The sequence below is a fragment of the Squalius cephalus genome, assembly GCF_949319135.1.
Source record: "Squalius cephalus genome assembly, chromosome: 14".
Lineage (NCBI taxonomy): Eukaryota > Metazoa > Chordata > Actinopteri > Cypriniformes > Leuciscidae > Squalius > Squalius cephalus.
The window spans coordinates 5,366,078-5,510,256 of record NC_137135.1 but is presented as its reverse complement, the minus strand read 5'-3'; the positions used below and the strand labels follow the sequence as shown (position 1 = coordinate 5,510,256).

General features: G+C 40.1%; 4 protein-coding genes across 5 annotated transcripts in view; all 4 read right to left on the bottom strand.

The window, feature by feature from the left end:
• LOC307170912 (E3 ubiquitin-protein ligase TRIM35-like) overlaps positions 1-2,521 on the bottom strand; it is a 3,282-nt gene extending 761 nt beyond the window's left edge. Inside the window, exons 1-6 of the mRNA XM_079892220.1 lie at positions 2,093-2,521; positions 1,406-1,501; positions 1,061-1,291; positions 921-943; positions 721-839; positions 1-343 (exon numbers count right to left, since the gene is read on the bottom strand). The exon at positions 1-343 is cut by the window's left edge and continues 761 nt beyond it. Of these exons, the coding sequence (XP_079748346.1) occupies positions 1-343; positions 721-839; positions 921-943; positions 1,061-1,291; positions 1,406-1,501; positions 2,093-2,488 (1,208 nt within the window). The 5' untranslated portion in view covers positions 2,489-2,521. The remainder of the gene's footprint in view (positions 344-720; positions 840-920; positions 944-1,060; positions 1,292-1,405; positions 1,502-2,092) is intronic.
• A 28,844-nt stretch (positions 2,522-31,365) lies between these two features.
• LOC307170694 (sialidase-3-like) lies at positions 31,366-54,930 on the bottom strand. 2 transcript variants are annotated; one of them, XM_079891913.1, is made up of 5 exons: positions 38,702-41,423; positions 38,570-38,618; positions 38,310-38,449; positions 33,227-37,669; positions 31,366-33,114 (listed from the first exon to the last, which is right to left on the bottom strand). In XM_079891913.1, exons 4-5 carry the CDS (start codon positions 33,476-33,478, stop codon positions 32,173-32,175), a joined length of 1,194 nt encoding a protein of 397 aa, XP_079748039.1. In that variant the 5' UTR covers positions 33,479-37,669; positions 38,310-38,449; positions 38,570-38,618; positions 38,702-41,423; the 3' UTR covers positions 31,366-32,172. The 2 variants fall into 2 exon arrangements, with proteins under 2 accessions (XP_079748039.1, XP_079748040.1); XM_079891914.1 differs by lacking the exons at positions 38,310-38,449; positions 38,570-38,618; positions 38,702-41,423 and adding an exon at positions 54,660-54,930 and having other exon boundaries at positions 33,227-33,493.
• Positions 54,931-81,800: 26,870 nt separating this feature from the next.
• On the bottom strand, positions 81,801-88,934 carry LOC307170696 (sialidase-3-like). The gene is made up of 3 exons (XM_079891916.1): positions 88,857-88,934; positions 83,248-83,511; positions 81,801-83,110 (listed from the first exon to the last, which is right to left on the bottom strand). The coding sequence occupies exons 2-3, from the start codon at positions 83,494-83,496 to the stop codon at positions 82,226-82,228; spliced, it is 1,134 nt and encodes a 377-aa protein (XP_079748042.1). The 5' UTR covers positions 83,497-83,511; positions 88,857-88,934; the 3' UTR covers positions 81,801-82,225.
• A 34,444-nt stretch (positions 88,935-123,378) lies between these two features.
• On the bottom strand, positions 123,379-131,761 carry LOC307170690 (nuclear factor 7, brain-like). Its single transcript, XM_079891908.1, has 6 exons — positions 131,149-131,761; positions 130,485-130,580; positions 130,142-130,372; positions 130,001-130,023; positions 129,801-129,919; positions 123,379-126,349 (listed from the first exon to the last, which is right to left on the bottom strand). The coding sequence occupies exons 1-6, from the start codon at positions 131,542-131,544 to the stop codon at positions 125,805-125,807; spliced, it is 1,410 nt and encodes a 469-aa protein (XP_079748034.1). The 5' UTR covers positions 131,545-131,761; the 3' UTR covers positions 123,379-125,804.
• Positions 131,762-144,179: the final 12,418 nt, after the last annotated feature.

Below are 144,179 nucleotides of genomic sequence, written 5' to 3'. Positions count from 1 at the left end.
TGTTCAACAGTAAAGACAGTGGCGGGTTGCTCTGGGGATTTTGAACTGTATTTGCTGTCCATGTACCACACATACCAGACATTAGACTTAAAGAAAACCTCTCCCTTCCTTTGGTTTGATGCTGTTGTTATTCCAAGAATCCAGTTTGTATTGTCTCCAACCTCCACATCCCAGCAGTGTGTTCCTGAGTTAAAGCCCTCAGATCCCAGGACACATGGACACCTATCAAACCTCTCTGGATTATCAGGAAGTGTTTTATCTCCATCACTGACCGACACACTGGTCAGATCAGCAGAGAGTGTGAGACGAGGAGCTGCTGTGTTTGGATCCAGAGTCAACGGAGCTGCAAAGAGAATAACATCAGATTACAGGATGAAATATGATGTATAAAAAATGTAAATGTAAAACATTTTCCTTTTGTTGAAAGAGATTATAAATCATGCAATCATAACAATGGTCTCTCAGTTACTGTCAGAATGGATTGAGGCTTCGGGTTTAATATCAGTATTCAATAAACACTATTGTATCCTAATACATAAACATAAACCATGAGGAATAGATATTTCATTATGAGTTCGCTGTATGATCTGATGATTTTCTGAAATACAGTTCAGATTCAAATTCAAGTGATTATTAAATATATTTCTATCAAATGTTGATGTTGTGTGTGTTTATATCTGAACTATCTTCTGCACTGGTGTCAAATCTGCTGAGACTCACTGTGTTGGACAGTTTCCAGCATCTTCTTCCAGACTCTGAACGGCAGGTTACCCAGATAACGCGACACATGAATCAAAGCTCCAGAACTCATCCGTGGATCCGGCTGTGAGATCTGGACTCTGAGGAACATTCAGGAGTCAGAACTGCAGTGAATTTGAGTTCAGATCCACTGAGAGAAGAGATACGAGCAGCTCACTCACCTTTCCATTGAGGAGTTAAAGTTCTGGAAAATATAGAGTTTGAAAACATTTTAATATCTTATCAAACACTCTCAGTGTCAATGAGTCTCTCTATACAAGTTGTTTTATGCACAAAGAATGAAGCCAGATTGATTTGTCACCTTTAGAAACGAGACGTCATTGTCTTTCATCATCTCCTCCATGTCTCTGATTGTGTGTGAAAGAGCTGAGATGTGTGTGTTCATCTCCTCCAGCTTCTCCTTCATCCTCTGCTTCTTCTGCTCCTCTTCCTCTCTCAGTGCAGTGATTGTAGCTTCTTCTTCGTCTCTGAGAAACTGATGAAGCTTCTCAAACTCTTCTTTAATCTGACGCTCTGTGTGCTCAGCTTGAGACTGAAATCAAATCACATTCACTTCAGTCAGCGCTGTATGAACACACACACTCCACTAATGTCAATAATAAACTCTGTGTGTGAATGTTGAGTATTTAACTCTTTATATCCTCACCTTGATGTGTTCAATTGTTTCATCACACTTTTTCTTCATTTCTTCTCCATGTTTGAGCTTGTTTTGTAAGGACGTCAGTGCTGCATTAAATTCCTCCTACAGGTTAAGATGAAAATCTGTGAAACTTATGCAGCTCTAAGAGGTTTAAACATTGTATGTTTGGATGGTTTTATTGTTATATTATTTATGTGCTGAATGGGTGATTCTCAGGAAGTATTTGTACCAGAAAATTGCAGGACATATATTTTTAATTATTTAATTTGGAAAGGATGAACATTGAGAAATCATATTATACACAAACAAATGTGGCCAATTTTCTGCATTTATACATGCAGTTGTATATATTTGTGATTGTGCAATAACAAATACAGAAAGTGAAAGTATGTTAGTATCAGTCACATTTGGTATGTCTTAAATCACATATTATTATTATTATTATTGAAAAAAAAAAAAGTTAATAACCCATGACATTTTTTTTTTTCTTTTTTTTTTTTTAAAGCATGGTTTGTGCTAATTTTCAAGAAGATTTGAACAGAGGGTCCAAGATTAGTGCCGAATTTTATATCAGTAGTAAATCATAGAGATTTAGTGTGAGTAAAAATAAATACTGGTCTATTGTATACACAAATAATAATGTTTTTATGTTTAGCACTGTATTCAGCATATGAAATGAGACATTAGTCTTACCTTGTAAGATGAAAGCACTTCACTGATGGGTCTGAATTTATGATTGTCATGTTTATGTGAATTAATACACACTAAACACACAGGCTGTTTGTCCTCCAGACAGAAGAGTTTGAGTTTCTCACTGTGTAAACTGCAGATCTCCTCAGATCCTGATGAACGTTTCTCATTTCTCTCCTTTATCAATGAATCACACAAGTTTTTTAACACAAGAATAACTGCTGGATCATCTCTAGATGATCTTCTCCTGCAGACAGGACACTCCTGAGTTTCCTTAGTTTTCCAGAACTGTTGTAGACACTCTTTACAAATACTGTGACTACAGGACAGAAGAACAGGAGTCTTGAAGATTTCACAGCAAACAGGACAAGAAAGCTCTTCCACAGATTTTGAATCCATTTCCTTGTCTTGTAAAATATCCAATGATCTACAATTTACTTTCACTTTCTGAACTTTGGTTTAAAGAGTAAATAACTATTACAATCAAAATCTAATCTGGGTTCATTCAGAAATACACAAAAATAATATAATGTGTCCTCCTCTGTTCTCACGACTCGTTTTAGCTTTCAGTAAAAATGAAAGGCAGAAATAATGACTAGTCACTTCCTGGTTGGTTTTGTAGCGGGTGGAGTTTCTGATGACCCTTTGAAACCTCTGGGACTGGTTGCATAGTTTTTTATACCGCTTTTTTTTTTTTTTTTTTAACTCTTTTTGTCATATAAGACTGTCACATCCACCAGCTGGAGTGCCCATGATCTCCACTAGGGGGAAACACCTCCCGACTCTTGCGCTATCTTATCATGGACTACATTTCCCATAACACACTGCCGGACCCATTATGCTTCCTTACATTCAGCTGTGTCTCAATACCTTGTTAATATTGCCTAAATAAGCCCTGTGTGTTCTGTCATTCCTTGCAAATGTCTTGGATGTTTTTACTCTGCATTTCTGAGTGTTATCCTGGTTTAATTTTTTATTTAATTTTATTCTTTATTCATTCTCTGCCTGTGTTTTGGATACTGGATTCCCTTTTTGCCTGTGTTTTCTGTAGTGATGGTGAAGTGAAGCATTATGAACCAGCGAAGCTTTCAACACAATTGAATCGGAAAAAGGTTCAGTATCAAAGCTTTTCAAATAAGAGCTTGACGAGGACCTCTGCTGGTGAAAGTGAGGGAAAGTGTTGTGTCACAAAATGTTTCACATCCGAACGCATTAATCTAACATGAATGAATGGATAGATGAATAAATAAATTAATCAATGTATTAAATAGCCTATATGACAACAATCTGTTCCATTGCATACTCATAGTAACTCAAAACAATAAAGACAGCATTTTGTATCGTGGATGTGGACATTTTTCCTGTTTGTAAACCAACAAAACTCATGAATAGAGGAGGGAGTAAATAAATGCAGGTGCATGCACACAAAGACACACACTTTCACATGATTATACAGATGAGGCCATTAACAATCCACATCGCAAGGAAAGGGATTCAGTAGTGTAGTGTAGTGTACAGTAGTGTAGTGTAGTGTAGTGTAGTGTACAGTAGTGTAGTGTAGTGTAGTGTACAGTAGTGTAGTGTAGTGTACAGTAGTGTACAGTAGTGTAGTGTAGTGTACAGTAGTGTACAGTAGTGTAGTGTAGTGTACAGTAGTGTACAGTAGTGAAGTGTAGTGTACAGTAGTGTAGTGTAGTGTACAGTAGTGTAGTGTACAGTAGTGTAATGTAGTGTAGTGTACAGTAGTGTAGTGTACTGTAGTGTAGTGTACAGTAATGTAGTGTAGTGTACAGTAGTGTAGTGTAGTGAAGTGTAGTGCAGTGTACAGTAGTGTAGTGTAGTGTACAGTAGTGTAGTGTAGTGTAGTGTACAGTAGTGTAGTGTACAGTAGTGTAGTGTAGTGAAGTGTAGTGTAGTGTACAGTAGTGTAGTGTAGTGTACAGTAGTGTAGAGTAGTGTAGTGTACAGTAGTGTAGTGTAGGGTACAGTAGTGTAGTGTAGTGTACTGTAGTGTAGTGTACAGTAATGTAGTGTAGTGTAGTGTAGTGTAGTGTACAGTAGTGTAGTGTAGTGAAGTGTAGTGTACAGTAGTGTAGTGTAGTGAAGTGTAGTGTACAGTAGTGTAGTGTAGTGAAGTGTAGTGTACAGTAGTGTAGTGTAGTGTAGTGTAGTGTACAGTAGTGTAGTGTAGTGTACAGTAGTGTAGTGTAGTGTAGTGTAGTGTACAGTAGTGTAGTGTAGTGTAGTGTAGTGTACAGTAGTGTAGTGTAGTGAAGTGTAGTGTACAGTAGTGTAGTGTAGTGTAGTGTACAGTAGTGTAGTGTAGTGTAGTGTACAGTAGTGTAGTGTACAGTAGTGTAGTGTAGTGAAGTGTAGTGTAGTGTACAGTAGTGTAGTGTACAGTAGTGTAGTGTACAGTAGTGTAATGTAGTGTAGTGTACAGTAGTGTAGTGAACTGTACTGTAGTGTAGTGTACAGTAGTGTTTGTGTAGTGTACTGTACTGTAGTGTAGTGTACTGTAGTGTAGTGTAATGTACAGTAGTGTAGTGTAGTGTAATGTACAGTAGTGTAGTGTAGTGTAGTGTACAGTAGTGTAGTGTAGTGTAGTGTAATGTACAGTAGTGTAGTGTAGTGTAGTGAACTGTACTGTAGTGTAGTGTAGTGTAGTGTACAGTAGTGTAGTGTAGTGTAGTGTAGTGTAGTGTAGTGTAGTGTAGTGTAGTGAAGTAGTGAAGTCCTCTGGCACATGACGTACATCACCAGTAGGGGGCAGTCCTGTTTCTTTCTCAGTTATAGCCTGAACTGAAGACAATAATAGGCAACGGATGTGTTTTGACAGCAAACTGACAAGAGTGCACTGACCACATTTTATTTTGTATTGTAGGCTATATTGTTTATGTACATCTCAAATAGAAATAAAATATTAATAAATCAGTTATTACTGGTTTTTACATGCTTGTCATGGGCGTTTGAACATTGTAGTGCTTATATTGTGTTAAATTAATAGCAGTGTTGTAATGTAACGGAGTACAAATACTTCGTTACTGTACTTAAGTAGAAATTTCACGTATCTGTACTTTACTTCGCTATTTAAATTTATTTCAACTTTTACTTTTACTCCACTACATTTCCTAGATAAAATATATACTTTTACTCCGATATATTTCCACTAAGCATCTTCGTTACTCGTTACTACAAAAAAAAAAAAAAAAAAAATCAGAAGAAATGTGTGCGACTGCATTCACAGGGATGTTTGGCGAATCACTGCTCCTAGACTGCATTACGCACGCTCCGCACGGCGCGCGCTCTATTTCAGCGTATGCTTGTTTGTTGCCATGCCAAAGGAGGAGGAAACACAGACTGTAAAAAATAGCATAACTGAAACCGCCATGGAAGCACGAGCACTTACTGGAGGACCTCCCGTTATCGTAGACGACCGTCCAGAGCTGCCAACTCACACGCATTCACCGTGAGACACACGCAATTGACACTTTTCACACGCTCTCATGCCACACATACATTTTCTCATGCACAGAAAAATCGCGAAGCAAAGAGGACACGGAGACCGACAGACAGACTAGACAGAGCAGGTTAGTTATGATCTAAAAAAAAAAATCTCAGCTCTCAGATTCTGTCAATTTTATTACGAAATTCAAACAATACTGTTTTGGCGTTTGTAAATGTGACGTGACAGATCCCTAGCGCACGTGAACCGATCATCTATACTAGCTAATAGTAAATAAACACAAATGAACAATGTTAAAAGAAACAGTACAACTTTCCAAAAATGTATATTCATTATACATAATATCGATCAATCAGTGTTTTTCAACCGCGGAAAGGGTCAGTAAAAAAGCTGGAGAACAATTATGTCACATAGGCTAGCCTAACATTTACCTCAGGAAAGCCATTTGATGACCATAATATAGGGCCAGGCTATAGTATAACGTTAGCACGTTAGTTGGTTAGAAAAAAAGAGAGCTATGGAGAGTATTTAGCTAAATATGTGTAGACTACTATATTACATATTTATTATATTTTTACTTATCATTAAATACATTTGTTATTATGACAAAAAAAGCATTATTTAATTTGAATTATTTTTAACCTTAAATAATGTTTATAGCATTAGGTGAGATTTTTTTTCTTGCGAATTAATGCCTATCTTGTGTACCTAATATTTATCCAAATTAGTCAATATTGCATATTGTGATGCAAGATTATTTTTTTACATCCCAACAACCCCCCCACCCACCCCACAATAAAGCCACAATAAAGTTCACAATCAAAGTTCTAACCGCTTGCTTTTCAAAAACTTTTACTTTTACTTTAATTACTTAAGTACATTAAATATCAGAAAAATACTTTTGATACTTAAGTACAGATTATATCAGATACTTTAAGACTTTTACTTAAGTAATATTCTAAAAGGTAACTTTCACTTCTACCAAAGTCTTTTTCTAGTACGATACTTGTACTTTTACTCAAGTATTGCTTTCTAGTACTTTATACAACACTGATTAATAGGATTATTTAAAATTTAGTCTGGTGAACACTACCAAGAACATAAAACAGTGTGACAATAACTTTTTCGGTGAACTTATTAGTGCAAATATCCCGTCACATTTTAGCAACCTTAATTAACATAAAATGACATTGCATTTTACTGTCCATCTTTGCCACACAAATTTGTAAGGAAATTCGTCACCATGGGTGTTAAAATGATCACTTTCCAGGTGAACTTACAGGTCCATCTTTGCTAGTGTTAAAACAACACTGACAAAAGTGTTTATTATACAAACACTGTGTTAGTGTTTCATTTTAATCACTCAAGGTGTTGAGAAATTATTACTCGTAAGTATACACAATTAACACTTTATGGTTATTAATCCCACACACCCAGTGTACTTTTTAATGTTGATTTAATGTAAATAATGTAATACTTCTTTTAAAATGTTAATGCATATGAAATTTAAAACATAAACCTATAGATGTTTTTCCAAAAAAACAAGTGCCTATGAATTTATTTGAACATTTATTGATATTTTAATAATCAAACATACAATTGAATAAAACAGCTCTGTTAGTCTCCAATGCAATAACATCTTAACACTGTTTGAGATGAAAATACACATTCATTATGATAACTATTTCTTTGCAGATCTAAATCTCTACTGAGTTTCAGACTAGTTAATTTTTCGTAACTATGTCGAAAAATGAGTCAGCACAGGACATCTGTACATGTTGATGTGCTGTCAAATAATCTGCATGGAAATTTTCAATAGAAGTTGACTCAAAGTCTTGTAACAAGTAAACATACACTGCAATAACATCTTTAAATTGAAAATACAACAATAATTTAACATTGCATCTTTAAATAACCAATGTTAAAAAGTGTCTGGTTTAAAAATACACATTAATTCTGATAAAATATACTATTCCAGGCTAAATAATCACATAAATCTCTACTGAGTGTTTCATAGGACATCTGTACATCAAACAAAGAAATATTCCTTAAGTTGTCCTTGTTCACGATCCATACATGTTGAGATGCTTTGTCAAATAATCTGTAGGCATGGACTTGTTCAATAAACATAGACTCGTAGTCTTTTAACAGTAGTCTCCTGTAAATCTCCTGACGGTACTGAAAAGTTTCTTTCATCTTCCAGAATATATCTCGATATCAGTGCTGTGTTTAAGCTGTGAGATCGCCTGTTAGCGGATCTGTAAGGCAGATATTTTCCTCCATTCTTGGACCAACAGTTTTCTCATTTGATCGAGAGGGCATTTTACAACTGGTGTTTCTCTGAACCGTCTTTAGGCGATTCATAATAAAACCTGTGCCTCTCTGTGCGTCATAGTATTGTTCTTGTTAAAGAGACAAATTTGGGTAAAACGAACACATTAAAAAAAGCTATGATTTTAAGTTTCAAACATCTTGAACAACAAGCAGAGATACTTACATAGCCTGTCTTCCCTTCAGGATCTTTTAGGTTTGGAAAGAGAGTGATAATGCCAAGGGCATACATATCTCTTGTGGCCTTAAGTGATATCCTTCTGCAATAATATGCAAATAAAACTAGTCTATTCTGCTCTGTTCACTTGGGGTGAAAACAATAGCATCTATAAAAACTGTTCTTAAGTTAAGTTAAGTTAAGTTAAGTTAAGTTAAGTTAAGTTAAGTTAAGTTAAGTAGTTACTAAGCAGAGTAGTGAGTAATTCATTATTGGTACACTTGGCGTAACAAGGGGTGAGAAAGCAATATTAATGTTACAAATATTACAAAATCTGTCTGTTTCTCATCCCAAACTGATTGGATCACTTTAGAAAACATGGGTTAAGCACCTAGATAATGTATTTATTTAATATTAACTTCATCTGTGTTTCATCTAAGTCGTTTGTGACCTTCCCTATGAAAACCCAGCTAAAGTCATTTTATTGTGATTCACTGTTTTCTCATTCTGTGAAAATATAACCATGATATCTTTAATATTGACTGAGTAAGGCCATGTCAGATTAAAATAGTTAAATTAATAGTTGAAATCAAACTTTGATGCTTGTTATGTCAGAATTAGATGAGACTTTAGCCTGGTTTCACAGGTAGGGTCACATCTGAATAAGTTGGAAGGACAGTGATATGAACTTCTTGTTCAGTCATGTGTGCAAACCAACATATTAATCATCTCCTTTCTTTTGAATGTTGACATATTACCAGTGTCTTTATAGTGCAGCATCATTTCGACACCACCAGGTTTGCACTTTAGGATGTCTTCAATTTTCTTAACAGACAACACCAAAATGTATGCATTGTCTTTAGAACAGCATTTTCTGATAAACTGGAGAATATTGTCTTTCCAACCTCTTTTGCAACTGTTAGGCCCATAAATAATAAGGATAAACAATGTTTAAAAAAGTATATAATTATCTAACGACTAATTCGAAAAATTAAGCACAAAACATAACATGCTTAATGGCGGATATCTATATCTAGCATTAAAAAAAAATTGTCAGAACGTCGATGTCTCGCAGTTGCTGAATGTCGCGAAACAACGTTGCTACAGCCCTGTCGCATCTTACAATTCTACGTTACAATGTTGCGAGCACGTAGACAGCGACGTTGCCATAGTAGAAATCCAACGTCCCACAGACGTTGCCACAATGTAAATATGTTTGCTGGGAGTATGTTGTTCCATGCGCCATCTGGTGGATATTCTGTGAAGCACAACAAGTTTATTTAAATTAAAAAAAACGTGCGGACAGGATTCAGGGGCATTCCGCGGGACGAATTGTGGCATGCCGTGGGGAAAAAATGCGCATTCTTAATGGCCACATCTGTAGTAATGCAACGCAATACACCTTAACAACCCATGAGGGCGCTTAACCTTTGAATCAGAGTACGAAGCTGTCATGTGGGTGTGTGTGAAACTAAGCTTCGTATGCCATTGGTCACGTGATTTTGATAGAACGAATCAAGCATCGATATAAAGCTTCACTGAAAATCATTTCATTTGTTTTTGACACATGCCTCAGAGCTTTAGTGTCACGGCTAACATATAGTTATCTGCCCTGTTGCTCATTTGTATTGTTTGCCCATTTTTGTATTGTTTGACCTTTTGCCTGTTATATGGATTACGATTCTGAATTGTCCCAATAAAGCTGCATGTGGTTCTTCAACCCGTCTCGGTGCAGTATGTAACAGAAGACTTCATCAATATGGATCCAGCAGTACACATTCACCAAGGTCCACATACCTACCTGTACTTACCCGCTTCAAGGATTCCTTACCCGAACTCCGTCCTCTGTCATCCGTCTTCAGTCATCCATCTTCAGCCACCTGTCATCCGCCTGCAGCCTGCTGCTCTCTCTCCGTTCATCTACAAGACACAGACCAGTATTATCATCCAGCTAAGTCCTTCCATTATCATCCATTCTGTCTCTCTGCCACATGCTCACCTGTCTGCATAACTGTTCGGATCCGTGCCACCGCTCAATAAAACTGTTTACGCATCACTTACTTGTCTACTTCCCTCTGTATCGTGATTCGCAAGACAATCATTTGTTCAGATTGTAGTTCAGATCTTGTCAATCTACATTAGCAAGTTTTTTTTATATATATATAAAAACAGTACATTTAATATTCATCATAGTGGAGTGACTTATTTCTAAACAGCCATTTTTTGAATCTACGAAATTTTCAAATATCAAATAAGCCAGAAAACGTGTCAGTTAAATTTATGATGCCCTTTATTTTTGTTTTTATTTAGTTACTCATGTGTTTTATTTAGGTCTGTCTTGAACATTTGCTGAATTGTTTCATCAGTTTGAACTTTAGATAATAGATGGCACCAATAAAGTTGGTGGTTTGCGAACGACCATTAAAAATAAAGAAGAGGAGGAAACGCAAACAAGGTGGAGACATTCGTTTCAGAGGCGTGCTCCACTGTAAATCTACTCACACGCCCCAAAGCGGAGGTGTTATAGTATGGAAGCAGATCAGTATCAATAATAATTTGTGCAAAAAAACATGATTCACACATGCGTAGACGATTTCACATGCATGAAACAAAATTCACATGCAAAAAACAATTCACGTGCGTATATATTATATAAAAAATATATATTCACAAAAAGCCATTCACATGCGCAAAATACAATTATATATTCATAAAATACATTTCACAAATGCAAAACACAATTCGAAGATATACAACTGTGCACAAAAACCATACGAGTTTATCCTTGAATGTGAATGTGCAAATCATCATTCACATGTAGAATAACCTTGTATTGTGTGTGTTTTTGAGACTTTCCTGGCAGCGCTCTCCTCCTACACGGATCAGTCGTACTCTTTAGCCAACCAGATCAGCATCACGTGAGGGCGTGCCTACCTGCATGTTACGTCATCAGCTTTCGACCACAGTTCATGGCTAAGCAGAGGTATGTGCAGTTGACCGGTTCATTTCTGTGTGTTTACTGAAGTTAAAGAAGTTAGAGATCAGTGACAATGGGGCAATTTGATCCAGACTCATCGGCGCAGGGCCTGTGATTTACATGAATGAATCCAATAGGTTTAAAGCTTTCTGAAGCTTAGTTACAAGGTAGTTGTGGCGTCTGGACGAAATCATGATGACTTACTCATTAGTCATCGTGATTTCGTCCAGACGCCACAACTACCTTGTAACTTGCATACTGCTGAAATTTGCCATGTTGCGCCACGTTATCGGGGAAGGTAGAACAATTCTCCCAAATACTATCGATAGATTCACAAATAACCTGCGTGATCTGTCTCATTTTTTCAGTGTACCCAAACACACAAATGAACTAGAGGAAATGACTAGCAGTATTTGCACCATTTTCTCTAGTACATTAGAAACTGTAGCACCGATCAGATTAAAATAGGTTGGACTGAAAAGTACTGCACCATGGTACAACAATATTACTCACGCTATCAAGAGAGAAACTCGTAATCTAGAGCGCAAATGGAAACAAACTAACCTAGAGGTCTTTAGGATCACGTGGAAAGACAGCACTTCCTGTTATAAAAAGGCTTTTAAAAGCAGCCAGGACCGAGCATCTCAGAAAACTAATAGAAAATAACCAAAACAATAAAAAAATATATATTTAGTACAGTGGCGAGATTAACAAATAAACAGAAATCACCTGAACAAATTATTCCATTACAGTTTAGCACTAACGACTTTATGAATTTCTTCAATGAGAAAATCGAATGCATCAGAAATACAATTGTAAATGTACTACCTTTAACAGCGTCTTATGATTCAGTCTCAATTATCGCCCCTCAAGAACAATTGCACTGCTTTACAACCATAGGACAGGAGGAGCTAAATAAACTAATCTCTACATCTAATCTAACTAATCTCTAAACCAACAACATGTTTATTAGATCCAATACCCACTAAATTACTGAGAGTTGTTACCTGTAGCAGAAGAGCCTCTTCTCAATATTATCAACTCGTCTTTATCTCTAGGTTATGTTCCGAGATCGTTCAAGCTGGCAGTTATTAAGCCTCTCATAAAGAAATCACAATTAGATCCAAATCAATTAACAAATTACAGACCCATTTCAAATCTTCCATTTATGTCTAAAATACTAGAAAAAGTCATGTCCGCTCAATTAGGCTCTTTTTTGCAAAATAATGATATATTTGAAAAATTTCAGTCTGAATTTAGGGCCCATCATAGCATCGAAACTGCACTCGTTAAAATTACAAATGACTTACTTTTGGCTTCTGACCAACGCTATATCTCTATACTAGTTTTACTTGATCTTAGTGCTGCGTTCGACATTATAGATCATAAAATACTCTTAGATCGACTACAAAATACTAGTATTCAGGGACAGGCATTACGGTGGTTTAGATCATTTCTATCAGACCGTTACCATTTTGTGCACTTAAGGGAGGAAATGATAATGACTTAAATGAGTATCGAAGATAATGTCAGTAAATTACGGAGTGCCGCAAGGATCTGTGCTAGGCCCTCTGTTATTTTCAATATTTATGCTGCCACTTGGTAATATTATAAGAATACATGGAATTAATTTCCACTGTTATGCCGATGATACTCAGTTATATATTGCATCACGACCAGATGAATTCTCTAAATTGTCTAAGACTAAGTTAACAGAATGTGTTAAAGAAATAAAATATTGGATGACCTGTAATTTTCTTCTATTAAATTCAGCCAAGACTGAGGTATTACTTATTGGACCAAAAACCTGTACACAGAATCTCTTAGAATACAATTTGCATTTGGAAGGATGTACTGTAACTTCATCCTCTACAGTTAAAGACCTGGACATTATATTAGACAGCAACTTGTCTTTTGAAAATCATATTTCAAATGTTACAAAACAGCCTTCTTCCACCTCAGAAACATTGCTAAGCTACGTAACATGCTCTGTTTCTGATGCAGAAAAGATAGTTCATGCTTTCATGACCTCTAGACTAGATTACTGTAATGCATTACTAGCTGGTTGTCCTGCATCCTCAATAAACAAGCTACAATTAGTCCAAACTGCAGCTGCTAGAGTTCTTACTAGATCAAGAAAAAATGATCATAACACCTTTTTTATTATCTCTACACTGGTTACCTATTAAGTTCCGTATCAAGTATTGCTACTGACCTATAAGGCCCTAAATGGGTTAGCTCATGTGTATTTAACTAATTTTCTATCGCCTTACAATCCATCACACTCTAAAAAGTTTTACTATGATTTACTAAATGTTTTTGGTGAAAAACTTATACACTTAAAAATATTGATTAAATTTTAAAGCAGTGAAATCAGTTGCATACACTGTATGAACTGATATGAACAAATAAATTAACTATAGATCTGAGTAACTGGATAGGCTACATTAACAAATACAATTGAGTAGAAATAATTGGGCTAAAACATTTCAAATCCAATATTTATCAGTAATATTAACTTTTATATTTCCTCTAAACCTTTGTAAAAATATTCCATACAACCACATGTATACATGACATTGGCCTTTATTGTCGATGAGTACAGCAATACAGCATATTTTATACTGTTTTAACATGTATACATACAATATCACCTGCATTTAAAGTGGAGTAAAAATTAAACTATCAATTATGTTTTGTTTTTGTTTTTCTTCCATTTTTTTCTTTTTCTCTTAATATGTCTTGCCACACTGGGACAAGCTGGGATGATTCAGAGTCAACCACAAACATGGAAAAACCAGAAAAGTAAAGTACATTCGGTTACACTTTATTTTACGGTGTCATTGTTAGTGTAATTATATATTTAAATACTGAGTAATATTAATTAAGTACATGTACTTACTATAGAGTTAGGGTAGGATTAGGGTTTGGTTTAGGGTTAGTTGCATGTAATTATGCATAATTAACTGTTAATACTACTGTAAGTACATGTAACATATGTAACAAGGACACTGTAAAATAAAGTGTTACCGTACATTCTTGACATTTGTTTCTCAACTTATAACTTCCACTCAGTATTTTTAAAGACGTTTCTGATCTTTCAGTGCTGAGAAAGGGGAGAAGTTTCTTTGAAACTCAGGAAAGATGTTTAAGGTGTTGCAAAAGACACTTAACACATGATTTATCTCTCTCTCTCTCTCTCTGAAGGGTGTGGTGTTCTTGCTTTTTGACATCTAGATGTGGCGAGATGGCGAAAGGGCAAAAGTTACACTTATGAGAAAGTATAGCAGAATAAAGAGCAGACTACGCCACCCCGTTTCACTGAACGGGGACATTTCACAAGAACACACAGGTTCGCTACCACAGAGGACAAGAGACGTGGATCTGAATACAAAAATACTTTATTTTCACAACAATAATTTAAAATGTATAAAATTGACTCAGAGGGCAAGAGTTTTCACCACTATGGTGTGTACCAAATGAAATAAAGAAAACAAAACACTTTCAGGCTGAGGCTTACCAGTAGGGAGCTAGCTGGGCAGTGAGCATCCTAAAACCACACCACTCACCAAACACCACTCACCAAACTCCACACAAACACTCACTCTCACACTTGCTAAGTGAAAGAAACGCAGGTGCCAACGGCAGAACACTCGGTGAAGGAAACACCACCACCAAAAAGGGCACAAACAGCTAGCTTCCCTACACCGGGGGCCTTCAGCTTCTGAAAGGGACAAAAAAACACAATATATAGTCACAATTGACCAACAGACACGCACACAGTCTAACAAAACATAGTAAAATAAGTTCAACCTACGAGGATCAACAATTGGCAAATTACTGGCCAAATGATGAAGCGATTCTTTTTATAACAGACAGAACAACAAAATACATCAAATACAAATGAACACCCAATTATTTGGGCTTCCACCAAATTAAAGAACAAAACACATCCAAAAGTAATTAGTAAATAAAAATAGAAAAATCAAAACATTAAACAAAACAATTGGTTTTCTCAGGTACAGGATATTACTCACTTTTCCCTAGTCGCCAGGAAAAACCTGTACCCCAAAGAAACACACAAACTGCTGGTGGCAATATAACAACAGGTGGGGCTAATCATATCCATTAACTGGCTCGCGTTTAAGTGACAATGCCGAGACCATAGTTAGCCACTCTACACCTCTACCACCAGCATTAGCATAAGCTATGACAATACAGGGGTCAAACAAATCACAAGGACGTATCAGAAAAATATAAAGAAACGGTCACACCGTAGAATAAATGGCAGCAGAACAAACAGTGCAGTCTTAACGATGTTGTCTATGGAGCATTTGCCCCGCAGTCTACAGAGACGAACTGCTCACGAGCAGATTGATGCACCAGAAGTCGATCGCTAGACCCACAGATAACTCAGTTACTCACAGCTTCGTTCATGATAGGAAACTCACAAATGTACAGCTGCTCCATCCGATCATTCACATGGGCTGTGGTGAAAGACAGCCTACACCAAAAAGCAATTATATAACTGTTATTTATTACATTAAATCATCTTACACATGTCACATGGCTATTGTCCAGCAAAAATCTGGTGATTTCCAAGTTACCGCCCATCAATGGGGATTTGAACTCTCATATGGATCCATCATGTTTACCGGATTGGGTGGGCAAATAATCAGAATTCAAATTATAATAAAGAAAAATGAACATAACAGTTAATAATCACTTCTATTATCTCTGAGTAAATATTCTAGAATAACGTGTAGGAGAGCTCTCTTGCAGTGAGCTAGAGTGTGAGAAAGAAAGAGGTTTGAGTCTGAAACAGAGTCTGACTAACCAGGAAACATGTCACACTGTTTATTCACTTGGTTAATCAGGAAAGCAAGGGGAAGTTCCTCTTTGTTATCCACAAGAGCACTGTGACCTCTTGGGCCACATCTGCAAAACTAGATAGCAGACTGTGGTGGTTTAAACAGAAAAAAAAAAGTGGCACAAAAATATACTCTATACTTTAACACTTAAAGGGTCATGAAACCCCCCTCGGTCAGCTCAAGTCTAGCTCACAATCTTTTTGAAAAATGCAATAAATGCATAAATGGGCGTGGATGGCTGTGAGAAGAAGGGAGGGGAGTGGGTGTGGTATGGCACTAAAAATCAGTGGTAAAACGTGAGGAAATGCTAGATTTTTTTATAGCTGGCAAAGTTAAAATCTAATGAAATACACTGACACCTTATTTTTGTCCTTTCAAAAGTAACTGAATGCCTTGCTACATATATTAGCCTAGGCAAGGCAAGGCAAGGCAAGTTTATTTATATAGCACATTTCATACACAATGGCAATTCAAAGTGCTTTACATAGAAGAAATTAAAATAATAAAAGAAATAAGAATAATTAAAACAGTTTAGAAAAATAGAATAAAATACAGTACAAACATTCGGACGAACAGTGGCACAGTGCTCATTCAGTAAATGCATAGCTAAACAGATGTGTTTTGAGTCTGGATTTGAAAGTGACTACAGTAGGAGCACGTCTGATCTCCTCTGGAAGCTGGTTCCAGCTGCGGCTGGCATAATAGCTAAAAGCGGACTCGCCATGCTTAGAGTGAACCCTTGGTATTTCTAGCTGATATGATCCTAATGATCTGAGTGATCTGTTGGGTTTATATTCTGTGAGCATATCTGCAATGTATTGAGGTCCTAGGCCATTAAATGATTTATATACCAGTAATAATACTTTAAAATCAATCCTAAATTTAACTGGGAGCCAGTGTAAAGACCTGAGGACTGGTGTGATATGTTCATATTTTCTAGTTCTGCTCAGAATCCGGGCGGCAGCATTCTGTATGAGCTGCAACTGTCTTATGGTCTTTTTGGGAAGGCCAGTGAGGAGTCCATTACAGTAATCCACCCTGCTGGTGATGAAAGCATGAACAAGTTTCTCTAAGTCTTGTCTGGAAACAAAGCATCTAATTCTTGCAATATTTTTCAGATGATAGTATGCTGATTTAGTTATTGCTTTGACATGACTACTGAAACTAAGGTCTGACTCTAGTGACACACCGAGATTCCTGACTTGATTTTTAGTTGTTTGACCCCTAGAGTGAAGGTATGCGTTCACCTTGAGAACTTCATCTTTGTTTCCGAACGCAATGACTTCAGTTTTGTCTTTGTTTAACTGAAGAAAGTTTTGACACATCCAACTGTTGACTTCGTCAATGCATTGGCACAGGGAGTCAATTGGGCTATAATCGTTAGGCGATAGGGCTAAGTAGATCTGTGTGTCGTCTGCATAGCTGTGGTAAGCAATTTGGTTCTTTCTCATTATTTGGCTCATTGGGAGCACATACAGGTTGAACAGGAGTGGCGCAAGAATTGAGCCTTGAGGGACTCCGCATGTCATGGATGTCCACTCAGACTTATGATCTCCTATACTCACATAATAACCTCTCCCATCTAAGTATGACCTGAACCATTTTAGGACTATCCCAGAAAGCCCCACCCAGTTTTCCAGCCTGTCAAGAAGTATGTTATGATCGACAGTGTCAAATGCAGCACTGAGGTCGAGTAGCACCAGCACTGATAATTTGCCTGAATCAGTATTTAAGCGAATATCGTTTATTATCTTTATGAGCGCTGTCTCTGTGCTGTGGTGCGGTCGGAAACCAGACTGAAAATTGTCAAAGGATCCATTCAAGCTCAAGAATTTGTTCAGCTGATTGAAGACAACTTTTTCAATGATCTTGCCTATGAAAGGAAGATTTGAAATCGGCCTATAGTTGCTTAATATGGTCTTATCCAGATTGCTCTTTTTCAGGAGGGGCTTGACAATTGCAGTTTTCAGGGAGTTTGGAAAACTCCCAGAGCGAAGTGAGACATTTACCACTTCTAGAAGATCTGCTTCTAAACTGTTTAACACACTTTTGAAAAATGATGTGGGAAGTGTGTCAAGAGCACAGGTTGATGTTTTAAGGTGCTGTACAGTTTCTTCCAAAATTTTGCCATCAATTTCTTTGAAATCAGACATAGTGACTACTTTCTCAGGTGGTCTGATCTGTCTGACCTCAGTGCAACTCAAGGATGTGCTGATCACCTTTCTGATATTACTGATTTTCTCAGAGAAGAAAGAAGCAAACTCACTGCACTTGTTGTCTGAGAGCATTTCACTGGGAATCTGGCTTGGAGGGTTTGTCAGTCTCTCTACAGTAGCAAAAAGAGTGCGTGTGTTGTTTAAATTGCTGTTTATAATATTTGAGAAGAAAGTCTGTCTAGCTTTGCCTAGTTCCATATTAAAAGCATGAAGGCTGTCTTTGTAGATGTTATAATGGACTACAAGTTTAGTCTTCCGCCACATGCGCTCTACTTTTCTGCATTGTCTTTTCATATTTTGCACTGCTGTTGAGTTTCTCCAAGGTGCTTTTTGTCTGCCACTCTTCTTCCTGACTTTCACAGGAGCAATATCATCAATTATACCTTTAACTTTTGAGTTAAAAGAATCAAGGAGAAAATCAACAGAGTCTGCAGATATGCTTGGTGTTAAGGATATAGCCTTCATAAATAGTACACTAGTGTTCTCATTTAAGCATCTCTTCTTGACAGACACAGATCTAGCTTCAGTGGCAGGAGAGATCAATATATCAAAGAAAATACAGAAATGATCAGACAGTGCTACATCCTTAATAACAATTAATGAAATGTTTAGACCCTTACTGATAAGTAAATCTAGAGTGTGTCCACGATTGTGTGTGGGTCCATGTATATGCTGAGTCAGATCAAAAGTTTTTAAAACAGTTTTGATTTCTTCTGCCATATTGTTCTCTGCACAATCTATGTGAATGTTAAAATCTCCTGCAATGGCAAAACAGTCAAACTCTGAGGTAATTGTTGATAACAGTTCTGTAAAGTCCTCAGTGAAGGCTGGAGAGTATTTTGGAGGCCTGTAAATAATGATAAGTAAAATGCGTGGAGCACCTTTCAACACAATACCCAGATATTCGAAAGAAGGGTAATTCCCAAATGATATTTGCTTACATTGATAGATATCTTTAAAAAGAGCAGCTAGACCCCCACCTCTCTTAACAGCTCTGCAGACACTCATAAAAGTAAAGTTAGGAGGGGCTGCTTCATTGAGGATTGTTGCACTGCAGCTGGCTTCTAGCCAGGTTTCATTTAGAAGCATAAAATCCAGGTTGTTTGTGGTTATTAAATCGTTGACTAGAAGTGATTTATTTTTAAGTGAACGAATGTTTAAAAGTGCTAACTTAACAGTCTTACTTTTTGTCCCCACATCAATCTTACTTTGACGTGTAATAGGCACCAGATTAGTTAGGTTTGCTGCACGGCTATTGAAGGCCTTAGATTTTCTATCTTGTAATAAAACAGCAATAGAGAAAGATACAGGCACACTGGGTTCCCGCTTGTTCTGTAAACATTTGAGAAAGTTACTGTTATCAGAGCGGGGACCCAAAACACATCACTGAGAGCTGGTATCAGTTGTTTTTAGTTCACCTCGAGCAGATGGAGGAGGGTGTGGGCCCTGGCGTTGTGGCAGAGGCCGAAGAGCTCTCACAGGAGGGGGAGGGCGAGCTGGGCCCGCAGGCTTGGGTGGTAATGGTGCCTGTCGTTTTTTGGTTGGTATCTGGGGGCTCGCAGCAAAAGAGTGGGATAGTCTGGTTCCAGCATGCACCAGTTCTTCCATTTTCTGTGAGAAACACAGAAGAGGCGATGCTGGAGAGAGGGATAGCGTGTCTGGTGAAAGGGGCTGTTGCTCTGGTGTTATAGGAGGTTGTGATATGCTGTCCTGGCTTCCCTGGCTGTTTTCCCGGAAGTCGTCATTGGGTGCTGAATCTTCAAGCAGTTCTGATATGTCTCTCTGTGGGCAGGGCTCAGCTGAGATTGTGTCCGTGAGCAGAGGTTGTTGTGGCGGAGTGGTGTTATCATTGTCCTTGTGTGATATGTCAACCGCATGTCCATTTTGCTGCTGAAGTGAAGTCCCGTGGTCATTCATACTGTGTCCAGGTGTGTGTGTGCCGTTCAGATTGACTGGATTGGCACAAACTGCAGAAGGATGTATGAGGGAGAAGTAGAAATTGTCCTTTAACACTCTTGAACCAAGTTTGTTTGGGTGATGGCCATCCCGATGAAAAAGTTGTCTCTGACTCCAGAAAAGATTGAAATTGTCAATGAAGTTTACTCCTTTTATATTGCAGGTTTTTTGCAGCCATGTATTTAGCCCAAGCAACCGTGAAAACCTGTTTGTTCCTCTTGCTGGGAGAGGTCCACTGATGAATGTTTGAACTTTCAGTCTTTTAAGTGTTTCAAAAAGTTCATTGAAATCCTTCTTAAGGAGTTCTGACTGCTCTTTATGAATATCATTCTTCCCCACATGTATGATGAGTCGATTTGCAGTCTTATGTTTCATCAGAATGTTCTGAAGTTCCCTGTTTACATCAGAAGTTGTTGCTTGTGGAAGGCAGCACGTAGCTGTATCACTGCTGCTAATGTTTCTGATTGTGGAGTCCCCCACTATCAGAGTCCTGGGCTCGGCTGCGCTCTGAGCTGAGTGCCGCTGTCTGCTCGACCTTGAGCGCCAGTTAGCATCAGTGTTAGCTACTGGCCCATTCAGTCTGTGTTCGATCACATTCATCACATTTGGGGATTCCTCATTTACATTCATTAGTACTTCAAATCTGTTCTCAAGATGTATAAGCGGTGGTAGGAGACCAGTGTTTGCAATCCTTGTCAGAGCTGTATCTGGGGTAGAGGATGCTACTGCGGCAATATGTGATGCTCGTGACAATCTGATGTCTCGAGTGCCTTTGGGTCTCGCTCCCTGTTTGTGCCATCGATTAGTAAGTCGATCGGCTTGTTTCTCTACCTGTCGAGGAGCACTAGTTTCATGGGACTCACCGGTATGCTGAGGGTGTCCATGACGAAGCTCTGTTGTGTGCTCCGTCTGGTTTGGTGGTCCCGTAAGTAACTTTGTTTCGAGAACTGCAATCCTTTGTAAAAGTCTGTGGCAGTTAGTGCAGCAAGTAGATTCTTGAACCTGAAGAGGCATTTTCTCTCTTATCCGTATGAATGTAGGCAGTTGTGTTTTCCTTTCCCGGAATGTAAGCTGGTCGGGTAAAAGAATTCTGCGTTTTTGTAGTAATCCAAACTTTGTTGTCTGAGCACTGTGGTGTTTGCTGAAGTTAAAATTAGGTGATAAAAGGAAATAAAATATAAAAATATAGGAGATAAAATGTAAAAGCGATAGAGCAAAGCGCGGAGCAGTAAGCAAGAGCGTCCGAACAGTAGCTGAGCAGAAAATCTGCTCAGCCTACAGTAATTGTAATTGAAGAAAGAAAAACGTTCCGTACATAGCCTCTACGCACCCCCTGAACCCCCATAATAAAGATGGACAGTGACATAGAAATTTGCAGTGGCAGCAGTACGAGGGCTCTGTGGAGGTGGAGGACTTCTCTCCTCCTGAATCCCCAGACACACACACACACACACCTCTGAAGGGATAGAAAAGTCTTCGGGACTTGGTACCGCATCACTCGCAAGACACAACCTGCATTGGTGAACAAGGCCGAAGTCCACCATTCTCCAGTTATCGAAGCTGCACTTGCTACACGTACACACACATAGTTTAGATGTGTCCGTGGTTGATGGCCAGCCAACCGCCCGCAGACAGAGTCTAGCCCTGCAGCATCACCGGGAAAGATATGCAACGCACTGGAACTTTTGCACCACGAAAACAAACACTTTTGCGCCCCATGATTGCCTCTCTCATCTACTAGTACTACGCGATATCACAGTTTGACATGTGTGTCATGATCCACGTGATCCACGTGGTGTCATGAATAATTAAGATACAGTGTCTTCTCATAGGATAAGAATACTCAGTCTCATGAATAATTATGAGACACTGATGAGTCATCAAAGTACTACAGTGCTCTGACACCTCACAGCCAAGATGGCGTCCTGCTAAGTTTGCCTTTATCGGGCTCCGCTGACAAATCTTCTTTTAACAGCCAAACTACACTACTTACAATTCTGTTACTGTACGTGTATTTGTTTACATAAATACTTCATACTGCCCCTCGATAACTTAAAGATGAAATCTGCTGCAGACAAAAGGAAAGAAAAAGAGATGTCGTGTGCTTCACGTGTGTCCGATTGGAGCTTCCACAGCTATTCATCTCCCGGTGAGATCCTCTTATCTACTCCGCTTCCGGAGAGCCCCGGTAAGCCCCCTTCAAAGAAAGGCAAAGCAGAAGACGACGCCGTGATTCCCACTCTCTCACAGCTGATAAATAATCCCTCGGATGCCCTGGAGAAAATGGTGGGTGACAACACTCTTAAAATTGAAGGGCTAAAAAAGACGGTGGACATTTATGTGCCGAGTTGAATGATATTAAAGGGAAAGTCCGCCACGTCGCAGCTAGACCAAATACTGAAGAAAAGAAGATGGAGCTCTGCGAAATAAGAATTGCAGACTTGGAGAGGTACTCTCGCCGCTGGAACCTGCGTTTGCATGGAGTACCTGAAAAGGAAAAGGAAAATGCCAGAACCGAATCTATCCGCATTTGTGTGGCCATCTTTCCAGAGGAGAGCAAAACTCTTCCAGATAAGATCGACTTTGTCCCCCGCATTGGGAAGAGGCTTCCGAATACCTCAAGGCCGCGTGTGATCATTATTCAGTTTTCCTCACGTGTGATGAGGGATGGTGTGTGGAGAGCGGTGAAATCGCCAGAGTTTCTGCGGGCGAACGGTCTTCGTTTTACTGAGGATCTCACTGTTTTTGACCGAGAAAGGAGGAAGTTGCTGTGGCCGGCTGTTGAAAAGGCCCGCAAGGAGGGGAAAAGGATGCATTTTGTCGGACACCGTGCATTTATCGAGGGCTCTGAAATTAACCCTATGTAAGCCTGTTCAAACTGTTCATCTCATTCCAAGTGAGCTTTTTTGAGCTCTTCCTTTTCGTTATGGAGCAGGACTATTGATGGCTATAAGCACACTTGACTTGGCCTTGTCGTCAGCTGCTTATGCGTTGTCAACCTCAGTAAGCTCGGGTATCTGCTGTTCATTGTTAAAAGAGTTATTTTTGTATGTCTATTTCTATTATTTCTCTCGGGGGCTAAGAGACATTACTAAACGGAAGGCTTTGTTTCTATATGCCAAATCATTCAAGACTGATTTTTGTTTTTTTCAAGAGTCCCATTCCGTTGCCAGCGATACTACTTTTTGGAAAAATCAGTGGAACAATGATGTTTGGATGGCTCACGGTTCAGAGCGTTCAGCTGGAGTTCTGACTTTGAAAAACCTTTTTGCTGGGGACGTTTTGCACTACTTTAGCGACCCGAATGGACATTTTCTGCTTATGGTCATTTGTTTAAACAATACTGTTGTAATACTAATTAATATCTATGGGTATAATAGTTCTCACGAGAATGATCTATTGATTGATGTGATAGAAGGGAAAATTCTGCTGTGGCTTAATGCATACCCAAATGCCTAATAATCTCGATAGACTGCCAGCTAAACAGTCTGCCTCTGCTAATCCTAAATTAAAGATATTAATGGATAAATTTGATATTATTGATATTTGGAGGGAAACATTTCCGAACACTATATCATATACTTGGAGTAACAAAAATTGTTCTAGACAGTCCCGAATAGACTACTGGCTTGTTTCACAATCTGTTAGGGATTTCAATGTTTCTGTTAGCATTCTCCCTTCACCCATGACCAGGGGCGTAGCAACCGGGGGGGGGGGGGGGGGACGGGGGGACACGTCACCCTCACTTTTAGAAACAGGTGATTCTGTCCCCCGCATTTTTTTTTTGACCCAGCGCCAATATTTCTGCCCGTGTTCTCTGATTTGTTACTTAGACTTGAGTGAACTAACATTCAGCCAATCACAGCGCGAATCATCTCTTGAGCGTGTCTGCCATAAGCTTGAAATCTCTTGTTGCTCTTGCGAATTTTACTTACTTTGCTGTTTGGCCGTCTGGGGTAAAATGAACCCCAGAAAAAAGCAGAGGACGATTACAACCTTTTTTCAAACACGCACTGTAAGTATGTATGTCGCGATGACATGAATCACACGTAAAGTTATTTCCTTGTTGATTTAACCAACTGTAACGCAGAGTAAGACCATCTATGAGTAATACCAGAGAATGTCTAATAGACGGGCTCTGGTAATACGTGTACGACAACAGAACCCGTATGGACCATAGAGTGTGTCCGGAACACGTGTGTTTTTGTTTTGTTTTTGTTTTTAAGGGAAAAGTGAGAGAGAATTGTAGGCCTACTACTTGCCCAACCGGACAAATGCCCTGATTAAAACAATTTTTAATATAAAAATAAAAAATAACCAGGGAATCACCGAAAACGTGAGGATGATTCTGTTTTATTTAATTTGATGTAGATGGCGATTGATAGCCTATAGTTGATAATAATATAGGCCTAATGAGCGCTGTTGAGGCTCGCGCAGTTATAACATATTTTAGTTAAGAAACAATATATAGCCTAGGCCCTAGGCTACACACTACCAGCTGTTTTCCTGAATTCCATCAACATTGAAACCGTGACTGGTTTCATAACAGTTCAATAAACAAATAGTTAAAATTAAGTCACTTACATTTTAGACGCAATGACAGTTTTTGTTCTGTTTCAGCAGCGAAAATAGTTCCAAACAAAGATCACAGCAGAACCATCGCGCATCTCACAGCAACACTTGTTGCATTACTGAATGATTCAGCGTTTTGAACGAATCGGTTGAGTCAAAGATTAAATTACCCATTCATAAACTGCCTCATTCTGAATAAATCAGCCGTTTGAACGAATCGTTTGAATGAATGACTCAATGACTCGCTCATTAAGACGGTCGCCTGCCGCCTCCTACTGGCGGTTTAGTTTCATAAAGTATCATTCTTTTTAACATTCCTTATTGTATATTAAAAAATATTTAAAATAATCTCATTTAATACGTTATAATTTTTCAATGTAAATTATTTAATTTGATTGGTAACAGCCTAGTGTCTTATTATTCTAATTGAATATATTGATCAAATTTAAGAATTTGAAATGAAAGATGGAGCATACATTTAGGCTAATAAAATTAGGGGGAAAATGCCCTTTATAAAGGTATAAAAAATTAGTGTTTTCAAACAGTGATGTAATGAAACATTGACAATTTAAGTTTGAAGGGAGTACAGTCTCTGTTTAGGCTATTAAGGAAATGTAATTTTGCCAAAAGAAGAACTTTTATTTTAAATAAATGTTAATTTTAAATCAGCCTACTTCAGTGTGATATGTTACCATATTATCATGCTTAACACTGAGAATTTGAATAATTGTAATGTGATGATCAGATGCAGATATATAAATCAAAGAATATGGGCGGTTTGCGGGTGGATTATTTATTTTTAACAGTGGATTCGGGTGACTCAAAGTGCACAAGATTAATGAATTTATCTTTAAAATGTACAAAATTTTCTTTCGGGGGGGAATGCCCCCAGACCCCCCTAGAGGTACTAAGCTCCACCCACAAAAATAAGGTGGGAAACACATTAGTGTATATGATGATCTACAAAAAATACAAATTTTATTATCTTATTATTAAAATACATTATTAGGCTTTTACCACCTCGGCCTCTTTTTGAGCGAGGAAAACCACTGTTATGAAAATCACCTTTGGGTCACAGCTTTTGTCCCCCCCTGCTTTTATAATGGCTGCTACGCCCCTGCCCATGACTGATCATAAAGCAACTCTTATCCAATCCCCTCTATCTTCAGTTATCTCTTCTTCAAGACCTAGAGCCTCTTACTGGAAGCTTAACTCTTCTTTGCTTCACTGCAAAAACTCAAAATCTTGCCAAGTATATTTTTCTAATTTCTAGTCAAAATATCTCATCACACTTAATATAAGACAAAATCACCTAAAGACCAAGATTTAAGTGAGATAAAGGAGCTTGTTTTTAGACAGTGCATCTTGAATATCTTGTTAAGTGAAACTGTCTTGAAAATATCTTGTTTTGAGTCATATCTCAGATGAAACAAGCTTTTTTGACATGTCATAAGGTTTTTAAGCTGCTGTGTTATTTTTAAAAGACGAATCGTCTTGTTTCAAGAAACAGACTTTACTTGAATTGAGACAACAAATCTGCTTTATTGAAAACTGCAGGTCAACATGCCCAACTCACAATGCAGAGTACAGTGAGTATGTATAATATTTAAGTATTGACAGCAAAAAAACTTTATTTATTTATTTACGTATGAACAACTTTACCAAGTACACATTTGTACGTATTCCTATTTAACTTATGCATATTAATATTGTGGCATTAATGTTTTGACTCTATTGCATTCAATTGTCTTATCAATTACATTTTCAGTCACATTTATTAAAATGTTACTCATAAATAATAACATTCCGCTCTGTTCCTGCCTTCTGCTGCAAACACGTTTTGGAGGATTAGCCTACATGGTGTTAAACAAGAATACACTTTAAAACCTTAAAAATACCTTCTTTAATCGTTTAACCATTTTGTAATGGTTTATTTACCGTGAGACACAAAAGGCGTTTTCTGCTACAGACCCATAATACACTAAAACACAACATAAATTCACAAAAGACATCAATTTTATTAGCTTGGTGTAATCAAAATCTTTATAATCCATGTGTTGTTTGCAAGAAACAGATCCAAATTCAGCCCTTTATCCAGTGATCTTCATCTCCATTTCTCAGCAGAGACCGTAAACGTCATATCCCGGCATCCCGCGCTCGTGTGGTGAATTCAAATTCAAAAATTGCGCCCGAAGCGTTACGACATGTTTTACGGCAGTGATATCAAACACTCATTGGCTCTCGCATGCTGCCTCACAGATTGCGACATGCCGTGTTTAAGTTGGTGTGCTACATTTGAAATGGAGAAGCGCGCGCGCCTTCACAGAGCCAACAGCGAACCGAAACCGGATTAAAGGGACACTCCACTTTTTTTGGGAAATAGGCTCGTTTTACAACTCCCCCAGAGTTAAACATTTGAGTTTTACCGTTTTCAAATCCATTCAGCCGAGTTTCTGATATTTAGAAGAATGTCAGTAACCAGACAGTTTCTGGTCTCATTGACTTCCATAGTAGGAAAAAAATATATACTATGGAAGTCAATGAGACCAGAAACTGTCTGGTTACTGATATTCTTCTAAATATCAGAAACTCGGCTGAATGGATTCGAAAACGGTAAAACTCAACTGTTTAACTCTGGGGAAGTTGTAAAATGAGCCTATTTCCAAAAAAGTGGAGTATCCCTTTAACATGTTCATGGATTAATAACTTAAATTCTGCTCTGTAACATACACAACTATACTGCCAGAGGGGACTGCGACACATCGTCATGTGAACAACTTTTGGTACCGGTTTTGACATTTTCTCACTAAATAAATTATTGTGATTAAACGTGTATGTCTGTTGTTTTTCTTTATAATTGTAGTTACGTAACGTTAGTTTTAAGAAATGGTTAGGTTTAGGGGTAGGATTAGTGGCTCAAACTATCTTTTAATGCTAACGTTATATTGTTAGCCTAATAAAACTGCCATTTCCCTACACACGTCCATTACTTTTTATCCTTTTAATATTGTCTATAAAATGGGTATGTTTAGGTGTGGGAGTAGGGTTAAGGGATCTTACATTTATAATCTATAAAATGTTCTACCGTGTTTTCATATTGCAGTTCCATAAATACTGTGAGCCAAAATGTTGAGAAAAATGAAGCTATTTCCCTTTTATGCAGTACTCTGGGACATTTTGCTGTTTAAATAATTTAAAAAAAAGTCTATTTTTCACTTTTTCTGTCTAGTAAACAGTAGTTAAAGTCTTGACTCTAGAAGGTAAAATGTCTTGAATCTAGAACAGTATTACTTTTCTTGAGCTTACAATAAGGTAAATACACTTGAGATGATGACAGGATGGTAAATTATGGCTTATTATGGCAAAAGAGCACTGCCTAATACGAGTCAGGAATGCTAACTTCAAGACATTTTGTCTCAAAATGCCAGTTTCCAATCTTATTTCAAGTTGGTGGTGACTTAAATCTAGAACAGTGTAACAAAACTAAAAATTAGTTAAATACACTTGAAACAAACAGGATGACTATAAAAAAAATCTACTTTTGAGGGGAAAATACTATTTTTGAGCATGACAAGCTTATTATGAGACACAAAACATCACAATACTAGTAAAATATAGCTAAAAATTAGTTTTCCCAGCTAATTTCAAGATCATTCATATATTGTAAGGCTTAAATATAATGTCTTATTTCAAGAAATCTTACCAAGAGAATTTTCACTTGTTCCATTGGCAGATTTTTTTGCTTATTACAAGCAAAAATATCTTGAATTAAAATTTTTTTTGCTTATTTTTGGAGTGGCCTTTTTTCCAAGCATGATCAATTAAGGAAAAACATTTTATTTTTGATTGAATATTACTGGATCAAAGCACAAAAGGAAAATAAATACGGCCTCAATTGGGAACTTCTTAAACATGAAATTAGCAAGTGTGCTAGGAATTTTGGCAGCCTTCTAGCTAAACGTAAAAGACTTGAAGAAGAGACTGTCCTTTCCAAAATAATGACTATCTGGGAAAATGCAGGATGGTTTGTCAGAAGCTGAATTGGCAGAATTTATTGATCAGCAAACTCAGTTAGACTCAGTGTATAAGAATAAGGCGGAGGGTGCTTTTATTCACTCTAGAAGAAGGTGGCTAGAACAAGGAGAACAAAGTACTGCATATTTCTTCAGAATGGAAAATAAATTTAACTATTAATTCTTTAAATTTAAATGGTAAGGTTATTTCTGATCCTAAGGACATCGGCACATTTTATGCAAACTTCTACTCAAATCTTTACAGCTCTAAATATTGCAAAGACTCAGCTTTGTCTTTTTTCCAGTCTTTGAAAGATGTTAGGACATTATCTAATGAAGATAAGAGCACCTGCGATCGTGATTTATCCATTGATGAAATAGAGTCTATTGAAGCTCTTAAGAACAATAAGTCTTCGGGCACAGATGGGCTGACAGCCGAATTGTACAAACGTTTTGCTTTAGAGTTAGCACCTTTCCTGCTTGAAACTTATTTGGAGAGTATTGCGTCTGAGACACTTCCACCTACTTTATCACAGGGATTACTTACTTTAATACCTAAACCTAAGAAAGACATTCTTTTGATTGATAACTGGCGTCCAATCTGCTTGTTAAACTGTGATTATAAGATATTAGCTTTGGTACTCGCCAAAAGACTTAAACGGGTTCTGGGTACGATAATAGACGAAACTCAGCCAGGTTTCATCCCAAAGAGGCATATTGCTAACAATATACGCCTTGTTTTAGATTTGTTGGACTATGATGAACTGATTAGGGATGAAAGTTTTATTATTTTTTTAGATTTTTATAAAGCCTTTGATTCCCTTGAACATGAATTTATTTTGCAGTCCCTGTATGAATTTGGTTTTGGTGATTTCTTTTGCAAAACTGTCAGAACGTTATACAAAAATGGAAACTGCTCAATTAATCTGAAATCTGGCACTTCTCCAAGGTTTAATGTATTTAAAGGGTTCGCCAAGGTTGCCCCGTATCGCCTTATTTGTTCTTGATGGCCGCTCAACTCCTTACTACTTCCCTGTTGAATAGTCAATTACAAGGGGTTAATATAGCAGATAAACACATTATTATAACTCAGTTAGCTGATGATACCACACTCTTTTTAAAAAACGACTTGCAGATCCCTATTGCTCTTGATCTTATCAAAGTGTTCTCAAAAGCTTCTGGTCTTTCTCTGAATTTAGATAAATGTGAACTTCTTCCCTTAAAGTCTTGTTCTGCTCCATTCCTGCACAATATTCCTGTTAAGTCTCAAGTGAATTATTTGGGTGTTACAGTTTGTAAAGATGTCAATGCGAGATGGAATTTAAACTATGATCCAGTAATTACTAAAGCTAAGGAAAAGTTAAATTCCTGGCTCCAAAGAGACTCTCCTCGCCAAAGCGGAGGGTGTTTCTAGATTGACCTACCCTGCTCTTTCTCTTCATGTGGACAAGAAAATTTGTGTAGAGGTTGATAAAATGCTTTTTGAATTTTTATGGAAACACAAGAGACATTACACCAAAAAATCTGTTGTCATAAATAGCTTTGAACATGGCGTTTTTAACTTTCTTGATTTTGCTTCTTCAAACAATACGTTTAAAATCAATTGGTTGAGGCAGTTCTTGAATGATTCTGATTCAATGGAATGCTATTCCCAGTTATATTTTTTCTAAAGTTGGTGGTCTCCCCTTTCTGTTAGTATGTAATTATAATATCTCTAAATTGCCCGTCAAATTGTCAAATTTCCATAAGCAGGTGCTTTTGGCCTGGCACTTGATTTACAAACATAATTTTAGTCCCCACAGGTATTTTATTAGGAATAACCATGATATCCGATATAAAAATAAAACACTTTTCTTTTCAGATTGGTTTAATACCAATATTCTTTTGGTTTTTCAACTTGTAAATTCAAATGGTCATTTGTTTTCTTATTCTGAATTCTTAACTAAATATTGTATTCCTGTCACCCCACGAGACTTTGGCATGATGGATGCCATCCCTAGTGGAGCTACTGCACTTTTGAAAAACTCAGCTGATTCTTTACTCTCTTGTACCTCTTGGATACATCCTTGCGAGACAGCAATAGGGAAGATCTGTTTTTTATCTAGTCCCTCTCTTAGGAATAGAAAGATTAGACAAGTTTTTTTCAGAATGATATTATTACTGTCCCTTCTGTAATATCATATTGGAGTAATTGTTTTAATGATATTCCTTGGAAGAAAGTGTGGTCTCTATCCAACAAATATTTAAAGGTCCCGTATTATGCCCCTTTTCACAAGATGTAAAATAAGTCTGATGTCCCCAGAGTGTGTATGTGAAGTTTCAGCTCAAAATACCCAACAGATCATTTTTTACAGCATGTTTAAATTGACATTTTTTGGGGCTCAGAAAAACGCGCTGTTTTAGTGTGTGCCCTTTAAATGCAAATGAGTTGCTGCTGGACGATCCAGGGGGCGGAGCTTCATGAGCTCGCGTTCAGTCTCTCAGGAAAATTTCAGCTCACGGAATGATGATAATATCAGAAACTCTCAGTAACGGTGTTCAGTTCGAGTCGGACAATAATGCCTACAGAGTCAGAGTGCTGTATAGAGATGAAACAGGTACAGTTTAGTAGTTTAATTACGGTTATTATAACGTATTTGTCATCTGCTTGTATGTATCCATTATTTATTAATAGCCTACAAGTCTGCTGTCTGAATGATGATCAAACATATACTGATGAGTTTAATAAAGTTTATTGTACATCACACAAAAGATGAAGCGTCAGTTTTACTTCAGATAATTACCGTAAGAGCTGAGTAAACACAGTACGTTATTAGAAGTGAGCAAGTACATAAACGAATTTCGGTAGCGTTGAGGGAGCATTCCTGTGGGCGGAGGTTAGTCAAAAAACGGTTTTAATGACGTCATTAAAGAAGGAAGTAGAGGGATGTAGTCCAAACGGGCCGTTCGATGTAGTCAACTTCTGTTAAATAAAATATCTCGCTTGGCATTGAACTTTGATCTTTATAATTTTACAGATATTATTTATACTCTAACAACAACATTACACACTAACTAAAGTTTGAAACATGGGATCACGCAGAACGGGACCTTTAAATGCAAAAACGAGTTCTGTGTGAACCGGCCCTAATGGATTTTGACACGGTGTAAGAATCTATTCTGTTTAATTAGATTCCATTTATTTTCCATTTCCAAGTATTTTACAAAGACAGTTTTCAACATCATTCAGAGAATGTAATTATTTTATGTTTATATAATGTTATGAAATTACCAAAGAATATAGCTAAACTAATGAAAATATGTTTACTGTTTACATATTGAATAATTCAGGTGAATGGAATATATAGGGTTTAAAATGGAATATTTCATACACTTTGAATTAAGAAACTGATGTATTTCCAACTTGATTTTCTAACATTCAGACATTTTCATTAATAAACAAATTAACTCTAGCCAAAAAAAAAAAAAAAAAAAAAACATATTAAAAGACATTAACTTTTTTCATTTTCGCAAAATGAACTTGGTTAATCCATAGCGTTGTTGATATCGGTAAGCTTGAAGGCTATCTTTTCAACATAACTGTTCTCACCACATTCAAAGAGACAGGCAAAGTACTTTGGATCCTCACACTCTGCCAGATCTGAGTATCCACTTGGACCTTTATTGATGCACTTTATGGTTTCCCATTTTATGGGATCCAATGGTGATTTATTCACATAGATTGTGAGATGCATTCTCTCTTTTTTATCAAATGGATGAGAATAGAGCAGCCATGGTTTCTGATCAGAGGAAAGAATTTTCAGCACACTGCCTTGGCAACCACTACCAGTCTCTGTCAGCGGTGCAGATTTAGGCTTGTTAAAAGTTTCTCCACTATCCTCGCTTAGAGCCTCGACTCTGTGGCCGGATGTAGTTCGAGCATTGCAGTACAGTTTGTTGTCGATCTCAGCCATCTGACACTCAACAGACTCACCTTTCATTTGTTCTCCTACATGCCAAGTGCTTCCTTCATCTTTACTGTAGAATGCAAATGCACGTGATACGAGGCAACAACATGATGAACAACATGATGAATAACACGATGAACAACATGATGAACAACATGATGAACAACACTTGGAACCAAAATAATACGCATATGCTGGGATAATCAGTCTCTTGTTCTCCATTTGAACACCATGTCCTGGTCCAACAGCAAAGGTGGCCCAGTTTTTCTCCTTTTCACTGATCAGATGATCCAAGTTCGTACATGTTTTACTCCAGCTTCTGCCAGTGTCCTTACTGGTTATGTAACAAAGTTGTGCCTGGTTCTTTTTTTCATTTTTTTGATCATTTTCAGAGACACCAAAGGGAACACAAATAAAAAACAGGAAGAGCGTATCAGAAACTTTCTCATAGACCGGACATGGATTCATGCTGCGGTGTTCTTTTAGACAAGCTGAATCAAGCACAACTTCACTCTCCCACTGAAATAAAAACAAGACATCATGTGAAAATAATCTATGAAATAGTTCAGTTGTGAAGAAAATTGTCTGTTATGAAAAATGTTTTACGATTTTGGTTAAACGTGTCTGGTACCTCAACTTTCTTCTCGTCATTCTTCCACAATCCTCTTTTCATCACAAGCACATCTGCATCAATGTCTTTAGGAGTTTTCCGCTTTTCAGCGAAGGCAAGGTAGGTTTGTTCTTTACAGATATAGATGAGAGCTGGAATTCTGTAGGTCACCTGCCCATTATTATCTTTTGCCTTCTGTTTGAATAATGTTGTTGCTGTTGTTATGTCGTTGAGAGGAATTGAATTGCTGTTTGAAGATGTATTGTTACCCATTGTAAAATTCTAGCCCTATAAACAGAAAGAATAAATAGTAGAAGTATCAGTAAGAGTATCACTGTGCACTTCAGTCACGTGTATGAATGTATGAATTACATTGCTTGAGATACCAACTCAAATCAAATCAAAATGATTTTAGACCTTTTCTCAGAATTACGTTGGCTTGATAAAAGTCCTATAGACTTTCATTGAGGGGGTCAAAACTTTTATACAATAACCCTTTCTAGGCTTGGTTTCACAGACAGGGCTTAGATTAAGTCAGTATTAGGCCTTAGTTCATTTGACCTATTGGTAAGCCCCTCCCCTCGAACACAAATGAGCCAATGGCAGTTGAGTATCATTTGTACAGGGACCAGAACTCAGACATCTTTAGGTTTCAGCGCCATAGAGAAACATGTGAATTTGTCAAAATTGATCAAACACATTTTGGGACAAGGTGACATTTATGACATTTAAGTAGCTTTTATAAACATAAAGATATGTCAGTGCAAGTTGCTTTCAGTTTAAACAGCTCAAACATGCATTTTAGTCTGGGACTAGATTAAGCCTTGTCTGTTGAACTGGGAAAATTAGTAGCTTTATTCCTCAAATATCTCTCACTAGCAAAACTAGCAACTGGCTTACACTGTAAAAATAAAATAAAATAAAAATCATGGGGCTTGTCATTTTCATTAAAAATTGTGTGTGTATTTTATTAAGAAAATTGTGTTTTATAGTTGTATAGAAAATATTGAAAACTTTTCACTAATTAAACCAAGAGATACATTTTCCTATTTTTTTAAGGAAACAGTTTTGAGGTTTGAACTGAGGAACCAATTAAGCTGATAAAATTAAGGAAAAAAGGCAACCTATTTATTTTAAGAGAATTAGTTAAATTATGCCGTTTTATTTATAGACACCATTGTTAGTTCCCAGCATGCTTTGCACATGGCTGGAAATGGAGAGTAAATATTGAAATTATTGTTATTTTATGTTTTTGAGTAAAGGGAAACATCTGTTAATGATAATGTTCAGTTATGTTTGACATTTGAAAGAGTTTGTATTATGTTTAAGTTTTGATTGTGCAGAAGAATAGGGATTTTGGTTAGGTTGTGAATAACTGCATGTTAACACTCTTAAGCATGTTGTTTTGTTCATTGAGCAATAACTTTGCTAATAGTAGTGCAGTAACAAGTTTTTTTATGTGCTGTGCTAGCAGCATACAGTCTTTTAATTATACAATATAGCTCAAAATCAAATATAAATAGATAATTTTCATTCACTTGAATTCAATAAAAAAGCATATTTCACTAAAAATATTAAAAACAAGATTACATGAAAGAAATCAAGCCTTAACTACTCCAAAAATACCATGTGTAATATTGTTACCATAATTATTTTAAGTAGCACATAGCATTTTTTACATGCCAAAACGTGCTAACATTATGCTAATTCATGTTATCAATGTGATAAGACATGCTAACAACATGCTATTTTATCAAAAATATCATGTGTAATTAAAGTTACTATCATTATTTTAAGTATCACATAGCATGTTTTACATGCTAGCAACATGTTATCAATGTAAGACATTCTAATTTATGCTAAAACATGCTAATTCACGTTAGCAACATGTTATTTCATGTTAACAACATGCACATTTATGCTAACAACATGCTAATTCATGTTAGCAATCTATTAAGAGTTAGAAACATGTTAAAACATGTCAGCAACATGCTAAATCATGCTAGCAATGTGTTAAAAATGCAAGTGACATGCTATTTCATGTTAGCAATGTATTAAACATGCTAGTAAAATGCTAATCAAAGCTAGCAACATAAAAAACATGTTAGCAATGTGCTAAAAGAAGCCAAATTAAAGTTTGTCTGCAAACTTTACTTGTTTTTTTTTTTTTTTCTTGTTCTTCTGGGACAAAATTTAGACTGTATCTCTATTGTAAAGCTATTACTCAACATCCACCAAACTCGGCTCAGACCTTCAGACTGTTTGTGTGACGTAGTGTGCCCCTTACCAAAAATAAGTGTACTTCAAGTTAATTTTATGAAGCATACTTAAGTAATGTTAAAGTATATTTTAATGTATACTTTATGTAGTAAGAATACTAATGTCAATGTACTAGTAGTAAACTTGCAAGTGTTATATTTTAATACTGCTTGGGGCTAAATTGGGTCACTTTTAGTATAAAAAGTATACATTTAAGTGTACTTAAAATAGAATAGAATACCACTGGCTGGAAAATTTTCTTTGGTCTCACCAGACCTATAAAAACATCATTGTACAAACATAAACATATATAAACAAACCAACATCATATCACATCGGTGCCGTACATATCTCCGCCCATCACATCACATCACTGCAGATTGCCCCATACACATCGTGTACAGTATACTTTCTCTACAGAAAAATACCATTTAGTGTGGTTTATTCATTAAATTTATTGCACTAGGTATAAAAGATCGCTTATAGATATTCTTGTTTGCCAGAGGCACTCTGTATCGTCGCCCTGAAGGGAGCAGCTCAAACTCATTATGGAGGGGGTGTTTTTTGTCACCAATGATGCTCAGGGCCTTTATATATAGCTGTACTATAAAGGACATCCAGTGACTTTTGTTGCCGGCCTATTACCTTTTCTGCTGTTTTGACTATCCTGCCCAATTTATTTTTATTTATAAGTGTTAAGTGACCAAACCAGACCGAGATATTAAACATGAGAATACTCTCTATCAGGCTGACATACACTTTCTCCAGAATGTTTTGACTAACACCGAACTCCTTCAGTTTCCTAATTAAAAACATTCTCTGCCCGGCTTTTTTACAGATAGAATAAGTATTTTCAGTGAAACTTAATTTATCATCCACATGTGTACCTAGATACTTAAAACTGTTTATTATCTCCACTGTTTGACCACAGAGAGTAAGCGACACACTCAAAAAAAAAATTCATTGGATGAACATGATTTTATCATGCCACCTATATTCCATCTAAACAAACCAAGTTAAGTCAACCAACCTTTATCATATTATTTGAACACAAAATAGATGTGTTGGTTAAACATGATATTAACATTTCCATTAAACTCATTTTAATATTTTTTGAGTTACATGTTCATTCTTAGTTAATTTAGTGAGATTACTTTGAGTGTACAAAAAAAACACAGAAAACATGCAAACAATTTAAAATTTTATTTTTTTTAATTGGGCTTTAACATGCACCAGTTAAGTCTGAACTGCTTTCTTCACTTTAAGTATCCCATTCATCTGAGTGTTTGTAACATGATATATAAGAAACATTTAGCTAACAAAATCTTGGCTCTTGAGAAAACTGATCCCCAAGCAACGCTTGCAGGACTTTAACGCCCCTTTTTTCTTAACACTTCTAAAAATTAAGCAATTTTAACACTTTCCTTTTTGGGAATTTGTAAGGTAAACCATGGCCTGATACAGAAAAATGTTACATTTGAAAATAAACATGAATTTAACAAACAATTGTGAGTAACAATTTGAGCTGTAAAATAATAATAAAAAAAGATTGTCTGATGAAATACTGGTGTATATATAAAACATAAAAATAAATAAATACATACCTTAAAAAAATAAAAACCTTACAGCAGCTTGCTGTGATGAAATCACATGAAAATTATTTTGATAATTCTAAATTACCAGTGTAGCTTATGTTCCTTCACATCTTAAAAATTAAGCCATTTTAATAATACCCATTTTGGGAATTTGTAAGTGTAAACCTTGGCCTTGACACACACACACAAAAAAAGTAAAATTTGAACAAACATGAATTTATAGCAAGTGTGTAACAACTGCTCCAGTCAGTTGTCCCTTTGGTAAAACACTGTTGTAGTCTCAGTCCATCTTTTTCAAGCTCACTTACTCCAAAAGCTTGTTTTTGAGGAACTGTGCCTTGGATGATAACATCTGTCCATTTAGATTTAGAAAGATCTTCTGCAAGACTTCAAAAGTGCATTTGAGCTCTGGTGGGTAACTCAGGTTCAAACAGTATATCAGTCCAAATAACAGAGCACAAGCCTGACTATTCAAGTCACTGAGCACTTCCACACCTTCAAGGACACCAATGTCTGCTGGGTCATCGTTAGGCAGCGCTCCCTCCTTCAGTATGACATACACTCCTATCACAGTTTGCTCCATGGTACTTTGTGACTCAAATTCTGAATCCTGTGGGATAAGAGCACAAGCAAAAATTAGCTCAAATATTTATTACAAGAAATGCACACTTAAACACTCACTGGCCACTTTATTAGGTAAACCTGTAAAGTAAACTTCAATCCAATACAGGAGCTCTGCTGTGAATCCTACATTTACAAGGTTATAATTATTCAGTTTTTAAGATGAAACTGTCAGAAAGGTGATAATTCTACTGTTTATTATTGAGGTCACAGTGGGTGCTGGAGTATAATGTGGTGCATTATATTATAAGATTGTAATAATTTATTTGGCCACCATATTTAAAATAAATTAGGTGGCTAAAACATTAGAACCACTTTGGAATATAATGCACTGCAATAAAACAAAAGCATACATGTACAGTTTCTGATGCCATTTTTTTAAAATGCAAATTAGGCCCCTTGAGAGCTCAACCGATTTGAATAAAAAAATATTTGTTTTCGTGCATCAACCAATTCACATAAGAACTGTGTACCATCAGTTTCCTATAAATAAACAATTTGTCCAGCTCAGTTATTTGACAAAGTTAAGTGTTCTCTCAAGTCACATGTTTGTTGTAGCAAATAGGGGAAAACACGGCCCAAGTACAGATTCAATGGGCTTTTAAAACTGTATTTTCTTATCAACTCACCAAATATGCCTTCAGGGTCTTCATTCAAGTAGGTGCACAGAGACTTGATGACACAGGCTCTTCGGGTATGTATAGTGTCATTCTGTGGGGTGGGGACAAGATTAACTCAAACTTCAGTGGCGGCACAGCTTAAGAGTACTCTTTGGGAAGAAAATGCATTGAGAATGACTATTAAATATACACAATTTAAATATACACAAACATAATGATTGTCGTTTCCAAAACAATGGTGTAGTTTATAATGCTTAAGCAATTTGTACCTACAACTCTCCTTTGTAACACACTGCCTGCACTGCCACATAAACGTCACTGAAAGAGAAAGAAAAGGAAAGGTCAGTAATCAAGGATAGTTAGTTATACATTATATGTGAGTGTTAATAAAAACTACTTACATGTAATTAAGGTGAGGTTCACACCAGAAGAGCATGGGGACAGCTTTATATTGTGATGTATTTCATCTTTTGTATGAAGAAAAGAATAATTTTCGCTGTAAAAAAGTAAAGAAAAAAAGTGTATAAGACTGACTTCAAAAAATGGGCCAAAGAAAATACCACTACTGGCTGCTGTTACTAAATATAAAGTTTTACTTATATTAATAAGTATATTCCATAAATAAAACATGTATACCTATTCAATCATAACTTTAACTGCCATTTATTAGGACACTTCAAATATGGTCGACTGCATCATAGATTTTACTTGACAATTTTTGCACACTGTAATCAATAAGCTGGGTAGCATTAAGTAACATGTTTGAAAAGACAGAAATGGCTAGATACAGAACGTTTAAATTAATATTTTGCTGATATACATACATGAAGGCCAGGCCAACATAAAAATGGCACATTACGCTAACGTTAACGTTAGCTAACGTTACATTAACTTACAAACAGAAAAAAAACGGGAAAAAAACGGGTGTATGATGTTTTCGACTCTGACGTCTGCATTCAATTTATCTCCTGTTTTACCCTCCCATTGTTGGGGTAGAGTTATATTTGCTGAAAATCAGCGAAAAAATTGCTAGAGTTGCCATATTCCCCTTTAACGTTAAGGTGAAACTCGTATCGACAAAGACACAGAATTGAACCAACACATGTGCTTCAAGTCTGGGAAAATAAGCCTGCTTAGAAACATCGCAACAGTGTCTAATAACTTAGTTTTATCCCACAGTAATAATTACAAATAGGTACATATATCTGTAACGATCACCAGCTGGAGCTGCCCTTGTGAGCCACCAGAGGGCAGTCCACATCAGACTATCATATTCACTCACTAACTACATTTCCCATAACTCACTGCCCGGACTCATCATCACTTATCACTGATCACATTCACCTGTACCTCATTCACTGATTGCATTCACCTGTCTCATCCTGTTAGTCTGTCTATATATACCTTGTTCATTCATTCACTCACCGCGAAGTCTTGTTAAGTGTTACACTGCATTTCTGAGCGTTTCCCTGGTTTTCTTGTTTCTTGGTTTTTGATATCTTGCCCTGTTCCCTGGATTACTCTCTTGCCTCTGGTCCCTGGATTACTCTCTTGCCTCTGGTCCCTGCCTGTTTTGTTTGTTTTGTTTGTTTCTTTGTTTTGACTACCTGCCTGTGTATGACCCTAGCCTGTACTTTGGATTACGCCACTGGATTGCCCCAGCCAATAAAGCTGCATTTGGATCTCCTACTTTGTGTCTCTGAGCAGTACGTGACAGAAGACTTCGCCACACTTCAGATCCAGCAGCTATGACCTCCTGTAATACAGCAGTACGGATCTCACCTGATCTTCCCAGTATGAGCCGGGAGTTCGCTGGACAGATCGCGGCCTTAGCCCTGGATAGCCTCGATCTGTTCCAGTACACCTGGGGTTTTTTTCCTCTCGCTGCCTCTTGCTCTCTGGGTGACGAGGCTATTAAGTTATGTTACCGGCTGGGGGCTAAGGAGGTCGACCCGAGGGAGCTCCCCGATCTCTCTGGTCTGGATTGGAGAGAGGCACTCTCCAGATGTCTGGAGAGCTTCCTTCCGTGGCACCCCAGTCCAGCCGAGCCCGCACTTCACGCCAGTCCAGCTAAGCCTGCACTTCACGCCAGCCCAGAGCCCTCTTCACTGCTGGTCCCGTTCAGCACAGAGCCCTCTTCACCGCTGGTCCCGTCCAGCACAGAGCCCTCTTCACCGCTGGTCCCGTCCAGCACAGAGCCCTCTTCACCGCTGGTCCCGTCCAGCACAGAGCCCTCTTCACCGCTGCTTCCGTCCAGCACAGAGCCTTCACTGCTGGTCCCGTCCAGCACAGAGCCTTCACTGCTGGTCCCGTCCAGCACAGAGCCCTCTTCACCGCTGGTCCCGTCCAGCACAGAGCCCTCTTCACCGCTGGTTCCGTCCAGCACAGAGCCTTCACTGCTGGTCCCGTCCAGCACAGAGCCTTCACTGCTGGTCCCGCCCAGCTCAGAGCCCTCTTCGCCGCTGGTCCCGCCCAGCTCAGAGCCCTCTTCGCCGCTGGTCCCGTCCAGCTCAGAGCCCTCTTCGCCGCTGGTTCTGTCCAGCTCAAAGCCTTCTTCATCGCTGGTCCTAACCAGCTCAGAGTCCTCTTCGCCGCTGGTCCTACCCAGCTCAAAGCCCTCGCCGCCGCTGGTCCCGTCAAGCTCAGAGTGCGCTTCTGCTGATGCAGAGACTGTTCACGTCGCTTCTGCTGATCCAGAGACTGTTCACGTCGCTTCTGCTGATCCAGAGACTGTTCACATCACTTCTGCCGATCCAGAGAGTGAGCTTCACGTCACTTCTGCTGATCCAGAGACTGTTCACGTCACTTTTGCCGATCCAGAGACTGAGCTTCACATCACTTTTGCCGATCCAGAGACTGAGCTTTACGTCACTTCTGCTGATCCAGAGACTGTTCACGTCACTTTTGCCGATCCAGAGACTGAGCTTCACGTCACTTCTGCTGATCCAGAGACTGTTCACGTCACTTTTGCCGACCCAGAGACTGAGCTTCACGTCACTTCTGCCGATCCAGAGACTGAGCTTCACGTCACTTCTGCCGATCCAGAGACTGAGCTTCACGTCTCTTCTGCCGATCCAGAGACTGAGCTTCACGTCACTTCTGCCGATCCAGAGACTGAGCTTCACGTCACTTCTGCCGATCCAGAGACTGAGCTTCACGTCACTTCTGCCGATCCAGAGACTGAGCTTCACGTCACTTCTGCCGATCCAGAGACTGAGCTTCACGTCACGTCCGCCCGTCAAGTGTCTCGTCCCGCCGAGACTGAATCTGTTCCTGAGCCTGAAACTGATCCGGATACTGAGCTTGAATCTGTTCCTCTTCCTCTTTCTGCGCCTGTGTCTCCAGACACGATGACCTCCGCCACCGAACCAGTATCTCAGGACAAGATGGCCGACTCCACGCCTGTGTCTTCGGACAAGATGGCCGACTCCACGCCTGTGTCTTCGGACAAGATGGCCGACTCCACGCCTGTGTCTTCGGACAAGATGGCCGACTCCACGCCTGTGTCCTCGGACAAGATGGCCGACTCCACGCCTGTGTCTTCGGACAAGATGGCCGACTCCACGCCTGTGTCTTCGGACAAGATGGCCGACTCCACGCCTGTGTCTTCGGACAAGATGGCCGACTCCACGCCTGTGTCTTCGGACAAGATGGCCGACTCCACGCCTGTGTCTTCGGACAAGCTGGCTGACTCCACGCCTGTGTCTTCGGACAAGATGGCCACCGCCGAGCCAGTGTTTCAGGACAAGATGGTCTCCGCTGAGCCGGTGTCTGTTCCTGAGCCGGTGTCTGTTCCTGTACCTGAGCCGGTGTCTGTTCCTGTCCTTGAGCCGGTGTTTGTTCCTGTGTCTGTTCCTGTACCTGAGCCGGTGTCTGTTCCTGTCCTTGAGCCGGTGTCTGTTCCTGCCCCTGTGTCTGTTCCTGTTCCTGAGCCGGTGTCTGTTCCTGTGCCCTGGCCGCCTGAAGGGTCGTCTCCTCCCTGGTCGCCTGAAGGGTCGTCTCCTCCCTGGTCGCCTGAAGGGTCGTCCCCTCCCTGGCCGCCTGCACAGCCTGCTCCGCCCTGGCCGCCTGCACAGCCTGCTCCGCCCTGGCCGCCTGCACAGCCTGCTCCGCCCTGGCCGCCTGCACAGCCTGATCCGCCCTGGCCGCCTGCACAGCCTGCTCCGCCTGCACAGCCTGCTCCGCCCTGGCCGCCTGCACAGCCTGCTCCGCCCTGGACGCCTGCACAGCCTGCTCCGCCCTGGACGCCTGCACAGCCTGCTCCGCCCTGGTCGCCTGCACAGCCTGCTCCGCCCTGGCCTTCCGCCCTGCCGGAGTCTTCAGGTCCCCTTCCGCTGCACGGGCCTGGCCCTCCGTCCCGCCCCCGGGTCCGCCTCCGCTCCACCTCCCTCCTGGACACTTTTAGGAGCGTCTGGAATCCGCTCCTTAAAGGGGGGGCTATGTAACGATCACCAGCTGGAGCTGCCCTTGTGAGCCACCAGAGGGCAGTCCACATCAGACTATCATATTCACTCACTAACTACATTTCCCATAACTCACTGCCCGGACTCATCATCACTTATCACTGATCACATTCACCTGTACCTCATTCACTGATTGCATTCACCTGTCTCATCCTGTTAGTCTGTCTATATATACCTTGTTCATTCATTCACTCACCGCGAAGTCTTGTTAAGTGTTACACTGCATTTCTGAGCGTTTCCCTGGTTTTCTTGTTTCTTGGTTTTTGATATCTTGCCCTGTTCCCTGGATTACTCTCTTGCCTCTGGTCCCTGGATTACTCTCTTGCCTCTGGTCCCTGCCTGTTTTGTTTGTTTTGTTTGTTTCTTTGTTTTGACTACCTGCCTGTGTATGACCCTAGCCTGTACTTTGGATTACGCCACTGGATTGCCCCAGCCAATAAAGCTGCATTTGGATCTCCTACTTTGTGTCTCTGAGCAGTACGTGACAATATCAGGTACTTACCCTCAATATCAAGGATGCAGAACGATTAGACCGCTCACAAAACGTCAGGAATTTCAGCCTTCTCCACAGTACATTTGAGCCCGGCCGCGTGTCCCCGAACTTCCCGCCGCAGTACTGAGCATGCGCAGTGTGACTCACCAGAGAGAATTGTTGATATGAAGCGCCTCAATCTCATTGAATCAACAAGTGCAGATCTAATTCATTCAATTATTTCTTAATTTAGTTCCAACTAACAAGAATGAATCATTTAACACAAGTAAACTCGTTATATTCTTATTAATCAGACATATTTTTATTTAGCAAATCAAGCAAGTGGCTAGTTTAGTTTTTTGAGTGCAGGGATGGTTCTGCATGATGTAATATCAGCTCATTTGTTTTCACAGCATTGATTGACACCAAGCTAGACCTATACCCTTGCTCCAGCCAGGAAACCTGAGCAAAATAATCAGACACAGCATCATTCTTATAAAAAAAGACCAACTAAGGCCATATCATCAGCATATTTAAATAGTTTATACTTATTGTCTTGCAGTATCATCTCATTAGTATACACAGAGAATAATAATGGTGATAGAACACAACCCTGAGGTGCTCCTGTGTTTAGGACAATTTCCTCCGATACTGTTCCTCTGACACAGACTCTCAAGACCCCCATTCACACCTAAGTCCAAAAGCCATTGCAGCAGAATATGGATCTGCATTGTATTAAAAGCAGAGTTAAAATCTATAAATAAAATCTGTGCATACGTGTTATTCTGCTGTAAATGACTAGAAACCATGTTAACCATAGTAAGAGTAGCATCATCAGTCCCCCTATTTGTCCGGTAAGCAAACTGTAATGGATCGAATTGTTCTTTTATGCATGATGTAAGATGTTTACTGACAACCTTCTCCATGCACTTAGCCAGTATGGGGGTTAAAGCTACTTAAAGCTATGTCATTCAAGGACTTAGACCTTGTTTTTTTGGGTACTGGTCTTATGATAGAATGTTTATTCGGTACAGTGCAGGTATTTAATAAAAACTGGAATAATCTAGGTAAAACAGTCTTTAGCTGGCTGGCACACACCTTCAGAGCACGCCCACCTAAACCATTAGGTCCCGGTGCTTTGTGGGGCTTAATCTGTGAGAGACAGATGCCAACCTCCTGTTCTGAAAACTGAATTGTGGGGTTTCTGTGTGCACCTAGACAAATGGCGTTGCTCTTATCTTTAAAATCTACAATGTCAAATCTTCCATAAAACCGGTTAAGATCATTCACAAAGGAGGGAGTGTCCAGTAAGTCGTTGTCATCTCCTAATTTTGGATCTCCTTCCCATCATTGTGTCAAGTCCCTTCCATGCTTGTCTGGGGTTCCCTGTACAAAACTGGTCCTCCACCTTATGCTTAAAGTCCATTTTGGCCCTTTGTATCTTGTTTCTGAGCGCCTTTCTTTTATTTTTAACGTCTTCAGTGTCTCCCCTCAGAAAAGCCATATTTTTGTCATTAAGACATCTCTTCACGTCTTTTGTCAGCCAGGGCTTGTTATTAAGGAATACTCTTACTTCCTTGGTATTAATTATGGATTTTTCAGAGAACTGTATATATGAAGTGATGCAATCTGTCAGTTCATGTGAGTCTCTGCATGAGTCAAAGAATATGTCTGTGGTTTCAAAACAGCTCCTTAGCTAATCCTCACTCTCTCTGTCCCAGACCTTAGTTGTCTTGACGATGGGCTTTTCCCTCTTCGCGCGTTGTCTGTACTTCGGTAATAAATGAATGACATTATGGTCTGATTTACCAATGGGAGGTCTACATATTGCCTTATGTTGTAACCGCATTAGCTCATATAATATATGAAGGGAATTTTAATAATTAATCAGGAATATGATTAATATATATCGCATATTACAGTTACATTAAATTATCGAAGCTGAAAATAGATCAATTGTATATATGAATGATCGCCACAATGAGTTATGGTTCGTCATTAATATATCAATAGTCTTATTATAGATCGATTATATGAGATAACTTTTAATGGAATTCATTTAGTTATCGAACAATCTGTTCGTCCAGCAAACCGACCGTACGACTTCTTTATCAACTCTCAAGAAAAATTACCCTTCTTACAAACCTCAAGGAAGATCAATTTTCTGTCCATGAACATTAATTTTCCTGTGTTTATAAAATTAACCTACTCAACGTAGTAAATAATAAAGCTTTGTAGCTGAATCGTACTTCTCATTGACTTTGTAATGTGAGCATTTAGACAGAAGCAATCAAGAATATAATGGTTTTAATAAAATGAAACTACGAATACAGAATTCTACATTTACAAACGGAATACATGTATATACAACCGGAGAAAAACAAAACGAAAACAATACGAGATGACGAATACAGATGAGAGAGAGAGAGAGAGAAAAGGAGAGCGGATGAGCGAGAGAAAGCAAAATGTCAGGATGACAATTTTCACAGTTAACTCGTGAGAGACACCAAGCAATCAAATCACCTTAAGCAGGGGCAGACAACCCTAAACGCATTAAAAGCTCGATTAAGCTTATACTTGCATATAGTCTGTTGTGTTGCTGAGGCAAGAAGGCACGCGCGTGTATGTGTCCTTTTGGAGCTGGGCGTCCTTCTCGGGCTTCCGGAGTAAACAGAGTTCGCGGGAAGTTTAAGTCTTCTCAAAGTTAAAGTTGCCGGCTGTTCACTTCACTGAACGTAGGAAAAGTAAAATAAACGAAAATAAAGACAGAGATTTAAAGAAAAGAAAAACCGAGAAAAACTCCCTAAGGAGTCGTGGGACAACTCTCACAGACCAAGTGCTCTGGAGAAACTTTCTGGGTCAGTCTTCTTATGGAAAGACTGGGTTCACGCCTCTGTTCACGCGAACAACCAATGAAAGTTTTCTTTGTCCTGTCGGACGGTTCATCTACATAGTTTATGACGGCGTTTAGAATTCGTCATTTCTACCCAGAAAGATGGTACACACAGAATAATACATTTTACTGTAATCTCCTATGTATGAGTGACTCAGTTAAACTGAGACTGTTAAATGGATACCAAGAATGAAATATAAAACGGTTAAGGATACAAAGTTACAATCCCATGCACGATTATAGGCATTTAAAGTTCACTCACTACAACCAGAAAATCATAAACTAAGCTAATGAACAGGGAGCATGCAAAGGACACAGGAATATGTCGTCTACAGTATTTAAATGCTTATATTCTGGTTTTTCGGTGCAAGTCTTTGTGTGTGTGTGTGTGTAAAGGTGCAGAGAGAGCTCATAATCTCTCTGAAGCTGGCAAACGTGACTCGCGTGGAATGTCTGCTTTTCCTGGGTAAACTCAGCGGGCCCATAAAAGGTGTCAGAGGGGTAATTTGCTCTAGACTTTCTGGCGTTCAGGCCATAATTTGCATCTGGGAGTCAGGAGGTTAAAAGCTTTAGTAATCTTAGCAAAGAATGTGTTTATTTGCTATAACGAACAAATCATGATTTCTTAGTCCATAGCAGAGCATGTGAGCGGAGTGGAGCGGGAGCGAGCGGGGAGCGGGAGCGGGCGGATCTTGGACAGAGCGCAGAGCGGCATTTTTAAAAGGACGGAGCGTCACCTTATTTCCCGCTCCAATTTCGCTCCGCTCACACCACGAGTCTGAAGCATGCTCAGTCAACCCTAAACCAGGATCCATCTGTCTTGCACAGTCATCAACAGTAGACTATTTTCAGTCAAAACTCGGCTCAATAATGGAGTTCAAAAAGTAGGCTACTTCAAAAAGGAAAATGAGAAGTCATACAGGTCAGGTGTAGGCTACTATTAATATAACTAACTAACAATGATAATGTGGTACAAGAAAACGAATGTGGAGACATCGTTTCAGTCAGCAAAGATTCATTTTGGAATCTCAAAAGACACATCTCTCGAAAACATGAACGTGAGCTACGCTAACACGCTGGGAAGAAAACAAAAGGTTAGCAAATTGAATACGGTAACTTGTAACAAAGTGTAAATTAAATATAGCGTAATATTCAAACAAATTCGTTTTGTCATTCAAGTAGACCTAATGGTTCGTTTTATTTAGCCGAATTTGTGTTGTCCGTAATAATATTTGTATTATTAGGCCCATTTATTCGTTTAATTTTACAGCAGTTTGTGTGTATGGAAGCCAATTTAAATTGTAATCGTTAGCGTTGCGCAAAAGTTCACTTATCAAAATTCTGGCCTTATAGTTAATTTACTTTTAAAAAATTTATCATATTTTTATTTAGATTATTAGGCACCACTCCGCTCCGCTTTATTTAGATTATTACGCACCACTCCGCTCACATGCTCTGGTCCATAGTCAATATGCTACAATATGCATCCTCGATATTGCCATAACATAAGTCAAGGATGCATGATGAGCGGGTTGGACAGTCAACATTTTGTTGTAACATTGGGAAATGTATTGCTAAAGACAGTGTATTAAAGTCCCCAAGAATAAACACAGGTTGATCAGCTGATCTTGAGAGCACGGTGTTCAAACTATCCGAAATGCGCTCAGCTGCCTCTTTGTTGTTGGGACCTGGAACATACACTAAAATAATTGTGAGTTGCCCAAATTCGTGGGGTAAATAAACGGGTCTAAAATATACCATCAGGATCTCATAGTCTCTTGTGCATGTCTGTTCAACCATGGTAAATTGTGTTGCCCACGTTTTGTCAACAAACATACAGAGCCCTCCACCGATAGTTTTTCATGATTTTTTTACCTTATCTCTGTCCGCTCTGATTGCGTTATATCCTTCTATATTCACATTATGGTCCTTATTTAACCATGTCTCGGTGAAACAGATGAGATTACTGCGTCTGAAGTCCTCCTCATGTTTAACACGAAGTATTACCTCATCCAGCTTGTTGTTAAGTGATCTCACGTTTGATAGAGTGGAAGAGGGTGACGACTCCTTAACCGGTTTCAAATTCCTCCTCTGGAGCCTCGCTTTTTAAATTTTTTCCTTTTTTTTCCTCTTCCCTCCTTCAACTGTTGAAGATGGTCCCGATTTCCAAGCTGTTTGCATTATTTCTTAGAGAGAGCAAAAACTCCCAAGAATAGGCGATAGTAGGTATAATCCAAACTTCAGTATTGTCCGAGTTGACGGAGTTGCTTCCAGGTTCCAGAACGGCACAGACAGCGGAGAGATTCATGGCGGTAAAGCGCAAAAACGCTTAAACAACAGAACAATAACAACTAAACTAAACTAAAAGTAAACTTTGAGTGCACAACTAGTTTAGTTTAGTAGTTTTATACTGCAGTTTAATAGTTTTATACTGCAAGTATACTTGTACGTTTTCTTTAAGTGAACATAACATCACACTTAAGCCCCTTTCACACAGCGCGTTGATTCCGGGAAATTGCCGGGAAATTTCAAGAGTGCCTTCTATGTGAACGCAAACACGTCCCGGGATTGATGCCGGGATCGATCCCGGGTTAGGGACCTAGTAACATTGCCGGGATCGATCCCGGGTTGGGGACCTAGTAACATTGCCGGGATCAATCCCGGAACGCGCCCTGTGTGAACAAAAGCCAGGATCAATTCCGTAATTTGGGGTGTGTCGTAGTGATGACGCACGTTAGGGCTGTAAAAAAATAATTAGACATTCGAATTTTCGTCGAAAAATAAAAAAATAAAATAACACATTCGAATGCAAAAACCGTGCATTTGAATTTTTGGTGTGTCAAGAGGTGTGCGAGACATGATGATGAACTGACAGGTTTTTTCTTCTGTTAGCTTATACAGTGGTACACACAGCGCGGTGTGGTTGTGTTGTTCCTACGAAACCGCTCTCAGTTGGTGGCAAAAATCGTGCGGTATGTATGCACATATTGCGCGGCTGGCAAAGACATACTTGACCACACCTGGCACCGGTCAGAGCTGAGCATGTTTTCATCAGCTGGAAACATTGTCAGCAAAAAGCGCTCAGCACTCGTTGCAGATCAAGTTGAGCTTCTGGTGTTTTTGATGAACAGTATGTAGATGTAGATGTAGTGAGTGGACTGTTTCTGAATGGCAGTTTGCTATTTTGTGTTCATTAAGCTGTCTGTTGAAGTGTGTTTTCTCAGGTTACTGACGCTCGAACACAGCTTTATGCATTATTGTAGCCTAATTGTCCTTTCATGCACACTGTCATTAAGGAAATGATAATTTGTTTAAGAACAATTGTTTGAAAACTTAATGCACTTTAAAAAGTGAATGTCATTTAATTTCAATAAAAGATGCAATGCTTGATTTGGTTTATATTTGTTTATTGCGCTCGATTGCACCTACTTGTGGGCATAGGAGTCGATACAACACTCTTTTTTCCTTTAATGTTAACTATTGTCTTTAGAAATATAATAAGAATTTTGCTAATATTTTAAAAAAGCTTTTCAGCCATTTTGACAGCCCTTACGCACGTGCCATCGCACTGACATCCTGACGTCACGTCTTTACGGGTTTTTTTACGGAATGTGTGTGAACGCACTCACAGATTCTGGAAAATCACTGGCAGTGTGAATGAACCAAAATTAAACGATCCCAGGACAAATCCTGGGACATTTTATCCGTGTATTATCCGTGTATTTTCCGGAATCTCTGTGTGAAAGGGGCTTTATAGTTTATACAATTTATATTTTATTTTTGGACTTTAAGTATACTACTATGTTCCTATTTAGGTATAATTTTATCTAACTAATTTTAAAAACAACCTTTTTATCAACACTTGAATGTGGGTAAGTTTATTATTTATGATAACACAAAAACATAAAATTCTCAGATCAGCAGCATCTGTCCAAATTTCATTCTTAACCATTCTATTTCATCAGAAACAATCTGAAAATAGGGCTTTAAGTGTAAAATACTGAATTTGTCCTTTAAGTATATTTCTGAGAAGTATATAAAGTATATTTCTTGAGAAGTATAAAAAGTAGACTGAAAGAACTTTCTTGTTTTTTGTTTAAAAGAAGTATAATATCACACTTGAATAAACGTATTTTTCGTAAGGGGCTATATCTTTTCTAACTGTTCCGACTTAGTTTTCCTAAAAAACGATGATCAAAACTCGGAAAAACTCCCATAGACTCACATTGACGGAATTTTCAGACTTTTCAAACTCCAACTGTCAAAAATTCATATCTAAACTCCCTGAAGCCCATTACTGTGCGTTCACAAAATTTGTGGATGCTCTGATGCTCTGAGGTAGATTGAATGTTTGGTCTTTTTTTTTACTTTATTTAAAGGGGCCGCAAAGCAAACAAGCACGTTGATCGTTATTTGTGCAGACTGACCAAGTAGGGTATAGTTAACCTCATGGAATCTTTTAAATTTGAAAGTAAGCAATTGACCGTTCGCAAAAGCCACGCCCCCTAGTTATTGTTACTACGCCCGTCAAACAATTGAGAACCAGACACATGGCTATGGCTGGGTTGAGCTCCATACCGGTATAAGTGATTGGTTTTGGAGTAATGCAGCAGACATATCCTCCGGGGCACGACAGAAAGGGCTGCAATATGCAGTGGAGGGATATGTTCAAAATGTTAAAATAAGCAAAGACGGGAATATTACAACAATCGAGGCCAGTGCTTGAAGTGAGGGGAAAAAGGTGCCAGTACTGTTACTCTCTTGCATTGGCAAATCATGACATTTGAGATTAATACAGTGAAAAACAAAACGTGAAGATATTGCTGGTACAACAACAATTTATTGTTATTTATTAACAATATAAATGTATTTAAACAAGTCGTGTGTGTGTGCGTGCAAACGGAACTCCTCCAAGTCTGCAAGTCCAAAAATACATTTAGGCTATGGTGAGTTTACTATTTTATTTCATTAAATGCATGTATGGTGAGATTATTGTATTTTCATGTCAATCTGTGTTCATTTTGACCAAGAACCATACGCTGTTACTAAATTCAACGCGTGCAGCACAGTAAAAATAGACTCGGTGCAGAAACGATTGCAGCATCCGCGTGCAGTGTGAAAGCTTTACCTGTTAACATGCGGAAAAAAAAACCGCACTGTAAACGGACTACGGAGTATATGTGAAACGGGCGTGACTGACGCTTAACGTTATATACGCTGACATATGTATGCTTACATTAAACTTCGAGGCATTTAGCTGTGAGTGAGGTCTCCCACACTGCTTAATCCATTGTCGGCATCTTTCCGCTTGGGTCTTGGGTTTTGGAAAGGTGAATAAAACGACCCCTCCCTCTAAACTTTTGGGGTACCTGGTGTCAGACTTGCAGGTGCCATAGGCGCATCGTTTCACCATGTGCTGAAATCGCAATGTTTGACGGAGGTCCTTCTCCTTAGTTACAGTTGCTGAGCTAGGATTGGACGAGGACCGTTCGAGGGCGGGGTTTTGCGAACGGTCAATTGATCGATGGAAAGAACTTAACAATTATAGTGACTATATTTTGTTTGCTAACAAATAGCCATTTTTGTAGTGTGACTTTTGTATTCATGGATAAGTGTTAATCTAATTTGCATTCCCGCTGAAAAACAAGCTTCCTAGCGCAAAAATGTTGCCTATAAATAGTGTTGCGCGCCTTCTTATCAAATTCACATGATCAAACTCTCCTCTATTTTGCTTGGAAACTAATGTGGTCGGTACGGCTCTCACCGTCCAAGAAGCGCCGCGCCGACCTCGCCGGTGGTGTCAGCGTACAGTTAGGCTCAATTAAACTTCCATTCTATGTACTATTTCTAAACCATTAAGACTAATTTAAACTCAAACTCTAAACTCATAAACTCTAACACTCATAAACTCTAAACTAGGGATGCGCGGTATACCGGTACTGCAAAAATACCGATTTTACATAATTTTGCTCAATTCGGGATTTGATGCACGGCAGTTTCGAAATTCACCGCTAGGCCGCAGTGCGCTACCCAAACAGACGCGGGTCACTTGAAACCGGCAAAAAGTGACAACGGAGAAACAAGATGGATCGAACTGATCAAGCTAATTCTACACGCCCGCAATTAATCAATAAAGAAGGCAACAGGAGTGAAATATGGCATTACTTTGCCTACAGAGGTAATGAAAAGGTGAAGCTACAGACGTGAATGCACCACTATGCAAACGCTGTTTGAAATCATGTGTCGCAACGGGAGGCAACACTTCAAATCTGGCTAAGCATTTGTCTCTAGCTCATCATGACTTATTCAAGGAGTTCAGAGATCGACAGCTGAGTCCATCATTCAACTGATTTAATTTAGAATTTTATTCACAACACTGATCAGCGCACATAGCCATAACTGTTTATCAATGAAATAAGATACGGTAGGCTAAGCTCAAATGTGCTTGCATGACATGCTAGAACCAATGAATGAAGTTTAGGTCTCTAATTTGTGCACTTTCAAACAATAATATATTAAGTGAATTTGAATGAATAAAGAGATTAGTAATATTAATTTTAGTATTAGTGATAGAAAAATAAATGGCATGGTACTATTACTGCCGCTGTGGCAAGAGGAATCAGCCAAAAGAGAGAGAGTAATACGTTTTTTTTTTTCTTTCTGCAAAATCAAAATTGAACCTATGTTCCCTCTTGTTTTTTGTTTTTTTTTGGTTTGTTACATTGATACGTTTTTGTTTTTTTGCACCATGTGATAAAGAGTAACGACTGACAAGATATGAAGATATTAAACTATTTTAATAGTATATTTTCAAAATGTAACTGTATTTAACTGTATGTTCCCTGGCTGTAGGATTTTTTTTTTTTTTTTTTTTTTTTTTTGAACATTTTAATACTTTTGGTTTGTACATTTGGTGCAGCAGAGTTTCAAGCAGTGTTTTTTTTTTATAAAATTGTTTCAATTCATTTAACTTTTGAGGCTGGTTATTGGTCACCTGTGGTATCGATTTAGTATCGATACCGAGGTATTAGATTCTGGTATCGAACCGAAGCCAAAATTGTGGTATCGAGCCATCCCTACTCTAAACTAATAAACTCAAACACTCATAAACTCTAAATTCTAAACTCATAAACTCAAACACTCATAAACTCAAACACTCATAAACTCAAACACTCATAAACTCAAACTCAAACACTCATAAACTCAAACACTCATAAACTCAAACTCAAACACTCATAAACTCAAACACTCATAAACTCAAACTCAAACACTCATAAACTCTAAAGGCCTATTTATACTTCTGCGTCGAACTGCCGCCGTAGCTACGTCATAGGCTGTGCGTAGCGCGCGTACCCTTCGGCGTACCCTGACGTGCACCTCTCCAAAAATGTAACAACGCGTCAATTCTACGCGGACGCAAGCGCTGTGATTGGTCTACCAGAACCCCTCCCTCGGGGTTTCACATGCTCCCTAAGTGCGCGTCAACGCGGACAACGACGGAGAAGTATAAATTAAAACCAACACGTTGCCTACGGCGTATAGGCTCCGGCGTATGTCCGACGCAGAAGTATAATGAGGCCTTAACACTCATAAACTCAAACACTCATAAACTCAAACTCTAAACTCATAAACTCTAAACTCAAACTCTAAATTCTAAACTCATAAACTCAAACACTCATAAATTCAAACACTCATAAACTCAAACACTCATAAACTCAAACTCTAAACTCATAAACTCTAAACTCAAAAACTCTAAATTCTAAACTCAAACTCAAACACTCATAAACTCAAACACTCATAAACTCAAACTCAAACACTCATAAACTCAAACACTCATAAACTCTAAACTCACAAACTCTAAATTCTAAACTCAAACTCAAACACTCATAAACTCAAACTCAAACACTCATAAACTTAAACACTCATAAACTCAAACTCTAAACTCATAAACTCATAAACTCTAAACTCAAAAACTCTAAATTCTAAACTCAAACTCAAACACTCATAAACTCAAACTCAAACACTCATAAACTCAAACTCAAACACTCATAAACTTAAACACTCATAAACTCAAACTCTAAACTCATAAACTCATAAACTCTAAACTCAAAAACTCTAAATTCTAAACTCAAACTCAAACACTCATAAACTCAAACTCAAACACTCATAAACTCAAACTCTCAACTCATAAACTCTAAACTCATAAACTTTAAATTCATAAACTCAAAATCAAACTCTAAACTCATAAACTCAAACTCTAAACTATCTCTAAAATAAATCTATTTATCTATATTTTAAAACTACAAACTAAAACAAACTATTTCAAACTGAAAACTTTCAAACTTTCTTTCTGGCTAGGCTTTTTCAAGCCAACTTAAAGGTTGTCAACAAACTTTTTATATCGTTATTATTACAGTTATTATTATCTAATTTATACTTAAATGGTTGTTCACCATAACCTATATGGGTTACTTCCATGGTTTCTGTCCTTGTTGATAATTCTCCATTAGACTATAAGAAGCAATACTCACAGAAATGATGTTTCCTGCAGCAGGAGCAAATGATTCTTACAGCAGGGTTGTGTCACCACAAACACTAGAGCCTCTTATCAGGTCTGACCAAATCATGCTGAGCATCCTGTATTTATTATAATACATGTATATCAACCAGGGGCGGTGCTAGGGCCCCGAATGATTTAGCCCCGAATGTTTAGCCTGGAACAGGTCCCTGAGCTTATGGGAAATATGATAAGAATAAAGTAAATATTGGTTGTTGTATCTTAGTTCAGAGCAGTCTCTGACTGGTGATTGTTGAAATCTGTCTCTCCCTCCTTCCCTCCAGCGCGCGCGCGCACACACACACACACACACACACACACACACACACACACACACACCACATAAGTGATTCAGCCTATCCTAGAATATCTCCAGGTGTTGCACACAAGAGCAAACAATCTCACAGCAATTACAGTTCTCTTACGAGAGGTTCTCTCGTATTGCGTAAGTTACTTATGCTACGGGAAAGTCTTCTTTCTTCGAGATCTGAAGCCAAAAATTATCCTTAATTTTGTATTCATTGTCAACGCAGTGCGGCAGCCGGCAGACCAAGGCAGGCTGTATAAGCGTGCTCATTGGCTGCTCGGCGGCAACTGCTTAAGCCTATCAGTGAGCCTCGTGAAACGTGGCCTCCAATGAGGGCGCTTCGCGCCCTCCACACCCTTCTAACCGTCAAGATGGGTGTGGCCAGTGTGTATATAACGAGGGCTCACAGGCTGAATATCTGATTTTCTAGTCTTCAGCGAAGCTCTACGCATCGCTGGATCTTGAGAGCTGCCGCCGTTGAAACCAGCGACCAGCAAGCTTAGGACAGCGCCTGAGGAAGCCGGCCGCCTTCGCCGCCTTCAGCCATCCGTGCCTGCTACGCTATCCGGCGACATATCCTTTTATTACTGCTGTGTGTGTTCGCCCTGCGACACACACTTTCTCTCACTGTTCTAAAAGAGCACGAGGCGTTTTTGTCAAAATGCCTCGTTTTTCCTGCGGCTCGTGCCGCGCCCCGCTCAGCAACGGAGACCGCCACCTCTTCTGCGCTCTCTGCCTGGGCCGCGGGCACGCCGCCACCTCACTCTCTACGGGCGGCTGCCCTGAGTGCGAAGAACTTTCAATGTCGACCCTGCGGGCTCGACTTGAAGTTTTCGACCAAGCTGTCGCTCCGCCTGTCCCTGCCGGGGCGCACAAGAAGAAGCGCCGCTCCACCGGAGACTGATATAACTGAGGAGCTCGCCGGAACCTCTCCCTCGAGCTTCTCTCTCGCCCTCTCCGCCCCCCCCCCCCCCCCCCCGGCCGCTCAACCGCCGGCTCTCGTCCGCGCCGCCGCCGCGTCAGGGGATGAGGCGAATGAGATAGACACCCTCCCTCTGTTCGAGCCGTGCTACTGCGCCGCTCACAAGGGATGGCAGAAGCGGACGGTCTTGGAGCTCTCTTTACGTTACAAGAAAGCTACTCCGTCCTCGCGCGTCACTCACCGGCGAAAAGGAGAACAGAGTGTTTTCGTCCCGCTGTGGCCGGACCTACCTCCATTTCTCATACATTTCTCAGTCCCCTCTTAAGTTCAGGCGACTGGAATTGTTCATATCGCAGTATACGAGCCTGTTATAAATACACGCACGCCTGCAAGCAAACGCCGTCACAAGACATTACGCTCTCTTATATCCTCGCTCTAACCAAAAGCTATTGTTTTCTCCCCTGTGGCTCAGTGGCGGAATCTTAGGCTTTCGCGCCAGAGACCCGTGTTCGATCCCGGCTCTCGCGGCAGTTAAAAATTGATGCTGTTCGCTTCTCCGAGCTCGCGGCCAGCTTTTCTTACATACAAAAAGCGAACCCGCTCTCCCCCTTGTTGGGCCGCGCAGATTGCGTCGTTCACAAGGGATAACAGAGCGGACGGTCACGAGCAACGTTCAGCGCGCGCGCCTCACTCACCGGCGAAAAGAGGAGAGAGAGTGTTTTAGTCCCGCTGTGGCCGGACAAACCGCCAATTCTCACACATTTCTCAGTCCCCTCTTAAGTTCAGGCGGGTTATTATATAACTGTTATTTATTACATTCAGTCATCTTGCACATGTCACGTGGCTATTTTCCAGCAAAAATCTGGTGATTTCCAAGTTACCGCCCATCAATGGGGATTTGAACTCTCATACGGGTCCATCATGTTTACCGGATTGGGTGGGCAAATAATCAGAATTCAAATTACAATAAAGACAAATGAACATTACAGTTAATAATCACTTCTATTATCTCTGAGTAAATATTCTAGAATAACGTGTAGGAGAGCTCTCTTGCAGTGAGCTAGAGTGTGAGACAGAAAGAGGTTTGAGTCTGAAACAGAGTCTGACTAACCAGGAAACATGTCACACTGTTTATTCACTTGGTTAATCAGGAAAGCAAGGGGAAGTTCCTCTTTGTTATCCACAAGAGCACTGTGACCTCTTGGGCCACAGCTGCAAAACTAGATAGCAGACTGTGGTGGTTTCAACAGAAAAAAAAAAGTGGCACAAAAATATACTCTATACTTTAACACTTAAAGGGTCATGAAACCCCCCTCGATCAGCTCAAGTCTAGCTCACAATCTTTTTGAAAAATGCAATAAATGCATAAATGGGCGTGGATGGCTGTGAGAAGAAGGGAGGGGAGTGGGTGTGGTATGGCACAGCAGGGGTGGGGGGGGGGGGTAACTGTCATCAGCCAGTGGCTGAAAAATCGACTGTCACTAAAAATCAGTGGTAAAACGTGAGGAAATGCTAGATTTTTTATAGCTGGCAAAGTTAAAATCTAATGAAATACAGTGACACCTTATTTTTGTCCTTTCAAAGGTAACTGAATGCCCTGCTACATATATTAGCCTACAGTAATTGTAATTGAAGAAAGAAAAACGTTCCGTACATAGCCTCTACGCACCCCCTGAACCCCCATAATAAAGATGGACAGTGACATAGAAATTTGCAGTGGCAGCAGTACGCAGGGCTCTGTGGAGGTGGAGGACTTCTCTCCTCCTGAATCCCCAGACACACACACACCTCTGAAGGGATAGAAAAGTCTTCGGGAATTGGTACCGCATCACTCGCAAGACGCAACCTGCATTGGTGAACAAGGCCGAAGTCCACCATTCTCCAGTTATCGAAGCTGCACTTGCTACACGTACACACACATAGTTTAGATGTGTCCATGGTTGATGGCCAGCCAACCGCCCGCAGACAGAGTCTAGCCCTGCAGCATCACCGGGAAAGATATGCAACGCACTGGAACTTTTGCACCACGAAAACAAACACTTTTGCGCCCCATGATTGCCTCTCTCATCTACTAGTACTACGCGATATCACAGTTTTTTTTTTGGAATATTTTATTTTAGCTTTTGAACTGTTACATAAACAAAAGAAAATAGACAAAAAACTCACACAGCTTATTGCACAAAATAAGACAGAGATTAGTCCAAACAAAACAACCAAACGTCAAAAATAAATAAATAAATAAAATAAAAATACACACTATACAGTACAATGGGATGATACAGGATATCGTAAATATACGGTATAAAGCCTCACTCGAGAAGAGAATCCAACCGGTCTATTGAAGTTTCTTCCATATAGCGGAAAAAGGGTTGCCAAATTTTATTAAATATTTTACTTTTTTTTCTTAACCAGTATGTTATTTTTTCCAGTGGTACACAGTTATTAACCTCAGATAACCATAAATTTATAGGAATAACAGTATCAGATTTCCACTTAATTGCAATGCACTTCTTAGCAATTACTAGCAGAATTTCTGTGAGTCTTATGGCATAATCTTGTGTAATATTGGAATTGGTGTAATTACCCAATAAACATACTTCTGGGTCTGGTGGAAAACTTACTCCATGGATATCAGAAATAAAATGACATACTTTTTGCCAAAATCCCTGAATGAGAGGGCAAGTCCATGTGGAATGCAAAAAAGTTCCTTCCTCCACACCACATCGAAAGCAAAGAGGTGAATTTTTTTTGTTAAACTTATAAAGCTTAGATGGTGTAATATACATCTGATGAAGGAAGTTAAACTGAATCATTCTATATCTAGAGTTCAAGTATGATGTAACACCATTTTGACACAGTTCACCCCTTGTTTCTCCTTCAATGCTAATGTCCAAGTCTTGTTCCCATCTCACTTTAGATTTATCTAATTCAGGCAGTGGTTTATTTATCATAAGAGGTTTATATATTCTAGAGATTATTTTGTGTAGCGGTTGACTTGAGTAGACATATTGCTCCAGTTGTGTTAAACTAGGTAGTTTCAGTTGGGTTTTAACTCTTAGAAAGTCTCGCAATTGCAAGTACCTAAAAAACTCTTTATTATTTAAATCATATTTGGATGCGATATCACAGTTTGACATGTGTGTCATGATCCACGTGATCCACGTGGTGTCATGAATAATTAAGATACTGTACAGTGTCTTCTCATGAATAATTATGAGACACTGATGAGTCATCAAAGTACTACAGTGCTCTGCCACCTCACAGCCAAGATGGCGTCCTGCTAAGTTTGCCTTTATCGGGCTCCGCTGACAAATCTTCTTTTAACAGCCAAACTACACTACTTACAATTCTGTTATGTGTATTTGTTTACATAAATACTTCATACTGCCCCTCGATAACTTGGAGGGGCAAGATGAAATCTGCTGCAGACAAAAGGAAAGAAAAAGAGATGTCGTGTGCTTCACGTGTGTCCGATTCAAAGAAAGGCAAAGCAGAAGACGACGCCGTGATTCCCACTCTCTCACAGCTGATAAATAATCGCTCGGATGCCCTGGAGAAAATGGGGGGTGACAACGCTCTTAAAATTGAAGGGCTAAAAAAGATGGTGGACTTTTATGTGCCGAGTTGAATGATATTAAAGGGAAAGTCCGCCACGTCGAAGCTTGACTAAATACTGAAGAAAAGAAGATGGAGCTCTGCGAAATAAGAATTGCAGACTTGGAGAGGTACTCTCGCCGCTGGAACCTGCGTTTGCATGGAGTACCTGAAAAGGAAAAGGAAAATGCCAGAACCGAATCTATCCGCATTTGTGTGGCCATCTTTCCAGAGGAGAGCAAAACTCTTCCAGATAAGATCGACTTTGTCCCCCGCATTGGGAAGAGGCTTCCGAATACCTCAAGGCCGCGTGTGATCATTATTCAGTTTTCCTCACGTGTGATGAGGGATGGTGTGTGGAGAGCGGTGAAATCGCCAGAGTTTCTGCGGGCGAACAGTCTTCGTTTTACTGAGGATCTCACTGTTTTTGACCGAGAAAGGAGGAAGTTGCTGTGGCCGGCTGTTGAAAAGGCCTGCAAGGAGGGGAAAAGGGCGCATTTTGTCGGACACCGTGCATTTATCGAGGGCTCTGAAATTAACCCTATGTAAGCCTGTTCAAACTGTTCATCTCATTCCAAGTGAGCTTTTTTGAGCTCTTCCTTTTCGTTATGGAGCAGGACTATTGATGGCTATAAGCACACTTGACTTGGCCTTGTCGTCAGCTGCATATGCGTTGTCAACCTCAGTAAGCTCGGGTATCTGCTGTTCATTGTTAAAAGAGTTATTTTTGTATGTCTATTTCTATTATTTCTCTCAATGACAGGGGGCTAAGAGACATTACTAAACGGAAGGCTTTGTTTCTATATGCCAAATCATTCAAGACTGATTTTTGTTTTTTTCAAGAGTCCCATTCCGTTGCCAGCGATACTACTTTTTGGAAAAATCAGTGGAACAATGATGTTTGGATGGCTCACGGTTCAGAGCGTTCAGCTGGAGTTCTGACTTTGAAAAACCTTTTTGCTGGGGATGTTTTGCACTACTTTTGTCACGCTGAGGCAAGGATGAAGCAGAGAGAGAATCCAAGTGCAAGCATACATTTAATAAAACAAACAGGTAATCCAGGCGGAACACGGAACTCAGGACAAGAACAGGTAACAGTACATTAAACAACGACCGACAACCAACAACTGAAGCACAGAGGTTTAAATACACAGACAAACAAGCTAAACAAGATAACAAGGGGGTGTGGCTAATTAGAAACACCTGGGAGAACTAATAAGCAAGAAAAACTACAAAGGACTACAAAAACATGACACAGAACAGGAAATAACAAAAGTGCACACAAGACAAGGGAAACACAGGACAGGAAACATTACATAGCCCCCCACCTAAGGAGTGGATTCCAGACACTCCTCAGAAAATAAAAGTCCAGGAGGGTGGTGGGTCTGAGGCGGATCCGGGGGCGGGACGGGGGGCCAGGCCCGTGGAGCGGAAGAGGGCCTGAAGACTCCGGCAGGGCAGAAGGCCAGGGCGGAGCAGGCTGTGCAGGCGGCCAGGGCGGAGCAGGCTGTGCAGGCGGCCAGGGCGGAGCAGGCTGTGCAGGCGGCCAGGGCGGAGCAGGCTGTGCAGGCGGCCAGGGCGGAGCAGGCTGTGCAGGCGGCCAGGGTGGAGGCGACCCTTCAGGCGGCCAGGGAGGAGACGACCCTTCAGGCGACCATGGCACAGGAACAGACACGGGCTCAGAGGAGACCATCTTGTCCGAAGATACAGGCGTGGTTTCGGCCATCTTGTCCAAAGACACAGGCGTGGAGTCGGCCATCTTGTCCAAAGACACAGGCGTGGAGTCGGCCATCTTGTCCGAAGACACAGGCGTGGAGTCGGCCATCTTGTCCGAAGACCTCTCGGGCGGCCACGGCGGTGAAGACCCTTCGGGCGGCCACGGCGGTGAAGACCCCTCGGGAGGCCACGGCGGTGAAGACCCCTCGGGAGGCCACGGCGGAGAAGACCCTTCGGGAGGCCACGGCGGTGAAGACCCTTCGGGTGGCCACGGCGGAGAAGACCCTTCGGGTGGCCACGGCGGTGAAGACCCTTCGGGCAGCCACGGCGGAGAAGACCCCTTGGGTGGCCATGGCGGTGAAGACCCTTTGGGCGACCACGGCGGAGAAGACCCTTCGGGCGGCCACGAACCTTCAGGCGGCCAGGGCGGATCGGACTGGTCCGGAGGTGTATTGCCCCCCCCCAAAATTTTCTTGGGGAGGCTCCCCGGTAAAGAGTCCTGGACCAGCGATGAAGAGGGCTTTGAACTGGGCAGGACCAACGGCGAAGAGGGCTTTGAGCTGGGCAGGACCAGCGGTGAAGAAGGTTTTGAGCTGGGCAGCGATGAGAGCTCTGTGCTGGGCAGCGATGAGAGCTCTGTGCTGGGCAGCGATGAGAGCTCTGTGCTGGGCAGATCCAGCGGTGAGGGCTCTGTGCTGGGCAGATCCAGCGGTGAGGGCTCTGTGCTGGGCAGATCCAGCGGTGAGGGCTCTGTGCTGGGCAGATCCAGCGGTGAGGGCTCTGTGCTGGGCAGATCCAGCGGTGAGGGCTCTGTGCTGGGCAGATCCAGCGGTGAGGGCTCTGTGCTGGGCAGATCCAGCGGTGAGGGCACTGTGCTGGGCAGATCCAGCGGTGAGGGCACTGTGCTGGGCGGAACCAGCGATGAAGAGGACTCTGAGCTGGGCGGGACCAGCGGCGAAGGAGACTCTGGGCTGGCGTGAAGTGCAGGCTTAGCTGGACTGGCGTGAAGCTCTGGATCAGCAGAAGCGACGTGAACCGTCTCTGGATCAGCAGAAGCGACGTGAACAGTCTCTGGATCAGCCGAAGCGACGTGAACCGTCTCTGGATCAGCAGAAGCGACGTGAACAGTCTCTGGATCAGCAGAAGCGACGTGAACAGTCTCTGGATCAGCAGAAGCGACGTGAACAGTCTCTGGATCAGCAGAAGCGACGTGAACAGTCTCTGGATCAGCAGAAGCGACGTGAACAGTCTCTGGATCAGCAGAAGCGACGTGAACAGTCTCTGGATCAGCAGAAGTGCGCTCTGAGCTTGACGGAACCAGTGGCGGCGAAGATGCGGCTGAACTGGACGGGACGTGAAGATCAGGTGTTGACCTTGCGTGCCACGGGAGGAAGCTCTTCAGACATCTGGAGAGTGCCTCTCTCCAATCCAGACCGGAGAGATTGGGAAGCTCCCTTGGGTCAACCTCCCTAGCCCCCAGCCGGTAACACACTTTAATTGCCTCGTCACCCAGAGAGCAAGAGGCAGCTAGAGGAATAAATCCCCAGGTGTACTGGATCAGATCGAGGCTATCCAGGGCCAAGGCCGCGATCTGTCCAGCAAACTCCCGGGTCAGGCTGTGAAAATCAGGCATGACGTGAAGAGACTCAGGCTTTGCAGGCATGACACGAAGAGACTCATTTAATGCTGCTGGATTCATCGTTTGGTCGGTCGTTCTGTCACGCTGAGGCAAGGATGAAGCAGAGAGAGAATCCAAGTGCAAGCATACATTTAATAAAACAAACAGGTAATCCAGGCGGAACACGGAACTCAGGACAAGAACAGGTAACAGTACATTAAACAACGACCGACAACCAACAACTGAAGCACAGAGGTTTAAATACACAGACAAACAAGCTAAACAAGATAACAAGGGGGTGTGGCTAATTAGAAACACCTGGGAGAACTAATAAGCAAGAAAAACTACAAAGGACTACAAAAACATGACACAGAACAGGAAATAACAAAAGTGCACACAAGACAAGGGAAACACAGGACAGGAAACATTACAACTTTAGCGACCCGAATGGACATTTTCTGCTTATGGTCATTTGTTTAAACAATACTGTTGTAATACTAATTAATATCTATGGGTATAATAGTTCCCAATTGAGGCCGTATTTATTTTCCTTTTGTTCTTTGATCCAGTAATATTCAATCAAAAATAAAATGTTTTTCCTTAATTGATCATGCTTAAGCAAAGAAGAGTTAAGCTTCCAGTAAGAGGCTCTAGGTCTTGAAGAAGAGATAACTGAAGATAGAGGGGATTGGTTAAGAGTTGCTTTATGATCAGTCATGGGTGAAGGGAGAATCCTAACAGAAACATTGAAATTCCTAACAGATTGTGAAACAAGCCAGTAGTCTATTCGGGACTGTCTAGCCTCCTGAGACCTGAGAGTTTGCCTGGTGTGCATTTTATAATTGTTCTTGCTATTTGGGATAAATAGGACCTAATAAGTATAATAACTAAAATTTGTTTTTGAACAGGAAGTAGTTTTTGCAGAAAATGATGTCCTCATGTGAGGGTTAAAGAAAAACAACTTGTTCCATGAATCAGTGGAAACTTGCCCATGTCTGTAGAACATATTCAGAACAAAAGGTTAACATAAGTCAAAAATATAGATACATCATTGATACAGTATATACTGTATGTATTTGAGAAGCAAAATCATCCAAGGAAACATTAATACAAATATGTCTGATTATATGATGATGAACAAAAGAAGATATGATTGATTATATGATAAAATATGGTTGATTTTATGATAAAACATAAACAGGAGGAATCTGATTTTTTTTTTCCTTTTTCTGCACACCATGGGCCCTATCATACACCCGGCGCAATGCAGCGCCAAGCACGACACAACTGTGTTTTGCTAGTTTCAGCCCGACGCAGTTATCATTTTCATGTCCTGCGCCACATTGTATAAATAGCAAATGCATTTGTGCCCATCTGTGCGCCATGGGCGTGCTGGTCTGAAAACGAGGTGTGTTCTGGTGCATTGTTGGTGTTGCTATTTTGAGGAACTGAAATAGACTGAGCCATTGACCAACTGAAGCCTGGTCTAAAGTAAAAAAATGTATTTACAGAGCGTGTTAATAATGTGTGCTTATAGACTCTGCTTATTAAACACACAGGGCACACAAATATGCCAAATATTAAAAATAAAAAGGATTACAATGTAAATGTTTAATATTGTGTATTATTATTATATGTAAATTACCAAAGAATATAGCTAAACTAATGAAAATATGTTTACTGTTTACATATTAAATAATTCAGGTGAATGGAATACATAGGGTTTAAAATGGAATATTTCAGAATTATTGGCATACACTTAATTTGCTATTTGAATTAAGAAACTGATGTATTTCCAACTTCATTTTTAAACATTCAGACATTTTCATTAATAAACTAATTAACTCTAGCTGAAAAAAAGAAAATCATATTAAAAGACATTAACTTTTTTCTTTTTTGCAACTTGAACTTGGTAAATTCATAGTGTTGTTGATATCAGAAAGCTTGAAGTTTATCTTTTCAAAATAACTTTTCCGACCACATTCAAAGAGACAGGCAAAGTACTTCTGATCCCCACACTCTGCCAGATCTGAGTATCCACTTGGACCTTCATTGATCCACTGCATGGGTTCCCATTTTATGGGATCCAACTGTGATTTATTCACATAGATTTCGAGATCCTTTCTCTCGCATTCACTAAATGGATGAGAATAGAGCAGCCATGTACTCTGATCAGGAAAATTCATTTTCAGCACACTGCCTTGGCAACCCTCACCAGTCTCTGTCAGCGGTGCAGGTGTAAGCTTGTTAAAAGATTCTCCACGATCCTTGCTTAGAGCCTCGACTCTGTGGCCGGATGTACTTCGAGCATTGCAGTACAATTGCATTGTTGCACTGTCGTCTTTGATCTCAGCCATCTGACACTCACCAGACTCATCTTCCATTTGTTTTCCTACATGCCAAGTGCTTCCTTTATCATCACTGTAGAATGCAAATGCATGTGATTCGAGGGAACAACATGATGAACAACATGATGAATAACACGATGAACAACACGATGAACAACATAATGAACAACATAATGAACAACACTTTTCGGAATCAAAATAATACGCATATGCTGGGATAATCAGTCTCCCGTTCTCCATTTGAACACCATGTCCTGGTCCAACAGCAAAGGTGGCCCAGTTTTTCTCCTTTTCACTGATCACATCTTTCAAGTTCGTAACATCACTCCAGCTTCTGCCAGTGTCCTTACTGGTTATGTAACAAAGTTGTGCCTGGTTCTGTCTTGCATATTTTTGATCATTTTCAGAGACACCAATGGGAATACAAATGAAAAACAGGAAGAGCGTATCAGAATCTTTCTCATAGACCGGACATGGATTCATGCTGCGGTGGTGGAGTAGAAGAGCTGAATTGAGCACCAGATGACCACTGTCCCACTGAAATAAAAAAACATGACACCATGTGAAAAGAAACTATGAAATAGTTCAGTTGTGAAGAAAATTGTCTGTTATGAAAAATGTTTTACAATTTTGGTTAAACGTGTCTGGTACCTCAACTTCCTTGTCATTCTTCCACAATCCTCTTTTCATCACAAGCACTTCTGCATCAGCGTCGTCAGGAGTTTTCCGCTTTTCAGCGAAGGCAAGGTAGGTTTGTTCTTTACAGATATAGATGAGAGCTGGAATTCTGTAGGTCACCTGCTTTTTATTAACTTCTGCCTCCTGTGCGAATAATGTTGTTGCTGTTGTTATGTCGTCGAGAGGAATTGAATTGCTGATTGAAGATGTATTGTTATCCATTGTAAAATTCTAGCCCTATAAACAGAAAGAATAAATAGTAGAAGTATCAGTAACAGTATCATGTTGTTATGTTGTCGAGAGGAATTGAATTGCTGTTTGAAGATGTATTGTTACCCATTGTAAAATTCTAGCCCTATAAACAGAAAGAATAAATAGTAGAAGTATCAGTAACAGTATCACCGTGCACTTCAGCCACGTGTATGAATGTATGAATTACATTGCTTGAGATGCCAACTCAAATCAAATCAAAATAATTTTAGACCTTTTCTCAGAATTATGTTGGCTTGATAAAAAAGACTTTCATTGAGGGGGTCAAAACTTTTATACAATAACCCTTTTAGGCTTGGTTTCACAGACAGGGCTTAGATTACCGTGTTTTCCGGACTATAAGTCGCACTTTTTGTCATAGTTTGGCTGGTCCTGCGATTTATAGTCAGGTGTGACTTATATATCAAAATTAATTCATACTGACTGACATGAACCAAGAGAAAACATTACCATCTACAGCCGCGAGAGGGCGCTCTATGCTGCTCTTGTTGCCTACCCCTGAAAAAAATTACTGAAAACAACTGAAGACTGAAAAACTATTAACTGAAACAATTAACTTAAAGACAACTGAGAAACTGTGCGTTCACACCGCCACCGGCGAGAGCTTCAAAGCCAAGGTCGACAGTTTCCGTGAGTTTGTTGAAAAGCAGGTAACTGAACACAACGTGTCACCGGATCATATTATCAACATGGACGACGAGGTCCCCCTCACGTTTGACATTCAGCCTGTTGTTCTGTGTGCTATTGTGTAGTTGAATAACTTGCCTTTCCAGATTAAATGTCTGTTCTTGGTCTTGGATTTTGTGAAATAAATTTCTAAATAAATGCGTCCAGTAAAAAAAGTCCAGTGTGACATATATATTTTTTGACTGATGCGACTTATACTCCGGAGTGACTTATAGTCTGGAAAATACGGTGAGTCAGTATAGAGCTGGTAAGTGTCAGGATCCTGGTGGACTGGGAGGGGTACGGTCCCGAGGAGAGGCGGTGGATACCGGCCCGGGACATTCTGGACCGCTCCCTCATCGAGGATTTCTACCGGTCCCGCCAGATCCCTTCCTCTGGAGCGCCTGGTGACGCTCCTTGAGAGAGGGGTACTGTCAGGATCCGGGCTCTCTGTCTTTTCCTATCCATACATTTACACCCATCTGTTACATTCATTCATCCACACACACACACACACACACACACACACACACGTTCTCTCGTGATTCGCTCATCTCCTGCAGCCCTTCTCAATCAGCGTCCCCGCTACTTTGCGGTAACACCTGTCTCTAATTATTTCTGATTACCCTGTCTATTTCTAGTGTTTGTTCTCTCTGGTCTTTGTCGGATTATTATGTGTGAAATGTTCTCATGTTGACTGCTCACTGACCCAGTCTTGTCCTGTGCTACAGACCGCGTTCTATGCACCTCCAGTCTGCAAGCCTTCTGCTGTGGTGAGCCTATAAGTGGACTCTGCTCTGTTGTCAAGGAAACCCTGCACTTTTGAGGGATTGTTTTTCGGTTCTCCTTTTATTTTCATGTGCCCGAAGTGAGCCATCTCTCTGGAGAGAGTTTTTATGTTCCCTTTTGTGCTGTTTGTCAGCCTGCTTTTGTGTTTCATTAAAGAGACTTTTTTCTGCATCCCCTCTGCTTTTGGATCTTATTACGACCCGTGACAGAATAATCCGACCACTGATATGGATCCAGCGAGGGAGGAGTCGATCGTGTCGGCTGTGGAAGCCCAGGGAACATTGCTGGGTCGACATCAGGAAGAATTGTTAGCGGCCAGACGGGCCGTGGAGAATCTGACCGCTCAGGTTAATGACCTGTCTACTCGTCTTCTCCATTCACAGACTGAATCCCCGCTTTCACGGACTTCCTCGTCTCCTGCTGAACCACGAATTAACAACCCCCCTTGCTACGCGGGAGAGCCAGCGGAATGCAGAGCGTTTCTGACCCAGTGTGAGGTGGCTTTTTCTTTACAACCGATGACTTACGCTGAGGATCAAGCTTGCATTGCATATGTTATCTCTCTGCTGACGGGACGTGCGCGCGACTGGGGTACTTCCGTATGGGAGGCAGGAGGTCCTTGTTGTCGACGTTTTGGTCTCTTCAGAGAGGAGATGATTAAGGTCTTTGACCAATCAGTTTTTGGATGTGAGGCTTCACGTCTGCTGATCACATTTCGTCAGGGGAGGCGATCTGTGGTAGATTATGCGATTGAATTTCGCACACTGTCTACTACCTGTGAGTGGAATGAGCCTGCTCTTGTGGCTCGTTTCCTGGAGGGGTTACATATGGAACTTAAAGAAGAGATTTATGCTCGAGGTTCTCCGGACCAGCTCGATCCTCTCATTGAGTTGGCTATCCGTTTGGACAGATGCTTCGAACAGCGAAGACGTGCTCGTAGTACTTTCGTTCCACTTCGCGAGCCCCTCTCACGCAGTGCATCTTCCGTTCCTGAGTCCGAACCCATGCAGCTGGGTAATATCCGTCTCCAGCCGGAGGAGAGACAGCGCCGCATTTCGAACAAGCTCTGCCTCTATTGTGGTGCGGCTGGTCATTTTGCCACTACGTGTCCGGTAAAAGGAGGTGCTCGCCAGTAGACGGAGGAGTACTGGCGAGCGCGGCGGTGACATCCTCTCCCTCCAGTTCCCGAACCACTCTGCCTGCGATTCTCCGGTGGTCCGGCCGATCCACTTCATCCCCTGCGCTGATCGACTCGGGGGCCGAGGGGAACTTTATCGATGAGGGATGGGCTCGGGAGCATGACATCCCCCTGGTGGATTTAACAGAAAGTTCTACTGTTTTTGCTTTAGATGGCAAGATGTTATCTAGGATCCGACGTGTTACCAGCCCGGTGAGTCTGACTGTGTCGGGTAACCACCAAGAGACTATTTCTTTTCTCATTTTTCATTCGCCTTTTGCTCCGGTTGTGTTGGGACACCCTTGGCTTACTCAGCATAACCCTCATATTAATTGGGTCAAGAGCTCTATTTTGTCTTGGAGTCTTCCCTGTCATGTGAATTGTTTAGTCTCTGCTATCCCTGTTGTTCCTTCTGTTTCTGTTTTTCAGGAGGAGCCTGGTGATCTGTCAGGGGTACCGGAGGAGTACCACGATTTGCGGGCGGTCTTCAGTAGGTCCCGGGCCGTCTCTCTTCCGCCACATCGCCCTTATGACTGCAGCATCGATCTCCTTCCCGGCACCGCGCCGCCCGCGGTAGACTGTATTCTCTATCCGTACCTGAACGAGAGGCGTTAGAGAAGTATCTCTCTGAGTCACTGGAGGCTGGCATCATTGTCCCGTCCTCTTCTCCCGCGGGGGCAGGGTTTTTCTTTGTGAAGAAGAAGGATGGTTCGTTGCGCCCCTGCATCGATTATCGAGGGCTGAACGCCATAACGGTCAAGAATCGTTATCCCTTGCCCCTTATGGCGTCGGCCTTCGAGATCCTGCAGGGCGCAAAATTCTTCACAAAGTTAGACTTGCGCAACGCTTACCATCTCGTTCGCATCAAACAGGGAGACGAATGGAAGACCGCTTTTAACACCCCTATTGGTCACTTCGAGTATCGCGTCCTTCCCTTTGGTTTGGTCAACGCCCCCGCCGTGTTCCAGGCATTGGTCAACGACGTCTTGCGTGACATGCTTAATGTCTTTGTATTCGTATATCTGGACGACATCCTCATTTTTTCACCTTCTCTCGAGGTACACGTTTTGCACGTTCGCCGAGTATTGCAACGTTTACTTGAGAATCGTCTCTTTGTTAAGTCTGAGAAGTGCGCGTTTCATGCTCGATCGGTAACATTCCTTGGCTCGGTGGTCTCTGTTGAGGGTATCAGCATGGATCCCGAGAAGGTGCGGGCAGTCCTCGATTGGCCGGTTCCCGAGTCTCGAGTTGCTCTACAGCGGTTTTTGGGATTCGCTAATTTTTATCGACGATTCGTTCATAATTTTAGCCAGGTTGCCGCTCCGTTGTCTGCCCTCACTTCGACCAAGTCTCAATTTCTTTGGTCGGAAAGAGCGCAGAGCGCATTCGTTCGACTAAAGCGATTGTTCACCTCAGCGCCCATTTTGGTTTCTCCGGATCCTGAAAGACAATTTATAGTAGAGGTTGACGCTTCCAACGTGGGAGTAGGGGCTATTTTGTCTCAACGTTCTTCCACTGATAACAAGGTTCATCCATGCGCTTTTTTCTCGCATCGCCTGTCATCAGCGGAGCAAAATTACGATGTTGGTAATCGGGAACTCCTGGCGATTCGCTTGGTGCTGGGAGAGTGGCGTCATTGGCTTGAGGGTGCCAAATTTCCGTTTGTTGTCTGGACTGACCACCGCAACCTTGAATACATCCGCTCCGCCAAGAGGCTTAACGCTCGGCAGGCTCGTTGGGCTTTGTTTTTTGGGCGTTTTGACTTTTCAATTTCGTACCGCCCCGGCTCTAAGAATCTTAAACCCGACGCCCTTTCACGACAGTTCTGCTCCACAGAGGACATTCCGTCCGAGGAGGTCATCATTCCTCAAACTTATGTGGTCGGAGCTGCCGTCTGGGGAGTCGAGCAGACCGTCAGGAGGGCTCTTTCACGAGCGATTAGACCTCCCTCCGCTCCTGAGGGGAGATTATTCGTACCCGAGACCGCTCGTTCGGTTGTTCTTCACTGGGGTCACTCCTCTAAGTTAGTCGCACACCCCAGTATCAGGGGTACCTTGGCTGCTATTCGCCAGAGGTTTTGGTGGCCTACTAGGGAGCGAGACGTACGTCGGTTTGTGGCCTCATGTCCGGTCTGCGCTCAGACCAAGTCCAGTAATGCTCCGCCAGCAGGTCTCCTTAGACCTCTCCCCATTCCGTCTCGTCCGTGGTCGCATATTGCCGTTGATTTCGTTACGGGTCTTCCATCGTCAGCTGGTAATACTGTTATTCTCACGGTCGTTGATCGTTTTTCTAAGGCTGCTCGTTTTATTCCGCTACCTAAGTTACCTTCGGCTCGTGAGACCGCCCAGATCATGGTTGATCACATTTTTAAGATTCACGGTCTTCCTTCGGACATTGTGTCTGACAGAGGGCCCCAATTTGCCTCTCTGTTCTGGAGGGAGTTCTGCCGACTGATTGGGGCGTCCCCCAGTCTGTCGTCCGGATTCCATCCCCAGACCAATGGTCAAGCCGAACGGACCAATCAGATCCTCGGGCGTCTGCTGCGCAGCTTGACCTTGAAGAATCCTGCGTCTTGGGCCGACCAACTCTCCTGGGCCGAATATGCCCATAATTCTTTACCCTCGTCCGCTACCGGTCTCTCTCCTTTTGAGAGCTGTCTGGGGTACCAACCCCCATTATTTGCGTCGCAGGAGTCTGAGTCTTCCGTTCCCTCTGTTCAGGCTTTTATTCAGAGATGTAAGCGTACGTGGAAGAGAGTGAGATCGGCGCTGTGTCAGACCAGAGTTCGTACCTGTAGAGCCGCTCTGCCCATACACGAGGGCTCACGTAAGCTTACGCCCCGTTATGTTGGTCCCTTTCCTATCGTGAAGGTCGTAAGTCCAGCCGCCGTCAAGTTAAGGCTGTCAGGTCAGTTACGCCGCATTCACCCAGTATTCCACGTGTCATGTGTCAAGCCTGTTGTCCGTGCTCCCGCCCGCCCCACCCTTCCCCCTCCACCTCTTGATGAGGTGGACTCTATTTATAGGGTTCGCAAACTGCTTGACGTTCGTCCTCGGGGCCGTGGCCACCAGTTCCTGGTGGACTGGGAGGGGTACGGTCCCGAGGAGAGGCGGTGGATACCGGCCCGGGACATTCTGGACCGCTCCCTCATCGAGGATTTCTACCGGTCCCGCCAGATCCCTTCCTCTGGAGCGCCTGGTGACGCTCCTTGAGAGAGGGGTACTGTCAGGATCCGGGCTCTCTGTCTTTTCCTATCCATACATTTACACCCATCTGTTACATTCATTCATCCACACACACACACACACACACACACACACACACACACACACACACACGTTCTCTCGTGATTCGCTCATCTCCTGCAGCCCTTCTCAATCAGCGTCCCCGCTACTTTGCGGTAACACCTGTCTCTAATTATTTCTGATTACCCTGTCTATTTCTAGTGTTTGTTCTCTCTGGTCTTTGTCGGATTATTATGTGTGAAATGTTCTCATGTTGACTGCTCACTGACCCAGTCTTGTCCTGTGCTACAGACCGCGTTCTATGCACCTCCAGTCTGCGAGCCTTCTGCTGTGGTGAGCCTATAAGTGGACTCTGCTCTGTTGTCAAGGAAACCCTGCACTTTTGAGGGATTGTTTTTCGGTTCTCCTTTTATTTTCATGTGCCCGAAGTGAGCCATCTCTCTGGAGAGTTTTTATGTTCCCTTTTGTGCTGTTTGTCAGCCTGCTTTTGTGTTTCATTAAAGAGACTTTTTTCTGCATCCCCTCTGCTTTTGGATCTTATTACGACCCGTGACAGTAAGTCCCGCCCCTTCCGCTAACCCCACTGGACCTTTAGGTTGAAAAATCGTCAATGCAAGTGAATGGGAGAAAATAATTATTTTCTGGTCCCGTTTGAATTTTGCCATGAATGTGAACATATGTTGTCACACATGACCAGCGTCGGCCAATAGTGAGCCTACGTGTGACGTACAACACAGACGCGCTACGCAGTTACACTACATGAAATAGCTCGAGACCAGAGAGAAGGAAATGAATAGTGGAATAAAGTCGTTATTTTTGTTTACTTTTTGCGCACAAAAAGTATTCTCGTCGCTTGATAAACTTAAGATCGAGCCACTGATGTCACATGGACTACTTTGATGATGTCTGTATTGCCTTTCTGGACGTGAACAGTATGCCGTCCATTGACTTTCAATGGAGGAACAGAAAGCTCTCGGACTAAATCTAAAATATCTTAAACTGTGTTCCGAAGATGAACGGAGGTCTTACGGGCTTGGAACGACATGAGGGTGAGTCATTAATGACATAATTTTCATTTTTGGGTGAACTAACCCTTTAATTTGAAAAAAAGTGTAGTGACTGCTGTTCTCCACTAGAGGGCGCTTCTCCGTGATGAGTTAAAAATAGCTGAAAAGAAACGAGAAAGAGAAAAAAGGACGATTCAGAGTGTAATTATTATAAAAGAGAGTAATAGAGTGTGAAGACAAAGTTTTAAGTTCTTCTCTTTTCATTTATTTCGAAGAACTCCGGTGAGTGTTTTGTTACTCTGTTGTTGCTCTGTAATCAGTCATATGTGTTCAATTAATGATTTACAATAAGAAATATGATTGATAACTAACTGATGATGAGTAAATATTGAAATATGCATGTTGTGACGAAGAGATAAAGGAAAGTTTTGTCATTAAACCAATCGGAGTTGAATCCAATGTGATGTTAAAATCAACTGCGTCACATAAAGTTACTAATTAATGTGCATTGGTTTGTGTAAACAGAGCCATTCGACGATAGTTTGATGTTAATTAACTCTGGGGATATATTGTTGTAAAATAATCAGAGTAAGTGATTTGATGAATATGTATGTATGACATTTAGTAGTTTCATTTAGTTTTGAGTCATATACTGTAACAATAATAATATTGTAGCGACACTGACTTGGCATCCGGCCAGATGTTCTGAATTAGCGAATCCTGATTTGCAAAACACAGCTCGTTTCTTCTTGAGTAAACAAAGAGCATTCTGTTTACGACCCCCTTGGGGCATGTTGACCAGCGGGGGCGCCGCTCGAGCTAGGGCCTCCCTGGCACATGACACATTTATAACAAGCCGAGCGTTGAGCAAAAGGGTCGACCTAGTCCCTTGATTCAAATCTCGCCAACTCACAGGACTCACATCCTGACTCCCCCCGAAAGGGTGGGGGAAAGGACAAGAGTTCACAAAAGCAGCCTGAATTCTGAATGACACACACACACACATACATACACACACACACACACACAAACATCCTTTGTGTTTAACTTAATGTGTTTTTCCTTTTAATGTATGTAACTCAGACTTGTATCTGAACTTCCTGTATGTATGTGTGATTAATGTTGTTTTGATCATATAGTTATGATCTTCGAGTGTTTGGCTCTGAAATGTATTTTTGAAGAATGTTCTCCCAGTAGAATCGCATCCCGTAACCCGATCTCATTGGCAGGTCATAAAATTTGACCACCAAGCTCATCCAGCCCTATGCAAGGGAGACAACGGGGGCGCAACATTCCAACGCACACACATTCCAAAACACACATTACACACACAGACACCATCCATGGAACTTTTCAGAGAAAAGTACCGCTAAATATTTTAAATATATTCCTTTTGGTGCTTAGATGTCTTCACATGTCACAATGGAAGCATCTACAATTTTATTGTGTGTTAATCAAATGTAAAATGCCTATAATCGGGTTTTTGAGTGTAATTGTGTATCCTTAAATGTTTTATCTGTCATCCTTGGTATCTGGTTAACCGTCGTGTTTTGACTGAAACACTCACACATGCGAGATTACAGTAAAATGTAATCTTCTGTGTGTACAATCTTTCTGGGTAGAAATGACGAAAATTCATACCATCATAAACCATGCAGATTAGTTGTCCTGACAAGACAAAGAAAAGATCTTCCCGTTCGAAATGCTCTAAGATGATTCGTCCTCCACGCAAAGGAGGCCTACACGGGACACTGATAAAAAGTCCAAACCTTCAATTCTCTCTCTCTTCTCCCTCCTCCAAAACTTTGGAAACCCAAGTCCGGACCGGCTTCGGCCTGCTTCTCTTCTCTTCTCTTTTATTTCTTTGTATGTTTTTCTATAGTCTAGTTTCGTTTTCCTATTCGCCTCTGTTCATTCACGAGCTGCATGAACTTAGCCTGAATCATTCCCGGCAACTTCACCTCAAAGAAAGAGACTCGTTGAACCTCCCGCGCTCGCGCTCGCGCTCACCCGGAAGACACAGCATGCGCACGCCTCCCCTCAGACGACTCACGCTGCTCTTAAAGACACACGCAGGACTCTGCCTTCCTTCCTTATACAAAGAGAACCATATGCAAGTATCGATTATTGAATTGAACTTTTAATGTGATTTCTTTGTTGTCTCTCAAGGGGTACTGTCTGTGATTTTTGCCATAGCCTACTGCAACCTCTGATCGCAGATTTATGCTTTCACTTCCGATCTCATCTCTCATCCTTCTCTCTCTCTCTCATCCTCTCTCTCATCCTTTTCTGTCATTCTATCTTTCTCTAATTCTGATCATTTTATTCTCTCTCTCACTGTTATTCCTTATCTTGTATTGTTTAACTGTATTTTATGTACATAGACATATAATCCGTGTGTATTGTGTAGTTTGATGTATTCCTTAGTTCGATGTATTAGTCCAATTATTAAATTCCATATGTCCTTGATTGACTCTGTTTTAATTGCCCATGTTACGAAGTCACTGAAATGTTCGATCTTAGCTATATGCTTTATCTTGGTACGATTTAAGTAACCTAATTTTACAAACACAGAGAGTTGTTTTTTTTCAAGGCCTGGAAAAGATACTCTTTCTTGTGTTTGTAAGGATAATTTTCCTTGAGAGTTAAGTTAATCTTACGTTTAATGTTTGCTGGACAAACAGATTGTTTGATAGCTAAATTAATTCCATTAAAGTTATCCCATAACTTCGAGCTGAAATAAGACTATTGATGTATTAATGACGAACCATAACCCGTTATGGTAATCATTCATATTTCAATCTAGTTCAGCTGCGATTAATGTAACTGTAATATGCAAAATATTAATCATATTCATGATTAATTATTAAAATTCCCTATAGATCATTTGAGCTAATATTAATATTAATGTACAACCCATTGTTGCTACAACTTCATGGACCCCAGGTTCAAGGTCACCTACATCAGCAGTGAAAAAGTTGAGGACATCAAGAGCAGGATCATGTCATAAATGAAAGACTCAGCACAGAAGGAGGGGACACCTTCTGAGAACACAGAGGCCCAGACCATGGAGCCACCCAGCGAAAAAAAGACAAAGCGATCATTGGGCAGTTTGCTCAAAACAAATCCTAGCCCCACTCCAACAGCATCTTTCATGCATCTGGAGCAAGCTGTCGAAGCTGAACTTAACAGCTACTTGTTCTCCCCCATCATTCACAGTGAAGCAGACCCTTTGGCCTGGTGGAAACTCCACCAGGTCACCTACCCTAAGCTGACCAAACTTGCTCGGAAGTATCTTTGTATACCTGCGACTAGTTCTCCCTCCGAAAGGCTCTTCAGCACTTCTGGGAATGTGGTAACATGTCAACGTACATGTTTGAAACCTAGCAAAGTTAACATGCTGGTTTTCTTGGCCAAGAACTTGCCCTAAAGAGATAACCAAGGCAGTAACTTGTCCTAAGGGGCATATATTTGTTTGCTGGTTTTATGAGCCATTACAGTTATTTTAAATGGCCATTTTTATTTCTATTTATTTATTTGAGTATAAAAGTTATTTTCCCCACATTTGTTTTATTCAAAGAGAGATGTTTTTGTTGAGTTTACAAGAAAATATTTTAAAAGGAGTAGAGGAAATTTAACGTTAATTTCTTATAGTTATAATGCCTCATTTATGTGTAATTTGTTCAATAAAAGCATGTCAAAAATTATCTATTTTATTTCTTTATTCAGTGGGAATAGGCTATTCAATGTTTAGGTTTGCAAAGAACCTATTAAAGCACTAAGACATGGGAACAGTATTCTGCCGTGCAAAGGCAAAAGACCGTAACTTCGTTTTTGGTCGAAAATGAGTTATTTATATTTTTGGCACATTCAAGACCTTCTTTATCATGTGGATAAGTATCTTGAATCAATTCCGTTTTTTTTTTCGAGAAAATAATGATTTGTCTTAACAGTAACTTCCAAAAGCCCATGAGAAACCAAGGCAGAACACCGTAACATCAGTTACCGCTCTTTGGCTTTGTTTTGGAACGCTCAAATTACGAGTTACGGTGCTCTGCCTTTGTTTAGCCGCGCGTCTATATGAAGTTACTGTGCCGGTGTTCAATCAAATAATGCTACCTACCAGATTGTACGGTTATCTGCCTTTGTTTTAATGTCCATTAAAATTAAAATTACGGTGTAGCCTGTGTACTTTGTACAGCTGCCATCAGTCGCTCTAACTTCTGATGTCCTCAGAGCGGTCAGAACATTTAGTATGGTCTGAACCGTCTCCATCAAACGTGCGATATCGATCGCGAAGGATTATGCAGAGAGTTGACAGAAAAACGTTACACATTGCCGTATCAGATGAATACAACCAAGAATTAAAGCTCGCAAACTAGCTGGCAGAGTGCCAAAACTTCGCCTTCAGCCCCGCCCTAAACGCGGTCGAGTCAACGCTGGACTAATAGGAGGTATTTTGTCATGTCAAATGTATTAATAATGCCATCAGAATGCAACCAAAGCACAGGATAGCAATAAGTAGATGGCTATAAATAATTGTAAATCATACAAAATAAATGCCATGATCACTAGATTTTATACAGGTGTGTACTATAATGATTTTGTTAATGGTGATCAGCAACTAAATATTGATAATGTGGAAGTTACTGCCTTTTGCCTTGGTATGACTTCTCACTTTTTGCTGACAATACAAAGGCAGAGTACAGTAACTTTAAAATAGTGGTTAAAAGTCAAGTTTGAGCTCAATATTTTTTTATGTATATAATTTCCATTACTAAAACATCTATTTGCCAGATTTCCAGTGTCCTACCTATAATTAATTTGGCGGGACAACTAAAAATCTTTAAAGTCATTTTTCTCAGTTCCACACTCTAGCGACTTAAGGTCTTTTGCCTTTGTAGGGCAGTATAGCTAACATTCACATTTGAATATTTATCACAAGTCATATCGTCATCGCAGTATTAAACAATGTTATCGCACATCGCAGCTTTTCCTCATATCGTGCAGCCCTAGTGTGGCACATTGATGGGAATCAAACTTATTCAGTTGGTGTTAAGCATTTCTTTGGTAAAGTTAATGGATAATGTTGCTAATGTCTAGGGTCACACAGAATCTGCAATTACATACCTAAATTTAATAATATGCACATGTCTACAAAAGTAGTGGTCAACAAGTTACACAGTCAACAATTAGATAAATGCAGATAAAATACACTTTTTGCATGTTTTTTTGCAGATTTGGGAAAGAAACAAGTATAGAAAATGGTGTACTCTTTCAGATCTATCAGAATATAAGACTATCACACCATAATTGGTAGCTGAAAACGTAAAACAAAACAAAATATTTAATATATAAAACTTTGTGACTGATGGGAATTTTATTTTGTAGACTTGTGTAAAGGATTATATTTAGGTCTGTAAGTGCAGATTCTGTTTGACCCTAGACATTAGCAACATTATCCAGTAGCCTAACTCCTGACTGTAATCCATTATCCATTAACTCCTGACGTCCTTAAATCTGTTAATATCAAACCTGGATGAGACATTAGATGATTAAAATGTTAATATTTGCTACATTTCCTACTTTGTATATGCAGTTGCCTGGATCTTATGTGTCCCAAGATCATCTTGTAGCCAGCATTGAAGTATCTGTGGTGTATTTCCGCCAATATTCTATCCAACTCCTCGTTCGTAATGGAGGTGTTCAAGTCACGTTACCTAAAAACAAAGCATGTTTTAATCATAGTAAGGTATTACATAATACAATTATATTATAATATTTGAACAAATTCTGACTTCACTGGCCTTTAAAGCACTCATATACATTCGAGAGTTCCCCCCCTTCACGTAACCAAGTTAACAGTAGTAAATATCCAGCCTGATGTTTCGACATGCTGTATATAATACTATAAAGTCAGTCATTCGATTGACCACTGTAGTTAAACACGTGCAGGCCGTTCAAGGCATCTTGCCGTCTCTTCTGCTGGAACATCCAACGACTGGTGTTGTTCAAGAATGCTTGGAAGTACAATAGCGTTACGGCTGCTATAGTCCGAGGGACTCAGTCGTTGAATGACACTCTGTGCCTCATCAAACATAACCCAAATCCTTCCATTTATTGTACAACCACAATTATCCGCTGTGTTTGTAACATCTTCCCTCAACTGTGAAACTCTATATACAAAATGATAATCGAGAGGAGAATTTCTTTCGCAGAAATCAGCTAAACCCAACAAATCATCCACAACCCCTCTCCAAACACGTTCAGATTCACCGGACATTTTTGCGTCGCTAGAACCCGTCTTCAAACTCCCGCTGTAATGACGTATAGTTTCTCTAACTGTACAATTACAGTGCGTGTTACATTTACAAGTGGGAGATGGTTTGGCCCTTCAAATTGAGGCGAAAGTTGATTGGTTGCTCCCACGTGTGTACTGTCCAATGGCATTTTTCAACTCGATTGACAAATAGATAAAGAAAATGCATTTGGCAAAACGACAAAGAAAAGCATCTGGCAAATAGAGAAAAGGTTTGTCAAAAGCTTTTTTTAAAAAGCGATTTAACATGTGCATTTAAAATGATTCATAAATGTACTTTTTATTGTTTTTGTTAATCTACGTTTCACAAGTTCACGCTTACAAATAAGTCAGATAGAATAAATGCATATTTGGCGTGCTGTCCGAGGAGAGGGCTCCGGGCTCGGTATTCGGCCCGAACCCAGAGTACTCCCCCCGTATTCCTGGCTGTGAAAGAACAAGCCAAGAGTGAGGAGTCGGGGTGGTGGAGGGATGCTGAAAACTGTCAAGGAAGTTAGGCGAGTTGACAGAATGAATATATATAATTTATATATATATGAATATATATATATATATATATATATGCTTCCTCTCATGCTGATAGGGTAGACATGGTCATTGTTTGATGAGTTGATTGATTGATTGATTGATTGATTGATTGATTGATTGATTATTTGAACGTACTCCTCCCGAACTTTGTTAATAAAACATAATTTAAAAACATGAATTAAATAAACAAACTGTCATCAGCCAGAGGGCCATGCATATCGACTGTCACTAAAAATCAGTGGTAAAACGTGAGGAAATGCTAGATTTTTTATAGCTGGCAAAGTTAAAGTCTAATGAAATACACTGACACCTTATTTTTGTCCTTTCAAAAGTAACTGAATGCCCTGCTACATACAGGTGAAACTCAAAAATAAAAATTATATTGTGCAAAAGTTAGTTTATTTCAGTAATTCAACTTAAAAGGTGAAACTAATATATAGACTCATTACATGCAAAGTGAGATATTTCAAGCCTTTGTTATAATTTTAATGATTATGGCTTACAGCTATGAAAACCTTTTCACAATATTCTAATTCTGAATTTTCAGTTTTCATAAGCTGTAAAATTATAACAAATAAAGGCTTGAAATATCTCACTTTCTGAATATCTGAACCCCATAATAAAGATGGACAGTGACATAGAAATTTGCAGTGGCAGCAGTACGCAGGGCTCTGTGGAGGTGGAGGACTTCTCTCCTGAATCCCCAGACACACACACACACCTCTGAAGGGATTGAAAAGTCCTCTGGACTTGGTACTGCATCACTCGCAAGACTCGCATGACTGCATTAGTGAACAAGGCTGAAGTCCACCATTCTCCAGTTCTCAAAGCTCTCTCTCTAAAAATGCTTGCAACATGCTACACACACATAGTTTAGATGTGTCCGTGGTTGATGGACAGCCAAACGCCCGCAGACAGAGTCTAGCCCTGCAGCATCGCGGGGAAAGATATGCATCGCACTGGAACTTTTGCACCACGAAAACAAACACTTGCATCCCATGATTGCCACTCTCATCTACTACGCGATATCACAGTTTGACATGTCTGTCATTGGAAAGATCCATGTGGTGTCATGAATAATTAAGAGAAAGTGTATTCTCATAGGATAAGAATACTCAGTCTCATGAATAATTATAAGACACCGATGAGTCATCAAATACTACAGTGCTCTGCCACCTCACAACCTGTGTGTTTTGCTAGTTTCAGCCAGACACAGTTATCATTTCCACGTCCTGCGCCACTTTGTTTAAATAGCAAATGCATTTGTGCCCATCTGTGCGCCATGGGCTGCTGGTCTGAAAACGAGGTGTGTTCTGGCGCATTGTTGGAGCGTTGCTATTTTGAGGAACTGAAACAGACTGAGCCATTGACCAACTGAAACCTGGTCTAAAGTGAAAAATAAAAAATTACAGAGCGCGTTAATTATGTGCACCTATAGACTCATTACACGCACAGGGATGCACAGCAGCACACAAACATGCCAAATATTTTTTTTTAAAAAAGGATTACAATGTAAAATATGGTCTGCTTGCGTGGTTTATAAACTCACACACGAGCAGATCTGTTTCCTCTCTGGAGAAGCATTCAGTCTTTCTGTTTGCAAAAATCCGCCATGTAAATAGCGAATCCATCATGGTGCGAGTGCAACTGTCTTTTAAAGGGAATGGGACTCTCTTTGAGACTTTGGGAATGAGCCTCTGGTTGGTTTATTTCATGTTACACTCAAAACACACCCAATACTCATTAGGAGAACAGTGACAACCCTTTTAGACCATGCGCTGCACAAAAGTGGATTCGGACACACCCTAACTGCACTTGTGCCCTGTGCTTTAGACCATGTGCTTAGATCGTTAAAATAGGGCCCATGTTTTTAAATGCAAAAACATGTTCTTTGTGAACCGGCCCTAATGGATTTTGAGTCTATTTTGTTTAATTAGATTCCATTTATTGTACATATAAGTATTTTACAAAGGCAGTTTTCAACATCATTCAGAGAATGTAATTTTTTTATGTTTATGTAATGTTATGAAATTACCAAATAATATAGCTAAACTAATGGAAATATGTTTACTGTTTACATATTGAATAATTCAGGTGAAAGGAATATATAGGGTTTAAAATGGAATATTTCAGAATTATCGGCATACACTTAATATAACAAAAGCATATTAGGTTGGTAATGATAATTTGCTATTTGAATTAAGAAACTAATGTATTTCCAACTTGATTTTTTAACATTCATACATTTTTATTAATAAACAAATTACCTCTAGCCAAAAAAAAAACAACAAAAAAAAAAAAAAAAACATCAAATCAGCAAATCACATTAAAAGACAACAATTTTTGCAACATGAACTTAGATATGGGAAAGGCTGAAGGCTATCTTTTCAATTTCTCTATTCTGTCCACATTCAAAGAGACAGGCAATGTACTTTTGATCCTCACACTCTGCCAGATCTGAGTATCCACTTGGACCTTTGTTGATGCACTTTATGGGTTTCCATTGCATGATGGGATCCAACGGTGATTTATTCACATAGATTTTGAGATCCTTTCTCTTGTTTTTATCAGATGGATGAGAGTAGAGCAACCATGTACTCTGATCAGAGGAAAGAATTTTCAGCACACTGCCTTGGCAACCCTTACCAGTCTCTGTCAGCTGTGCAGATTTAGTAGGCTTGTTAAATGTTTTTCCACCACTCCTGCTTAGAGCCTCGACTCTGTGGCCGGATGTACTTCGAGCATTGCAGTACAGTGTGTCGTCTATGATCTCAGCCATCTGACACTCATTAGACACCAGATCTTCCATTTGTTCTCCTACATGCCAAGTGCTTCCTTTATCATCACTGTAGAATGCAAATGCCTGTGATATGGGAGAGGATGAAGCATTTTTGGAATCAAAATAATACGCATATGCTGGGATAATCAGTCTCCTGTTCTCCATTTGAACACCATGTCCTGGTCCAACAGCAAAGGTGGCCCAGTTTTTCTCCTTTTCACTGATCACATCTTTCAAGTTCGTAACATCACTCCAGCTTCTGCCAGTGTCCTTACTGGTTATGTAACAAAGTTGTGCCTGGTTCTTTTTTGCTTTTATTTGCTTATCTTCAGAGACACCAATGGGAACACAAATAAAAAACAGGAAGAGCGTATCAGAATCTTTCTCATAGACCGGACATGGATTCATGCTGCGGTGGTGGAGTAGAAGAGCTGAATTGAGCACCAGATGACCACTTTCCCACTGAAATAAAAAACATAACATCATGACTGTTCATGCCTTTAATAAACTGTGTAAAGAATCTATGAAATAGTTCAGTTGTGAAGAAAATTGTCAGTTATGAAAAAGATTTTACAATTTTGGTTAAACATGTCTAGTACCTCAACTTTTTTGTCATTCTTCCACAATCCTCTTTTCATCACAAGCACTTCTGCATCAGCGTCGTTAGGAGTTTTCCGCTTTTCAGCGAAGGCAAGGTAGGTTTGTTCGGCCCTGATATAGATGAGAGCTGGAATTCTGTACGTCACCTGCTTTTTATTAACTTCTGCCTCCTGTGCGAATAATGTTGTTGCTGTTGTTATGTTGTCGAGTGGAACTGAATTGCTGTTTGAAGATGAATTGTTACCCATTGTAAAATTCTAGCCCTATAAACAGAAAGAATAAATAGTAGAGGTATCAGTAACCTTGCACTTCAGCCACGTGTTTGAATGTATGAATTACATTGCTTGAGATGCCAACTCAAATCAAATCAAAATGATGTTAGACCTTTTCTCAGAATTATGTTGGCTTGATAAAAGTCCTATTGACTTTCATTGAGGGGGTCAAAACTTTTATACAATAACCCTTTTAGGCTTGGTTTCACAGACAGGGCTTAGATTAAGTCAGTATTAGGCCTTAGTTCAAATGACCCATTGGTAAGCCCCTCCCCTCGAACGCAGATGAGCCAATGGCAGTTGAGTATCAGTTGTACGGGGACCAGAACTCGGACATCTTTAGATTTCAGCGCCATAGAGAAACATGTGAATTTCACAAAATTGATCAAACACATGTTGGGACAAGGTGACATTTTTGACATTTAAGTAGCTTTTATAAACATAAAGATATGTCAGTGCAAGTTGCTTTCAGTTTAAACAGCTCAAACATGCATTTTAGTCTGGGACTAGATTAAGCCTTGTCTGTTGAACTGGGAAAATTAGTAGCTTTATTCCTCAAATATCTCTCACTAGCAAAACTAGCAACTGGCTTACACTGTAAAAAAAGAATCATAGGTCTTGTACTTTTCATTAAAATATTGTGTATTTTTTAATAAGAAAATTGTGGTTTAGTGTTGTATAGAAAATATTGAAAACATTTCACTAATAAAACCAAGAGATACATTTTCTTATTTTTTTAAGGAAACATACAGTTTTGAGGCTTGAATTGAGGAACCAATTAAGCTGATAAAATTAAGGAAAAAAGGCTACATATTTATTTTAAGAGAATTAGTTCAGTTATGCCGTTTTATTTATAGACACCATTGTTAGTTCCCAGCATGCTTTGCACATGGCTGGAAATGGAGAGTAAATATTGAAATTAAGTGTTATTTTATGTGTTTTTGAGTAAAGGGAAACATCTGTTAATGATAATGTTCAGTTATGTTTGTGGTTGTGAATAACTGCATATATTAAAGCTCTTAAACATGTTGTTTTGTTCATTGAGCAATAACTTTGCTATAATGGTAGTGTAGTAACAAGTTTGTTTATGTGCTGTATAGCAGCATACAGTCTTTTAATTATACAATATAACTCAAAATCAAATATAAACAGATCATTTCCATTCACTTGAATTCACACAATTGTGAGAGTCAACTTAAAATAAAAAAGTATATTACACTAAAAATATAAAAAAATGTAATCATAGACTAAATAATTTAGGGGATTTTACATGATTTATTCAGGTAGATTCCATTAAAGAAATCAAGAATACTACTCAAAAATACCACGTGTAATATTGTTACCATAATTATTTTAAGTAGTACATAACATTTTTTACATTCCAAAACATGCTAACATTATGCTAATTCATGTTATCAATGTGATAAGACATGCTAATTTATGCTAGCAACATGCTAATTCATGTTAGCAACATGCTAATTCATGCTAACAACATGCTATTTTATTAAAAATATAATGTGCAATTATTGTTACCATCATTATTTTAAGTATCACATAGCATGTTTTACATGCTAGCAACATGTTATCAATGTGATAAGACATTCTAATTTATGCTAAAAACATGCTAATTCACATTAGCAATATGTTATTTCATGCTAACAACATGCTAATGTATACCAACAACAAGCTAATTCATGCTAGCAATCTATTAAGAGTTAGAAACATGTTAAAACATGTCAGCAACATGCTAAATCATGCTAGCAATGTGTTAAAAATGCAAGTGACATGCTATTTCATGTAAGCAATGTGTTAAACATGCTAGTAAAATGCTAATCAAAGCTAGCAACATAAAAAAATCATGGTAGCAATGTGCAAAAAAAAAAAAAAGCCAAATTAAAGTTTGTCTGCGAACTTTACTTGTTTTTTCTCTTCTTCTGGAACAAAATTTAGACATCTCTATTTTAGAGGTATTAGTCCACAACCACCAAACTCGGCTCAGACCTTCAGACTGTTTGTGTGACAGTCTGAAGGTGTGACAGATCATCCCTTACCAAAAAGAAGTATACTTCAAGTTAATTTTATGAAGTATACTTAAGTAATGTTAAAGTATATTTTAATGTATACTTTATGTAGTAAGTATACTAATGTCAATGTACTAGTAGTAAACTTTCAAGTGTTCTATTTTAATACTGCTTGGGGCTAAATTGGCCCACTTTTAGTATAAAAAGTATACATTTAAGTGTTCTTAAAAGTAAACTTTGAATGCACAACTAGTTTAGTTTAGTAGTTTTATACTGCAAGTTTAGTAGTTTTATACTGCAAGTATACTTGTAAATTTTCTTTAAGTTAACATAACATCACACTTAAGCCGTTTTCACAAAACGAGTTGATCCCGGGAAATTGCTGGGAAATTGTCAGAGTGCCTTCTGTGTGAACGCAAACACGTCCCGGGATTGATGCCGGGATCGATCCTGGGTAAGGGACCTAGTAACATTGCCGGGATCAGTCCCGGAACACGCCCTGTGTGAACAAAAGCCAGGACCAATTCCGTAATTTGGGGTGTGTCGTAGGGATGACGCATGTTAGGGCTGTCAGAAAATAATTAGACATTCGAATTTTCGTCGAAAAATAAAAATAAAATAACACATTCGAATGCAAAAACCGTGCATTTGAATTTTTGGTGTGTCAAGAGGAGCGCGAGACATGATGATGAACTGACAGGTTTTTTCTTCTGTTAGCTTATACAGTGGTACACACAGCGCGGTGTGGTTGTGTTGTTCCTACGAAACCGCTCTCAGTTGGTGGCAAAAATCGTGCGGTATGTATGCACATATTGCGCGACTGGCAAAGACATACTTGACCACACCTGGCACCGGTCAGAGCTGAGCGTGTTTTCATCAGCTGGAAACATTGTCAACAAAAAGCGCTCAGCACTCGTTGCAGATCAAGTTGAGCTTCTAGTGTTTTTGATGAACAGTAGAGTATGTAGATGTAGTGAGTACAAGTGGACTGTTTCTGAATGGCAGTTTGCTATTTTGTGTTCATGTACTTCATTAGGCTGTCTGTTGAAGTGTTTTCTCAGGTTACTGATGCTCGAACACAGCTTTATGCACTATTGTAGTCTAATTGTCCTTGCATGCACATTGTCATTACCGAAATTATATTTTATATAAGAACAATTGTTTGAAAACTTAATGCACTTTAAAAAGTGAATGTCATTTTCATTTCAATAAAAGATGCGATGCTTGACTTGGTTTATATTTGTTTATTGCGCTCGCTTGCACCACTTGTGGGCATAGGAGTCGATACAACACTCTTTTTTTTCCTTTAACATTAACTATTGTCTTTAGAATTATAATTCGAATTTTGCTAATATTTTAAGAAAGAAATTCGAATTTAGCTTTTCAGCCATTTTGACAGCCCTTACGCACGTGCCATCGCACTGACATCCTGACGTCACATGTCTTTACGGGATTTTTACGGAATGTGTGTGAAAGCACTTACAGATTCCGGAAAATCATTGGCAGACACATTATCCGTGTATTACAATTTATATTTTATTTTTGCACTTTAAGTATACTACTATGTTTCTATTTAGGTATAATTTGAACTAATTTTAAAAACAACCTTTTTATCAACACTTGAATGTTGATAAGTTTATTTATTTATTTATCTATTTTTAAAAAGTCAGCACTTTAAACAAAAAGATGAGAAAATTGCATTTTAGTCAAAGACTTTGTCCGGATGGGATTCAGAACAATGATCAAAATAGATGCAATAGAACGAGTCCCTTGAACACCCTTGAAGCTTCACAGTCCTTTAGCTCGTTAGGCAGTTTTGATTTATATGCTGTTTAATGTTGATGATAACATTATTTTACATTTATGTGAACAATCTACTATCGCTTGTTTCAGCTTCTTCTTCTCCTGTGTTTTGATCCGGAGATTCTGTACTCTTTCAGAAGATGCGTAATAGCGCCCCCTACCACATAACTGAAAATACTGATAGCCTGAAATTTCAAAGTAAATTCCAAAGTAAACCACCAGTGAACTAGCCTACTCAAAAATTCAGATACTCAGAATTAGGAACATATGTGTTTTCTTTATAAATCAATATTTTCAAACAATGTAAGACAGTATGTAAAATGTGAAAAAAATATTTAATAGGCTTCTCTCAATCAAAAGATTAAACACAACTGCATGCCAAGTATACTTAGAATACTACTTTAAAGTATATCTCGATCAAAAGATAGGGACAAGTAGGCTAAATATACTTACCTTTCTGTCAGTACAAGTAAAGTATACATAAGTGCAATTTTAAGTATATTTCTGAGAAGTACATAAAGTATATTTCTTGAGAAGTATAAAAAGTAGACTGAAAGAACTTTCTTGTTTTTAGTTTAAAAGAAGTAGAGTAAAAGTAAAAGTTTTTTTTTTTTTTTTTTTTTTTTTGCTTTTGGCCATAAAGTAAAAAGCACACTTGAATAAACTTCTTTTTCGTAAGGGGCTATATCTTTTCTAACCATTCTGACTTACAGTTTTACTAAAAAACGATGATCAAAACTCGAAAAAACTCCCACAGACTCACATCGACGAAATGTTCAGACTTAGTGTGACTTTTGTGTTCATGGATAAGTGTTAATTTAATTTGCATTCCCACTGAAAAACAAGCTTCCTAGCGCAAAAATGTTGCCTATAAATAGTGTTGCGCGCCTTCTTATCAAATTCACATGATCAGCCTCTCCTCTATTTTGCTTGGGAACTAATGTGGTCGGTACGCCTCTCACCGTCCAAGAAGCGCCTCGCCGACCTCGCTGGCGTTGTGAACGCACAGCTCAATTAAACTTCCATTCTATGTACTATTTCTAAGCCATTAAGACTAATTTAAACTCAAACTCTAAACTCAAACTCAAAAACTCAAACACTCATAAACTCAAACACTCAAACACTCATAAACTCAAACACTCATAAACTCTAAACTCAAACACTCATAAATTTAAACACTCATAAACTCAAACTCTAAACTAGTAAACTCATAAACTCAAACTCTCAATTCATAAACTTTAAATTCATAAACTCAAAATCAAACTCTAAACTCATAAACTCAAACTCTAAACTATCTCTAAACAAAATCTATGTATCTATATTTTAAAACTAACTAAAACTTAAACTATTTCAAACTGAAAACCTTCAAACTTTAAAACTACAAACTTTCTGGCTAGGCTTTTTCAAGCCAACTTAAAGGTTGTCAACAAACATTTTATATTGTTATTATTACAGTTACTATTTCTGTCCTTGTTGATAATTCTCCATTAGACTATAAGAAGCAATACTCACAGAAATGATGTTTCCTGCAGCAGGAGCAAATGATTCTTACAGCAGGGTTGTGTCACCACAAACACTCTTATAAGGTCTGACCAAAACATGCTGATCATCCTGTATTTATTATAATATATCAACCAGGGGCGGTGCTAGGGCCCCGAATGATTAAGCCCTGAATGTTTAGCCTGGAACAGGTACCTGAGCTTATGGGAAATATGATAAGAATAAAGTAAATATTGGTTGTTTTATCTTAGTTCAGAGCAGTCTCTGACTGGTGATAGTTGAAATCTATCTCTCCCTCCTTCCCTCCCTCCTGCACACAAACACACCCACACCCACACACACCACATAAGTGATTCAGCCTATCCTAGAATATCTCCAGGTGTTGCACAATCTCACAGCAATTACAGTTTTTCTGAATTTCTAAAACACATTTCTTGAAACCATCACTCACTTTCTCAAAACCTTTAACACAAAACCAAATTTTCAAACCACATTCAGAGAACTTCTGACTCTTCTGGCAAAATCAAACAATTGCCTCAAAACCATTTTATCTGTGCTCAAAATCAAACAAAACGTGACATTAGTGATATGATTTAAAACTTCAGCTTTTTACATTGGGATCATAATGGATGCTCAATTATGACATATTTCAAACAGAGGCACTGAAGAGTTGCATTCACTTAAAATGTTTTTAGAAGTTTGTTTGTTCATATAATCTTTGAGTATGATGAAGGTAAGTAGATGTGACATGCTGTCCAAGATAGAGGGCTCAAGATACAACTCCAGCTGTAAAAGACTATTTAAGTTAAGTAATTTGTAATAAATGAATAGAAATAAAACATAAGAGCAGTGGAGGGTTGGAGGAAGAACTGTCATGGTAGTGAGGAAAGCAGCTGGCTATATACTTTTGCAAAAAAAAAAAAAAAAAAAAAATTATATTAACAAAAATGTAATAATGGCACAAAACTGCTTTGCATAATTATCAATGAATATGTTTGGCTAGATGATAATACATTAGAAAGCATTTCAATGACCTTCACTACAGTTCAAAAGTTTAGGGTTGGTCAAATTTTTTAAATGTTTATGTTACGAAGGCTACATTTATTCAGTCAAAAATACATTGAAAAACTAATACTGTAAAAAAAAATATTGCAATCAAATTTTTTACATTTATTTATATTTCATAAGTGAATTTTTAGCATTATTACTCCAATCTTTAGTGTCACATGATCAGGGCCGGAGTGGGACTCATTTTCAGCCCTGGAGTTTCACGACTGACTATATTAAAATAATGTAATTAAAACCTCAGCATAAAAGTCTGCAATAGTGCACTGTTCTCTACAGCCTTGTAATTCATTGTATTTTTCAATCATTTTCTATTCAGTGCAAAAATACAGTAGCCTAAGTGTTGCTTCACGCAGTGGTCACCAACCCTTTCAAGCCCAAGATCCCTGGCCTTGATGAAAGGCTAGATCTACCTATAGATTTTTCATGGCAATTCCAATACCAGCTGCCTTTTTTTTTTTTTTTTTTTGCCTTTTTTTTAGATCTTTTTTTTTTTTTTTTTTTTTTTTATTATTTATATTTTTCTTCCTATATTTCTAGCATCACGAACAGTGATCTTTCTGTGTCTGGTATTTTCTCTGCTGCACGTCTGCGCTCTCCTCTTTGCTTCTGTAACCCAGGGTAATAATTGAAAAGGTTTCATTTTATATATATTTATTTCATGTGCACGTTATAATGTATATGGTTGTGAATAAGTACTATGTTTCTTAAATTGATGGGGTATTTATTATTCTAATGTTGAGCCTATCGTGCTCACTTGTCCATGTCGAGTGTCCAATCAGTGCTCTAGATTAAAGTGAAGGGGGCGGGAAGAAGAAAGAGCAATAGTGAACTAGGAAGGAGGAGTATAGCACGTGTGAGAAGAGCGTGCGATCATCTGGTGTCATATTGTTTCACAAAAATATAGTGTAAATAATGCTGTAATGTGTTACAGCAGTTTCTGTAATTAGTGGGTTGTCAAAACGAGAACATAAACTTGTACTACAGAGACAGCTAATAACTATTTCGCCACTAAATATTCCTGGTTGTTTATTCGAGCCTCCATTTACTAATACAGCAGATGGACTGTTTACAGAGACTGAACAGTGTCTATCTTGCTCGGATGGATTGTGTGTTCGGTTGGCGAGTCGTCAGTGCGAGGATTCGTGGTAGTTTCCGACGATGATGATTCCAGATAAACTTATGAGTTAACGAGGGGGAGTAAACGAGGGGGGGGGGTAAAATTGTAAGTGTAAAAGTGTAAAATACCGAACTTGTCTTTTAAGGTTGTGCACTAGTCGTGCGTCATGACTAAACGTTAGTGATTGGTTATGGCAGATCCAGAGTGGCTCTGGGCTGATCCAATAGTTTTAAACTTCAACAGAGTACCCGCCTTCAAGGAAGTTAATGTTTGTCAATGGAGGGTGGCCAGACTCTCTGTTATGAAATATACAAAATTCTGGTAGGACCAGTCTATTAATTATATTGGTTTTATGGTAAATGTCACATGTTTAACTTTGCTTATATTTTTTTTATGGAATATCACCGGCAGAAATTAACTTTCCCAATTAAATTTGACCCCTTAAATTGATTTCCAGGGGCATTTTTTTTCTAACCATGCATGTACACTGCAATAACATAAATAATGTTATGAGATTAATGATTTAAATCTAAATTTTTTGCATCTCTAAATTTAGCATTTAGAGATGCTAAAAAAAAAAAAAACCGCCAGTAGGTGGCGCCAAATCACCGTCTTAATGAACGAGTCATAGAGACATTCATTCAACTGATTTGTTCTAAATGGCAGATTCATTCTGGAACTAAGCAACTAAGGCTACGTTCACACTGCAGGGCTTAATGCTCAATTCCGATTTTTTGAAAAAATTCGATTTTTTTGCAAGGCCGTTCACATTTCCAATTAAATGCGACCTTTTGTGATCTCCTGTGTGAACGTGAAATGACCCAGAAGTGACCCGCATGCGCAGAAGAGTACTCAACGGTCAACGACGTCACTTGTTGTTTGCGGAAGTAGCTAAACTTGAACTAACTGTGATTTCCTCACACACACACACACACACACACGAGCGCGCGCAGCAACCGTTACACAAGAGCCAGACAGCAGCCGCTGACCTATCTAATATCAGATTCAGGACAAATAAGTTAACATAACGTGTATATATAATGGCCGTGGGCTTTTTTTTTATTTTTTTTTATTAACGGGCTCGTCGAGGTCGACCCGTTCGGCAGATTTACCTCAGCTCGACGAATATGCAGTCCGTTTTCAAACCGACGACTACAGAATTATGACGTTTTTCGCGTATCAATGACGTGCGGGTCGGATACATGCGACCTGGCCGTTCAGACTGAAGTCGCATTTCAAAAGATCGGATATGTATCGGATTTGGGACCACATATCCAAGTGGCCTGGGTCGCATTTGAAAAGATCGTATCTGTGTCGTTCAGACTGTCATGAAAAGATCAGATACAGGTCGCATAGGGGCAAAAAAATCGGAATTGGGTCGTTTCAGCCTGCAGTGTGAACGTAGCCATAGTCACTGAATCAAAAAACCCCGGATTCGTTCAAAAACGCATAACTCTTAACTCTTTTTCTGTGGCTTGTTTGGAATTATTGTCATCGGAGAAATAGAGCAAAAACAGAGAATATTTACAATATTATGTCTAAAATGTCACATTACAATATTCACTTTTTGATTACTGAACTGTTGTATAAAATCATTGTCACATTTGCAATCGCACCAATATTCTGGAAATATTGTTTAATATCATATAAAAAATAACTCATGCTAGGGCCATTTTTTCCACCACATCTTGAATTGTGGGTGCATTATTCTGCTGGCATTTTGCCCCCCAATCCCCTGATAACGTCTGACCCTGCTTCTAGAGAAACATAACACACGACAAAACATCATTAACAGTTTTATATGTTGTTTTTGCCATTGGAAAAAGCGACATATTTGGCAAGAAAGCACTATGATTTGAAAGAAACTTTGGCAAATGTCTGAATTTATGCACGTTATACAAAACATATGCCATCATTAATTGTCATTTTAATCTATTGACAGCCGCCCTCTTAAGCTACTTTTGAAAACATAATTTTGTACAAAGATGCATGCGGTTTTGACCACTATTCTCTCTAGATTTAACGTTAGTCAAATTAACTATACCTAACAGGTTAAACAAGCCATAGCTTACTTTTAGAGGTGGTGAATGAAGTTCGAGGTTGTGATTGTCATGTCCGATATCCCTTGCCAGTTATTATGCATACAGCAAATTTTCTTTTATGAATATGGTCAATTTCAAAGTGTTTATGTCCAAAAAGAAACAATGCTGGGAGATTTTTTGTATTTAGTTTATCTTTTTTTCCTGTGCTTGTGCAGCGACACTCAATCGCACAGAATCTGTTGACTGGCGTCAATGGTTCCGTTGCTTTCATTTTGTTCATCAGTTGATGTTGCGATGATTTTTATAAAAATGTATATAAAGTCATTCTCGAGTCATACAGTTCAAGTCAAGTCTCAAGTCATTGGATCTCAAGTTAAAGTCAAGTCAAGTAATTTTCTTAATTTAGTCTCAAGTCCTTAAATTTGCGACTCGAGTCAAGACATGCGACTCGAGTCCCCCATCTCTGGTTCACGGGAGTGCCTGGAATTCCTTTGGCCCTGAGGAAATCACTGCGATCGTGGGTTTGACGGACATCACTGGGAGACGAAACACACTCTTCTTACTGGATACATTAATAGAAAGTAAATGTATATGATTTACAGTGACTTAGCTTAAAGGGATACTTCACCTCTGGGAAGATGAATGTCTATTTAAAATAGGTCATTTAAGTAGAAGAAATGTGAAGAAATTTTTGAATTTGGAGCTTTCTAGACTGAGAAAAGCCAGAAAATGTATTTTTGGCTTATGTGGATGAAAGACAACAACTCCCAGAATGCACTTGCTTCGCTGCCTTAGGAGGCCACGCCTACCGGTAAGAGTGCGCAGATGAAAACAACAAAGCTAGCCTACGTGATGAGTTTGCGAGGGATTTAGAGAGCGTCCAAAATGTCCGGGATTCGGCTTTTGCGTTCTACAGTCGCCATTCATCATGTTTACTGTGGCGAGCAGGACGAGGCTGACGGCCGCGGGAGAACAGCGCGAGGCCGGTGGCGTGATTACTGAGACGCGCCGGGTCTCGCATCTCTCACGGAGGAGCGGGAATTTTTCTTAGCAATGGTAAAACGCACATCAACCGATCACTTGTTTAGCGTTCATGTAAACACTACATTCAAATTCACCAATCGGAATGAATTCAGTTAGATTGAAATGTGTGCATGTAAACAATGAATGGCGACCGCAGAAAGCAAAAGCTGAATCCCGGACATTTTGAACGATCTCGCCCGCCGGACAAGTCCGGGAAAAGGAGGATGGTTACTTACTCAGCTTTCTCCTACTATTCAGCTTTCTCCACAGAACAAGAGCCTTGCTAGCTTAGCTTCCAAAGAAAGACGGCTGACACTGTGTACATTCTGAGTGAGATCCCTCCCTGTATGGGCGGGCTGAAAACATGCGGAACAACGCCATCTACTGCCTGTAGTCTTTAGCCTCTGTCCAGAAAATCCTCCGATGACGCAAAATGACGATTTTTGCGTCATCGGAGGATTTTTTCCAGACAAAAAATACATAAATCTCTTGTCTCAGGGGGATATGAGGGTGGAAAGCATGGTAATTCGAAAATACTACAGGTTTTCTACTAATACAAAGCTTAATGCTAAATCCTGAAGTAACCCTTTAAAGTACATTCTTTTACTTTTGCTTAATCTTTATAACTTCCACTCAGTATTTTCAAACAAATTTCTGATCTTTCAGTGCTGAGAAAGGTGAGAAGTTTCTTTGAAACTCAGGAAAGATGTTTAGGGTCTTGCAAAAGACACTTAAAACATGATTTTCTCTCTGAAGGGTGTGGTGTTCTTGCTTTTTGACATCTAGACATTAGTCTATTGACAACTATCTGTTGGAATGTGATGAAAAACATGCTTGATTTCTGGAAATGGTAGGGAAAAGACTGCAATACGTAAGAGAGATAGATTGCATTAGTTCTCCTGTTTGACGCAATCTTAAAGAGCTGTGTTGGAAAAAATTATCTGTTTTCTTGGGGAGTTTTGGCTATTGTCCAGCAAAAATCTGGTGATTTCCAAGTTACCGCCCATCAATGGGGATTTGAACTCTCATATGGATCCATCATGTTTACTGGATTGGGTGGGCAAATAATCAGAATTCAGATTATAATAAAGAAAAATGAACATAACAGTTAATAATCACTTCTATTATCTCTGAGGAAATATTCTAGAATAACGTGTAGGAGAGCTCTCTTGCAGTGAGCTAGAGTGTGAGAAAGAAAGAGGTTTGAGTCTGAAACAAGTCTGACTGTGGTGGTTTCAACACCTTAGGTGCAAAAGGACAGATTTTTTTCAAAAAAAAATTTTTTATCATGTTGCTAGATAACACGTGATAGAAAATTTTGGTATTATACCTAAAATCACAGAGACACATGTACTCATGCAGATTAGTATCTGAGTCAAGATGGGTAACACTTTATAATAGCGTTCAGTTGTAAGTCATTTATAAGTGGTTAGTTCATGATAAACTTATCATTTACAAAACATTCATAAATGATTAGCAAGTGATATACTAACATTTTATGTATGTTTTGTAAATTCCGTTACCAGTCATTTACAAGTGCTTAGTAAATGATTAACTAATGATTTATGAAACATGACTATGCGGTCATAAATGATTAATAAGTGATATGTTAATTATTGTATGTATGTTTTGTAGATTAAGTTATAAGTCATTTACAACTGATTAGTTAATGATTAACTAATCATTTACACAACATGACTATGCGTTTCATAAATGTTTAACAAATTATATATATTTTTTGTATGTATGTAGCAATTAGAGAGTGCAGAAAGTGTTGTAAATGCCTTGAATACACGTACAGATCATTTGTAACAGGTAAGTAACAGAGTTATTCCCTATAGGATATATAAAGAACATGCATTGTGTTGTGTAACACACAACAAAATGGACAACGTAACCATTAATGTGGCAGACAGCAAAGGTAATGTTGTCATGCTAACGATTTCCAAGGATATTGCTGAAAGGATGCAAAATGGTAAGTAAACCGCAGAACTGTGGAATAATTACAAGTCACCAATGATTTGAGCAAGTGTTTTCTTTATCATTTATTTCCCCAGATCAAATGTTCCTTTCTTCTGTCATGGAGAAAGTACCAGCTGTTGAAACAAAACAAGGTACACATTTCGTCGCTGCCCAATGAAACTCACGTATATACAAAACGGTAACTTTTCAGGAAGTGAAAAAAACACTGTAATTTCAAAAGCAGTTGAACGTAGCGTTGTCATACTTGGTACGGCATCTTTAAATGTAACCATATTCTTGCCAGTGTGATGATATAATCCACATTTGACCAAAATCGAGTTTAAATGGATGTACGTGCATATTTTACAGTAACGGTGGTCGATACGCGTTCTTCCGATCATTAAATAGAATGGGCAAGTCGCGTTTCATATTGACTGATGAATAGGCTACGCTCAGTTTATTAAATAGCCTACATCTCAGTTTATTAAAAACGCTCAGTTTATTAAATGTCTCTTGCAAACTATGAAGGGACAATGAATCAATACACTGACATGGCAATGCTAGACAGATACTTTGTTTGCACAATCCTACCGTAATTTTGTCACTCCTCTCCACTTCTAGACGTACGTCTGGCGTCAGGGGGGGAAATGTTTACCTCGATAAAGTTAGGCCTAAAGGAAAGTCATTGTCTCACCAGGCTATGTTTATTTGGCACTGTATTGCAGAAAAGAAAAGTGAAAATGAAGTTGCAGTTCCAGTAAGCTCCAGTTAACCAGTTCATGTTTATTCTTCAGGTGATTCAAGCAGTAACGACTAATTAGACTCAATACTGCTACTACAGGTGGAATTATAAAATAGCAACAGGCCTTAATGCAAGATTTTAATCATGTCTTTCCGGTCAGAATTGGCTGATAGGAATTCCAAGAGTTCAACAGATAAGACCAAGTCATTTTAAAACATGCACATAAACAATTACATGCCAATACACAATAAATAGAACATTTAATTAATAAATTAATCAGTAAGCCAGGGCAGCCCATTCATCCAGGTAGTGAAATAGTGCATCACTCATGGTCAAGTGCATTGTAAAATGGATGAAAGTCCTTGGGTAAAACATGTTTCAGTTCTTGAAGGTGCTTGAACTTCAGGGCTTTAATTTTTGGGGGGGATGTATAGAGTCGGGCCACGATGACACATGTCTTCCTCAGGGATGGGGACGTGAAGGGTTGCCAGTTGTCAGAGTGTAGTAATTTAAACTCCTGCCATCCACATTGTATCTAATAGATAGATTAAAGAAAAGAAGGGGGAGGGGTGTCGGGGAACATGGGACACAGAGATAAGAGGGAACCAAAAGCATGTTTAGATTTATGAAATAAAATATTTTAATATGATATGGCTAATGTTTCATGTATTTGTGAAAAAAGTGTGTTAAAAACCCCACCTGACTGCAACTTTGGATCTCCAACTTTGCTATCAGGTCGGACTGACTTACAGATGTTGACTTTGCTGAAGTCTTGGAAAAAGCTGTAACCAACATACTTCACCTCGTATGGTTTTGGACTGGAACGAGCTCCTCGAATAACTGCAGCATACTCAGCTGGAACATGTGTATCACGGTTTCTCAACTTCCTCTCAATCACACTGTGCACAGAGTCACATTCCATTTGTGTGTGACCTCTTTCAAGGTACTTCTGTGTCACACGTTTCTTTTTCTCAGTAGCAAACTTTAAGAGGGCATTGCTCAGGACCAGATTTCTGTTTTAATAACCACACCCATCACTCCAAAGGATGAATTCATTGTAAGTGGGGTGTGCTTCAAGGTAATCCACAATGCAGGAGGCGAACTCGTTGGCAGAGACCCCAGCTTCACCCTCATGCCAAAGGTAATTTTTTGCTTCATGTGATGCTATATTGTAGATGGTAAAATTATGGACACCAAGCTTCATTTTGTAGTAGAGGGCAGACGCTTGAACCTTTGGGCACAGGAGAAGGCCCTGCAGATCCATGCATGCAACCAAGGTGGTGTTGTTTGCAAGTTGTTTGTCCTTTACCTTTTCTGCTCGTGCGTCGTCCTTTTTAACACAGTGTTCCTCCCACACGACAGCCTCGATGTTCCCAGCTTTGAAGGCACAGCAAGTATCACACTGATCTTTCTTCGGATGGAACAGAGAAAGATTTAAATCATTGAAGGTGTTAGTGAATACTTGCCATGACAGAGGGACTTGAAGAAAGGCTCCAGGTACATCTTTGATGAGGAGGACCTGCAGTAGTGCGATGGAACTTTTGGCAGATCCAGAAGGATGGTCTTTAGGAAGTCCTGCTCCTCTGTCCTTACCCTCACTCTCGCCATCTTCTCAGGACTTTCCCCTCTTCGCCTAACCCACTTTAAAAAAGTCCACTGCTTGATGCCAAGTGTAGACAGAAACATCCTTTGACAAACTCTGAGCCTTTTACCATCTACACATAAACAACAAAAGAGAGATGCTGACCTCCGAGATTGAACCGCTTCTGTCCGGCGCCGCTTGACATCACTCACCTCCACTGATGTTTTCACATACATTCTCCTCTCTTTCCATTCCAATTTCCCCCAAAAATACTTGAAAATTTCCTCCCTCTTCCCTTCATCAGTTTCGGAGCAGTGTAGTTTGCTCGATTTCTGGCAGGACACAGCCTGGCACCGCCCGCCCATTTTTCTTTCTTCTTTGATGACAAATTAAAAAATTTTGTGTCCAAGATAAGATTGGCCCCTCATTCTTTTCCTTTTCTGGATGTTACCCTTCCAAGTGTCTGGGTTGGCCCTCTTCCTTGACCTTCCCCGATTATCAATGGCACCTTATGATTAAAATAAAAATAAAATAAAAATGATGTTCTACAAATGCACATTTCTCTTACATGGTTTCTCCATAAATCCCCATGGTTTACATGGGCCTCGGGTCTTTGCACGTAGTGTTTAAGCGTAGCGCGTCTGTGTTGCACGTCACCACGTATCACACATGACCAGCGTCGGCCAATAGTGAGCCTACGTGGTGACGTGCAACACAGACGCGCTACGCTTAAACACTACGTGAACACACTCGAGGCCTAGAGAGAAGGAAATGAAAAGTGGAATAAAGTCGTTGTTTTTGTTTGTTTTTGCTCACAAAAATATTCTCGTCGCTTTATAAACTTAAGATCGAGCCACTGGAGTCACTTGGACTATATTAACGATGTCTTTAATACATTTTCTGGGCCAACAAGTTTCAGTCCCTTAGAAGCCTATGGAGGAGTGAGACAACTCTCAGATTTAATCAAAAATATCTTAATTTGTGTTCCGAAGATGAACGAAGGTCTTACGGGGTTGGAACAACATGAAGGTGAGTAATTACTGACAGAATTTTCATTTTTGGTTGAACTATCCCTTTAAATGAATGAAAACAGGTTTTTTGGTCGAACAAATTATTATAACAAACTTGAAAACATTTGTTTGTTTCGTTTATTAAAATTTCAATAAAACATGTCTAATCAACTAAATGTGATAATTGATAATGAATAAGATTAACAACTTATTTTTAACATTAATAATTTATTAATTTAACATAAATTATTATGTTTGAGAATAATATAGTCCTATGAAATGTATTTTATTCAGATTTGATATGATTTAATAAAAATATATGATCAAAAACAGTGGTAATCAAATGAAAATTTAAACTTTTATCCTTTTATTTTTTTTTTGAGAAGTGCTGCAAAACAGGACAAAAAATATATTCTTTAAATAATGTTTAAATAAATTGTATTATTATTGTTGTTGTTATTATTATTATTTTGAGAAGTGCGTTCTATTGTAGGCTTACAATATTAATATATTTCTGTCATAATTTCTCCTAGTTAAACTTTTATTTTGACGGGTTGTAGTGAATACCTGTTTCAGAGAGTATTTGACTGGTTTTTCTCAAATAAAATGATGAAAATTCTCATTAGGCGTTCTCTCAGAGCAGCTGTAATGTTGCGGAGGAAGACAGATGAAGACGAGGATCTAAACGCAGGGTGATTTAATAAAGTAACAAAACAGAGAACACAGAACTCAAAGAACAAAAGAACAAAAGAACAAAACCTTGGGAATCACAGAGAGATACAACCATTACACGTACAACAACTGACAAAGTAACAAGTGAAACACAAGGGCTATAAATACACAGGGACCAACAAGCTAAACAAGATAACAAGGGGGTGTGGCTAATTAGAAACACCTGGGAAGACTAATAAACTAGAAAACTACAAAGGACTACAAACCATGACACAGAACAGGAAATAACAAGTCCACACAAGACAAGGGGAACACAAGACAGGAATCATGACAGAGCCCCCCATTTAAGGAGCGGATTCCAGACGATCCACACACAAAAATAAATAAAGGTCAAGGAGGGTGGTGGAGCAGAGGTGGAACGGTGGAGGGATGGAGGGCCAGGTCCGTGGAATGGAAGAGGACCTGGAGACTGCTGCAAGACAGGAGGCCAGGGCGGAGCAGGCGGTTCAGGCGACCAGGGCGGTGCAGGCGACCAGGGCGGAGCAGACGGTTCAGGAGGCCAGGGAGGAGACGACCCTTCAGGCGGCCAGGGAGGAGGCCAGGGTGGAGACGACCCTTCAGGCGGCCAGGGAGGAGACGACCCTTCAGGCAGCCAGGGAGGAGACGACCCTTCAGGCGGCCAGGGAGGAGATGACCCTTCAGGCGGCCAGGGAGGAGACGACCCTTCAGGAGGCCAGGGCGGAGGCGACCATGGCACAGGAACAGACACCGGCTCAGGAACAGATACCGGCTCAGGCACAGGAACAGACACCGGCTCAAGCACAGGAACAGACACCGGCTCAGGCACAGGAACAGGAACAGACACCGGCTCAGGCACAGGAACAGGAACAGACACTGGCTCAGGCACAGCAACAGACACCGGCTCAGGCACAGGAACAGACACAGGCTCAGCGGTGGCCATCTTGTCCGAAGACACTGGCTCGGCGGAGACCATCTTGTCCTGAGACACTGGTTCGGCGGCGGCGGCGACCATCTTGTCCGGAGACACTGGCTCGGCGGCGGCCATCTTGTCCTGAGACACTGGTTCGGGGGCGGCCATCTTGTCCTGAGACACTGGTTCGGGGGCGGCCATCTTGTCCGGAGACACTGGCTCGGCGGCGGCCATCTTGTCCTGAGACACTGGTTCGGGGGCGGCCATCTTGTCCTGAGACACTGGCTCGGCGGAGACCATCTTGTCCTGAGACACTGGTTCGGCGGCGGCGGCGGCAGCCATCTTGTCCGGAGACACTGGCTCGGTGGCGGCCATCTTGTCCGAAGACACTGGCTCGGTGGAGACCATCTTGTCCTGAGACACTGGTTCGGCGGCGGCCATCTTGTTCGGAGACACTGGCTCTGCGGCGGCCATCTTGTCCTGAGACACTGGCTCGGCGGAGACCATCTTGTCCTGAGACACTGGTTCGGCGGCGGCGGCAGCCATCTTGTCCGGAGACACTGGATCGGTGGCGGCCATCTTGTCCGAAGACACAGGCTCGGTGGAGACCATCTTGTCCTGAGACACTGGTTCGGCGGCGGCGGCAGCCATCTTGTCTGGAGACACTGGCTCTGCGGCAGCCATCTTGTCCTGAGACACTGGTTCGGCGGCATCGGCCATCTTGTCCGGAGACACTGGCTTGGCGGCGGCCATCTTGTCCGGAGACACTGGCTCGGCTGGCGTGGCGTGAACAGTCTCTGGATCGGCAGAAGTGACGTGAACAGTCTCTGGATCCGCAGACGTGACGTGAACAGTCTCTGGATCCGCAGACGTGACGTGAACAGTCTCTGGATCGGCATGAACAGTCTCTGGATCAGCAGACGTGACCTGAACAGTCTCTGGATCGGTGGTCTCGGCGGAACGAGATTCTGGCATGGGGGCCTGGGGAATTGAGAGCGCTGAGATCAGTGAAAATCTCGGGATATCGGCTGCTCGGGCAGATGTCAGTGGCAGATCAGCCAGCTTGGACACCAGTCCTCTCCACCCTCGGACGGGTCCAGTGGACGCAATTGTGCTGGCTGATGGTGCGATCTGCGGTTGACCACGCTCCACGGCCGATGGAGCTTCGGCTGTATAGCCCCCCCCCCCAAAAAAAGTCTTAAGGGTGAATCCTCCTCCACTTCGCCCACGGTGAAGGGAGATCCACACAACCGCAGAGCCAGATTTATATATTGGGCCAGGGTCCAGCCAGGATATTCCTCCAGCATCATTTGGGCAATGTTCTCGTCCAGCCCGCTCCAAAAAAGGTCCATAAGCTGGGATTCATCTAATGGTGCTAGATGACAGCAAGTCAAAAACTTCTCCACATACCCTTCAATAGACTGACCGTCCTGAAAAATGGAGCAAAGCACTTTCAAAGGATCCTCTTTACCTCCTGCTAGATCCATATTTTGGTCAGTTGTTCTGTAATGTTGTGGAGGAAGACAGACGAAGACGAGGATCTAAACGCAGGGTGATTTAATAAAGTAACACAAAACAGAGAACACAGAACTCAAAGAACAAAAGAACAAAAGGACAAAAGAACAAAACCTTGGGAATCACAGAGAGATACAACCATTACACGTACAACAACTGACAAAGTAACAAGTGAAACACAAGGGCTATAAATACACAGGGACCAACAAGCTAAACAAGATAACAAGGGGGTGTGGCTAATTAGAAACACCTGGGAAGACTAATAAACTAGAAAACTACAAAGGACTACAAAACATGACACAGAACAGGAAATAACAAGTCCACACAAGACAAAGGGAACACAAGACAGGAAGCTCATGACAGCAGCTCTGGAAATGTTCATGTATTAATGTCCTCATATTGTTTATGAGATGGTGAAAACACCATGAGCGCGTCGAGTACTTGAGTAGTAGACGAAGTGGCACATCTCATTCACGAGACATGCAGAACAAGCAGATTATGTATTCGCTATAACAACCGCCTCGCTCTACATTATCCCGCTTATTACATGGCTACCTACCAAATAAATAAATAATTTGACACAAAATATTTATTTAAAAAGGAGTTTATTGATTTAAAAACGATTGTATTGCTTCCGCTTTTTTCCGAAAAAAGTTTTTTCCGTTTTTCATGGCAACGGGTGTTATAACTGCGGTCTGTTATCAAGAAATAACAGACCGCATTCTACATTAGAATTCAACCAAGCCATGTAATAAATATTTACATAGCAGTCTTATTGCGCTTTAATATTCATCACAGACCATGTCGTGATTGGATTTATTGCACAGCTCTACTTTTGATTTATTCATCCATCAGTTTGCGTGTTTTACGTGACATCTGCGTTATGTAAATGGGAATTCCCACTGAATCACGGAAATCATTCGGCCTTAAGTTATAAACGGGACATGGGTCATTACTGGGATTCCGTAATATTTCAACTTGTATTTTTTTTTTTTTTTTTTTTTTTAATACATATAAATCATTTTCTAAATAGCCCACATCATTAGCCCACCACATCGGATTTAACCTGTTAGCCAGCAACCCCACTTTTGAAAAATCCCAGCATACCCAAACTAAAACAGATACAGTTCATGAACCCTTTGCATTAAAAGCAAGTATGATCTCATTTGAAAGCTGACACTTGGCAATTTATGGTAAATTTAGAATGAATTATTGTCATAATGAATTAATTTTATTATATAAATAGCTTTAAAGTTTTTTAAAGTTATTAGAAATATTTATTTTTTTTAAATATCTTCATGAAAATAAAATTGAAGTTGGCATTGTATCAATCTAAAAATGCACTGCAGCTAAAGCCACATGTCTGACCATGTTACATTTAAAATCTGAAGATGACAAGTCTAAAACTCTGTATTTAGTTAAATGTTTTTCATTATAATTACTAACGACTGGCTATTCACACTGTTTCAATTCCTAATTTCTTTTATCAAAGTTCTCACTTCACATATGAAACTGTATCAAATTTCCTTCTTGAAAAAATAAACATTTCAGTAAGCATTCCTATTTACATTTTTTCATAAAAATAACAGCTAGGTGGCAGGTGCATTTTAGTGCTCGCTAGCATGTTAGCTTAGCACACCATCAATACACAACAATTTATGAGATTAAAACATCCTGGTTGCTGGATGTGGCTGAGTGGTCGGCCTGGCTTCGGATACTCTGCCGCGTCCGATGCCGCAGGGTATGGAGGAACTCAACAGGGTTCGACTAAGGAGAACTCTATTGGAGCAATATATGCGCAGGTATCCAGTCCATAGGAGGGGAATGGCGCAGCAAGCCGACACTTCGAACTGTGCTTACGGTGAAACTGGCTTCATGTGAAGGGAATCCACGGGAAGCAACAGATCGGGACACATACTAGATGTGTATAGGTGTCGCACAGCCCCCAACTCTATTTAACATCTGTTCAGCGAGGCACTGTATGCCAAGGCCTAGGAAGGAGCAGTACTCACTTAGGAGGAGCTCACCGCCCAGGTGGTACGTGCATCTTGGGATTACTCACCAAGACGAAGGCAACCACTCTGAAGTGGGCCAACCTCAGCTTGGAAACAGCCTTCCCTTCTGCTGGTTTCCACAACAGATAGAGCTGGTCTAAGGTCTAGGCTTTGCATTCTGATCACATATAACCGCACTGAGGCGGACGGACCGAGAAAAGCCAGGACTGGGTCTGCCTCCTCCGGGGTAGCGCTTGCAGGCTCACCACCTGGTCCCATAGGAGAGGTAGGAACCATGGGCACATATTCAGACCAGGGTCTCAACTTGTGAGAGATGGTCGGCCGAAATTCCAGGCACAACTCGTCGACCAAAGGTAGCAAGTCCCTACCCTCTAGTGGAGACCATGCGAGCAGGATAGCTGTTTCTTAAAAAACAGAATCTTTTAACTCACTGCCTACAATGGCTCAGGGTGGTCTCTGAAGTGCAGTAGCACCAGAGAAAGGCCAAGAGGGTATGGAGGGGATGCAAGGTTTTTATATATCTACTTGCTCGCCTCAGGGGCCTGGCGATCAAGTCCCACTTCATCTGAAACTACCTTTATGATGTGCTTCAATCGTAGAAGCCACAACATTTTTGAGGTGGAGGACAGCCCTCACTCCAGAGTTCTAAAAGACGGAGCACGTTAAGTGATCAAACCCCTTCGGGATCTCCTCACAGAGACTCAACTCAACGAACCGGTTTAACTTCTATTAGAGGAGCAACTTCTATCTAGAGGTGCTCACAGAAGTGACGGTCTTTACTGCATATTTCAATTCTTGCGGTAGACCAGAACCAGTGCCATCATGCCCCATCCCTGAGAATATGCTCAGAGGAAGGTGTCAGGAAGGCTGTTGAGATGAGGAGGTTGGTTGCCATAAGGGGCAACTAAAAAGACCTGCTCCATTGCGCAAGACTCCATTGCGCAACTTGTTCTCTTCCTGATTTAAGCACCATAGTGCAAGAAGGCTCACTGGGGAACGCAATTCTGCGGAGCCCAGGGCCAGCTGTAGCCAGAGTTTTTGTTGAGGGTTATCCGATCAAACAAGAAAAGAAACAACTGACGTGGGACGAGTTCGGAGGGGCAACAGACGTGGCTGTGCGGCCCTGAAGTGGTCCGAACAGCTGGCCAGCTGGGGATGGAGTCTCCACTGTATCTGTACCAGAGGCTGCCGTGAGGCTTGTGAGTGGCACGAGTGAGCAGGCCAGAAAAATAGGTGGAATGAAGCGACCTTAGAAGCTTCTGACTCCAAGGAGGAGGTGGCGGGCGAGTTGCAACATGCGAGGGGAGCACGGCTCAACAGTCGCAATGTTGTCAGAACAGTACAAGCTCGCTGAGCAGCGGTGTTTCGAAGCAAGGGACTGTACGCAACTCGAGGCAATGAATGCCAATGCAGTCAGAGGGCACCCAGAGCTCTGTTACTGCATGCCCTTTATACGTGGCCCCTCAGCCATCATTTGGAGTACTCTTGTCCCAGGAGCGACTAGCCCGGGGAAACAAAGGTCTGCTTATAGGCTGAGGGTTTGGCGACAGGCCAGTGGAGTGTGTCACTCTGCCACGGCCACCTTAGGGACTCGGTCATGGAGCTAGTACTGAAGCGGTCTCATATGGAGGAAGCCGTGTGGCTGCATCTGCCATATGCCCCAGGAGCTTCTGAAAGTTTCAGTGGGACCCTTTCTCACTTCTACATAGCACTGAGCTGGCACACCTCACTTGAGAGATTCGCTAGACCAGTGGTTCTCAACCTTTTTTGGGCCAGCGCCCCCTATCCAATATCCAGGTCCCTGAACGCCCCCCAGCCCCAAACTAACGAGCGAGCAGGAACGAGTGAGAGTTAACAGATGAATTAAGTGCAAAATTATCATTTATTAATACAATTGAACTAATCTCCACAGTGATTAATCCCCAAAAACAAGCTAAAAACTGCATTGGGATAGCAATACAAGTGTTTCTCACAGGATTTTTGTTAAATCAGTGGTGAGTGGACCTCTGGCCTTCTAGGAGGGTTCGGGGGCAGAAAATTTTGTGCATTTTAATGTTAAATTCATCAATCTGGTGCACTTTGAGAGTTCAAAATTAAAAGCTCCAACCCATATTTAGTGTGCAAATTAAACAAAGAAAAATTCAAACCTCTTTTAGTTGTGTCTGTCTACATTACACTACTACATAATAATAGTTATAATATTAATTCCATAACAGTAATAGCCATATATTGTAAAACAAATGCACTGAAAAATAAAGGACGGTCATTAAAGCGGTAATGTTTGCACTTAGGTTTTATTATGCATTTAGGAGAGTATTGCAAGAAGCTGCTTACATTAACCTTACCTTCGAAAATAAATAAATACAATCCAGATTTTTCATGAAAAATTTATGTTAGAATTGTAGGCCTAAAATACCTTGGTATCAGCTTGTTTTCATCAATGATATGGTATTAATTAATTAATTAATAATATTAATTTGGTTTGTCATGATTAATTTGTGTTCATAATCAGTAAAAACAAAATCTTCTAACAAGAATAAACAATTAAATTATTATTGTATGATTAATTATTTATATATCTTGAAACTACCCAAGCAGCGTTTCGTGCTCAGATGTGACGGCAGAATGAATACATTACCAAAATGTGATTGCAGAATATATTTAAATTATCCATTAAATTGTCATTTTCTCTTTACTGTCTTGCGAGTTTAACAATAATGCCTGACCAGTAAATATAAACATTTTGGCATTAGGGATTGGAATTAGTTAATGCCTAAAAATGTAAAACCTTATAAATAGAATTTAGTTTAATTAATTTTAAAATTCGGCGCCGGAGTGAATGGGAACATGATTTACCGTAAAACTTCAAATAATAGCCGAGTCCCAAATAGACGCCTGTCTCTTTTAAACGCCTGGTGTGACGACAGGTTTGGGTAAATAAAGGCCGGTCTCAAATAGAGGCCTGGTCTGTTTTTTAGTATCGGGTTGTATTTGATCTTCTAATACCCGTCAGATCGTCTGGTCTATGTTTTGATTAGATTTCACGTGACAGACGCAACCGTTCATGAACGACTCATCACTATTCGCGCCCGCGCGTGTGTGTGTGTGTGTGTGTGTGTGTGAGGGACTCAGAGGGAGAAAGAGGAGATAATATATTTCATTAACTTCGGGATGTTATCCTTAGGTATGTGGCCTGACAGTAGCTTCTGATGGAAGCGAGGATCACCTTATCCATTGTTTTAAAGAGGGAGAGCCGTGTGCATCGGGTGGGAGCTGTTAGTGCAAGCAAGGCAGGCAGAGTTAGTGGAGGTTGGAGAGGGAGAAGTGGAGGAGAGTGACGTGGAGGAGGAATTCGCCAATGAACTTGTAATTGAGGATCGCGGGGATGATGATAGTGATGAATAGAGTAATTTTCTATCACATGATTGCAGTTGTTTACAGGGTAGCCTTCATTCTTTCTTGTTGATGTGTTTCGGGCAACAAGTTCATATGCTCGATGGATTTTAGCAGTAACTTGTGTTCTGCCCATTGCTGTCACATCGTTTCGTTTTTTATGTATTTTTTTATGCTGCCAATAGCCAAAGACATTTCTTACATTAAATGATTTGTTAAACACATTCGAATTAATTATAAATAAAACATAATATAATGTGGTAACCTCATACTGTCATGCTTGAACATCTCAACACTAAATTAAAGGCCTGTCTCTTATAGGCAGGTATATAAAGGGGCTGAAGGTGGACAAGGTTGTGATCAGCCTTGCCCAGAGGAGGAAGAGGGATGGAGGTATATGCCTCCGTAGCATTGGCATAGAACAGATCCAATGTTTTATTGTCTCTTGTTTTGCAGTCCACATATTGCTTAAACGTGGGTAAAACAGTGGTAAGATTTGTGTGATTGAAGTCTCCCGTTAAGGCTACAAACGCGGATGGGCATCGATTCAGGAGGTCCCTCTGGGGTCTGGGGTGTTTTTGGGGTCCTTGAGATGTTCTGACATGCCCTGACATTTGTGCTTTTTTCAGTTGCTTATAAACATATTAATGGCAAAGGTGTAAATTCACTCTATATAGCACAAACAGGACTTCCATAATATGTGAGCCACATGTATGTACATGTTTTAATTTTTGAGAGAATAATGTTTATGCATGGTTATCGAAAAAACAAAAAATTAAAGTTTCTGAAATAAGGCCACAAAACACATACTAAATATGTGGCAATAAGACTTTTGACTAATGGATTTCATCGCCTAGTGTTTTTTCTTCAAAATGATATGAAAATCATCCTGCCTAATCATTCACAAAAAAACGATACATTGATTTTAGTTTTGTGAAACACTTTTAGTTTGGAAAGCCAATATGCGGATGGGGCGTAAACGCTCCAACAGCATCATGCATATGTAGTAGTTCACACCTGGTGAGACTACGTCCCTGCATACTTAATGAGCCATTCATTCAGGTGTGTCACCTATAGCTAACTTAAATATACAAGCTTCATAAAAATGATCATTCTAGGAGAAAATTTCAGATGGCATTTAGAGGCTTTTGCATCTGAACTCTTCATATATACACACACACACATATATATATATGCATGCACATACATACTTTATAATCTTTTCAAAACTAGTCAACGTCTTTCAAAACTAAAGTATACATTTTATCATACGTATTTCAAAGTAAAGGATTCATTAGTTAGTTGATGACTTTATTTTTGACAAAACACATACAGTATATATTCCTCATCTCAGTATAGCAATAGAGTTTGCTAAAAGCTGTTCATTCAATACAGCAGTATTTGAAAATCGATCATATTTTGTAAAATTACATTTATATTTGCATTTATGTCAAAACCTAGACACTTTTAAACATCAAAAGGACATTAATTCATATGTATTCGTGTCAAAATGACAAATAAACAGATTTTCCTATTCAATTTTGCATGGAAACGCTTCCAAGACGCTTGCGTGTCGCGTGAAAAATAGGCGTCGGTTCTATTTCTAGAATGCACGCGTTTTCCACGCGGCTCGTGCCGCGCCTGAGACGCGCGTCTCACACAGGCAGTATGCAAACTCTAAACTGTTAACATGGATGGGAGCCGAAATAAAAACGGACACGCCACGCAGCCGAGACGCTTACGCCACGCATCCAGTGTTTCACCGGCCTTATCCAGCGGATGTGGGCGTTTCACAGGTTTGTATGGATCGCCTCACATTTGCGTTTGAATAGCGCGGTCTCCGTAGGCGGAGTCACATTAAAACTTAATTAGCTGAGATGAGAACGACTGACATCTCTCTCTTTACATACATATTATATAAACTGTGAATATTTGTTTTTTATAAAAATTACTTCATTTGAAAGAAGAGAATTCAAGCTTCTTCATGCATGTGTGACTGTATGCCTGTTTGACTGAGTATTCGCTGAGTTACAGTTCATTTTCGGACGCGTTTCAGAATTGACTTCACTGACGGAGAGTAGGCAGAACTCGCATCATGTTTATTTTTCTTTACTTGGCGAAAAGCACAACACTTTGTTTTTATTATGAGCATACACAAAAAAAATACACACTAAACAGGATCGATTGATGTATAACACAAGCATATAAGATAAAAAATATTTTTTTTTTTTTTTTTTTTTTTTTTGCACTCATACGGAAAAAAACGAGCCTATCGCGCCGGCGCGATAGCCGACCTCAGGGGGTTATAGACGCCTGTCTCAAATACAAGCCGGTACAGTTCGGCGATTTGGGTAAATAGAAGCCCGGGCTATTATTTGAAGTTTTACGGTATTTAAAATATTTGAAAAAATATAAGCGTTTCTTAAGTCAATACTTTTTAATGGCTTGTCAACTTTCCATTCCTCTGCTGCGTGATTTTAGTCAGCTGGATTGCTTGAGCACTGGTCTACTGGAAAAATAATAGAGTCGTTGCAAATGTAACAATACATAGCTTAAGCTACATGTCGGAATAAACTGAAAGATTTTAGAATGTTAGGCATTCTAAACTTTTGAATAAGAAATAATATCAAGTCGTCAAAATTTCAGCATAGCTGATGTTTCTGGATCTGGCTCGGGCAACGTTACAATCCCAGAGGGAGATAATGCAGCCGAGTCATCATTTCCAGAGGTCAGCTCACCCTCTGATGCTGCAATCGGCATCCTGTACCCTGGAGAAGCCTGAATGAAAACGGCTGGTCGGGCCATTACAGAGAGACCAGCACGTTCAACGGGGGTCCACCGGCTGCGATGTGATAGAGGAGTGAGGGGCTCACAGGGATTGGTAACCGGGCGGGGAAGCCTCACTATGACCCTCTGATCACCCATCCCACACGGCGCCGTAGCGGGGCGTGGTAATGGGGACTCCAACTTCACGCATGAAGGAGAGTCTCAATCATAATATAATATAATATAATAATCGCGATAGTCATATCCTCGCAATGAGAACAAACTATCCACAAAAAGCTGCTTCAACATGCTGTATACATACACATACATTATATACACATATATAATACAAACACGTGAAACAACCATTGTGACCGTCCATATGGGGGGACAGGAAACGATCGCATCCAGAAACGCACGGGTGGAAGGGCATCAGGAAAAAGTCTTCCTTGAAGAAGCACCGACACACTCGCTCGTTTTTTTGCAAGCTCAACAACACTCTTCAGAGACACAATCAAACGACTCCAAAACAAAAAGCAACTAGTTTGTGCATCCACTTTCGTATTTATACCTGCTCCGCGGGGCGGAGTGTGTGATGCAAGTCACGCACGCAAAATTTCATTTGCTCGTGCTCGCACGCTCAAAGACAATCGGCTCCTTAGCGTTGTCCCATTTCATTCGACGTCGACTACGTCTGACGTTCTTGACTGAAAGGGAGTTATTGAGTCATTTATTCAAATGATTCGTTCAAACAGCTGAATCGTTCAGGAATGAGGCAGTTGTTTAATGGGTCATTGAATCTTTGACTCAACCGATTCATTCAAAGCGCTGAATCATTCAGTAATGCTGTTATGTGTTCCGGTGAGATGCGCTGTGGTTCTGCTGTGATCTTTGTTTGAAACTATTTTCGCTGCTCAAAAAGAACAAAAATAGTCAATATTGTGTCCAAAATGTAAGTGACTTCATATTAATACTGTATGTTCATTAAATTTCTTTGTGTGAACTGCGCTCATTTGTTTCCATTTCTCCTCATGAGGCTGCACGAACCTCAACAGCACAACCTTGTTACCATCAGACAGTCAGCGGCTGTTTGCGGATTGGTTGGCAGTCTGAATGTCGGCAGATATTTTTTAACAATACTAATTAAAAAATTTAATTCAATTTTAAATTTACAAATATTGTAAGTAAACAACAATTTTTATTAAGACTTTAAAAAATAATTCTGCATCTATTTTTAGGCACACCCTGGCACAACTCTGATGTACTGTATTTTCAATCCATACCGGCCTGTGCACATTTAGTCCATATATGGAACACATAAAGAAAAGCCATATCATGTGACAATCCAGGAAGTCCCTGACATTAACAAAGCTTCCAGAGATCGTTGTAACATGCAGATAAAGATGTTTTGGAAACAATAAACATGATTTCAACGATATATGATTTATCTGTGTTCTTCGAGCCATGTCAGGTATTTTCATAATAATAGATTATATTTATAATGTAATGCTCATCGATATAGACTTTATCATCGTGCAGAATACTATAAAATAATATATTTTCTGTCTGATTTTTTTTTCCAAAGCCAAATCAGATCACAGAAGGTTATTTAAAACACTCGACTTGCGTTATAAAGTAAGTTTGGAGCACAAACATGGCTTGAGTTGATACTTCAACTTCTACAGAAGTCTTTTTAAACCCTAGTATCTATACTTCTACCTGAGTAATGAATGTGAATACTTTTGACACCTCTGATTTAAAATTTGTACGGCGTGTTTTGTGTGAGAAAGCTCTATGCGGGAGGTGTGATCACGTCATTAATATGTAAGCTTTTCACACCTGAGAAAGACAAAGACCCTCCCCTAACGGCCCTATTAGGAGCCATCAGGCCCTATCATTCTGAGCAACCTTGCACAAAGAATGAGGAGATTTAAAAAAATAATGGCTTTTTGATTGTTTGGATTTATTTACAACACAACATAATCCAAAGATACAAAACAAATGACAAAAAAGCACTTACTGAAAACAATGATCCAAAGACATAGACCTTTGTGCCATTCCTAAAAACATTGTACATACCTTTCATTTCCAAGGTGTTTGATTTTCACTTTACCATGTTCATGTACAGAGACTCATGTGAATGTTGAAGTCAGCAGGACTCAGTGGCATATGGGCCCTGAAAAAAAAAAAAAATGAACATACTGATATCAAGAGAAAGGCCTGCACGATTTTGGGAATAAATTTTAGATTTTTCTGGTTAAAATTGCATTTTAAAATTCACAGAATACACACACACACACACACACACACACACACACAAATGTTTCCAACAATATATAATATAATGAACACCAGGTTTGTTGTGCCTTGTAGGCATAGGCTATGCGCAGTGCTGCATAAAATAATAATAACAATAACCTATAGCAGCCTGTAAATCTTCCAAAAGATTTCAGTAACAACTAAGCTAGAGAAAAATATATTGATTATCATATGTTACTTCAAATGTTTCCTTTCGTTATGATGATATGAAATGAGATAATAGTAAAAACATGAAGCCGTTTTGCTTTTCAAACGCGATCGCGTTCCAAAATATGAAACATTACGGTTACCATATACATATCTACATTTGAGCAGATATCCACAAACACAGTAACAGTAAACACGGGTCTAAATATTATAATATTCACCATATATATAGAAACAGTTCAACTGCAATGTGAAATTTATGCAACAATAACAAACTAATATGTAAGAATTTCTTACCTTACATCTTTCTTGTCTTCAAATCGCGTTCTTCTTCTTCTGAGGTAAATCCAATGTAAGCTCAAGGCGCGTCTTTCAAACTCGACGAAAAGCAGAGACTTGTGAAGTTTTTTCGTGCTTTGTTTTTGAGGTAACGAGCGCGTTCGCGTTCCATGTGGAGATTTGCATGTGAATCTCTTTTGCGCGCGTGGGCGTGGTCAAATTAAAAATAATGAGGAAGCGTTTGAGAAGCTGGACATCTTGTTGGTTTTATACAAATTACTTAAACAGAGAATATTTGTTTTCAGTTTGAATCCGATCATTTAAAAGTACACACTTAAATGTTTATAAAGGTATATGGCTCATAAATGTGTGACAAGTATTCGCTGAGTTTGGTTTCAGTTTATAGACGTGCTCAAGAAAAAAAAGTTCACTGCGACGGAGAGGCAGAACGCACACCCTGTTTATTTTCTTTATTTTACAAAAGCACAATGTTTTGATTTGATTGTAAGTGGACACATACAAAAGTAGAAATATCACAGATTCTTTTTTTATATTTCTTTTTTCTGTATGACCATAAATGACGGAGTAATTTAAGTTTATTGTGCTACAATGTGACGAAAATCCAGCAAAACAGGCGCGTTTGTCGACCCCAGAGGGTTAAGACATTTATTTTCCTTTGGTGGTACAGCCTGAGACATGCACAATAAAAAATAAATAAATAAATGCCTTCTGCATTTTTGTTCTGCTTTTACCTCCATTGTACCAAACTCGTACCGAACCGTGATGTCTGAACCGAGGTATGAACCGAACCGTGACTTCTGTGTACCGTTCCACCCCTACTCAGTGAAAAACAACTGGTGCTTGCATCCGCTTCCTATTTATATCCGCGCTACGGGGCGGAGCGCTAGATGCAAATTTCGCACACCAATGTGCATTCTGTTTATACTTGAAGATGACTGGAGCTCTCTGACCTGATCCCAATACATTGTGACATCGACGTAATGTCTCTGTTCCCCCCTTCAGGGAATGAGGCTCAATTTTGTTTTTGTTTTTTTCTGTTGTCTTTCTTTCTATAAGTTGCCAGATAAGGATCCACACCTGTCTTAAATTTGGGAATGTATTTAAGATGTCTGTTCTTTGTTGGAGCAGGAGTCTTATCCCTATCCTGCAGTTATCCTGGACCTTCATATTGTTTTTATATTCATTGTTTGCTTATTTACTGTTGTACGTCTATTTTCTTTATCATTTAACCCCTAGACTTAAATAAATATTTTGTTTAATATATTTTTGGACTCTGATCCCTTTATTTTGTTACTTCCTTGAGCCGGAATGTAACAATATAATGTAACAATGAATGTAACCGAGATGTTCTGCTGTTGTTCATAAATGCGTCATTGACAAATAAAGCTTAAAAAAAGTGTTTTCTTTAAAATATCTTTTTAAAATTGATGTCATGCATATATATCAGTCACGAATAATGTGTTTAAACAAGTTTCAGTTGTTAAATAACATTTCAAAGTGTTTAAATTCATTTTTGACTGTTTTTATGTCAGGCGGTACTACGGAGCCCCCCTAGTCCCACTTTGTCAAAAAAAAATTAATTATAACTATCTCGTGGCCTCAAGATAGTAACTCGTGGCCTCAAGATACTATCTCGTGGCCTCGAGATAGTAACTCATGGCCTCAAGATAGTATCTCGTGGCCTCAAGATAGTAACTCGTGGCCTCAAGATAGTATCTCGTGGCCTCAAGATACTATCTCGTGGCCTCAAGATAGTAACTCGTGGCCTCAAGATACTATCTCGTGGCCTCAAGATAGTAACTCATGGCCTCAAGATAGTATCTCGTGGCCTCAAGATAGTAACTCGTGGCCTCAAGATAGTATCTCGTGGCCTCAAGATACTATCTCGTGGCCTCAAGATAGTAACTCGTGGCCTCAAGATACTATCTCGTGGCCTCAAGATAGTATCTCGTGGCCACAAGATAGTAACTCGTGGCCTCAAGATAGTAAAGTGTCTGACACATGGACCCTTTGTTATTAAACTGGACCCTGTAGTGCAATACTTCACATTCTGTGCAATATTCTCTGTTTTAATATTCAGTGTGCAATATAGTTTGCTGCAGTTCTGTAAATCTTGTAGGCTGCATATCCATAGTCCTTTATAATTCTTCTTCATATTTTATAGCCTATATTTATACTTTTTACATGTATATACTTGTTTATTTACCAACTTCTATTATTATTTATATTCCTTTAAATGTCTTGATGTGCACATCAACTGTGACACAAGAATTGTCCCCCGGGTTATCAATAGCATCAATAAAGATTTACATTTACATTTATTCATTTAGCTGACGCTTTTATCCAAAGCGACTTACAATTGCTATATATGTCAGAGGTCGCACACCTCTGGAGCAACTAGGGGTTAAGTGTCTTGCTCAGGGACACATTGGTGTCTCACAGTGGATTCGAACCCGGGTCTCTCACACCAAAGGCATGTGTCTTATCCATTGCGCCACACCACCCCAATCAATAAAGATCAATAAAGTATTTCTGATTCTGATTTTAAGTTAGCCTATAGTGGAGTGTGCAGACGGGTTCATTAATTATTGAAGTGTTTCACATTTTGGTAGTTTTGAATGTAAGAAAAGCATGTGTCCGTGTAGCCTGAAAAAATGTCAGCAGAGGGCGTTCTAGGCTTAGGTCACGGTACCTCCGTCTGGCTGTATTTCCATATGTGTATTTCCCGGTATTTCCCAGTTGACGGCAAGGAGCTGTAGAAGAATAGCAGATGATCATATGAATCATTGTGACGGCCAGGCTTGGGAGGGTTACTTTAAAAATGTATTCCATTACAGTTACAAATTACTTCATAAAAAAAGTATTCAGTAATGTAATCCAAGTACTATAAGTAAGGAATAATTGACGACAGGCCGTTGAATTATTAGAAAAATAATGCACACCCGAGGTGGTAATGCGGTCACGACGCGAAGCGGAGTGGCCGTTACACCTCGGTGTGCATTATTTTTCTAATAATTCAACGGCCTGAAGTCAATTATTCCGCTTATACTACAGTTACCACACCTCGAAACATTGTTCAGATTATGTATTTCAAGACGTTTGTAAAGTTGTTGTCATTAAAACGCTCTTGTATGTAGGACTAATTTCTTACGCATGCCTCCGTTGCTAATTCCAAAACGTCATTTTAGAGTTAGTAACGGAGGTTTGAGCCACTGATAGCAGACTAATGCTGGGGACACACGACTAGTTGACACATTCTCTGACTGTTTTCATCGCAGCTTATTTTAAACACCGACTTTGAACACAGACTGAACGCGCTGAACACGCGTTTGGGCATGAATGATCAGTCATCAAATTACATTCATAACCGGCCTTGTGTCTTCGGCTCGGCTTTATGCAGTTATTAATTCAGTTATTAGAGAGAGATGTTGCAATAATGAGACAGAAAAGCATGTGCGTCAATATTATTATTTATTTATTAATTCAATTCGTTTTAATTAATTAATTCATTCTTTTTTTTTCTATTATTGACAGATGACAGTAGACTAGCCAAATAATTTTAAAAAAAAGCCTTTTAACAAGTAAGGCCTATCAATAATTATGTATTTGTTATATTATCTGCAATAAAAATCCGTGCTGCAGGACTATCCATTTATTTAGCCTATATTCAGTTTAATTTTCTATTGATTATAGATAGGAATATACTTTCTTTATTCAAATTAAACTGCATGTTTCCATTGATTGTGAAGCTAGACATTGAAAATTGCAGATCAAGCGCATGGGGCTAAATGTTTTTTCTTGTTATGAATTGTATACTATTTTCCGTTATTACAGTTGACTACGCGAAGTGATATGGAACTGTAATGCGGTCAAGACCTGCCTGGAACTACTTTAGCTGTGCGTTTCCCTGAAAATAATGCACACCTTAGAACGTTCATCAACCAATCAGATTCAAGCATTCAACGGCCCTGTAGTATAATATGAAAGTAATGTAACTGATTACTTTTGGATTACTTCAAGGTCACGTATATAAATAAAGTCAAGCAAGAAGAAATATTATTTAAAAAAAATAAAAAAACTTGTATTTATTAAAGGGGGGGTGAAATGCTATTTCATGCATACTGAGTTTTTTACACTGGTAAAGAGTTGGATTCCCATGCTAAACATGGACAAAGTTTCAAAAACTAAGTTGTACGTTTGAAGGAGTATTTTTGTTCCAAAAATACTCCTTCCGGTTTGTCACAAGTTTCGGAAAGTTTTTTTCCAGTATGGCTCTGTCTTACGTAAGATAGGGCGGAATTTCCTTATATGGGTCCTAAGGGCACTTCTCCGGTAAGATCGCGGCCGCGCGCGCACTCGTAGACTAGAGCAAGAGAGTGAAAGCAGTTCGCCATCAAAGCGCCCTGCCCGGCTTTTGGGAAGTTAATGTCACCAAAGAAGTGTGTTTGTAGTTGCCAGGGCAAGACAACCCTGCACAGATTCCCAAAGAACCCAGCGTTAAGGAACCCGTGGATGGAGTTTGTTTTCCTGAGCATAAACGGAGTTGTGTAACTGTTAGACTGTTTGTTCCCTGCATTTCGACGATGATTGTTTTATAAACAAAGCCCAGATCTACGGATTTGCAGATCGTCTAATGCTTAAGGATCGAGCAGTCACAATGATAAAGGTTTGCGGTCGTGCGTTGGAACCGGACGGTGAGTAAAACTGTTTGTTGAACAAATGTCTCTGTGTGTTGTCACTAGCTTGGCGCGTTAGCACAGCTAAGCTTCGCCCACAGGGCCCGCCCCCAGCCGCTCGTTTTTTTCCGGAAAGACTCGGTATCTTTCTGTTAAAAATGTAATAAAACAAAAGACTTTTTGGAGATATGAAGGATGCAATATTACTCTATAAGTACTCAAGATTAACAGGAGATTGAGTGAAAATGAGCATTTCACCCCCCCTTTAAGAATCTGGTCCAGTGTACAATATTTGCAAAATATACACACAGGCCTGAATATATATTTATGTAAAGGGCTATACAGACATCTAGTGGCTAATGTATGGTATTACAGATTATTTTGTTTTATTTTTAACTAATTTTTAACTAAAAAATAAAAACACAACATTTAAAATTTTTACACAATCTCCATATTAGTTTATTTTAAAATAGGCATACATGTTGACTAAAGCCGTGATCTTTCTTAATTTGCCTGACTGAACTTGCAGCATTGGCAGTGGGAGTTCCCCTACGTTACCTAGACAGCGAACATCCCGTTACATGAGAAAAGATTAAGAAAGGACATTTTGGGTACTAAAAAAGTTACTCTCCTAATTTCTACAAAATAGCAGCGGAATTTTCATTAATTAAAAGCGATTTTACCCGCAGGCAGCATCGTTTCTACTAGCAGCAGTGACTCAATCTGCGTCTAAGGAAATTGTAGAAAGCTGTTATTTGCACACGCACCAGCGCGTGGCACACGTGAGTCATTCCTGGCAACAGAACCAGGAACTACTGTATAATCAAGCAGCGCTTAATAAGATAAGATAAGATAAGATAAGATAAGACAAACTTTATTTATCCCGAGGGAAATTCTTTTGTCACAAGTATGCTCAATGCAGCAAAAGAACAAGAAAAAGTACATTAAATAATAATAACAACAATGAAATAGTGCAAATAAAATATAAATAAAATACAATAAAATACAGTAATATAACTATTAGTGCAAATGGTTCTGAAAAATGACAGTGCAAAATAAATAAAGAGAGTATAAGTATATAATAGTGGAATGAAACAAACAGTTAATGACATACATTTGTGTAATATTGCACAATTTGCCTACGGAACAAAGTAACATTAGTATTGACATTATTATTAATCCTGAGAAATCACCTACAGGGCAGTGAAGAGTTGTACAGTCTTATTGCCACAGGTAGGAAGGATTTCCTGTGACGATCAGTTCTGCATTTAGAGGCGATGAGTCTATTGCTGTGTGTGCTCCGATGGCCCATCAAAGAGGCATGCATGGGGTGAGAGGGGTTGTCCATGATACCGAGAAGCTTTTTTAGCATTCTCCTCTCAGTTACCTCTGTCAGGTTCTCCAGACTGACACCCAGGACAGCACCAGCCCTTTTAATCAACTTGTTCAGCCTGTTTGCATCAGCTGTCTTCACCCCACTGCCCCAACACACAGCAGCAAAGAACACGACACTCTCTACCACAGAGTGATAGAACATGGTCATCATTTTCCTACATACGTTAAAAGACCTAAGCCGCCTCAGTAGGAAAAGCCGACTCTGCCCTTTCTTGAAAACAGCGTTGATGTTGTTAGACCAGTCCAGTTTACAGTCAATATGTACCCCCAGATACCTGTAGTCCTCAACTACCTCCACATCAGTCCCTCTAATAATAACAGGGGTGGGAGGAGGAGCCTGCCTCCTAAAGTCCACAATCAATTCCTTTGTCTTTGTGATGTTAAGCTGTAAATGGTTTAGCTCACACCACTCAACAAAGCTGTCCACCACACTCCTATATTCCTCCTCCTGTCCATCCCTGATACAGCCCACAATGGCAGAATCATCAGAGAATTTCTGCAGATGACATGACTGAGACTTGTACCTGAAATCAGACGTGTAGAGGGTGAAGAGGAAGGGTGATAAGACGGTCCCCTGTGGCGCACCCGTACTGCTCAGGATGTTATCAGAGCAGCAGCTCTTCAGCCGTACATACTGTGGTCGATTTGTTAAATAGTCCGTAATCCAGGCTACCAGTGAGTCATCCACCTGCATTTCCGTGAGCTTATTCTTCAGCAGTGATGGTCTGATCGTGTTAAAAGCACTAGAGAAGTCGAAAAACATGATCCTCACCGTGTTCCCAACAATGTCTAAATGAGAATGTGCCTGGTCCAGCAGGTAGATGATTGCATCCTCCACACCGATACGGGGTTGATATGCAAACTGTAGTGGATCCAGCCAAGGCTCAACCAACAGACGCAGATGTTTCAGGATGAGTCTCTCCAGCGTCTTCATGATGTATGAAGTCAGAGCCACTGGCCTGTAGTCACTGGGGGTCGACGGATTGATTTTTTTGGGGACAGGAACCAGGCAGGATGTCTTCCATAGTGACGGGATCCTCTGCAGTTTCAGACTCATATTAAAGATCTGATGTAGAACTCCAGACAGCTGGGCACTTGAGGGCCCTGGGACTGACACCATCAGGGCCAGCAGCTTTACTGGAATTGAGTCTGCACAGTTCTCTTCTGATGTTATCTGCTGAGAGGGACAGAGAGAGACAGGCTGAGGGAGCAGGAGAGGGGGGAGGAGAATGGAGAAGGTGGTCGGAGCTGAGAGTGGGGACAGGAGACGCAGAACAGTCAAATCTATTGAAGTGCAGATTTAGATTGTTTGCACATTCAGCATCACCATCTATCCCAACCCCTCTCTTCTGTCTCAGGCCAGTAATGGCCCGCATTCCATTCCACACCTCCCTGGTATTATTCTCCTGAAGTTTGCTTTCCAGCTTCCTTTTATAGGACTCTTTTCCCTCAGAAATCTTGTCTTTGAGCTCCTTCTGCACCAATCTCAGCTGTTCTTTGTCACCGCTTCTAAAAGCTCTCTTTTTCTTGTTTAGTGTAGCTTTGATGTCTTTGGTTACCCAAGGTTTATTGTTGGGGAAGCAGCGAATGGTTTTTTTGGGAACCACTGTGTCCACACAGAAGTTGATATAATCTGTAACACAGCCTGTCAGATTGTCAATATTGTCCCCATGAGAATTACAGAGAACATCCCAGTTAGTTGCCTCAAAGCATCCCTGCAAAGTCTCCTCTGTCTCCATTGACCATCTTGTAACAGTCTTTGTAACTGCAGGCAGTCTCTGGATGGCAGGTATATAAAGGGGCTGAAGGTGGACAAGGTTGTGATCAGCATTGCCCAGAGGAGGAAGAGGGATGGAGGTATATGCCTCCGTAGCATTGGCATAGAACAGATCCAATGTTTTATTGTCTCTTGTTTTGCAGTCCACATATTGCTTAAACGTGGGTAAAACAGTGGTAAGATTTGTGTGATTGAAGTCTCCCGTTAAGGCTACAAACGCGGATGGGCATCGATTCAGGAGGTCCGCTGTCGCGGAGCTGATGACATCATACGCCCGCACTGCGTTCGCGTCCGGGGCAATGTAAACAATGATGATTATGGCTGAGGAAAACTCTCTAGGCAAATAATATGGTCTAAGACCGACTGCTAACAGTTCAATGTGTTTGTTACACACAGCCATCCTCACCTTAACATGACTTGGGGAACACCATCGGTTGTTTGCATAAAGAGCGAGTCCTCCTCCCCTCTTCTTCTCGCTACTGCCAGGGTCCCTGTCCGCTCTCACACACGTAAATCCGTTTAGATCAACCACCGGATCCAGAATGTTTTTATGCAGCCATGTCTCCGTGAAACACATGACACGGCATTCTCGGAAAAATTTTCTCTTTCCTTGTTAGCATTGTAAGCTCGTCCATCTTATTTGCCAGCGATCTAACGTTACCCATCACTACTGACGGGAGAGCAGGACGAAATCTTTTCTTCTTCAGTCGTCGTGCTTTCCCGGCTCTGCAGCCACGGTATCTCCTCTTGATCTCCGCGGGGATGTCGTGCTGAACACCAGCGCGGTTGTGCTGTCGGAGTCCCAGCAGCTGGTCCCGGCTGTAAACAAAGGGGCAGCGTGGCGTCGCGGTCATCGCAGCGTAGTTTTTATTTACTTAACAGTGCAGAAATTATAAAACTAAAAAACTTAAGTAAGTAAACAGCAATAAATATAAAAGGGGGAAAAAAAAAAGAAAGAAAAACGAAACTTAAAAACTTAAAAAGCAGAGAGCATGCGAGACGGGCTGCTATCTGAGACAGCGCCGGAAGATATTATTATATTATATTAATATAGTGTTATTATGCCAAAATACTTATTTATTTAGTTTTAAATGAAACCATTGTAATCCTGAAAGTATTGCCCCTTTTTTCAAAATGTAACTATAATCTGATTACTACGTTTTTTGGCGTAACTGTAACGGATTACAGTTACTGGATTTTTGTATCCTGATTACATAACGCCGTTACATGTATTCCGTTACTCCCCAACCTTGGTGACGGCTTTACAGAGGTAAGAGTGTTTTAATTAGCACTGTGAACATTTAGTTAGATGGCAAATTACTGAGTTAAGTCAACTGCAAGATTAGCTAGGTGTTCGAGCTGGAAGCATTAGCGATTAGCATATAAGTTAAGCAGGCTAATTCAACGTTATTCGGCTATCATTAGGCTAACGGTTCTTTAGCCTTTTTTGTAAATTTGTAACGTTAGTAACAGGGTGTAACGTTGACAGGTTGAAGAAGAAGACTAAGGTCAAGTGACGATACCAAATACTCAAGTTTTAATTCCAAAAGGCAAAATACATCCAAAATACAAAACAGTGTACTAACACAAGCAGCGTGCTCTAACACAAACAATAACCGACAAAAGAATGCAGACAGAGAAGGAACTTAAATACAGAGATGATGAGGTGACAACAGGTGAAGGTGATTATGCTGATAAACTAAACTAGACACAGGTGATGACACTGAACTAATGATGATAAAGAACTAATGAGGACAACCAAATCAAAGACATGAACAGAACAGAAGAAAACCAACTAAAAGTCCATGGAAACGTGACACAGGGACAAAGCCCGGCAGTTCATGTGGTGTTGTTCTATTTAGTTAACTTTAACTGATGGTGTCAACACTAGTTTTTGGCCATTGACTATTAGTGGATGCAGTGAAATATCAGTTATGTCTGTGTATCAAGTAATTAGAACAACACCACATGAACTGCCGGGCTTTGTCCCTGTTACTAACGTTAGCTGTTACCTGTTACCTGCTAAACTTACATGCTAATCGCTAATGCTTCCAGCTCGAACACCTAGCTCGACGGAAGTCGTGGAATTTCATGTGTTGCGTGATATCTCTGCGCCCAAGTAGCAGTGCTTCGCCTAAGTAGCTGTGCTTCGCCTGTGCTTCCCCCTAATATAGTCCCAAGTCAATATCTGCCTAGGAAATCACCTAGTGTTAATCTGCATCGCTATTTGTACTCGTTGTGAATACGCAGGCCACAAGAAGTAATTACGTGGGTTTCTTTTTTTTTTTTTATCACTTATACTCAGGACATGCTAGCTGGCAACAAAGGATTCCATTCACTGTGCTAAGCTAAGCTAGCGCCGACCCTGTCAAACTAAAACAATGCATGCACTGAGACAAAAATGCATTTACCCACCAATCTAAATGTATGAAAGAATGTGAATAAGCCCTATTTCAAAAAACGGTGTAGTGTTCCTTTAACTTGAGCCTCCTTCATAAGTACAATATCTCCTTCCCTGATGTTAGGCTGGTTCGTGTGCCATTTGTGGCGACTTTGAAGATTGACTAGGTACTCACGTCGCCACCTTTCCCAGAAGGTGCTGGCAAGTTGTTGAACTTGCTTTCATTTCTGGCGGCAAAAATCCTTTTCAAAAGTCCCCTGGAGGAGGAGACAAGACACCAACTTTCTGAGTCAAAAGAGTGGCTGGAGTCAACAGGGCGGGTGAATTTGGGTCACTTGAGATCGGTGCGAGAGGTCTTGCATTCATAACTGCAGAAACTTCTGCCAAGAATATCGCCAGCATTTCATGAGTGAGATGAGAGTGACTGTTTTGAAGCAGCATGGAGTCTAATATGCGACGTGCAACTCCGATAAGTCGCTCCCAAGCTCCTCCCATTTGGGATGCATGCGGGGGATTAAAGATCCAACGACATCCTTCCTTATTCAAGTAGCTCCTAAAACGAGGCTCCTCTGCGAGCATTCCCAGCTCCTTACAAGCACCCTTGAAATTTGTGCCACAGTCTAATCTGATTTGTTTTGCTGGACCCCTTATGGCAAAGAAGCGTCGGAGGGTGTTGATAAAGGTGGATGCATCAAGAGAATCAATCAACTCAAAGTGCACTGCTCGAATACTCAAACAGGTAAAAATGAGTACCCATCTTTTGCTGTTTGCCAAGCCACCCCGAGTGCGGCGAGAGGCGACCATCCAGGGCCCAAAGACGTCAAGGCCGACATAAGTGAAAAGTGGATCAGTGGCAAGTCGATCAGGAGGAAGATCTGCCATCTTCATTTCAACAACTCTTCCTCTGAGTTTCTGACAGATGATGCATTTATGAATCACACTATGAATGCGTTTTCTCGCCCCGACGATCCAGAATCCTGCATTTCTGATTGCACCTTCTGTAAAAAGGCGACCTTGGTGTTTGACCCATTCATGAAAGTGTCTCATGATGAGAAGGGCTATGTGGCTTTTACCAGGAATGATAACAGGATGCATTTCTCCTTGTTCTATAGGAGCATGCTTGAGTCCGCCAGCTACTCTCAGAAGCCCATCTTGGTCAATGAAGGGGTTCAGAGTTCTCAGTCCACTGTTTTTTTAGATTTTCTTTCCTTCAGAAAGACGAGCAAACTCAACACTGTAGCTCTCCTGTTGGATACATTGTAATATCACAACTTTTGCCTGTGAAAGTTCCTCTGGGAGTGCTTTGTCACAAAGATTTTTTACAGGTACTTGCTAACTCATTTTCGAGTCTGAATGAATGTATGATGTGAATTAAGTCGGATATAGCTTGTAAGAGACATTTCCAAGTTGAAAAGCGCTCAAAGCGATGTGAGCCAAGTTTAACAGGAAAGTCATGGGGTGTCAGATCTGTACGGTTAGAGTGTACTTCCACATCTGAATCAGGGTCAATTAGATTGTATGACGGATTGTCTTCAAGACACTCTGAATCAGGATGAGAAAGAAACGCAGGCCCAGAAAGCCATGTGGACAGTGACAGCAGTCAGTGGAGCAAGCTTAGCCTTGCCTAGCACAAACACTACGGTACATGATCCATTGTCATTCATCACTCTCAGGTAGGCTACTGCTGCAATTGCCTTTATGGAAGCATCTGAGAAAACGTGAATTTCTTTCCTTTGAGCTGAAGATAGCGAAACATTTGAGTACACTCTGGGTATCTCAAATTAAGATAAATATGTTTAAATATGTAAATATTTTGTGTACCCAGTGATTTATGAAAGGAAATGAGGGTGAAATTAGAAAATTCCAATAAAAATCCACACTTGTAACAAATTTGATGCAGTTGGCATTAACACAGGAACAATGATTTAAAAAAAAATAAAAAATTAAAACCTGAAAGAGACAAACATGTCCTTAAGGAAACACAAGGGTTGAAAGTTGGCTTTAAATTTTATATTTAATTGTGATTGATCAATGAGACCCTTTGATTACAGTGTTATTATTGAAGCATAATTTGCAAAACTGTATTAATCTAGAAGCAGAATCAGATTTAACTGTGATTTTCTGCTGTAATAAACAGTTTAACTGGTAAGATCCTCAGAGGAGAAGTTTTGCAGTAATTATATAAGAATGGAAAGACAGTCTCTGTGAAGGATGTCCTGAATGTGCGCAGACAGTCTTTAGTTACAGGATCAGAGAATGACACTGTTCCTCTGTCATAGTCCAGCTGAACTCTCACACGCTGAACCTTCTGTTTAACAGTTAAGTAAGAGTCGGGTTGCTCTGGGGATTTTGAGCCGTATTTGCTGTTCATGTACCCTACATACCAGACATTAGAGTCAAAGAAATCCAGTCCCTTCCTTTGGTTTGATGCTGTTGTTATTCCAAGAATCCAGCATGTATTGTCTCCAACCTCCACATCCCAGCAGTGTGTTCCTGAGTTAAAGCCCTCAGATCCCAGGACACATGCACACCTGTCAAACCTCTCTGGATTATCAGGAAGTGTTTTATATACACGACTGTTCGACACACTGGTCAGATCAGCAGAGAGTGTGAGACGACGATGTGTTGTGTTTGGATCCAGAGTCAACGGAGCTGCAAAGAGAATAACATCAGATTACAGGATGAAATATGATGTATTAGAAATGTAAAACATTTTCCTTTTGTTGAAAGAGATCATAAATCATGCTATCATAACAATGGTCTCTCAGTTACTGTCAGAATGGATTGAGGCTTCAGGTTTAATATCAGTATTCAATAAACACTCTTGTATCCAAATACATAAATATAAACCATGAGGAATAGACTTTTCGGTAACACTTTAGAATACTGTTCCTTCATTAATGAATAACTACACAGGAACAAATGAGTAATACATTAGTAACACTCTAGTAACTACTATTAACTAACAATAAACTCTGATTAACGAATTAGTAAGTAATAGCGCTCAGTCGGATGTGGTAGTTCACTATTAGCTAATCAATAACTACTATTTTTCATACCTCACTGAAGACTATAAGAACTACTATATACAGGTTAATAAATATTTATAATGCACAATGTTTAATATAAGGTAATGGTAGCCCATTAGTAATGAATCAAGTGTTACTACATCCTTCTAAAGGAACTACTAATAATTTGGATCAGTATTCTAAAGTGAAAAACACGATAACAACCTAATATTGACTGAAGTCATTGTAAGCTTTTAAGGCTTTTGTAAGGTTTTGGATAGTAATGAATCAAGTGTTACTACATCTTTCTAAAGGAACTACCAGAGGTGGGCACAAATACATCAAAAACTATTTTGTTACAAACTACAAATACTGGCTCATGAAATGTAACAAAATAAAATACAAAATACTGATGTGAAAAATGTATTTAAATAAAATACAAGTAATTAGTATTTTGAAAATACAAAAATACTCCCACAATAATCTTAAGTCTTCTTTTTTATTACTGAAAGGTCAATAACACAAATAGTAGCAATAACACAAATATGAGAAATGTGTAAATTCAAAATGGCAGAGTAGCAAAATAAAAAAGCATGGGCATTTCACTAAATCTCTACAGGGCCTGAAATAGCTCCCTCTGACGTAAATGGCATGTATAGCTAAGTTCACATCAATGGTGTGGTAGGCTGCCCTTAATAGCAAAACGTGTTTGATGTAGGCTACGTAGCCATATTATCACCGTTACTCTACTCGTGCCTTAAAGGGATACTCCACTTTTTTTTGGAAATAGTTTAATTTTACAACTCCCCCAGAGTTAAACAGTTGAGTTTTACCGTTTTCGAATCTATTCAGCCGATCTCCGGGTCTGGCGGTCCCACTTTTAGCATAGCTTAGCATAGATCATTGAATCGGACAAGACCAAGAGACAAGACTCTCTCAAAAAAATGATCGAAGAGTTTTGATATTTTTCCTATTTAAAACTGGACTGTTCTGTAGTTACATCATGTACTAAGACTGACGGAAAATGAAAAGTTGTGATTTTCTAGGCTGATATGGCTAGGAACTATACTCTAATTAATAATAATCAAGAAACTTTGCTGCCGTACCATGAGTGCAGCAGGCGTAATGATATGACGCAGCGCCTGAAAATAGGTCTAATAGGTTAGACAAACTTAGTACGGTCACGTTGGATGTTATACCGAGCTGGGGACTATTTTCAGGCGCTGCGTCATATCATTACGCCTGCTGGACTCATGGTACGGCAGCAAAGTTTCTTTATTATTACGCAGGAATGAGAGTATAGTTCCTAGCCATATCAGCCTAGAAAATCGCAACTTTACATTTTCCGTCGGTCTTAGTACACGATGTAACTACAGAAGAGTCAAGTTTTAAATAGGAAAAATATCGAAACTCTTTGGTCATTTTTTTGAGAGATGCTAATGGTCTTGTCCGATTCAATGATCTATGCTAAGCTATGCTAAAAGTGGTACCGCCAGACCCGGAGATCGGCTGAATGGATTCGAAAACGGTAAAAATCAACTGTTTAATTCTGGGGGAGTTGTAAAATTAACCTATTTCCAAAAAAAGTGGAGTATCTCTTTAAGAGGAGCAGCGCCACTTCTTAGCCTGGTAATACCAGACTCTGCTACTTCACTTTGCTTCGTAGACAGAGTCTGGAATGGCATAACAGAGAAGTGTTTTCTCTCTTGCTAGGGGGCGCTTGTCTGAAGTTTAAAATCATTGGTTACCCGTAAGCCAATGAAGTTTAAAATCATTGGTTACCCGTAAGCCAATCAAATAACGTTTGGTTATGGCGTGTGTTATGCGCATGCTCAGCCGCATCTAACTTCCACTGTAAACACATGTATGATGCGAAAACAAAACCATCAAGCGAAATACCGGAGTGAACATGGCTGTGAACGACTTTTGCAGGTTAAGTTAAGTAAATCTACGCATCCACGGTACAATCAGCGTGTACGTCACGGCTCTCAGCCCGCCCTCTGTTCGTTGATTGGCCCGGCTGTTTCCAGACCGGTGGCAAACAGAAAGCTCTGAAGCTGTCTCAGACTGAGTACAGAAGCGAAATGAAATTGAGCGGAAGTACGAAGTCTGACGTAGTCAGGCTAGCCACTTCTTCTCCTGTGTTCAAAACTCATTCACTTCTTGGAGGGAGCCCGGTCTACAGGGTGTCACGTGATTTTCGTGCATCTAACCTGGACATTGCCATTGGCAACATCAGACCGAAAATATGGCAAAATCATTTACTATGGTGATTTTTCTTAAAGGAGAACTCCGGTCAATTTTAACATTGAGCTAATTTTTTTGTAAATTTGTAGTGCTGTCAGTACAGAGAACAACGACAAAAATCTGTGTTGCCTACACCGTGTTATCCTCTTTTTAAAATATGCACCCTGTTGACTTCAATGGGGCAAGTTTTAAACCTGCTTTTAGCCTCTTAACATCCTTGATGTGTCATTACAAGTGCCCAGCCAATGTGAGTGATTCCTTCAGAGTGATCACGGGTCAATCTGACTGCAGTAGATGTGAAAGATATGAATAAAAGTAATGTTAATTCAGCCAGCGCACATACCTGTATTTACTTCTAGTTTTCGGTCGAAGTCCAATTAGAATACTGATCCAAATAATTAGTAGTTCCTTTAGAATGATGTAGTAATATTTGAGTCATTACTAGTGGGTTACCATTACCTTTTGTTATAAATTATGCATTATTCATGTTAATTATGAACCTGTAGATAGTAGTTCTCTGGGAGGAATGAAAAAATAGTATTTGAGCGCTATTACTTACTAATTTGTTAATCAGAGTTTCTTGTTAGTTAATAGTAGTTACTAGAATGTTAATAATACGTTACTCGTTTGTTCCTGTGTAATTATTCATTAATGAAGGAACAGTATTCTAAAGTGTTACCGACTTTTCACTATGAGTTCGCTGTATGATCTGATGATTTTCTGAAATGCAGTTCAGATTCACTTAGAAATGCAAGTGATTATTAAGTATATTTCTATCAAATGTTGATGTTGTGTGTGTTTATATCTGAACTATCTTCTGCACTGGTGTCAAATCTGCTGAGACTCACTGTGTTGGACAGTTTCCAGCATCTTCTTCCAGACTCTGAACGGCAGGTTACCCAGATAACGCGACACATGAATCAAAGCTCCAGAACTCATCCGTGGATCCGGCTGTGAGATCTGGACTCTGAGGAACATTCAGGAGTCAGAACTGCAGTGAATTTGAGTTCAGATCCACTGAGAGAAGAGATACGAGCAGCTCACTTACCTTTCCATTGAGGCCTTAAAGTTCTGGAAAATATAGAGTTTGAAAACATTTTAATATCTTATCAAACACTCTTCAACGTCAATGAGTCTCTCTATACAAGTTGTTTTGTGCACAAAGAATGAAGCCAGATTGATTTGTCACCTTTAGAAACGAGACGTCATTGTCTTTCATCATCTCCTCCATGTCTCTGATTGTGTGTGAAAGAGCTGAGAAGTGTGTGTTCATCTTCTCCAGCTTCTTCTTCATCCTCTGCTTCTTCTGCTCCTCTTCCTCTCTCAGTGCAGTGATTGTAGCTTCTTCTTCGTCTCTGAGAAACTGATGAAGCTTCTCAAACTCTTCTTTAATCTGACGCTCTGTGTGCTCAGCTTGAGACTGAAATCAAATCACATTCACTTCAGTCAGCGCTGTATGAACACACACTCCACTAATGTCAATAATAAACTCTGTGTGTGAATGTTGAGTATTTAACTCTTTATATCCTCACCTTGATGTGTTCAATTGTTTCATCACACTTTTTCTTCATTTCTTCTCCATGTTTGAGCTTGTTTTGTAAGGACGTCAGTGCTGTATTAAATTCCTCCTACAGGTTAAGATGAAAATCTGTGAAATTTATGCAGCTCTAAGAGGTTTAAACATGGTATGTTTGGATGTTTTTATTATTTAAATGTTGATAAATCATTCTCAGGAAGCATTTGTGCCTGAAAATGGCAGGAGATATATATTTAATTGTTTAATTGGGAAAGGATGAACATCTATAAATCATGTTTTCACCAAACAAATGTGTTTTTTGCAATGGCCAATTCTTAGTTATTATATTCATGCAGTTGTATATTTGTGGTTGTGCAAATACAAATACAGAAAGTGAAGTATGTTAGTATCAATCACTTTTTGGTGTGTCTTAAATCACATATTATTATTTTAAAAATAATAACCAATGACATTTCTATTTTTTCTAAACATATTTTGTGCAGATGCTGTTAATATTTGAACATCAGAGGGTCAAAGATTAGAGCAGAACATTATATCAGTAGTAAGTCATAGAGATTTAGTTTGAGTAAAATGAATATTGGTCTATTGTTTACACAAATAATACTGTGTCTATGTATAACACTTTATTCAGCATATGAAATCAGAGACATTTGTCTTACCTTGTAAGATGAAAGCACTTCACTGATGGGTTTGAATGTGTGATTGGTGTGTTTCTCTGAGTCTCTGCACACTAAACACACAGGCTGTTTGTCCTCCTGACAGAAGAGTTTGAGTTTCTCACTGTGTAAACTGCAGATCTCCTCAGATCCTGATGAACGTTCCTCCTTTCCCTCCTTTATCAATGAATCACACAAGTTTTTTAACGTGAGATTAACTGGAGGTTCATTTCTAGAGGATCTTCTTCTGCAGACAGGACACTCCTGAGTTTCCTTAGTTTTCCAGAATTGTTGTAGACACTCTTTACAAATACTGTGACTACAGGACAGAAGAACAGGAGCCTTGAAGATTTCACAGCAAACAGGACAAGAAAGCTCTTCCACAGATTTTGAATCCATTTCCTCGTCTTGTAAAAGATCCAATGATCTACAATTTACTTTCACTTTCTGAAATTTGGTTTAAAGAGTAAATAACCATTACAATCAAAATCTAATCTAGGTTCATTCAGAAATACATAAAAACCCTAATATAATGTGTCCTCCTCTGTTATTCACAACTCGTTTTAGCTTTCAGTAAAAATGAAAGGTAGATATAATAAGACTAGTCAGTTCCTGCAAGGTTTTGTAAGAGGGTGGAGTTTCTGATTAACTTTTGGAGCTTCTGGGACTGGTTGCATAAACCACTAAAACTAGTAAGTTAGTAAAAAAAAAAAAATCTTTAAAACTGTTCATAACTTTTTTAAGTCAGTTATATAAAAATTGGATTCCAAAAAAATAAGACTGATTGTCCCTTCTAGTGGGTCATATAAGACCATCCACCAGCTGGAGTGCCCATGATCTCCACTAGGGGGAAACACCTCCCGATTCTTGTGCTGTCTTATCACGGATTACATTTCCCATCTGCCTGGACCCATTATGCTTCCTTACATTCTGCTCTGTCTCAATACCTTGTTAATATTGTCTATATAAGCCCTGTGTGTGCTGTCATTCTTTGCAAAATTTTGGATGTTGTTACTCTGCATTTCTAAGTGTTATTCTGGTTTAATGTGTCTTGTTTTTGTTTTTTTGATTCTCTGCCTGTGTTTTGGATACCCTATTTGCCTGTGTTTTCTGTAGTGATGGTGAAGTGAAGCATTATGAACCAGCGAAGCTTTCAACACAATTGTATCAGAAAAAGGTTCATTACTCGAAGCTTTTCAAATCACATTGACGAGGACCTCTGCTGGTGAAAGTGAGGGAAAGTGTGTGTCGCAAAATGTTTCACATCCAAATGCATTCATCTTGGAAGCAAAAATGAATGAATGGATGGATAGATGGATAAATTAATTAATTAATCAGTGTATTAAATAGCCTACATGACAACAATCTGTTGCATTGCATACTCATAGTAACTCAAAACAATAAAGATAACATTTTGTATCGTGGATGTGGACATTTTTCCTGTTTGTAAACCAACAAAACTCATGAATAGAGGAGGGAGTATGCATAGGGTGCATGCACACAAAGACACACACTTTCACACGATTATACAGATGAGGCCATTAAGAATCCGCATCGCAAGGAAAGGGATTCAGTAGTGTAGTGTAGTGTACAGTAGTGTAGTGTAGTGTACAGAAGTGTAGTGTAGTGTAGTGTAGTGAAGTGTACAGTAGTGTAGTGTACAGTAGTGTAGTGTAGTGTACAGTAGTGTAGTGTAGTGAACTTTAGTGTAGTGTAGTGTAGTGTAGTGTAGTGTACAGTAGTGTAGTGTACAGTAGTGTAGTGTAGTGAAGTGTAGTGTACTGTAGTGTAGTGTAGTGAAGTGTACAGTAGTGTAGTGTAGTGAAGTGTAGTGTACAGTAGTGTAGTGTAGTGTAGTGTAGTGTAGTGTAGTGTAGTGAAGTGTAGTGTACTGTAGTGTACTGTACTGTACTGTAGTGTAGTGTAGTGAAGTGTAGTGTACAGTAGTGTAGTGTAGTGTAGTGTAGTGAAGTGTAGTGTAGTGTACTGTAGTGTAGTGTAGTGTAGTGTAGTGAAGTGTAGTGTACTGTAGTGTAGTGTAGTGTACAGTAGTGTAGTGTAGTGTAGTGTACAGTAGTGTAGTGAAGTGTAGTGTAGTGTACAGTAGTGTAGTGTAGTGTACAGTAGTGTAGTGAAGTGTAGTGTACTGTAGTGTAGTGTAGTGTACAGTAGTGTAGTGTAGTGTAGTGTACAGTAGTGTAGTGAAGTGTAGTGTAGTGTACAGTAGTGTAGTGAAGTGTAGTGTACTGTAGTGTAGTGAAGTGTAGTGTAGTGTAGTGAACTGTAGTGTAGTGTAGTGTAGTGAAGTGTACAGTAGTGTAGTGAAGTGTAGTGTACTGTAGTGTAGTGAACTGTAGTGTAGTGTAGTGTACAGTAGTGTAGTGTAGTGTAGTGTACAGTAGTGTAGTGAAGTGTAGTGTAGTGTACAGTAGTGTAGTGAAGTGTAGTGTACTGTAGTGTAGTGAAGTGTAGTGTAGTGAAGTGTACAGTAGTGTAGTGAAGTGTAGTGTAGTGTACAGTAGTGTAGTGAAGTGTAGTGTACTGTAGTGTAGTGAACTGTAGTGTAGTGTAGTGTACAGTAGTGTAGTGTAGTGTAGTGTACAGTAGTGTAGTGAAGTGTAGTGTAGTGTACAGTAGTGTAGTGTAGTGTAGTGAAGTGTAGTGTAGTGTACAGTAGTGTAGTGAAGTGTAGTGTACTGTAGTGTAGTGAACTGTAGTGTAGTGTAGTGTACAGTAGTGTAGTGTAGTGTAGTGTACAGTAGTGTAGTGAAGTGTAGTGTAGTGTACAGTAGTGTAGTGAAGTGTAGTGTACTGTAGTGTAGTGAAGTGTAGTGTAGTGTAGTGTAGTGTACTGTAGTGTAGTGTAGTGTAGTGTAGTGAAGTGTAGTGTACTGTAGTGTAGTGTAGTGTACAGTAGTGTAGTGTAGTGTAGTGTACAGTAGTGTAGTGAAGTGTAGTGTAGTGTACAGTAGTGTAGTGTAGTGTACAGTAGTGTAGTGAAGTGTAGTGTACTGTAGTGTAGTGTAGTGTACAGTAGTGTAGTGTAGTGTAGTGTACAGTAGTGTAGTGAAGTGTAGTGAAGTGTAGTGTACAGTAGTGTAGTGAAGTGTAGTGTAGTGAAGTGTAGTGTAGTGTACAGTAGTGTAGTGTAGTGTACAGTAGTGTAGTGAAGTGTAGTGTACTGTAGTGTAGTGTAGTGTACAGTAGTGTAGTGTAGTGTAGTGTACAGTAGTGTAGTGAAGTGTAGTGTAGTGTACAGTAGTGTAGTGTAGTGTAGTGTAGTGTACAGTAGTGTAGTGAAGTGTAGTGTAGTGTACAGTAGTGTAGTGAAGTGTAGTGTACTGTAGTGTAGTGTACTGTAGTGTAGTGAAATGTAGTGTAGTGTAGTGTACAGTAGTGTAGTGTAGTGAAGTGTAGTGTACAGTAGTGTAGTGTACAGTAGTGTAGTGTAGTGAAGTGTAGTGTACAGTAGTGTAGTGTAGTGTAGTGTAGTGTAGTGAAGTGTAGTGTACTGTAGTGTAGTGTAGTGAAGTGTTGTAGCGACAATGCCTCTGTTTAGGGAATTTATTAGCTCAAATGAGAGGAGATATTCATTAGATATGAATATTCATATGTTGCTTACATAAATTAAATTATTCCAAATAGGGAATAGGTCAAACCTCACCATATATTAATAATCCCACGATTACTCGTAGTAACATTAATAGAGGTAGTTAAGATCAGCCCGGTCTCACCCCAAAACGTCACATACTGACGCGTCTTGACCATACGGCAACATACGACGAAAAGGGTACCCCTAAAACGTCCATATGAGACGAAGACATAAGCGCACCAGCAGCGCCTCTTAGCGGTACCCTAACGCATACCTAAACCTACCCATAACCCGAATCGTCACATATGGACGTTTTAGGGGTACCCTTTTCGTCGTATGTTGCCGTATGGTCAAGACGCGTCAGTATGTGACGTTTGGGGGTGAGACTGTGTTAGTAAGATTATATTTTAATCGGGGAAGTTTAGGTAGAAGTTAATGTTTATTGATCATGCAACCGTCTGGCCTGCATCCGGTAGCACGATCTCTGAACAGTAACTGGCCTATAACACTGGCAAAATCATCCTCCTGTGGCCACTAGGACGATAATTTTCGTGTTCTAAGCAATTTACAAATTGTGATATTAAAATCTGGTAGAGCTTTAGGTTAGATCACACTCTCAGGGACTTTAGCGATGGAACAATATGAGACAGATTCAATTCAGCAGATTATGGAATTTTTAATCAAGCAACTAAAGATTACATGTACTATTTCAATCACGCAGGAGTAAATATGCATAACAAACAAACAATATAAACGATCGCAAACAGGAAATAAAATAAAAAGAGTATGAAAAGAGAGAGAGAGAGAGAGAGAGAGAGAGAGGGTGAGTTAGAGTAATTTAGGTGTGTGCGTAAGCTGGTTTCGTTGGTGTTTTAAGGAAAATATCAAACTGAAGTAGAGTATCAAGAAAAGAAAGACTTAGAAATAAAAACGAAATAAAAAGCAAACGAAGGTTTCTTGGAGGAAGGAGGCGGGTCTCTCTCTCTGGCGAACTGCAAAGAGGAGAGAGCTGGCGCCGTGTTTTGAAGGAGCCACAGCCACGCCTTTCTCCTGTTTCTGAGCCAATCATTTGGGAGAACGTGTTGTGGCAACTTCCTTGCGTTTTGCAAAGTACACGCCTCTTCCGACTATGTACTGACGGAATAAACTCGTTCATAAACAGTTATAAAACTGGTATTAATGAAAGAATGCATCTTCTGATATTTTGTGTTAAAGATTCAACACCGTTGGGTTCTTTGGAACAAAACAATACCGCGAATGATCATTCTGTGAGCTAATAACACAATGATACATGATTTCTCGTGATTACATGCACATCAAATTGATTATATACCAATACAGCTTATAGATATAGTAATTTGGGTATGGGCATCATGAAACACAACCAGAAATACATTTTATATAGTTTACAGGGTAATTTTGACCACACGTGGTCAGGATATAGTAGGGTCTCTTTGTGTTTTGTGTGTGTGCGTAAAGTCATCTCCAGTTTACGAGGCTGTGTCCGCCGCGTGAACTGCGCTCTTCCCCCCTCAGTGTGTGTGTGCGTATCTTCTCGAATTGATGAAATTAACAGTCAGCACATGTTTGGACATCTGGTCAAACACTGTTCTCTTGTTTTGAAGTGTTAATCAGTGTTAAGAAATCCCGGGGGGGGGGGGGGGGGGGGTTTGCGAGATCGCCCGAGAGCATGGCGCCTCGCTGGTCAGCGGATCTCCGCAGAGCAGTAAAACAGAATGTTTTGTTGATTCAGAAACAAGAGATCTGTGTCCTCAGATCGGCAATCAATGATTTATGCAAATGTTAGGCGCCAACCAGTCTACACGTACTGAACATCGGAGTCCAAGACAATAGACTTAGAGGGATGTGTAAATGAGGATTCCAGTGAGTTAATTAAATCACAGAGACTGGAGGGGGGTGTTGATCACGGGGTGATGTCAGTAATTTAATCATATAGAGACCTGACAATCTGCCTCACGTTACAGTGTACAGTAGTGTAGTGAAATGTAGTGAAGTGTAGTGTACATTAGTGTACTGTAGTGTAGTGTAGTGTAGTGAAGTAGTGTAGTGTAGTGAAGTGTAGTGTACATTAGTGTACTGTAGTGTAGTGTAGTGAAGTAGTGTAGTGTAGTGTACTTTAGTGTAGTGTAGTGAACTGTAGTGAAGTGTAGTGTACAGTAGTGTAGTGTACAGTAGTGTAGTGTACAATAGTGTAGTGAACTGTAGTGAAGTGTAGTGTACAGTAGTGTAGTGTACTGTAGTGTAGTGTAGTGTACAGTAGTGTCGTGTAGTGTAGTGAAGTGTAGTGTAGTGTACAGTAGTGTAGTGTACTGTAGTGTAGTGTACATTAGTGTACTGTAGTGTAGTGTAGTGTAGTAGTGTAGTGTAGTGAAGTGTAGTGTACATTAGTGTACTGTAGTGTAGTGTAGTGAAGTAGTGTAGTGTAGTGTACTTTAGTGTAGTGTAGTGAAGCAGTGTAGTGTAGTGTAGTGAAGTAGTGTAGTGTACTGTAGTGTAGTGTAGTGAAGCAGTGTAGTGTAGTGTATTGTAGTGTAGTGAAGTAGTGTAGTGTAGTGTACTGTAGTGTAGTGTACTGTAGTGAAGTGTAGTGTACTGTAGTGTATTGTACAGTAGTGTAGTGAAGTGTAGTGTACAGTACAGTAGTGTAGTGTAGTGTAGTGTAGTGTAGTGTACAGTAGTGTAGTGTAGTGTACTGTAGTGTAGTGTACAGTAGTGTAGTGTAGTGTAGTGTACAGTAGTGTAGTGTAGTGAAGTGTAGTGTACAGTAGTGTAGTGTAGTGAACTGTAGTGAAGTGTAGTGTACAGTAGTGTAGTGTACAGTAGTGTAGTGTACAATAGTGTAGTGAACTGTAGTGTAGTGTAGTGTACAGTAGTGTAGTGTAGTGTAGTGAAGTGTAGTGTAGTGTACAGTAGTGTAGTGTACTGTAGTGTAGTGTACAGTAGTGTAGTGTACTGTAGTGTAGTGTAGTGTACAGTAGTGTAGTGTAGTGTAGTGAAGTGTAGTGTACAGTAGTTTAGTGTATTGTACAGTAGTGTAGTGTACAGTAGTGTAGTGCAGTGTACAGTAGTGGAGTGTAGTGTAGTGTACAGTAGTGTAGTGTACAGTAGTGTACAGTAGTGTAGTGTAGTGTACAGTAGTGTAGTGTATAGTACTGTAGTGTAGTGTACAGTAGTGTAGTGTACAGTACTGTAGTGTACAGTAGTGTAGTGTAGTGTACAGTAGTGTAGTGTACAGTAGTGTAGTGCACAGTAGTGTAGTGTAGTGTACAGTAGTGCAGTGTAGTGTAGTGAAGTGTAGTGTAGTGTACAGTAGTGTAGTGTACTGTAGTGTAGTGTAGTGTACAGTAGTGTAGTGTAGTGTAGTGAAGTGTAGTGTAGCGTACAGTAGTGTAGTGTACTGTAGTGTAGTGTACAGTAGTGTAGTGTACTGTAGTGTAGTGTAGTGTACAGTAGTGTAGTGTAGTGTAGTGAAGTGTAGTGTACAGTAGTTTAGTGTATTGTACAGTAGTGTAATGTACAGTAGTGTAGTGCAGTGTACAGTAGTGGAGTGTAGTGTAGTGTACAGTAGTGTAGTGTACAGTAGTGTACAGTAGTGTAGTTTTAGGCTATATCATGTTATAGCCAGATATGAAGATTACAGCACGCGTCACCGCAGATCAGCATCTATTCATCAAGCCAACGTGCAAACTATTGCAAATCAAAGTGAAAGTGGGTCGCAGATGCTTTAACACACAATCAGCTTCATTAAAAGTAAAGAACCGAAATGATCTTACCAGGACTGTTGCCGCTCTCTTATTGCGGTCTTTGATTTAGAAATTTTAGCTGACGATCAGTAAAATGCAGCTTATCTGTTGCTAGTGACGTGCACTCCATTACATCTGCCTATAGCGCGGGATTTGAAGTTCGGATTCATATCCGTTTTGCAAAAACACATTTATGTGTTCATTGTTCATATTGATAAATCAGAGAGAACTATCCGATCTGAGAAAACGCATGACAGCCCCATTCAAGCGCGAATGGGAACCGTTTCTAGGGGGATGCCAGGTGTGAAAAAAAATAAAATAATTTAAAACGAATATTCGAATGTCAAATTTGAAAATCGAATACCAACCCACCGAACGAATATTCGAATACTCGAATATTCTGGTACAGCCCTAGTGTAGTGTAGTGTACAGAAGTGTAGTGAAGTGAAGTGTAGTGTACAGAAGTGTAGTGAAGTGAAGTGTAGTGTACAGAAGTGTAGTGAAGTGTAGTGTACAGTAGTGTAGTGTACAGTAGTGTAGTGAAGTAGTGTACAGTAGTGTAGTGAAGTAGTGTAGTGTAGTGTACTGTAGTGTAGTGTAGTGCAGGGGTTTTCAAACTGTGGGTCGCGACCCATTTGTGGGTTGCAGATTGGGAAGAGGTGGGTCGCGCAGTCACTATTGGCTGCAGCTAAATTTACGTTTCATGAATGACACACACACAAACATTTTGCATGATGTACCAACGTTAAATAGAAATCGCTATGAGATCGCATTACACAGGAGAATTCAAATGTTACGAAAGGCGCTGCGTTTCCCAAAAGCATCGTAGGCTATGCCTAACTAGATCATAAAACCGTTGCCACTTATGGTCTCTACGATCAGCTTAGCTCCCGATGCTTTTGGGAAACGCAGCGGAGACCTGAATCAGCCTTTCGTGACATTTGAATTATCCGGTGTAATGCGATCTCATGCAGAATGCAGAGCAGTGATTGGAGTAAACGAGTTTCTTCTTGTTAATAATGCGCACAGAACCGCTTAATGAACCGCGCCGCTCTGAGACGCTGAAATTGTTAACACAACATGTCGCAAGCGCGCGCTTCATGAAACAAATCGCACTGATTTCTCTGTCGTCTGTTCAACACAGCACTGTTGTCTTTCAGAGATATGGTCGTAGTAAGAGTGCGTTGTTTGCGTTCCCTTGCATGCATTTTGCTACAACGCAAAAAATATAGCCTAGCCCTATATATAAAAAGTATTTCACATGTACACACACGAGCACGAAAGCGTTTTCTGCGCTGAACAACGCAATGAGTTTAACAACACTCGCAGCATAAATATTAGTATTGAAATTGTAGGTCCTGGGCCTACTGTCAAATCAAATTATTAGTCTATTATATTTTTTTATATTCTGATTTTTGTCATATCAAACCTTTGGTTATGATTAAGCTTACTTTTAAAATCTTTTTTCATTTCTTTAAATTTGTTCTGCCATGTCTGGTAAATCAGTTGAGGCAGCAGACAAAAACTACTCAGTATTCTTCACATTTCAACAGCCTGTTAGGATCTCAATTTTTGATAATGTGCCAAAAGTTTGTATTGCAATTAAACTTGTCATTCATACTATAACAAGGAAAAAAACTGCTCCAAAGAGAACTAACGCCTCCCACCCCACATTCATGCTTTAAAATTATTTTATATTTTGGTGGGTCTTGAGAGAGATTATTCTTGTCTAGGTGGGTCCTGGAATGGAAAAGTTTGGGAACCCCTGGTGTAGTGTACTGTAGTGTAGTGTAGTGAAGTGTAGTGTACAGAAATGTTGTGAAGAGTAGTGTACAGAAGTGTAGTGTAGTGAAGTGTAGTGTACAGAAGTGCAGTGTAGTGTAGTGTACTGTAGTGTACAGTAGTGTAGTGTGCACTAGTGTAGTGTAGTGAAGTAGTGTACAGTAGTGTAGTGTAGTGAAGTAGTGTAGTGTAGTGTAGTGTAGTGTACTGTAGTGTAGTGTAGTGAAGTAGTGTAGTGTAGTGTACTGTAGTGTAGTGTACAGAAGTGTAGTGTAGTGAAGTGTAGTATACTGTAGTGAAGTGTAGTGTACAGTAGTGTAGTGTAGTGTACAGTAGTGAAGTAGTGTAGTGTAGTATACTGTATTGAAGTGTAGTGTAGTGTACAGTAGTGTAGTGTAGTGAACTGTAGTGTAGTGAAGTAGTGAAGTGTAGTATACTGTAGTGAAGTGTAGTGTACAGTAGTGTAGTGTAGTGTACAGTAGTGAAGTAGTGTAGTGTAGTATACTGTAGTGAAGTGTAGTGTAGTGTACAGTAGTGTAGTGTAGTGAACTGTAGTGTAGTGAAGTAGTGAAGTGTAGTGAAGTAGTGTAGTGTACAGTAGTGTAGTGTAGTGAAGTAGTGAAGTGTAGTGAAATAGTGTAGGTTAGTGTACAGTAGTGTAGTGTACAGTAGTGTAGTGTAGTCTAGTGTAGTGTACTGTAGTGTAGTGTACTGTAGTGTAGTGTACAGTAGTGTAGTGTACTGTAGTGTAGTCTAGTGTAGTGTACTGTAGTGTAGTGTAGTGTAGTCAAGTCAAGTCAGAATTTATTTATATAGCACCATTTATACAGACAAGCTGACCAATGTGCTTTACAAAGCAATAAAATATCACACAACAGACAGAGCAATAAAAATTAAAAGACAAGTTACGAGTTATTAAAAGCAATTGAATAAAAGTGTGTTTTCAAGCGTGACTTGAAAACTGACAAGTCAGATACAGAACGAACATGTTTAGGCAAGCTATTCCATAGTGTCGGGCCCGCAATGGCAAAGGCACGATAACCTCTGTGTTTTAACCTGTACCGTGGTATAGATAAAAGTTTCTGTGTACCTGACCTAAGATCTCTGGAGGGATTGTAATACTCTAGAAGCTCAGATAGATAGAGGGAGCTAGGTTATAGTCTAGATGGGATTACCCAAAAAGTGAAAGTGAGGAGCATTTATGGGTACAAGTCGGGAACCGGCCTACTTTACATATTTCAAGGGTGCTGAATCCAAAAAAACTGGTTCCCAAGCAAAATTTTGAGTTTTTGACCTTCTAATTTGCATATCAAAATGGCCGCCAAATTGCCTATCTTGCTCAGTCGTTGGACCATTTTCCCCTAGTTTTTTTGTAAGTAGGCAATCAAGATGAGGAAATTAAGTTTCTAGATCGATAGTCAAGGGTCAGAGCAAAGATATAATGGAGGCTCACTGCCTTTTTTATGTATATATATATGCAAAATACCAACTTTTAAGGTGAAATTAAGCATTATTTGTGTCATTTTTTAAGGCCGACATACATATTCAATCAATATCACTCTTAAATGTTCCCAGTGTATATATGATATGTGATGTATTCCATATTACATAATAACTAAGAAAAACACCATTGCAAGTTGTCTGAGATTTCATTTTTTATGCAAATTAAGGCGAGACACAACAGGTGAATAGGGTAAAAATTTTAACTAGCAGATATCACCATGAAACTTTCACAGTTGATTACCTACATTAAGATGAGAAAAAAAATGTATTACAAGTTTTCTGTAATTTAATGTTTAAATATGCAAATTAGGCAATATCTAATCAAATGTGTACTAATTTGCATATATTTACAAAAACGAAATCTGAGTATTGGATAAAGCCAGGTTAAAAATGATTTTTTCATTGTGTTCACATATTAGATGGGAAAAAAATTACAGAGGGATTTATGGATATCTACTTTTGTTATCCTGTAAATCAGAAAATACTGTCAATGATTTTCACCATGTTTTTTGGAATAAAATGTTATATAGCCTAAATCAGGCTAGGAATAATATATTTACAAATCCCAAATGTCTTCATAATATAACTAGGTACAAGACGGTGTATAGGTGCTACTGAAGTGGAGCGTCATCCATGTGGTTTCCTTAGTCTGCTTCCGAAGCCTTCACCGGCCCCAAGCAGGAGGACGGCACCGCCCGTCTCCGCCCCTTAGCCCGCCAAAACGCCAGGCTAAGCAGCACTCCTGAGATGGGCAGCTTGGAGTTAGGGCTCAGTTCTTCTCAGGAGCTGGTAGCGGGACCACTCCTTCCCCCGGTGGAGGGCTGGGGGAGAATCTTTTTTCTAAGAACTGATGCCCCTTCCTCCGAGCCCCAAGAGGCCATGGATGGCAGTGTGCGACGCTCTGCTTCGCCACTCTTGTCCCCCTCTGTCGCCAGACCTCTGTCAGAGCAGGCCCCCTGTGGAACACTGGTCCTTCCCTGGCCTCCTCTGTCAGGATGCGGCAATGGCCGTGCCCCCACACCGGGTCGCTACGCCGCCCACGTCCGGACCGTTCATTCCACTTCGCTGCCCTACCGAGGGTACGTCTGTGGGTCCCATGACCCCGCTGGTTCAGTTCTTGGGAGCCTGGCTAGAGCTTCCCAACCTGTCCCGCTGGGTTGAGAGAACCACCAGGCTCGGCTATGCGATTCAGTTCGCACAATCTCCTCCCCGCCTCCGGGGAGTCCGTTACATTATGGTGGGTGGCAATGCCCCTGTCATGCGTACGGAGGTCGCTACCTTACTGGCGAAAGGTGCAGTCGAGATTGTCCCTCCAGCCGAAATGATTGTCCCTCCAGCCCTTACTTCATTGTACCGAAGAAAAACGGTGGGTTACGGCCAATCCTGGACCTGCACGTCTTGAACCGATCCCTTCACAGGCTTCCGTTCAAGATGCTCACGTGCTCTCATGGCTTCAGCCTCTCCCTGGAGAATGGAGACTCCATCCAAAGACGGTTCAGCTGATTTGGGATCAGTTCGGAGACGCACAGGTAGACCTGTTTGCCTCCCACAACTCGTCCCATTGCGACCTGTTTTACTCCCTGACCGAGGGCACGCTCGGCACGGACGCACTGGTGCACAGCTGGCCGCGGGGCCTTTGCAAGTATGCGTTTCCCCCAGTGAGCCTTCTTGCACAGACCCTGTGCAAGCTCAGGGAGGACAGGGAGAAGGTCATTTTGGTTGCCCCTCATTGACACAACCGGACCTGGTTCTCCAAACTAGTCCTCCGCGACAGCACCTCCCTGGCCAATCCCTCTGAGGAACGACCTCCTTTCTCAGGGACGGTGCACCCTATGGCACCCTCGTCCCGATCTATGGAACCTCCACGTGTGGCTCCTGGATGGGACGAGGCAGGTTTGAGTACCCAACCACCAGCGGTAGTGGCTACCATCACTTCCGCTAGAGCATCGTCCACGAGACATGCCTACGCGTTGAAGTGGAACCTCTTCGTCACCTGGTGCTCTTCTCGCAGAGAAGACCCCAGAAAATGCCCGATCAGTGTCGTGCTTTCCTTCCTGCAAGAAGGGTTGGACCGAAGGCAGTCTCCCTCCACCCTGAAAGTGTACGTTGCCGCTCCTCTGCGAAGAAACATATCTGCATGTTGCCAGCATACTTCCTTATATACCCATGAGGTAAGGCGGAGTTACGCAATGCAAATTCCGCAGACCCATGGCATTTCTTTGATATTGGCTCGTTTTATTTCTCGAAGATGAGAGGCTTTCTAAGCGAAACCCCATTCATCGTCATGATGTAACGTCTCCGTTCCCTACTCAGGGAACGAGGGTTACATATGTAACCGAGACGTTTTACGCCCCCCTCTCAGAAGCCTTGGACATTTGGGACAATGTGTCAAA

Coding starts and splice junctions, on each gene's coding strand:
- LOC307170694 (XM_079891914.1), bottom strand. CDS start 33,478: ATGGGTAACAATACATCTTCAAACAGCAATTCAATTCCTCTCAACGAC. Junction 33,115..33,226: donor ATGACGAGAAGAAAGTTGAG/GTACCAGACACG, acceptor TTTTTATTTCAG/TGGGAGAGTGAAGTTGTGCT.
- LOC307170696 (XM_079891916.1), bottom strand. CDS start 83,496: ATGGGTAACAATTCATCTTCAAACAGCAATTCAGTTCCACTCGACAAC. Junction 83,111..83,247: donor AGAATGACAAAAAAGTTGAG/GTACTAGACATG, acceptor TTTTTATTTCAG/TGGGAAAGTGGTCATCTGGT.
- LOC307170690 (XM_079891908.1), bottom strand. CDS start 131,544: ATGGATTCAAAATCTGTGGAAGAGCTTTCTTGTCCTGTTTGCTGTGAA. Junction 129,920..130,000: donor TTTAAGGCCTCAATGGAAAG/GTAAGTGAGCTG, acceptor AATGTTCCTCAG/AGTCCAGATCTCACAGCCGG. Junction 126,350..129,800: donor GCTGGAAACTGTCCAACACA/GTGAGTCTCAGC, acceptor TTCTCTTTGCAG/CTCCGTTGACTCTGGATCCA.